A 119,233-nucleotide genomic window follows, 5' to 3' on the forward strand; every position below is an offset into this window, starting at 1 on the left:
GACGTTAATGCAGCAGGCACTTGGGCATTTTTGCATGCTTTAAAATATTCATAGATCTACACACACAGGCACGACTTGCTCTTCTATTTTTGTGTACTTTACACATCAAGTACATCATGTAAATAGATGCTGCATGCACCATTATAAACCCTTTCATACGTCAGACGTATTTAAAACCAAGAAAATAAAAACAATTACAGCAAGATTTGTGCTTATGTTTAAAACTTTCCGCAGACTTAAAACCATAGATATCTAAGCTTTGAGTTGAATATTAAGAACCACATCCATGTTACCCTTTGCTGCCAAACAGTCACCTTTTAGGCTGGATGGAAAACTAAATCCTACTTTTTGCTCTGATTTAGAACAAATGTTTCCGTTACTGGCCAGACCTTCATGCCACTAAGGAGTTTGGAAAAGTGCTGGTGAGGAATGTGGACGAGCGGCCAGCACAAGACCATATCCTGAGGAAGCTGGAGGTGACACGTCTGGACCGGGTAGGGAACGCTCTATTCCCAGTCTGAGCCGACCCACTGACCTGAGGACAAATTATCTCACACCACACATGCACATGCTTGTGTTTGTACACTATAAGCTTGCACTTGTGGATTCACAGATCCACAATCCAGTGCTCATGCTCAGTTTTCTTGTGCTAAATGCATAAATAAATAAATCTTTAATGCTGCGTTTGGCGCGTGTATACAATAATAAGCAAAAAGTTCAGAGTGCCTGCTTTTCTTTTTTCTGTGTTTATTAATGAAAGCTTAGAGGCTGTTGCTTTGATCAGTGAGGAACACTGAATATTTCAGGGGTGATATTTGGACACACACACACACACAGTCTGGATGTTAGGTGGGCTATAGCAACAGAGATGGAATATCCTCTGTTAACTTTTATTACAGTTCTTCTTTAAATGGGTTAAATTTTGATTTGAGTTTTTTCTTTTCATTTCAGTCTAGTTCCAGTTAGTTTCCAGAATAGGTCTGTATGTTTCAGTTCAGTTTTTATTCAGAAGAAATGTGATCAGAAGCACGACGTAGGCTATTCAGATAAGGTGTGACAACACAAACAACACTTTGGTTTATTGAGAATTATGATGTTATTTGATTGTGAGTTTCCATTAACACAGTCTCATCAGGCTGATTTGGAGAGGAAATGTCTTAGGTTCTAGGAATCCTTTGGTTTTCATTTTCCGATAGCTAGTTCTGTTTTTTTTGTTTGTTTGTTTTTTGTTTTTGTTTTTAAATCGTTTTTTGGTAACTTCACCTCATCATATTTGTCACTTATAGAAGGAGCCTGTGAGGTACATCTGGCACTATCAGTACCTGAGCTGGCCAGACCACGGAGTGCCCAACGAGCCTGGAGGCGTCCTCTGGTTCCTAGAGGAGGTCAACCGCACCCAGAGCACCATTCCACACACTGGGCCAATTGTCGTCCACTGCAGGTATGACAAGGAAGAAAATGGACTATTTTATTATAGGATGCTCATGCAACTTCACTAATTCTGGGTTGGGATTATAAAAAAACAACAACAAAGAGATCGGTTTCTCACACTGACAATAACAGTTATGTTCTTCTGCATACACATACATAAAGCACTTTGTTAGAAGCATCTGCTGTTGTGGTTGTTTTTTTTTTTGTTTTTTTTATATGCAGGCATCCCATCAGCCAGTGATGTACTGAAAGATGAAAGTCTGTTGATATCAAAATGGTGCGACTGGCATCTCAGTGACTTGTCTGTGATAGCACTGTCGGTACTGGGCAACTGGTTTGACTACTTTTGAAAGTGCTGAACTCCTGGTGGTTTCTACAGTTTACTCAGAGTGGCTATAAAAATATTGATGACTGCTCCTTACAACTGGAAAGTGTCCCAGAATCAGAAACCTTTAGTTCAGCATCAGGTTTAATTCCTTGTAACCAGGAACTGAAATCTGAGACTTAACAAAAAAAACCCCAGCTTGTTTGATGAATATCCATTTGGAGTTGTGGCCAAATTTTGACATTAATACCAAGAACCTGGGAACCCTACCTGCTGGTTAAAGTCTGCACTTGGTATAGTGGCATATACACTTTTGGCCTCTTAATGTGAGTTGGTCATAGTTTAAATATAGTTTCATAGTTGAAACTAAAGCTGGCTGTGTTTGTGTTTACATATTTATTTATTGTTTCCTTTTACAAGTTTCATTTTACTTTCATAGTCACAAAGAGTTAGTCACAAAGCAAGTTCAAAGTGGTTTTGTGAACATGAGGAAGAACATTGGACTTCAGCAGTCTGTCCAGCCACCAGATCAGCAGAATCCCTTTGAAATGAGCTAAAAGTGCAAATCTACACAATGTATGTCAATCAGGCTGGCCCCAGCTGAAAATGCTCCTGTGGTTGTAAGGGTTAATCGTAAGCACCTAAATTTCACCAACTGAATTTGTTTAATTTTTTTTTTTTTTTCCAGTTGGCCACTTGGGTGTGCTATGATTAAGGTTTATAATCTGGAGTTAAGAACGCCAGTTTGGTTAACAACTTGTCAGTTTTAATTTTCATTTTAATTCGGCCGATATAGTGTGACCACAATGTGGTCGGCCACAATCAATGTCGACCTCCGATTAAGTCCCAAGCTCGGTGTTCGTTCAGAAATGAAGGTTTAAACACACACACTCTTAATCTCGCTGAATATAACTAAATATAATAGGTAATTTTGAGGGCCTAACTATTAAAAGTCTGTAGAGAACAGGCAGCTGTTTGATCTGTTTTTAATGGATATATCAAAACAAGCAACACACACATTGTTGCGATAAATGCAATGTCTTGAAAAAAAAATATCCCAAATTAATTAACATAAAAAACATTTTTTTTAAAAATTCAGACGTACAGTTTTGCACACACACTGTGTCTATTGCGTTTGCAGACATGTTGATACCAAATGTTTTAAACAGTTTTTTTAGTGTGGTATTCTTTCTCTTAACACACCCATCCAAACATGTACTGTAAACACAAGGACAACACTGACCTGACTCTTAAACACAGCGGTCAGCTGGCTTCAGATAAATCCGCCTCTATAAACAGAGATGTGCTTATGCACAGTCTGTAAGCAAGGACCAAGATAGCAGAAGCCTTCTGGTTGTCTCAGCACTGTTTACCAGTCAAGTTTGAGCAGGGTTTGGTTTCATGCAGCTCAACAGTCCATATTCTGGTTTTGCAGTCAATTCAGCAGTTTGTCAGCACATTTTAAGCTTATCTGCATTTGTAAACAGTGGGCCTGATTTCTGCTGACTACTTTGAAAGCACCACAATTGTCCATTGCCTTCACGGTCTACATCAGCAGACATTAATGGTGGGATTGTTGATGAAAATTGTTGATTTTTTTTTTTCCCCTTAAAGCAATAAATGGAAATAAAAACAAGTGAAACCTCAGCTTATACTTGTGTACTCAAATATTCTCATAACTGTTTTTCACCTGGATTCTGATGCTTTTCTTCAAGTATTGTAGCTACACATGGTTTTAACCTTAAACTTCTTCTTGTTAAAGTGCAGGCATCGGCAGAACTGGCACAATTATCGTCATTGACATCCTTATCGACATTATTAACCGCCAAGGTATGAGGCTCAGATATGAAACTTTCTGGATTGTGAATCCTTTACTTTTTAATAAAGATGTATATCTTTGTGCTTCAGTTCTGCTAACATTTGGATCTGCGTGTTTTAGGTCTCGACTGCGACATCGATGTCCCAAAGACCATCCAGAGGGTACGGCAGCAGAGATCAGGCATGGTGCAAACAGAGGCTCAGTATAAGTTCATCTACATGGCTGTGCAGCAGTACATAGACACAGTGCAGAAGAGACTGGAGGAGGAGCAGGTAATTGGCTATATTAGTGTTTTTTACTGTATTAAAACATTAGATTTTTGACGGAGCAGTGAAGCCGTATAAAGTCCGTCAGTTACATTTTAAACGCTAGAGCTGAGAGGCAAATCATCAGCATGTCAGCTGGTTAGGCGTGTTTACCACTTGCTCTTTCACTGCTGAATGTGGTTACAGTTTGAGATTGAGTAATTTCAGTAGATGACAGATTAATTTATTTTTTGTCACTTTTCAGAGGAATAAGATGACAGAGAGGGAATATTCCAATATCAAATATCCCCAGATGACCAACTCGAGGTCCAAGCACAACATGACCTCCTCACGCTCTTCTTCTGTGTAAGTCCATCAGGCATACACGTGTTAAAAAAATGTCATCATAGGACTTAAACAGGGTTTGACAGTGGGTTCATTTTCACAGCGATTATTTTCTCTTTTAGGCTGACAAACGACGATTCATCAAGCGTATACGAGAACATAAACTTCAAAAGCCCTCAGACATCTTTCAGCAGTAATACCAGGAGGTAAAATCGGCGCCGTGGACCTCCTCTTCTGTCTGCCTCTCTGTAAGTGTCAATTTTTATTTCCATGTTTCTCAGAGATCCATCCTTTAAGCTAGGAAAAAAAAAGCCCAACATTGTTTGTTTCATTGTTTCCTTTTCCTTCTGCCTTAGTCAGTTTAGAAAACTACCACAAGCATTTCTGGTTTCACGTGCTGGATTCCATTAACAGTAAATGTAGCTTTGGGTGGAAAAAACAAAACAAAACTAACTTAAGCCTGACGTGTCAGAAAATGTTTCCCCTAAAATCAAAGCTCAAGGTGTTCTTCCGCTGATGGCGGAAAGTTCTGTTTCTTCCAGTGTTGAATTAATTTTCCGTGTGTAAGCAGAAAGGTACTTTTCCTATATTTTTTTCAGTTTTAAATTATAGGTTAGCCAGGAGCAGCTGAGTTGGCTTTAAAGAATACCAGTGCTCCCTTCTTTTTTTTTTTTTCTTTTTTTTTTTTTAAGAGCAACAAAAGACTGAATTTAATTTCAAATTATAATGAACCTCAGTTCTCACACTGTCATTCTTTTCTGTCATGGTGACTAATATAAGCACCAAGACAAGGAACCCAGCAGTGTTACAGGGAATGAATCATGACTTTGATTCTGGGGTCACAGGCACAAATCGTATTCTGAATACAGCATTGATTACAGTTGAATGTATTTAAAATGCATTAATTGAATGTGGCGTGTTGTTTCTGGAGGACTTCTGTCAGATATTTTTTTAAATGCATAACATAAAAGACTAACTACCATTCTCCTCAGCCTCTCTCCGTCTTTCTTGGCTCAAACTTTGATATAAATATGGAAAAGATTTAATTTTCATGGGTAGTTTCAAATTTTTAGCTGTGCATCAGTGTTTACGAGCGTGTGGTTGGAGGCGTATATGATTGTATGTAGAAAGTATTAAGTAAGTAATGGGTGCACTTAAACCTGCACCTATTGCTGCTTGATGTGCAGCACTCAACAGGGAATGTTGAAGAGCAGCATGATGGATCAATAAATTCCTAAATATCAAAATGTCCTGAGTGAAGTTATAAAAATCTAATTAATAATAAATGAGTAAATAAGATCCCTGCCAGAAAGACTGAGGACATGTTTGTGTAACTTCAGTGATGCTTGAGAACAGCGTCATTATATTTATTTTATAATTTCGATCTGATTCGAGCATCAAGTCATGAAATGTAAAATCCAAACCGTACTTGGTCTACATGTCTGTGTTTCTTTCACTTTCTCAGCTCCTGAAAATCCCTTGGGAGGGTGGGGGGGGCTCCACACTCGGTACACTCCACATCGCTGGATCTTGGCGTGGACCGAAAGTGGCGGGCTGATGTGTCTGCTGCCACCGTCCTGCTGGACTTCTGTCTGTCCGGACTTCTGTGGAGTCCACAGCATAGTGCTCTTACTCAGGCCCCCCACTTCCACTTGCCCTTTTTCTTCCCTCCTGTGCTAATGCTTCTCCCTTTCTTAACCAGCACAAGTGCCTTGTCACAGGATGTGTCTGTAATCTAGCCAACCCAAACCCACTGTTACTCTGCAAGTCTACATGAGGGCGAAAAACAGTTTTCTCTTAGGGTGACAGATATTAAATGTGGAGCCCGGCCTGGCCTCAAGTGAACGTAGCTGTGTGGGACTAAGGGAAGAGGTCAAAACTAAGCCGTTTGTCCGCACGCTGCCCCGACTCACTCGGTTATCTCTTTCTCAGTCTTGGCTGCTTGTCGTCTAAATTGGATTCTAAGACCGTTTTTGCTGTGTTCTGTCTGTCCAGCTGTGGTGGTTATTAATGTGGCCGCTGAGTGATGGCAAGGGCAGTTGCATAACCTGCTTCATGACCCCAGTCACAAGACGGGCAAGCAAGTCCCCTCCCTCCTTTGAATCTTTAATGAAGTTGTCTTTTTAAGTTGTGAAAGTGAATAAATTTTATTTAGATATGACTGATTATCAAAGTTTTGTATTGTGAAGGAGTTATATATAATCTCACTAGCTGCAAATGCAATCCACTGTTCTTTGACAATTTTGGAGGTGATTTGTTTTCGCTGTCGGGACAAAACCCGTCTGCCCCGACTGTCTATGAACGTGAACATGACCTCCAGTTAAAGAACAGTCATTCATGAAAACTAGGGCTGTTCTGTCCATGAAGTCATTTTTTTTCTTTTACTGATGTTGGTATAATGGTTATGTTTTGATGTTTATTTAAATATATATTTATAAAGATGCGCTGTGGTGTAAGAAATCATTCTTAGATATTTGAAGTCCATATTTGACAGAAAACTGGGTGGAAAGGATTCCTGAATGGACGGTCGGAGTCGTGCTCAGCCGACCGCCGTCTCGCAGCTTAGTTTGACTGGTCGTCCTTGTTAATCAGCGGGTCTGATGCTGTTCAACATCTGTCAGGGGGTAGATTGTCACAAGGAGACAAGGGAAAGGGGGGCGATTACAGTGAGGCAGATGGCCATCTGGCCCACTGTAATCACCCCGAGATTGAAGAATAGATTTGTCTCCAAAAAGTAATTTAGAAGATGGCCGTAATCCAGGCTTGATGATAGCAGAGAGAGTAAGCTGACGTCACTGATGTGATAAGGAAGACAGCAGTGCCGCTGTGCAAAGGGCTGTGCAGCAGCTTGTTGGCTACTTTTAGCCTCAAGAAGCAGCACCAAAATATCCTGTGCAAACAGAAGCGTAGAAATGTTGGAAGTCTGTCCTAGATGGTTTAAACCGTAGTCACTCAATGTCCTGAAAACCCCCCTTTTTTTTTTCTTTTCTTTTTTTTATATAAAAAACCCCCAACAAACTACTGAATGTCTGACCGGTGGAACGTACCCTTGGTAATATGTTCAGTCCACTTTTTTCCTATTCAAGCATCAAAATAAAAGCGTGACTGCGTGGCACTCGTTCACACCGTTCGTCTTTACAGCTGGACTCCCGCAGGTGCAGCTTGTGATTTAATGTTATTTTTGAAATGAACACAATTTATGATGCAGCCAAGCACAATCAAGTTCTTCTTTCTTTAAATGGTTGACTCTTATGTGAATAAAAACTCTGTTTTACATGAATGTCGGTGAAGGCCCACAGGACGTCTGTGGGTGAAGAAAATGCTGCACCACTTGTTCGTCCCTTGAATTCGAGCACTGATGGCGTGTGAATCCTCCTGTTTTTGTTTTTCTCTTCATGAACTGTGATTTATGTCCAATGAATGAGACTTGTTGGTTTGTTTTCTTCGTCCTGCGCTGGGATAATTTTTTTCTTTCTTTCTTGTATTTTTCTTCTGCCTCTATTGGTCAGATTGTGTTTATGATTTGGTGAAACATCAGTACTTGAAAGTGTGAAACTGCTGAACCTCAGGCTGTGTGGATGTTCGTCAGCTTTTTTGTTTTTTTTGTAGTGCACTAAATTTTTGCCATCAGTGTTTATCTTTTGTTTTTTGTTTCAGATTGTATAGTTTTTGATTTTTATTTGTTCTTGCTTTTTTTGTACCTTGACTTTTTTGTAAATCTGTAATTTTACCAATGATAAAATTCAGGCTCTGAGTTGTACCAGCGCACACAGAGCTTTGCAGAAGTAATGTGGTATTTTCACTCTGCTCGTCATCTTACACTTACTTGAACATGAGTTCAATGTGTGTGCATTTCGGAGGTTTTTTGTTTGTTTGTTTGTTTTGTTAGTTTTTGTTTTTTCATCCCCCTGTTCCTCTGATTGCAGTAAACCCGAAATGAGTAGTGTCGTTCAGTGGAAGCTTTTCCCTTTTGCTCTTTTTCTTGCACTGGCTCCACCCAGACGCCTTGTTTTTTGCTGTATAGACTACAACGGCTGACACGATGATCTGTCAGAGCAACAAAATGATTTATCATAGTTTAATAAAAATCTATGATGGCACTATATAAGGTTAAATGTTTTCATTTGATTTTATGTTCTTTTAGTTTGTTACTTCAAAGGAGAGAGAATCTTTCATTCTACAGTTACGTCATATCGGTACGTTTCATAAAAATAATCGGGTCTTTACCAAGGTCTTCATATCATTTAAATACAGTCTCAGGTGTGAGTGTGTGAGTGTGTGAGACTCATTACAGCTGCTTAATTATTTACAAAAATAAGCCAAAGTGCAGCAGTGTGTGGAAAAACTAAGGACTTGCTGCTTTCAAAGAAGTGAAGAGGGTAATGTAGCAGCTAGGTGCTGCTAAGCAAAGGCATTTGATTTACTGATTATCCAGAAATGTGAGCATCTCTGCATAAAGGAAAGAAGCAACTGCTGTTGGGAAGGAATATGTAGCTACTTCCAAAAACTCAAACTTCCAACGTTCCAGACTGGGATTATTTATAAGTGGAAAAAACATTTGGGACAGGTGCCAGTCTGTCTTGGAGTGGACGTTTGAGCAAATTCAGACTGAGGTCAAACCATGCAGTTCTAAGAGAAACCACGACCAAAGACATGAGCGCTACGTTTCAGGCCTGAGTTGATGTTAAAGTTTATGATAGCACAAAACTTTGGAACTATGAAAAAGTTGCTGGGAGAAGGCCTCCTTTCTCCTGTGCACAGTACAGTAGTTTAGGTTTGCAAAGCTGGATCTTAGCAAACCACAAGACTTCAGGAACAGGACATATGAGACCAAAGTGAAGATGTTTAATGCACAGTGCTATGTTTAACAAAAACACAGCCCATGAGCACAAACACCTCACACCAGCTGTCAACCATGGTGGTGGAGAGGTGATAATCTGGGTTTTGCAACCACAGGACTTTGGCTCCTTGCAGTCTTTGAGTCAACTATGAATTTCTCTGTATACCAAAGTATTCAAGTCAAATATGACGCCATCTGTCTGACAGCTAAAGCTTTGCTCAAACTGGGTCATGCAAAAGGAGAATGATCCCACTGTAGCAAATCTGCTACAGACTGTCTGAAAAAGAAAAGAATCATCGTGCTACAATTACCCGTCAGAGTTCAGACCTCATCTTTGGGTGGAACATTTATGCTGTACCTAAACGAATGCCCGCAAATCTCAATGAAGTGAAGCAATGTTGTAAAGAAGAGAGTGGGCTAAAAATCCTCCACAGTGATGTGAGAGTTTGATAAAGTCTTACAGAAAATCATTACTTTAACTTTTATTGCTGCTAAAGGTGGTTCTACAAGCTACTGAATCATGGGCTGTGCTAATGACAAGCTCATACCTTTCTATGCTTAGTCACTCCATTTGTCATTTCATTTGGTAAAAGCTTTACAGCACGGTACTGATCACCAACCTGCTCGTACTAAAAGCAAGGCAGGAAAGACTGAAAAAACACCAGTGTTTCATGGTTGAAGTGGCTTAAAGAAAATATGCTTTAGAACTCCAGAGCAAATAAAACAGGCAATGAGTGTGAAATTAGTGCTTTCCTAGCTGAATTTCAACAAGCTAGTTTTCTTTTGCTGCCTGTCACAAGAAAATTGGCCGTTCAAATTTGCTTTATTGGAGGCAGGCATTTATAAAAGGCTTCTTTATAGGAAATGATCAATTTAAATGTAGAGAAGTTTATTTCCAACTAACAAGAACTTATTAAGAAGTATTTATTTTGACTTCCTTTTTCTATTTAGGGGAAACTGCTTCGAGGCCGTGATTCAGCACCTTTCTCTTTCGCCTGGATTTATTGTTTAACCACATTTACCGGCAGCTTCAGCTGGTACTTGAGGAAATTCTCCTTTTATGGCTTCCTCTAAATGAAGCTCGAATCAACATAATGCTCTTATCATCCATATGCCACGTGTGAGCTCTGGAAAGCCCCCACAACCTAACTTTTTCCGTCATGTCACACAGAATCCAGGAAGAAATAAAGACGGCTTCCTGTCCAGACAAAGGAGGAGCTGGCTTTTATGGTGACGGTTTAATGGTTACATAGGGCATGGTTTGTTTTTTAACTTGATAATGAGATTACGCTTTGTTTTAATTAGCATAAAAGGGTGTGAGTAGCTTTGTGTCTGTTTGAGGCTTTAGAAACTTAATTTGTGATTCAACTTTGTTCAAATGATTTATTTTCCAGAATCATAATCTGAGTTTTTGTTTGTTTTTTTTTATTTAAAGTTTGTAGAAAAGGTCTTAAGAAAACACACTTTACACATAGTTTTTCATTGACATACTGGGAACACTTCTTCGTGCTGCCAGACGGACATTTGCAAAGCAAAGTTCAACTTTCATGTGCCAGTGTCTCTGAGCTTTCCTGGTTGTGTACAAGTAGACACAATAAATTAACCCAGCTGCGCTCCAGTCCATTGAGCCTGCTAGAAAGCAAAAATCATGTCTAATTTCAAAATACAAGTGCAGATTAAAGTGCTGAGATTCTTCATCTTCTCTGTGCCGCTAAACAAACACAGATGAAGCTGGTCTCGCTTCACTGTGTGGTGTTATTTGTAAATCAGTCGTGTCCACAGACTGTAAAAGATGGACATAGCTGCTGGTTCATGGTCTACCATTGAAGCCTTTAGTTTTATTTTTTATTGTTTTAAATATACATAATGAGTGGCTGTGATATGACAAGACCCACCCACTTTAGAAAAATGAGGTAATAAATCAGGTGAGAAGTACGTAGTTCTCCCTGCTGGCTAAGGCGCATCCATGTTGGCTTCACTTTACAGACTGAAGCTAGTCCATCCTTTATCTACAGTTTATGGTTGTCTGTGTGAACAAGAAATTTCATCTCATTATAACGTAAAAAAAACAAAACAAGCTATGTCAAGAATTCTTTTGCCCTATAACACCATAATAACATGTCACTGGTGAAAATGGCTGCAGTCAGTGTTACTTTACGGGCTGTTTGCCTGCTTGCAGTTTTTTAAACCGCCACCGGGAGGCACTGAAGTCAAATGTCTAAAAAAGTTTGCACATAGACGCTTTAAGCTTTGCGGCTCTTTTTCAAATTGAAAATGTGAGGAGCTGTTTCTGTGTAGCAATAATAAAATACACTTTTAAGACAATTTGGAAATAATAATAATAATAATTAAAATGTCACACAACAGTACAAATGTATCATTCACAATATTCTAAGCATTTACAAGTGAAGTCCAGGTAGTTTCAATGTTTATCCCACCAGTTTCTTGAACATGGCACTGGTGATGTTGGGGTTGGGGGTGGTACTGATGGTCGTGTGGGTGCTTTCGCTGAAGCAGCGCATATTCCCGGTGCTGAACACGCACTGCAGAGGCCACAAAACGACCACAATAAGCAGCACAAGGAGCAGAATGAAGAGGATCATCTTCTTGCAGTCAGCCACTCTGTCCACCATAGTGAGATGGCGCTGTGGAAGCTCGGGAGCAGTGTCCATCTTGGAGGACCCAATGTCAATGCAGACGCAGAAGGCCGTAGGACTTTCAGGGTCCCCTGAGCTATTATGATTCTGCCTGCTCTTGTAGCACAGCCTCTCCCCCTCCAGCCACACCGGCTCCTCCTGCTGCTGGTGGCTGGGCAGCTCGCAGAGGACCTCGCGGCTGGTGGCTAGGGCTGGGGGTCCTTCCTTTGGCAAAATAGTGGCCTGCCGGCAGATGGGGCAACGGATGTCTAAGGTGGGGTTTTTGTTGTTGTGGTTGGACAGCGCATTGAGGCGGGAAAGGCACTCCAGGCAGAAGGTGTGGGTGCACTGCAGCTGCTTGGGTGTTTTGAAGACATTGTCGTAGGTGTTGTAGCAGATGGAGCACTCGGGCTGGTTTGCCACTGACACCTTCTTTTGCAGCTCTCCAGCGTCTTCCTGGGAGGGTATCGTCACGTGCCAAACCTGCTGGGTATCTTCCATCTTTAGAGGTCTTTGACGTCCTTTGTCAACTCTCCTTTTGGGCTCTCAGGCTGTTGCCTTGGTCTGTCCTGAAGTTCCTGCTGGAGTGAAATGCACAGATTAGTATTCAGAGTTCTTAAAAATGCCATAGAAATTGCAACAGTTTACAGTCATGCCTAGCCAAGGCAGGATTTATCCAGTCATACTGGATAAATCCTTAGTGTTCTTAGCCTCACTTGGTACACTGATAATATTACAAAGTTTAAAGTTTTTATCCTGTCAAGGAGTATTTCGGGAACGATGCATAACGGGTCAAATATGCTGTGTGATAAGGCAGCATGCACAAAGATATAAATCAGTTAAGTGACCACAAAATGAAAAGAAGCCCTCCAGCCCCTACACAGTGTGGGCAGTGCTGCAGGTACAGCGCCAGTCATGACAACATTTTGATCAGGCCTCAAAAAAGAAAAGCCAAAGACCTTTAGTTCTGCTATAAATCATAGAACTTATTAACGGCTGCTGGATGCGCACTGTGTAGTTTAGTGTTGTAATGTAGAGGGAGTGAATGAGTCAGTCTTCAGTAAGCAATGAAAGCCAAGGATCTCTTTTTTTGTTATTTGTTGAACGCTGTTTGTTGAACATCCTGGTCAACACATACGGGGTTATCAGATTTTCACGCTGGGTGAATGTCTTCATTGTGGAAATGTAAAGCGTGAGGACTCGTGTTGAGAGTCACCCTGATTGTTTTGGGAATCCATTCCTGTTCTGGGGTCTCTACAAGACTGTTCAGTGTATTATACAGCATCTCTCATCAGCTGCAGTGAATATTAAAAGAATCTACATTATCTAACCAGTTTTGATATAATTGTTTAAAACTGGTGGGAATAAAGCGGCTTCACTGAAGGCTGGAGAGCCTCCACACAGAGAGCCTTCTTTTGGTTTGTACTTCCTCTTAAAAAACGTCCTGTCATCACAGCTCACATGCACCACGCTTGGTTGGCTTTTACGACAGATACTGTCTCCTTCAAGTTTTAACTTCGTCACCTTTTTTTACATCACGTCTAACTGCCTGCTGAATAGTGACTCATAGAATTTGTTTGGATCCTTTACCTGTCTTTTTTTGTATTTTTGTGTTTTATCTTGTACTTTCTTTTATATTTTATTAAAACATCTGATGAACACCCTCTAAAACAGCCGAATGGATTATTTCTTTACTCTTCTGGAAATATTAACCGATTCATTGATGTGTGAAAAATGGGAGAGTCTCAAAATGAATCCACAATAAAAGTCCCTATTCCATTCAAATTCAAAGCTTTATATATCTTCCTAGGAAAGAACCCTAATGTTGTAGTTTTGGTATTAAAAGTCAGTCATTTTGAGGGTTTCTGTGTGTTTGTGGATTAGGGATGAACGATGTCAGCACAGGTGTTCTCCTCTCTGTGCCCCGAGGGCCGGTCTTGTCCCAGTTCTCCCATCTACACAAAGTCCCTGCTTGTTCTCCACCTAATCATTCCATCTGCCCTTCACATTCCTGCACAGGGAGCTCTCTCCCTCCACATGTCTGCTGAATGCTTCAGTAGGATGAGGACAGATTTCTCGGTATAATTACACCCGTCTTATCAGTTTAAAGACTCCTTTAACCGCGGATTCTGAATCAATTACACTCTCTTTCAAATTGCGGTTTAGTTGTCGGGCGTGCCCCTTTACTGGACGCCCGTGGCACTGCAGTACGAGGTAGAAGACCTCCAGATAACACTCCCAGTGACTAGTGTCTGATGCAGCACACTGAAAATTCAGTTCATTTCAATATTACCAACGCTGATTAACCACAAAATGACACTTACGCAAAACAAGCAAACGTTGAACATTGTAAGGATTTAGCAAATATTTAAACACCTACTTAAAGGTTCATATGTGGCTAATTATTGTATTTCATGTGTTTTAAAGGCACACTGAGCCAGGTCAAGATCTTACGAAAAGAGGAAAAGTCGTTTGATGATCCCACGCAAGCTCCCTGCATCTACAGTAATAAAGTAGCTAAATTTAAACTGATTGGCTGGATGTGACATCTCCTGCTCTGTTTCCATGTCTGTTAATCTGGTAACAAACTTGTTAAACTTTTACAGGTTTCAGTCTGGTGGCTGGTCAGAAGGAATGCACTGAGGACACTTCACAGATTATAGTCTGACTCTCTGACCTTACAAATTTACTTCATTTAGAAAGAAACATCTGCTCACAGGGACATTGTGTTTGTTTGGTTGTTCTTGTTCTTGTTTTGGTAGTTGAATCTGTGGGATTGCTTCTGGAAATTTCCTGTAAATATTCTACTGTTAATGTGTAAAGATTGTAATACTTCAGAGTTTATCATTAGCCCCTGTGGGCTCTGTTTAAGTATTAGTAGACTGCCCTAGCACACGGCTCGAGCAATACGCAGTAATAGGACAGAGTCGGTTAAACTTTAGAGATATCAACCGCTGTGAGTCCATTTCACTTGTTTTGGTGCAAAAGAAAGTGACAGCAGGTGCACTGCAGAGAGAACAACACAACCTCCCCCCTAACAAAAGGAAAGGTTTTGCACTTGGCGTCCACAGACCATTTCTTTCTCCTTTGCTCTCTTGATTTTTAAAAAATTACAGCTACAAACTGTTACACGCCCTCATTCAGAGGAAAAGCTATAAAAAACCCCTGATATTGTTCATCAGGTCAAATATTAACTCAAACTCAGTCGTTGCTCAACCCTTAACACTTCAAAACACCACTAAATCTCTTTATTGTCTTTGCGCAGTGCTTTGCTTTGACCTTCCCTTTGCAATCACACATTGCTGACCAGGTGCACATGTTTTTTTCTCCTCACCCATCCCACTGACACAATTCTTTTACAACTTATTTGTGTATTACTATCCCATCCCCCTCCCACCCACCCACCTCGCTTCTTTGTGTCAGGCTCAACTGCCATCTCTAGTGTCGCACTACCTGTTCTCCATTTGAAAGGTAAATGTAACTCGACCTGCCGACAGTTTGAACTAGGGGCGGCTCGAGACGGTTTAACTGATCGTGAGATTAGGTCGAGGCAAAAACAGATCTGTTCAGCAGGTAGCATGTGTACGCGCAAAGGACAATGCAGGAAGCAGTAGTGCAGACATCTGATAAACTGAATACACAGATAGCCACTGGTGAAATGTGGCTGCTGCAGCAGGAGATCATGAACATGTGTTGTGACGGTAACACTCTTTGCATCTCAGCAGTATGGAGATGAGATAAAACAGCCTCATTTGTCAAAGACAGCCTGGAGTGTGATTTTGTTCAATTTAACGGGTAATAAGTAATAATAAATAATCAAATATGGGTGCAAACACTAAAGTGCAGCATTTAAAGCCTTTTAGTTTAACATCAGTGAGCTACAAACTGTTTAAAAAATTGCCTCAAAACAGCATGAAGAACAAAAGTTCAGTTTACCTGTTAGATGATTAAGATGTGCTCCTGTCTTGATCGCGGTTGGGCCGAGCTCAGCTCACTCCCTCAGAACTTGGCAAAGCATTTTTCTCTGTCAAATTCAACTGACTTCCAAATTCACACCAGGGAGTTTGGGGTGTTAATTGTGCCTCTGCTCAGGTTGAGGTCCTCCTCCGTGGTGTTTGTTCAAGTGGGTGCGTGTTCAGAGGCTGAGTAATGGCTCGCTGTGTGAGAGTCAGCTCTGAGTTGTCCCTCCTCAGTGTCACCTGTCAGGCTCTGTCAGCTCCCCTTTTTAGCCCTCTATGTAAATAGCCTCAACAGAGTTTTGGCCTTGAGGCGGGGAGGGAGGAGGAGGAAGGGGAGGAGGAAGACGCCTCACAACTTCAAGGAGAGTAGTACACATTACTGGCCTGTCTTTTTATGTTCTTTCATGCCTCTTTCTGCCTGTGCTCACTATCTCTCCACACATAAAACAAACACCTATAACCTACAGCACACTAATCACACTCAATCTGATATATTATTGACGTGACTGCAACATTCATTTTCTTGTCAACAGCACTCAAATCTGTGCCCTTAAAAAACAAAAACCTTTAGGATTGACTTTTTCAGAGAATAAATAAATGCAAACAGACTGAAACTGCCTTTTTTTTTTTTTTTTTTTTTTTAACACAACCAGTGTGCTTAAGATACACAATACATATACATGTCTCATTTCCATGTAGCCACTGATAAGGCGACAGGTGGTGATAGAGGAATATCTTCCCGCCAGAGCACCGCTGCATATGCGAACAGGCTCTCGCTCCACTTGCAGTGCTGCTGGTCAACATTACAAGCCGTTATAATTCAGCCTGATACATTTTCCAAAACTTTCCGAGCTACACTTCATTAAGAAAAGAAAACAAAAATGACATCATGTTTGATCTCAGAGGGCGAGATCGCCATTAAGGAGGTCAGAGCTCAGAGATTAGAAAGACTTCTCTTCAAATCTGTATTTGAAAGACTGTCAGGATATTCAATCAGCACCTCTAACAGGATATAAACACAAAAGTAACAACGGCATCCACCGTGAAGAGGCTACTGCTCATTTATATGACTTGAAGGATGTGTGTTGGGTGTTTTATTTGATTACTCATTACATCTTATGGAAATGACTAATGGCTGTTGGCCATTAGCAATAATATGTCTCTGCAATAACAGCTTCCTAACTGACTCAGTTATTTAGTAACCCAAGCACAAATACTGCTCTATCGTATCAGCAAAGTCATTTCTTGGGCCAAATAATAAACATGCCAAAGATTTAGTGAGAGTGTAATTCTATAGTGAATGATGTTGCACGATAGATGGCAGGGAAATGATACACGTGAGAAGGGAATGTGTTTGTGCAGACAGGCCATAAAATGACACAATGTTGACTGTCTGTCCTCTTGAACTGACAGTTACTCAAACAATGAATATGATAGTCTCAACCTCTATGGCCATGCCTCCAAGGTCAGAATCTCCTGCTGTTTCATTTTAGTAGGAATATGTGCACAGTGTTGGCGGTAAGTGACATGATTATTTTTAATTAACACTGAGGATTCTCAGATGTGCCTCCTACTGGATTTGTAAATGTTTGCATCTACAGCTTGCATGAATTTCGTTTTCCACTTTCCTGTCGAGAAATTTCCATGAATCTCTGTCCTTCATCTAGTTTAGAAAGCAGCACATAGGCGTCTTAATGTTTTACCAGACTGCATGACGTCACTCCAGTCCCCAGCGTTTGTCTCCAGTGGCTCCCTGTGCATTTCTTTAAGTTCGATTACTTATAAAGAAACAAACTGTCCCTAATGTTTATGGTAGTTTTGTTTTAATGGAGAGAGACAGACTCTCAACCAAATATCCAGAAAAGTAAAACAAACAAAACAAAAGGTACTTGATCCCCTGGATCCCACTGATTGGCTCTGTGCCCATCTGATCCACGCATAAAAAAACACTTGTCCACAGAAACAATTTCTCCCAGGCCAAAGATCTGTCAAAGGACATAAGCAGCAAGCTTGTAGACCTCCACAAGGCTGGAGTGGGAGTGGACTGTAAAGCTCGTTTCAAGGACCTGCAAATGATTCTGAGAAGGCTGGAAGAAAGTCCTTTGGTCAGCACAAGGTTAAAAAAAAAAGGGGTTTTCTGGCATCATCTCGACCATCCCCACAGTCAAGCATGGAGGTGGCAACATTTTATTTGGGGGCTGTTTTTCTGCTAAGGTTACAGGACAGCTACACAGCATTGAGGGGTTAACGGACGTTGTCATGTATTGTAAAATCTTGGACAAGAGCCACCTTTCCTCAATCAGAACACTGAAGCTGCCATGTCCAGCATATCAGTGACCCAAAACATTACACAAAGTTAAAGCCCTATAGAAAATCTGTGGAGCTGAAACTTCAGAGTTACCAAGTGCCACCAAAAAAACCTACATGATTTTGAGAGTTTCTGTAGAGATGAGTGGGGCAAAATCTCTCCTGGAATTTGTGCAAACCTGATGATCAGGCTCTCCCGAGGGTTTCTTAAGATAAGATAAGATAAGATAACCTTTATTAGTCCCACACGTGGGAAATTTGTTTTGTCACAGCAGGAAGTGGACAGTGCAAAAGTTATGACGCAAAAATTAGAATACAATAAGAATAAATACAGTACACAACTGTACAGAATAGAATAAAATAAAATACTATATACAGTAGAATAAAATAGAATAAAATATACAATAAGATAAAAATAGAATACAAATGCTATATACAACTGAGTAAAAATACAACGATGCCAGAAAAGATTATTGCACTTAGTGTTATGGCACATGTGTGGATGTGTGTGTTTGATCAGTTAAAGTCTTTATTGTGGAGTCTGACAGCAGTGGGGAGGAAAGACCTGCGAAATCTCTCCGTCCCACACCGTGGGTGCCGCAGTCTCCCACTGAAGGAGCTGCTCAGTGCTGTCACAGTCTGCTGCATGGGGTGGGAGATGTTGTCCAACAGTGATGACAGCTTAGCCGCCATTCTCCTGTCACTCACCACCTCCACTGGGTCCAGAGGGCATCCTAGAACAAGAACTTCTCCAAGAACCGAGTCATGTTTACCTAATTTGCAGTTCTGATACTTTGACTGCAGTTTCTAGCATTTGGTGGAAGTGTAAGGATGAGTTGAACATTAAGTTGAGCAGGGTTAGTGGAATTTTACAATGAACTCAAGGACGTGAAGAAAGGTGACATTCAGCAGAGAGTCTTCTAGTAACAAGTTGCTCTAAATCTGACATTTAGTTGCAATGAAACAATGATTTTTTTTTCTCTCTCTCTCTTCCCCCGTTTTGTTTCTCGTTACCCTCTCTTCCACAGCTCTGCAGGTAGCTCCAGTTCTGGAACTACCTGTTCCTGGTTTGCAGTTACTGGTCACACCAGCCTATCAAGTGCTTCTATTTGTTTTCTGTCTCTTTGCTCTTTTTCCAGCTCCTCACTTTCCCTTCATCCCAAACTGGTCGAAGTAGTTTGTTGCCCTTGCCGAATCTGGTTTTGCTGGTACAATACAATTACAGCCACCACTAATTGTACATGATACTGAAGACACTGTAGGGATGGTGCAGTGGTTGGCGCCATCCTCCTCGTTGGCTGGGGCCTCTTTTTGTGCAATTCATACGTCATCTCCACAGATGTGGACGTGTGTGTCCTGTTAATTAGTGCTGGTCATAGATGTAAATGTGAGAGCGAATGGTTGACTGGTGACTTGGTGCACTGGGTTTCCCCAGATGACCCAGTTCAGTGACTGCTTTGGTAATCGATTACCTCAATGATTGCTAAAGACAGAGCCTCTATCACGTCTCAGCTTGTTCCCTGGATCACCTGACTCCAAGTAGCTTTAAAAAACAACTGCTAGGAAAAATAGGCTCACATTATTTTTCTAGCATGGACAGTGAGTTACTTGTGTGTTCGATAAAGACATATTAAGTACAACTGCTGTTAATATTTATTAGTTTACATGGTTTGCATTTGTCTGTGATTTTGATGAAGGTCAGACTTCACTTTATGAGTAACCCTCGGATAAATCCTTTTAAGTACGAGCCTCTGTTTGGCAAGGTCTGAAGGACTGTGAGTCATTGGATTCTGTTTGGATCTTGATGACCCATTCATCTGATTTTGCATCTTCTATTTGACTATGTTGATGCTTCAAGGACAGCCTGAGTCTTTTTTATCTAATTGGAGAGATAGTACATACTCATGTGGAAGAGAGAGTAGACACAGGAAGATTGTGAAAAACTCTCATTGGAAGGATACCTGCCGCAATACCTGCACTCATCTCTTTCACGCTTCGTATATGACACGATTATGGAGTTTGAGAACAAACGTATGTAACAATGATCAGTGAAAACCAAAATCATTAACGCTTTGAGGTCTGGATTTAAGTTAAAATAAAAACTGTATTCAAATTAAAATTTCATTAAATAAAAAATTAGGTTACAACTAATTAATGAAGCATTCCTGTTTTTAATTTTTCTTATCATTACAACAGGGGTAACATGATTATGCGGACAATTTAAATGACAATTTAAAGGTCCGTGTAATTTTGCTAACAGCACACGGCTTCTGGAGACTGAACTTAACAAAATTTGCCAAGAAGTGTTTTTGAAACTTTTGCCTTCTTTTTTCTTCTTGTCTTTACTGTCAACAAGTCGGATGACAGACCTGAGAGAAGGTCACTGCTGAAGTTAAACTTCCCACATCCAATAAAAATGTGAAGAGCAAACAGACCGGTTAAGTTTAAATTTGGGATAAAGGTGTTATATTTCCACTAATATGGATGTGTTAGAGATCTGGGACAAAGCTTTGACAGGTTAGGTTCAAAATTACTTCAAATCAAAGCAGGTAAACAAGAAAACAAATCATTTAAAAGGGTGTGTTTTACAGTTGACTGTAAACTTATTATTTATCTTTATGACTTCAAAACAGTCATAAGTTTATCCTCTCCAGTTTTCCTTGTTGTCGTCACTGTTATCGAGAAAACGATGGCTCTAAGGAGGATGTTTACGACTTCCTCGGAGACTCAAATGAGCCGTATAAAAAGAGATCACGTGCTGATCAGATTTTCCATGGGGGATGGAAACTCTGTGCATAGCTTTCCAAAATAAAGAATAACTTCTGAACTGAGTTCAGTCAATATTTCTGTTTGGTGTGAAATTATAATTTTCCATCATACGCTGACCTTAACTGACAACACGCAGCATTAATGGACGTACTTATGCCGACACAGTATTATGTATTACTGCAGATGGGCCAAATGACTTTTGGAAAATGATATGTTGTACAAAATAAACACCTGCTCAGACACACACACATGCAATGAGAATACAAACTTGCATGCATCTTTACATTTTCCACAAAACTTATTTACAAAAAATTAACCAACAATGATGTCTTTTTTTTTCTGCGCACCACCAGGAACCTCTAGTAAGTATGTGTGTATTCTGGCAACATTAGCGTTCACTTTAAAGTGTCCGTTAATGTTGCCAGAAATCGTGGAAAAGATTGTGACAGCTCGTGTTGTTGCAAGGGATGAATTCAATTGATGGGTGGAAATTCACTTGGATTACTTGGAAGGAAAAAGAAAAGAAATGTACAATTATTTGTCAGTTAGAATCTGATGAGAAGGGTCGTCACAGAGCAGAATCACAGATGGATGTGGGAGAAACTGATTGAATTTCCAAGGTCTAGACATTAGTAGTATCTATTTGTGAACTTATCGAGATTTTGGAGGCGATGCACTGGGCAACTGAACTAAGGTGGAGATGGGGAGGCGGAGGACGATACTATTTAAAGACAGTGGTAGATCATGATGACTTTTAAGTCTAAGAGACTAAGAGATAAGAGAGATAAGATAAGATAGAACTTTATTAATCCCTCGGGTGGGTTCCTCTGGGAAATTCGATTTCCAAAAAAAGCACAGCAATGACCGAAGTTACAGTTACAGAATTGTTATATATATATATACACACACACACACACACACACACACACACATATAAATACAGAAACAAATATAAATAAAATATACAAAGGGGATAAATAGAATAAATAGGAATAAAAAATAAAAATACAAGTGAATTGCACATTTCAAGTATTGAGTCTATTGCACTGTTGACTATTTACAAAAAGTATTGCACAAGGTATTGTACAGTGAGGTGAAGAGGCACTACAGCTTAGTTGTTCCCCCCTCCTTTGTCCTCCTGTTTCCCCTCCCTCTCCCCTCCAGAGAGGAGTTAAACAGTTTGATGGCGTGTGGGACAAAGGAGTTTTTAAGTCTGTTAGGGGCTGATGGGCTGATGAGAATGTGGGTAGACAGAGTAGTGACACTAAAAATTTGAAAGAGCTGAATTCAAGTTACAGCAAAACAGAAGAGATGAGAAAACCAGGGCAGCGATAACACCTCATATTACCAACAGCATTGTAGCTAGAACACAAGAATTTAGATGTTTCTTATTAAACTTTGATAAAGTGAGTTTTGCTCATGAAAAGAATAAATAACCAGAGAGACTTTATATAAATGCAACAGAGTACTCTTTGTAGTCATACTTTTGAAAACAATTATGACATTTGATTTTTTCTTTTCTTTTTAAAAACTCCGTATGACCTTAGGAGAACTCCTAATTCTACTAATTCATAAGAATGCACTACCTCAAAGACATTTATTTACAGTCCCAACTGCAAAGTTGATCAAAAAGTAAAGTTTTAAGTCTAACCTTAAAAGAAGAGAGGGCATCTGTCTCCTGAACCCAAACTGGGAGCTGAAAGCTCTGCCTCCCATTCTACTTTTGGAACCCGTAGGAACCACAAGTAATGCCACAGTCTTAGAGCAAAGTGCTCTGTTTGGACGAGGACAGGTAGTCTTGTGATGCAATGAGGCTTGCTTATTAGGACTCTGTAATATGAAATATGAATGTGGGGTTGAGGCTGGATTATTGATGAGGCAAAATGGAAAACTTTCTTGAGACCACAGATCATCAGGCGGATGTATTCTAAAATGTGGGAACCACTAATATAAGCAAATATGATTAATGAATCTTCTTTTTTACAAAATCCTGAGACACTATCTTGGAAAAGATTTCTTGTCAGGATTTAGTTTTAAGACCATTGAACTGAATGGTTTAAAGTGAAAAACAAAAATCCTTGCAGTATAATGTATTGTTTTGAACACAGTGCATTATATTGTACATTATAAGTGAAAACGACTCTTGCGAGTCCAAAAAAAGAAAAAAGTGGAAGGAATTCATTGTGGGTTTGGGGTCACCAGGGGCTCTCACAGTTTAATACAACCTCAGGAAACAGTGGGTGTACATAACAGTAGTGGAGCAGTAAAAGTAGCAACTGAATACAAGAAAGTATTCAAATATTGACTCCAGACTCAATGACAATGAGAAGCCTACACAAATAAAATTCTCATGGGGTTTGGGTACTGTCTTCTCTGTCTTGTATATCACAGTTTTCAGTCAACTTGCTGACCTCCTGAGGACGCACTGTACTTTGATATATATATATTGCCTAGATTTCATAGGGCCAAACCCCAGAAGGACAAATAACACGATTCACCAGCACCTGATTAAATGAAGTGACTCCAGGTGTGTTCACGTGTGCTGTCACTGACGTGTTCCCAGTGTGCTCGTTCATGCATCACAGTGTGAGTTTAGCTGTTTTAATATAAACTAGTAATACATTTATAAACTCCACTCTCAGTACATGTGGTGTAGCACTGTTATCAACAACTATTGCTGTGCCATGAGGTCTCATAGCGCTGTTGTAATAGTTGCACAAACAACATAAGCATATTATTAGTATTTGCATTTTAGCTTCATTGTTTGCATCCACTCCTCTATTTATGAACGAGGTGATTTCTATGAAAATGAACGAGTCAGAGCTGCTGGTAAACAAAGTAAATATCTGGATTTCCATGAAAATCAAACAAGTTGCAGCTTCTCGTCTCGTCAAGGTCGAGAAACTTGCTAGAGTGTCACAATCAGGCCCAGATAAAGAGAGAATTCACGGGCAGTTTCGTCTGTGTGTGCATCCTGTGAGCACTTCAGAGGCAGCCTCTGAGGCACGGCTTTACAAAAAAACACATGAAAATGTAGAACATGGAATTTCAAACTTGTACTTCAGCAGCGCTTTCTTTGGGTAGACGTGAAATAATGACTACCTGCAGGTGATTAAAGACGTCTCAACGGGGAAATGGATGGAACGCTTTCCAAGTACCACAGTTAATTAATTTTACTTAATTGCTTTCAATCACTGTGAATATTCATCACCATGTCAGAGATGTGTATTGTCGAAGGTGTAGCATTAACATTAGTAGTAAATAGTAGCAATAATAGTGAACAAATTAGTAGACTGGTGGTGTTAAGACTTTAACACCACCAGTGGTGTTAGAAAAGTAGCTTTGGTGTTTGAACGAAGCATGACGTCATTGTCTCAAAAGTGCCTCGTAAGGGCTTCTCTTCATTGACTCCCCGTTAAATTCAGAATCAAATTTAAAATCCTTCTCCTCATATACAAGGTCTTGAATAATCAGGCCCCATCTTATCTTAAAGACCTCACAGTGGTAAGCTCCTAGGATTTTAAAAGTAGAATGGGAGAGAAAGCCTTCAGCTTTCAGGCACTTTTTCTGTGGAACCCAGTTTGGAGCTGGTTCACCTCTTTTCACTCTCCACGCGTTTATACACCACTATGCATTTAACCGTTATTTATTATTAATCTCTGTCTTTCTTCCACAGTGTCTGCCACCCCCCTCCGGTTCTCCCAGAGGTTTCTTCCTGTTAAAAGGGAACTTTTCCTTCCCACTGTCGCCAAGTGCTTGCTCATAGAAGGTCATCTGATTGTTGGGGTTTTCTCTGTTTAATTACTGGACCTTTACTTTACACTATATATCGCACCTTAAGGTGACTGTCATTTTGATATAGCGCCTATATAAATCTAATTAAATAGAACTGAGTTGAATTGAAAAAATGGTAAAATTAATATATATGTCACATTATAATGGAAAGAGTTTAGAAGATCAAATTTCAAATCAAATATGTATCCCAGTGCCATTTTTCCTGTAAACATGAAAATATCTTTGCAGACCTATTTTATATGTATTGGCTCTGATTTTGAGTTGCTGGAAGTAGATCACTGGAACGTGCAGACACGAACAAATATTCAAAAGTAGGTTACAGTCAAGTGAAGCGAAAGGAAACCGTTTGTCTTTGAACAGTAGATGTAGGCAGATTAAAAACAATGTGTAAATTTGCCTGTAGGACATTCCAAGACTGGTGATTTTTGTTTGCTATTGTCCATAAATTCCATGGGAAAAGGGCAGCAACGTGTTTCTCTGTATTTTCCTCTGAACGCTGAATCTCAATGTTCTTACTGACTATCAAGTAAATATTTAAACAAGAAATGCCTCGAGTGACCTGCATATTTATGTAAATGGTGCGTTGCTTGGAGCCCTTGCAACACCTTAAATTCTTGACAAGTTTATCACACAACTATGTGACACTGTGTAGCATTTATCTACACACTGCACAACTCAAATGAGTGCAATTCAGTCTTACTATAAAGTTAAAAATCTGAATGTATGAAAATAAACTTAATTATAATAATAGCTGTAATCTTTTACATCAGGTGTCTTGCTGGCAGGTTTTTGCACATTTTGTCTGAAATAGGGAAAAGACACTTGACACTTTCGTTGCTGTTAGGCTTCATGTTGGAGCTTAGAGTAGAAAGACGTGGAGACAGCGCCCCCATATGGTCATAATCCTGATGTACTGGTTATTGTTCGCCACGAAAACATCACGTGATTTCATTCAATGACGACTGCCTCTTAGGCCACGTGTATCATCCCAGCAAACGCGTCTTACCCTGCGTTATATTTCTATACAAGCAGAAGAATGTTATTCACCTCTTTTGAGGTTAGGCTTGTAATCAGTGTGAATTTCATATATAGTGAGTAAATTTAGGTCAAAGGAACAAACATTTTACATGATATGATGATCAGAAAAAAAAAAGAGCAAAATAATGTGTAAAGAACAGAAAGATTTTAAAAATCTATGTGCTTTGACTATATGTAATATAGTTCCTAGAAAAGCAAGGCCCCTTATTGCCCAACTGCCCTGTTAAATCAATTGTCTGACAACAACCTTAAATATAAAAAGTTTGCATAAAGACACTACAAAGACTAGATAACACTAGAATTACAATTTACATATGTAAATGGTCTTTTCCTGTATAAACAGGGTATTTTGTTATTTTACATCAACCAATCATACCCTGCTTTTTTCCCCCTTCCTGGTCTTTCTGAATAACCTACATGAACTAAAAATAATCTCACTATACTCACATTTTGAAGCGGACAACCTATGCTAAGATAAAATAAATAAATAAATAAATAATGGCTTAAAATTGGTCCGTTATAGAGGGTTAAGGTAGAACCCAAAGGTTTGTGTATAATAAACAACTGAGAATTAAACAGTCTTGGAAGCTTATATTTAAAAAGTATGATAAGTCATGCTTTAATACAAAAATATTCCAAATACTGTACACTTGTTCTGAACATGTGCAAAATGTCAAAAAAAATATTTACAATTCCAGTAAACAGAATTTAAAAAAAAAACCATATAATGACCAATTGATCGGATTGAGTTTGAACCTAGAAAAACGGAAACGTTCTCTTAGAGATATTAAGCCCAAACTGAAGAAACAACACAGACACAACATCCAAGTGACAGGAATGGAACAATGAGAATGTTATTTACATGAGCAAGTATAAGACACAAAAGACCCACCAGGCTGGATCCATGCACACAAATTTTAAATGTAAAGTACTTGATTGAAATGTAAGATTGATGCGATTCAAATGTTAGTAGAGTTCCAAGTAAACAGGTTTCTGTGTAAATGGACATAGTGGTTATAACCACACGCTCAAAGATACAACGGTTGATTCTAAGGTCCTCAAAAGAATTTGTAAAATTTAAAAAACAAAACCATATCCCACACACACACACTTTTCCAGTTTTCTCCCAGTAAGAAATGCACTGGTCTCAAACTTGAGTTCATGGTTATAACATGAGTCTGCTCCTCCACATCAAGTCTTCTTTGTCCCTTTCACCCTCTATCAGAAGACTCTTTCACAGGCACGGAAATTTCTCAGACCAGGAGCAACAAGAGTTCTGTTTTTAATCACAAAGTCCTTCTTTTACAGAGATGTTGGCCTTTTTTTCATTTAATTTGCAGGAGCTTCATCTTGTTTCCTAAAAGCAGAAGAGGAACAATTAAGTGATGAACACTAACCTTTTAAAATGAACATTTATTGGAGTGACACTTACCCAGTCCTTTAAGAAATTTGTTCACACCACTTGGCTCAGGCTCAGGGCATGAATCCAGATACTCAGCCACTCTGGTTTCAAAGAGACCTGTGGGAAAGATGGAAAGACAGTAGCAGAAAAAAAGGATTAGACAGTCTTCATATGCTACAGCTCATTACGCACAGACCAGATGTCAAAAAATGTAGAAACGCAGTAGAAAAGTGCATTATTCCCATCACACTGACATACTCATGGTCTCTTTTACATGCAGGATCAAAGTTTGTCTCACCTTATTTTTCACTTACACCGTATCAAACGTGCGTATGCACAGTTTGAATTTATGTGTGTGGTCTGCACATCTTTATAAATAGCATTGAGTGGGAAAAGGCTTATGCATACTTTTTGTCCGTTTATACGCCCAGCCCCTAGTGCTTGCATGCAGGGAAAATTGTTTTCACTCAGTTTTAGGCTCGCTTGTTGTGACTCATTTAATTTAATGCATATGTCTGCTTTAATATGATTCAACACTGCTATTTATCCATTTACCGGTTATGTGGAAACAATGACTTGTTTATTTCAACTTTTATGCAACATCTTGCAGGATGATGTTTTATATTCTTCACATTCATCTGTCCCACCAAGATGTACAACGTTGGCTACGTTTCACTGTGAAGCTGGATGAATTCTAAATTTCTGTTTTGCTTTTGTATTTTGCTGTTTATTGGCACAGCTCTGCAGTTATTATGTTAAAAGGTAAAGTCAGCCTCTGAAGCAATGAAATCTAAATCGAGCACAGTTCCAGCTGGCATGAGTGTCTCCCGCCTCATGATTTAGTTTTACCTATTTTTTTCAGAACTCTAACAGTGGAAACAAAATATTCCCAAACAGAAAAAAACATAACATCTAAAAAAATGACCTCTTCCTCCTCCCTTGCGCAGCTCCTTGTCCTGAATGAAACCAGCAAACATCTGAGTGTCCATGAAGAGCTGCAGGAACTGCCGGACTCCCCGAGAGGGATGAGATTTGCGGAAACTGTCCCGCTGGAGCTCCTTGTTGCCATTGGGGGACTCGACCATGTGGAGTGGATAGTGTCCCACTAGCTCCACGAACAATCGCACAAACGCCTCCGACATCAAGGAGCTCAAATCAGTTTGCTGGTCTGAATGATTAAATAAGGAAAATGTTAGCACAGCAGTAAGGTTAATACTTAATGAAATGCTAAAAGCCTATGATTACATGAAAAAAAGAACAACAACAAGGGGGTCATCAACACAAATCTGGTTAAAGATTTGTAATCACACAACTGGAACTAATGAGCAGAAAACAGAATGTGCATTGATCTGCAGTAGGTTTGCCCTGCTGTGCTGCTGACATTTGCAGCTCATTTCTGCACAGCCAGATTTAGCTGGCAGAACAAAAGGACACACTGATAGTGCTATGATGAAAACTGATGCCAGCAAATATTCTTCTCATCGTCACTTTAAAAATGGAACTTCATCTTGTGATAGCGAGACTGTTTTGTAGATAAATCTTGTGTTCTTCGCGTCTGTTCCACCAACCTCCACACGTGTTTCCATTTTCTTCTCTCAGAATATCTTGCCTCTCCTCCAGGATCTGCTGCAACGCCGCCTGGAGTTTACTGGGCAGAATGCAGTCCTCATCGCCCAGCTGTCACACATCACAAGAAGGGTCAACAGCAGTCACATGATGCAGTTTCTAACCATGCATTTAATCCGTCACATTGTCTCATAGTTAATATCTATAGTAGCCTCAATATAAAAACATCAAATGTCACTCGTGTTTTCAATTTTTGCTGTGACAAACTAAATAATTATATTTGGTGCTTTGATCACATTGTTTTTTCATGCACTAGATTTAAAACCCAAGACCCAGTGTTAAACTTCAAAAGCACTCTGTACTGGGAAATGTAGCCATTTACTGTTTAATGTGCAAGAATGCAACAGGCCAAAGGAGCAGAATGCCTCCAGCCCACACTGTGCAAGTCAAAGATATTTAGCCCTTTATTCATAAATTCAAACTGAATGGAGGGATGTTTCTAGAATTACTCATTATGTGTATACTAATATAATGAGCACAACCACACAAAAGTCTGTCAATGACTGAAAAGACTTACTGTTAACTGACAAAATTGCAGCACTGAATCAGCCTTAATGTTTTGATTGTGACAGGACTATGTTCTGGGCTTACATCCCATATAATTTGTCACTCTCAAAATATTCAGCATGCTACCGAGGGACAAGTGTAGGCAAAGCCATCTTTTTGACTGAGACCACACCTATCATTCCCATTATACGTTGTGTGTACACACCTGAATGACAAACTTGTTTGCACACAGATCCACTATGAGCACCTGGGAAGACAGCAAGAAGAAGAATTGACAGTTACTAACTGTAAGACTTAACAATTGTGTAATAAGAGTTATATAAAGGTCCAGTGAGTGTGAGTTACAGTGTGCTGCTGCACAGTGGAAGCAACAGCATGCGTGGAGTGAATATACAGCCAATAAACCATTACACAGGCAGGACTGTCTTTTTAAAGCTCTAATTGTTTTCAAAATTATTTTTACAGACCTCTTCAATGGGAAGCTCCAGCACCTGTGGCAGGCAGGGTGCCAGCACCCCAATAAGGAATGGGGTGGGGGAACAGCTGATGTCCAGCATGCTGGCTGGTAACACCGGCACGAAGGTGTGCTGCCAAGTAAACGGGTAGAGCAGCGCCAAGGCTGCGTGGCTGCAGCGTGACAGCACACTGCAGTGAAGAGATTAGATGAGAGATGAGGTTTATCAAAACACTATTCATGCAATTCCCACACAGATCACATGACACTGAGATATCAATCATGGCTCCCTAAAGATAGAGGATGGCCACATGTATTATTTTTCCACCAAACACTCACAATAAACTGTAAGAGCTTTCAGCAAAACGCCTTAAGTATCAAAGGATTCTCTCAATGCAACTGATCTATGTTAATCCTCTTAGTTCAGCAGTCACTGCTACTCCTGCTGACACTCCTCGTCCCTTTACAGAAAGTTGCATGCGTGCTGTGAAAATCCTCCTCCGCTTTCACCTGGTTGCTCAACTTCTACAGCTAACATTTTCTTGGTTTTGCCAAAGAGCCTTTTTTGTGTTTTTCAAACAGTATCTGTAGCCTCACTAAGATATTCAATCTTTAAAAGGTGAATCGCTAATTTCCCCCAACGTTTTCAGCTGCTCTTAGCAAAAAGCCAAATTTCAAATAAAGCTACTTGGAAAAGAAATTTTAAAAAATTTCTCATGGACATTTACTTACGATCTACATTTAATAACTTTCTAATTACCATCAGTCACTTTTAGAGCACTTAACAGAGCAGTAATTGCTTGCCATGCTATTAGAAACTTTTAATTAGTAATTTAGTGTATGTGATCTTTTGATTTTTCTTAATTAATTTTAGACTGTCACTTTCTCTAATGTGGCAGTCTCTATTTTTTAAGCTCAGTGTAACAAGCAGCTCACAGATGTTACTTAAATGATGTAAAACACAGTTAATTTCACCATGTGCAATGTGTTATTTATACCCAGTGTTAGCATTTCTATATTACTTTTTGGTTATTTGGCTAGAGTAAAAGTGAGTTATGGTAACTGGATCAGAGAAACACATTGGTGCAGCATTGCTCGGGTATTGGCATATAACTCTGCACTAAGGTTGTACACATACCAGTCATATGCTTGAAGTTCCAGGTCTGATTAGTTTCGAGTTTGTCTCTTTTGCTCTCTATATCCCACTCTGCTCTCTAAATGTAGCATCTGAGTATTCTGTCTTTCCTCACAATTGAGCAGCTCAAAATTGTATTCAGTGTGACTTGTTTTGAGCTGTTTTGTGTATGTAGCAATTTTTAGTTATCCTACAAGGATACAAATGATGTTAAAAGAAGCCTCCATGTCAGCCTGAGCACAGACAAACTAGAGTGGATCATGCATGATCCGGGCAGCATATGAACTACTTGGTGTGAACAAAAGCCAAACCAATGTTGGACAGAAATCGGTGTTACATCCTGTATCACCTAATGTTCTCACAACTTTTTGAAACAGGTGCTCAGCTTTAACAGGAACTGTTAGAAGTTTGACATAACAATGCAAACTTACAAAGGCATATATCATGGTGGAGCGAATTACCCACTATATTGCTGTATTATAGCCATCAATGCCTGACTGGTCCTGCTGTGAGATGCATGCTACTACATCATACCTGAGTTTGTCAGCGACAAAGATGACCCTCCTCTCGAGCAGAAGGGAGGCGAAAACCTGCAGGAGTTTTGTGACACTGAGACATTCCAGCAGACTGTCAAAGTCCACATGCTCCAGTCTGGAGTCCACAGGTCGGCATAAAGTCAGTTCCTTGCAAAGCAATGAGAGCACACTCAGTCAGGCTAAATATAAATTGTAGTTGTTGACAGTGTGTATGAATGGCTGAAATGTTTATGCAAAACTAAGCCTTTTAGGATGCTGAATACCCATGTTCATGTTGTTCGATCTTTTAACATCTGCCAGATCACCAGAGACTTATGAATGATTAGAGCCAGGGGTTTTGTTCTGTTCTAGCCACATATCGAATAAACATAATTCCGGGAACTAGAGGTTGTTTTTCTTTTTTTAAAGAATGAAATCTGATACGTGCATTTCAGCCTTGTAATTCCTCCGATACAAGTTTTTCCATGTGGGTATGCCAAACAAAAGCATAAAAAGCACCTGGGGAGATAAGTGTGTTTTTTGTCCTGACTCTCTCCCCTCATCCCCAACTGGTCAGGGCAGATGGCCGCCCATCCCTGAGCCACGCTCTGCCTGAGGTTTCTTCCTGTTAAAAGGGAGTTTTCATTCTTCCCACTGTTTTCAAGTGCTTGGTCGCAGGGAGTAAAATATGATTATTGGGGTTTTTTCTCCATTATAGTAGGATCTTCAACTTGAGCACGTTGAGGCAACTGTTGTGATTTCGCTATATAAGTAAAACGGTGTTGAAATGAACTGACTATGATGCTGAGCTCTTGAATTTTAAGAGGTTATAGTCAATGGTCAAATGATAGATGGGGACTTTAGATATAGGTTTTAAATCTAGGACTTCCAAATGTAAGGCTTTGACTTTGCCACACTCCCTGAGTTTTACTGGAAAGGATCCTTACTTTGCATATTTTGACTCTGTAAAACAGAAGTGATCAAACAGTTTGCTGTCAGTGTTTAAAAACACATATATATGTTGCAGCATGGCTGAGCCCTATTGTTTTCACAAATACCCTAAAATTTTGAGTCATTCTGAGTTTGCAGAAGGGAGTGGCTAGAAGGAGCAAAACTACTAATTAACATTTCCTCTTTTGGTTTCAGGCTTACCTCACTCCCAGCGCCTGGGACGAAGCTCTTAACGGTAACTGTGCGTCCAGGGGCTGGAAAAGGAGCTTCCATCACAGTACGCATAAAAGGGTACACGAGAGCCGGAGATATTTCTCTGCGCCTCTCCACCTCTTCCAGAATCTGGTCAGACAAAGCCAGATGAATCAATTTTTGCATGCAGATGGGGTTTTCCTTCAGAGCACACTACTGGTTGTTAATTTCCCTCAGGCCAACTGAAGGATGGATGAGACACAGTTACATGCATATGATTTCCTTTTGGGAAAGAACCCCACACCCAGTGACTCCTCAGGATTATCTTCTAGTGCACCCTCATCCTATCTTTAAACATGCAGTTTTAAGGCAGCGGGTTTCACAATGTTCAGGGGATTAGCACTAAACTGTAGTCGATCCAGCTCTTTTCATGTCGCAGTAAAAAGTTCTATCAGCAGAAATATGTGTGCACATGTGTTGTGTCTTTACCTTTGCAAAAAGATTGAAACAGCCCAGCTTGCTGACAATACAGTGCACCTCAGGAAGTCTCTTCCCCTTTCCACTGGGCTTAAAGAGACAGTTTCAAATGATAAAAAGGAAGAAACAGAGATGTCATTACAACACCATTAAACACGGCATATCTCTCTCAGTCTCTAAAATGGCAGGAGTAGAAAATCCTAAAAGTCATAAAGTCTCCATCCATGTTTTTCATAGTGGCAATCAGTTTTCCCCCCCCATGTCCTCTTCATAAGACGTAACATCCAATGTTGAAACTATAAAAAAACCCTGAAAAATCTGCAAAAAAAACTGTGCTTGGACAATAAAATTTAAGTAGAATATCAATGACATAAAGCTAATCTGGATCAGGAACCATCACAATCCACAGAATATAGGCCATAAAAATGACAAAAGCAAGCTGGAGCATAATTTGGCTGCAGACCCATGAAGTGATCACTTGGTGTACCGGTAAGTTGGATTAAATCCTATTGAGATTCTTTGTAATCATGACTGGACCGTTTTGTTGTTATGAAAGCAGTCATATGAAGTTATTCTCTAACTGCAAATTGAAGATTTCTAAGTGCAGGAAAACCGGGCGGCACAAGTAATCTGAGCATGAGTTTTATGCTTTGGGGATTTACAGCAGACACTTTGCAATGGTTTCCGCCATGTTACAAACACAATTACTGGATTAATCAAGAAAATAACCTGCAGGTTAATGAAGTGAAATTGAAATAGATGTTAATGACACAGTATCTGAAGCAGCGTCTGGAGAAACAGCAAAACTGAAAAAGCTCTCTAAGTTGTGCGAGTTGAGAAAAACAAAATATAAAACTCTCCACATTAGATGTGGCCTAGATCTGTCTGTACTACCCAACAACAAAGTTTATCGCAGACATCTTAACAAGACAACTGCAATAGCAGTAACAAAGCAAAAGAAAAGCACAACACTTGTCATAATTTCAACATACAAAACTGAACCCTTCTCAGGCTAAGGAAAAGGGAACATGATGAAATTCTTCTTGCTCTCTGTCATTAATACAGAAGTGGTTTATGGTCTGTGACTCACATCTAAGAGATATTGAGTAAGCACAGGGCAGGCTGCCATATCATGACACACACACACACACACACGAACATTTGAGTCAAATGCTCACCAGGATCTTACGGCAGTAACAAAACCAGCGGCTGCCATCTTCTCCAGTCAGGACAAAGGAAAACGTCTCGCTGTCAACGCAAACACAGATAATGCTATTTATCCGAGGTAATTTAACCATGATGTTCCATGTATAAAAATTGGTGGGAAAAGAGCTGGCTTGATATGAATGATTTCATTATGGAATCATTTCATTACAATTAATTAAACAGGAAAAACACTACACTAAATAAAGACAGACAGAACAGAAAATATGTACATGTACATATTTGTCGTCTGGTAGTTTGTATTGGCACAGATGCATATTTTAGAGGCAGGAAGGGAGTGCAAGTTCTGAGCATAACCCTCATTACAACAATGAACCGCACAGACAAAATGCATGCCCAATTCCCCTTAGCACTCCAATTTAATTAGATCAGACAAAACTTTAATCATCCCTGTGGGGAATTTAAGTGATTGCAACAGTGATTTATGGGTTACAACTAATAGCTGGAGATATTAATAGAAAAAGAGGAAATGGGGTAATAAACATGGCATAAATAAGAACGCTGAACAATACAAAGTCAACAAAAGGACTCCAACACAAAGAAAATGAAAGGAAGATGAAGAAATAATACAGTCTCATGTTACCATTACATCACTGGCTTAGCTTTGCTGTGACACAGCATACATCAGGCATGGTGTTAAAACATTGTTGTTGTGTTTAAGCTGACCTAGGCATCAGTGCAGAAGGTTTCCAGTCCTGAGAATCAGGGAAGCAGAACCTTGGGATCACCTTCAGCTGATCCTCAGCTTCTTTAGAAAGCCGGGACGACTTCTCAAACTGAAAGAGAAAAACTCAAGGCTACTACAGGCCAGTCGATTCCCAGAGATCCAATAAAATCAATAAAACAAACAACAACAAAAAAAAACACCAAAAATTAAAAGTGTTAAAAGTTTCCTGTAAATTAAAATAAATAAATAATAATAATAATAATAATAATAATAATAATAATTTTTTAAAAATCAACAAACATGCACAGTCTCAAGTATGTGGTCGAATGCACCTAAAGAGATCATTTCTTTTATATTCCAGGGAGAAAAATGCAAATATATACCCAAATCTGGAAAAACACATCAAAAGAGTCCATCTGAGAAGCCTTATATCAGCCTGGGAAATTCCCCGTATACAAATTCTCAAAAGGATTTTTTGTTATGTACAATGAGAATCCCTTAATATCACCAAACAAGATTACAATTTAGTTGTGAAATTGTCACAAATGACATCAATTCATGCAATATGAACAAAGCAGAGTTGTGCAGACTGCTAACCATTTTGGGGAACTGTTGTGTAATTTCAGGGGAGTAGGTGTTTTCTTGGGAGCTTTTTCTTAGTGACACCACCACAAAGATCTGGAAAAGCTGCTGCTGCTGCATCTGAATCAGGTCTCTCTCCAGGGTGCGGTAGCCTGGCCTTCGTTTCAATGTAGACTGGATGTAAACTGATCTCCTGGAGCCTGTTCAACACCACACAGTGACACAATACAGTCATGTTTATCCTGGGAAAAATCCCAACCAGCACAGAGAAGCAATAAAAGGTCTTCTTAATGTCTATATAATGTAAAACTGTAGCTATAACACTGACTACTTTAAGGTTGCTCAATGATGACCTATCATGCTAATTTCTAACTCTGCTTTTTATTCTTCAACTCTACTACAGCGTTGCATGATTCACACTAAATAAAGAATCCTTTTTATCTTATGCTGAGCCTTGATTCAACTTATTTCATTCACTGCCTGAAACAAGCTGTTTTAGCTCCATCTTTCTAATGAATGACTTATCCTTTAAACATTAGTTGAGCTCCTAATTAAAAACTTTGGAGATGTTTGGTGTGATCATTTAACACTAACACTATACAGTATATGATGTTTTTATCTTCTCGTTTTACCGTAGCACTGGATTTATACTTTCATTTTTAGGAACTAATAGTATTTACTCCATATAAAGTTATCTACCTGTAAACTTTACCCAGAACTAGCATAAAGTGAAAGATTCTGTACGTTTGTTATACCTTTGGTGCCGTCCTCAGGGTCACTCTCAGTCCCGCTGGTCTCCTCTGCTTATATAAATTGGAGGAGGAGGGATAGATTAGTGAGAAGCAGAGGAATGGGGAAAACTTGACAGGCCATAATCAGATGCAGACAGCAAGTCTTTGTTTCATAATTTCATTTCATTGCCAACTGCGACTGGCCTTATGTGTATCATCAAAAGATGGGTATTTCCACCAAGAGGCTCAACTTAATCTTGATGTGTTGATGTGGATCTGCCACTATGTGTTTGTGTCTCACCTCGCACGGTGACTCCTTGGTTCTTCACTCTCTTCCTCCCTCGCTTGTCATCAAAGATCGTCTCGATTTTGTTGACATACTATGTATTAGAAGCACAGGTGCTTGTCAGCCCCATAATTTTAGAGCCATTGCAGAATCCTGATTACATGGAATTATGATATATAGCCACTAACAGCTACTAAATACATAATTATATTACAGATTTTCAGCATTTTTTTCTTCTTTTTTTTTAAAACCCCATACCCTTGTTGTTCTTTCTAAAAGAACATAGAGCGGGAAGCTTAAACTTTGTTTTTAAAAGAAGCGCTGCCAATTGAGGAAACAAACTCGTATGGCAATGACAAGTAACATGTCTAACTAACCATAACAGCACTGTTTTGAAGCAGAACAATACATAATAAATGAGTTATTGTCAAGATCTAAATGTGTATTTTTAATATATTCAAAGAGTTCCCAAAAGCGGTTTGTCTAAAATATTTAAGAATACTCAACTCACTCAATATTTCATTATTACTACAGTTTCAGATATTCATTTTACACTATTGAAAAGTTACACAATGGTCTCTTCCTAAAAACAATCAAAATCAACATGACGGGCTTTTTCAAACTAGCTCAAACTCATGGTACTTGGGTCACATTGGGTTTTTTAAGCCATAACCTCTTTTTTCTACAAATATATTTTAAAAAACGCTTTTTTCCCTCTTTACCTTGTCAGTAAAGTCTGTCCCTGTCCAAAACCTTTCCACAGCCATGGGTTAGATGTCCGTAATACTCTTCTGTCTGAATTTACACAAAGTGTTTACACATACTGCTCCAACACTATCTATTATTTTCAGCATCAGCTTCTTCCTGTTCAACAAGTAACCGCCTCCTTTTCTGTTCTACGTAAAACATGAATCATCATTCACTGCCACTCTGTCAGTCACAGGTCACATGGAAATGGGCACCAAAAATGCTGTCAGCCAGCCATAGTATCAAATTCAATTGTATGTGCAAATATACCTGGGGTATCCTGTGTATTTTCTGAGTGCTTCCACGCCGTGGTGCAGCTGGTTTGGGAGTGTCTGCAATGGTTGAAGATTTGGACACAGCTTGGAACACCTTCCTGTCCACTTTACTAGCATACCTGTATAACGTTTGGGGTTTAGAAGGCAACTGGAACAAAAGAAGTGCTAAGTTAATGCTCAGTTTCAGATAATTACTTGGTATCAAACTACAATAATTCCTTCTTCCTTTGTTTCTCAGGTTGACACATTTGTTACATTGATGCATAACTAATAAAAATACTCCTGTACTATTAAAGCGGGACATACATGGAATGTTATCCATTACCTTTGGGAGAGGCCTTGCAATAGGGATACACATTGGAGATAGCTTGACATCCTCATAGGGGTTATCTCTGGTCACATCACCTGAGGGTAAGGTAGAGTGATGGGAAGGATTAGACAGCATGCCTGGACGTCTTCAAGACATAGAAGCAACTGAGACAGCCTAAATTTGCTGAAACTACAACAAATTGTTTAAAATGCATGGTAGCACCTATCTGCCAAGTGCTGTGAAATACTGAATTTGTGACATTGCAATGCAAAAGCTATTATTATACACTTGTATCAAACAGCTAGGCCACATTTACAGACACTACATATTGTGAATAGGTGTTATGTCTGATCCCACTAGTCACAGCATGTTTTTCCATCGTGAACATGAGGAATAATTCTAGTAACTGTAGGAAATCTGTGGGCAATCAGGAAAAGGAAACATCATCAGTTGAGCTGCTATACTTAGTACTACTAAGTAGTACTAAGTATAGTATGCTTAGTACTACTAAGTATACTATACTAAGAATAGTATACTTAGTATACTATTCTTAGTTAGCGTATTGTCTGTCTTGTTAATGTTGGTTTATAATGGAGCACTGTAACAAAAAAATATTTTCCCCCAGGGATCAATAAAGTATTCTGATTCTGATTCTGATTATACAACAATAAGCCAAATCCTAACTGAGAATACTGAAATTTACATCAACCCAGCGACAGGTACCCAGGAGTCTTTATGATTTCCTGTCTTTGTCTTTTGTGCTAACAGCCAGATAAATCAGAAGCTCTGGAAGTTCATTCAAAATCAGCTCCACATTGGGAATAGGACTTACAGACGATGTCCTCGTAAATATTGTCATCAGAGTAGGCATGGTAAAGGGCATCATCTGCCCGAGGGCCTTGCTCTGCCGTCAGGCGTGATGCATCCTCATACTCAAAGGACTTCCTGTGACAGGGAGAGAAGCGATGGCAGTGAGAAAGGCTGTTGACCTAAAGATAACCATTATACTGTTCACTCTATTGTTGTATGTTTAGCCATTGCCCGACAACAAAATGCCTTGTTGATATGAAACCCAGAAAAACAAGGAGATAGTGCAGGGAGAGAGAGAATAATCATCATGGAAGGAAATGACTGAGCGCATGATAGAGAAGTTGCAATATGGTAACAGTTTTTCTGTGTCACAGACAGTACAGAAATATGGAAATGGACAGTCTGTCTGAGTGCAGAAACTGAAACTGCGATGTTACTAAAGTTCACGTGATAAAATACCTGGCCAGGTGCAGATACTTCATAATGTACAAGCTTAAATGAAAGCTTCCTCTAAAGATGGTAAACAAGAAGCCCTGTGCTACCTGTGTGCAGACATGACAGGAAGACTCCGAATCGAGCTACTGGCATAAACTAAAAAGGTTGATTACATTGCCTACAATACGTAACAACAAAAATATTGCACAATTAGTAGTTTGTGAAACTCTGTTTTACAGTTTATGAAACATCCTGTCCTGTGCTCTAACAGAGGGGAAACAGACTTTCTCTACCTACATGTGAAAAAAATAACCATTCAAACTTTTTAATCTATTGGACAAGCAAACTTTCGTCCTCTTTGAAAGGGTACCTAATGATAAAGGCACTGCAATCAATAACACCTACACCTACCTATGTTTGTATCTTTATATTTCAACAATAGAGTAGGAAATATACCCCATTATTCATTATACTGTCAAATGTATGAAATTAGAATTAATGGATCCTGATTAGAGGCCAATAATTAGAACCTTTTTAAAAAAAACAACAACATATGGTCCAAGTATCAAGTTCTCTTTTACACTCAAGTATATTTTACCATTATTCACCGTCTAAAAACCTCTTTAAAGTCTTCAAAATGCCCGAGTCTATTATTAATATTTTACACTGCATGTATTATAAACATCTGCCAGTTTTCTATGACTGGCCAATCCAGGAAATTCAGCCAGTAGAGCCTTTGATGCAATAAAAGGTCATCAGAAACAAAAATTATATTACAGGATCTGCAGGGACAGCACCAGTCAAAAGTCCATCCAAAGTGCTGACTGGTATTGTAATCATTTCAAATGCTGGTGTCAAAGTGCGCGGTTCTACTGTCAGAAGGACAGCACCAGCTTCAGGTGGAATGGCCAAGTCAGATTTGAATAACACTGAAATATTGTGCACGCAGGATAACCCACACACAACTTCAGATATTTTACATGATAACAAATTGTCAGCAAGGTATATTAGTTTCTAAGGCCAAAGGGTGTACTTTCTTTATCTGCAGAGAAGTAAAATCTATCAATCATTTTTTTATATTTTGTTGAAACCATTGATCACTCCTTTTCTTTACCATCTTTGTCTGTATGTACCGTATTAAAAAGGATTAAATGTTTGCTTTTTATGTGTCAAAAGCAATGGTTTTCACAGGACTACAGATAATATAAGCATGTGACACAGTTTAGTCTTGTTTTACTCGGCCTTTAAAATAATGAAAGAGGAACTGTGTGTGTGTGCCCGATGAAGATGACCCTGGACCCATGGCTGCTCAGGAACTAGGCCATTTCTAGACAATAGACGACAATGCTGCCAGATATCATGTGACATCACACCAGGACCCCAGCCAGCAATCAGACTCTGACAGTACCCTCCCCACCCCAAAACTGCTCTACATATACTGTAACTGTTCAGTAAACCTTTCTACTATAGTTTATATCAAAGAAAGTGCTGCAACAGTTCCATTCTACTTTACTTTTAACAAGTACTCTATGATTATTTATGCTTTTCTTTTTGTGCACTTACTGACCTGTTCTTTTTATGTCTTGAAAGTCCTTCACTCTTTCCAACTGGACACGGAGGAGGTGGGAAGTTGGGTGGTTGAGCTACCCTCCTGGTTCTCGTGTTGGAGTGATTGTTATGAGAGGACCCTCTGTCCCATTGTACCATGTACCCTGTGTTGTTACTGTTCTTGGTTCCCCGATACTGGAATGTCCGCTGAGGTTTAGGAGGGGGATTAGCTTCACCTGATGATCCTCTGCCTTTCTCCCAGAGCAGTCTGTTTCCCTCAAGCTTCCGCCAGAAACCCCGGGAAGTGTAGAAGTTACCAGCAGGCATGTTGTCTTCTGGATCATCAGTTGACAGAGGTAGAGGTTTAGAAACTACTTCAGCATCCAAGATACGACCTATTTTTTGGTCACCGTTGGCAGTAATGATTCGTTTATCTGTAGCCTCCACTTTGGGAGATGCAAGTATTTGCGTTGAAAATGTTTTATTTCCTGGCGACGTGGCTAATAATTCACTGGAACCACTACGCACCGGTTCTGACTTCCTGCCACCCACACTGTGTCCAGCCTGTGCTGGGGATTCCTGAAAATCAAATTCCGAGTTATTTCTTTTTGAGACGTCGGCTTTTGCATGAAGACCGCCTCTCCAGCTCTCGTTTGGACAACCATTGCCTAGGAGATCTCCAGACAGAGTCCGAGATACAGTCAGAGGATGTACTTTCACTCCAGTATCATGGCCACTGCTCTGCTGACTGCGGCCTTCCCACTGGGAGATCTTCTCCTTGATGTTAATGACTTGCTTGTGAGAAGGTATCCTCAATGGTGGCCGTCCTTGCTTGGCTGTGGGAGCCTCATTCTGCAGCACAACCTCACCAACCCCACGTCTGACCTGCTCCGCTCTTAGAGCCAGCATATTGTGTCAGCTCATCGCGAATCCTCCATAGGTAAATGTATCAAGTATTTCCCCACAACAGACAGAATCTACTTATTGTTAATTATCCATAAACTGTAATCAAAATCAAAAGAGCCACAAAGTTTATTGTTGGTTCTGTTCTGTCTTCATGTCGTTGTGTGGTGGCAGAGGATCGTTTTCCTCTTGTCTCATTTTATAAAACAACCTAAAAAGAAGATGACAGACTAAAATTACTTATCAGTACAATTAAATCACATCCAAAGAGCACAGTGCACACTGTAGGATCAGAGAAACAAAACCCCAAGGGAAATCTTTCCCCTGAAACAGCATGCATCCAAAGGTGAAGACAAGAACATACTCATGTGAATGCTGGTTTCTGAAAATAAACCTAGTAAAAAAAGAGAAAAAAAGTAAAGACAGTGACAGTGACACATACACTACTATGTATGTGTGCAGTGACCCCCCCCCCCAAAAAAAAAAATAAAAAATTCTTCTAGGCCTAGGAGATTTCTGTGATGCCTTCTTCCTAGGCCTCCTTATAGCTGGTCAAATACAAAAACACCTGTAGTACAGCAAATCAAATGCACCTCATTTGAAAGGCTGTCTTTAAATGGTATGGGGGAAGACCGTCTATGCCAGGGGTCGCCAATCCCAGTCCACGAGGGCCGGTGTCCCTGCAGGTTTTAGATGTGTCCTTGATCCATCACAGCTGATTTAAATTTAAATGGATAAATTACCTTCTAAACATGTTTTGAAGTTCTCCAGAGGCCTGGTAATGAACTAATCATGTGATTCAGGTGTGTTGACCCTACAGGGACACCGGCCCTCGTGGACTGGGATTGGGGACCCCTGGTCTATGCGATTTCATGAAGCGTTTGAGACACGGAAAAACACACGAATCTCATTTCATGCATAAAGAGCCAACGACAATTGATGACGGGGAGCATTTTAACCCCACCTATCCACATGTGGTCGAGCTCTAGATTAGGCGTTCCTCACGTGGTTTAACTATTTATCAGACACAAAAAATAAAAAGATATAAGACAACATATTCTAAATAACTGCGGCCTTTGCTATATGCACTTTAAACTAAAAATCACATGTTGTCAAACATGCACAGATTTGATGTCTGCGATTGTTTTGCAATGCACTCAGTCTGATTTATATATCCTTAGCCGGCATCAACATGATTGCTGAAGTCTCTTGCTCCTGCTTCGCTGGAACCAAACTATTTGGACACGTCGCACATGAGGATCAAGAAGGGGAGACATGGTAAAATTCCACAGCATAGTTCATGATGACTATGAGCTGCATTCCTGCAGATGGAGAGGAGGAGGGTCAGTAAATAGATTCAGCTACAGACAGTCGGACAGTCACTCAGTCTTGCAAATGACACCTTTGTCTGCGTTTGACCCAAATTAAACGTATGTTTGTAGTGGAATGCTGCTCCATCATAGCCAGACCACGCAATGACAATGCAGCTCCCGAACTGACCCACTTGCACTTATTCGTCTGTGTGCGGTATGTAGTACAGGAAGACATGAGTTGCGTTTCCTGAGCTGCAGGAAGAAGGATCAGCAGTGTCCATAATTATGGTGCAGAAAGATTTTCACCCAACCACTGGTTTAAGCTATGTTTAGATCATCTATATTCAAACACTGACTTGGAAATACAAGAAATCCAGAAATATATCAGCCACTGGCCACTTACAGTAACACTGTGAAACATATCAAAATGGGAGCTTCCCTCTTTTCCATGGTATTCAGTTAAAATCAAATATTAGTCCCAAAGCAGTGAACTGTACATTGTTGTGTAGAAAAGCCAGAGGGAAAGTCAAAATGAACGTTTTAATAAGGCGTTCAGCTTTACAGAGTGGCATCCCAGCATTATTTTAGTGAAACTCACTGAGTCATCCATGTAGAAACTAGACAGGGGACACACAAAGCTTGGAGAACCCAGTCATCAGTTGGCAACTAAATTAAACCTAATTGCAGCTTCAAAACCGCCACAACACGCCCTGCAGAGACGTGTGGCATGACATGACATGTTGGAGGTGAGGTATTGTACAACTGTAGTTTATCACCAGCAGTGGCAGTCGGGAGTATAATAAAAGAAAAATGCAGGTTTGCTTTACACCAACATAAAAGGACAGAGCAAGATAAAGTACCTTAAAACGACTGATCCTTCAGCAGTCAGCGGGGTACAGAGGCATTCATTTCCACATCTCCAATGAGGGAGTGACAGACAAACAGCTTTCATGAGGTGTTTTGTGTCAAGTTGTTGCTGCTAGCTGTGCCAAAACAGTCCAAATCCTCTCATAAACACAGACTGAGGCAGATAAACAATCTAAACATCATTACTTCACAATACCACAGTGATAACACCTTGAGTGGCACATGAATATCGAAGAGGCTTTGTCTTGACAGTTATCAATTAACCAAGTTGATTTTCCTATATATTTGGCAAAGCAGACAAATGATTTTCATAGAGCATTTTACAGCCTTAAAGGACAGAGACCTTTGGGAGCTCTATGGCCTGAATTGCCTCCATATTTTCTGTTATGAATAGTTACTATGTCCAGATAAACGGAGATAAACTGGAGATTAGCAGGAATGCATGCGGGCTGAGTGAAAGGAAACTAGGCTCATGTTTTAAAAAAACAACAACAACAACTGTAAAAATAAATAAATAAATAAATAAATAAATAAATAATAAAAAAATGTCACCCCGCCCTTGCAAAGAACTGAAACTTGGAAACTTAACGGACTCGTTATGGTGAAACCTGTTAAACCGCCGGCTGGAACAGCAATACAGGAATAACGTTTTAGTCACCAGTGAAATCGTACAGTGTAATAAACGAAAAGAAGAAAAATAATAAAAATAATTTATTGGATGCATGCCGAGTTGAAGAAAGGGACTTACTGAACCAGAAAAAGTATTGATACTTACATTAAAACGTGATAATAGCTATACATAATACCGTCAGGTTAAACTTGCCATAGTTTCAGTGGCGTTTGGTGTTGACTTGTCACCATATGAAGAAAGCACAAGGATTGGAGAAGTGTGGGAGAGCTATAAATTTTACGGCCAGCTATTAGCTAACGATATCACTGAATGCAGAAACAGAGCTCCTTGAACATTTTAACTAGGGTTTTCTACGAGAAAGTGATATATAAGCTGTGAAGTAAGTGTAAAGATAGAAAGATGGGTAGATGTGATAGAATCCATACTACTTACCAAAGTATAAGCAGGACTCATGTTCTTTCCTCGTTTTCCCGGCGATAAAATAAAAACCGCAAATAAAATCCGACTGCGCTCGGTCTCATCGTTCTATCTGGGAAGGTCTCAATAACGTAAAAAAAAAATGCTACCGTTGTTCAAAAAAAGCAGCCTACAGACTGGTAAACTTAACTTATGAGCACGAAAACTTTATGAGGTATAAAAACGTACCGCTTATACTAATATCTAAACACAGCATGAACAACAACCACAAAGAAAGTGGCCACAGAGGAGAGAAAAGCTGCTAAAGCAGAACACTCCTCGCCCTCCGTCTTTGGACAATTAGCGTCAAGTCAGCCTGAAAATGCGATTTCCGGTTGTAACTTTCAAAATATAAGAGATAACAATTCACCGAGTGTCGTTTCCCCCAATTTATAAGGTGTTCATTGAACTTTCTGGGTGAAAATTGTTTTGTTTTTTTTGTTATGTTCAGTTTTTTATGTTGTCCGTTTTTTATTTTTTATGTGTCCTTTATAAAACGTAAATATTGTAAAAGTAAATGTATTTTAGTCCACTGCAATTGTACGTTTGCTGGCGTCAGTTGTCCAACAAGACCACCGGGATATCGACATCATAACACATGCCACTGAGTTTTGGGAGCAACAAAAGTATCTGAAATGATTTCAAATAATAAAGGAACAAGCAACATTTACATGCATTATCCACCACACCATTATTTATGACAGCACTGCTGGAAGTGGTTAACAAATAACTGTGTTGGGGGGTTGTAATGCAACATTTCTGTCTTGTTTACAATAAAAATAGTTTACCGTGCTTTTATTTGACTTCCAGCTTCCCTCATACTGTTTCTGTCGAGCTTGACGCGCTGACTGTGAGAAAGTTTGCCTGAAGCCTCCAAGAGAGACGACGTCATCACCTCAACTCCTGCAGCTGTCAACACTGAACAAATACTGCTGTCTTTGAGTGTCCTGGGAAATCTAGACACTGGGTTAGGAGCTCCATCTTTGCGATCGCACAACTTAATAAACATAACTAGGTGTTTAATTTATGACGTTTGTGATGCAGAGCTTTAGCCTCTCTAACGTAATTGTGAACTTTAGACTTTATACCTTGTCTCAAACTTGATCTTGGCAACATGATGTGAACTCGGTTCATTTAGGTTAGAACAAATGCTGACTTTCATATCGTGTTTTGACTTATAGCCTAAGGTAATTTTGCTGCTAAACGTTAAATAAATAAGGTAAACAGCTTTCAAGAAATGTCTTAAGGCAACACAGTAGGACAAGATCTTCCTGTCGGGTAAACAATTTGGCAACGACCACAGAAATGCAATTGCACCGTTTATTTCCTTCCATTCTTATACACGTTTCTCCAACTGAAAAAAACATACTGTAATGTGCAAGTCACAGATGTGCAGATTGTAAAAGCATTTCTTCCTTTAATAGAGAGAACATCTGTATTTTAAATGGTCAGCTTCTTTGAGATTCCACTGCGATTAACAAACGTAGAAACTTTTCCATATCACAAAAGAGAGTAGTGTCTAAGTAAGGGTGGGTCCGGTCGGTTTACTCAGACTTCAAGCCCTCCTTGATGAGGTTGAGCTCGTAGCACAAGGTCTCATAGCGGTACGCCATACGGATCTGAGGCACGTTGGTTTTGCGGATGTCGTTGCCCTCTGGACCCTCTTTGAGGTAATCCTTACCCAGGAAGTGGCGCTTCTCCTGCAGCGCAAAAAGAACCCCACAAAGAAATGTTTTAACTGGCAATTACAGTCAAAGTTCTTCAAACCACCTTTGGTAGTTCTCACTATAGTGTCACTAAGAATATATGTATTTTGTAATGTTCTCTTGGCTCTTGTTATTCTCTTTGACTCAAGTACAGACTTGTAGGTGTGTGTCTGTTTGACCTCATCAGAGAGGGCGCTCTGAAGCACGCTGTTCCTGGCAATCTCACACATGTCACAGGTGCTGAGCTTGAACACCTGAGCTGCAATGGCATATTCTTCCATTAGAGGTTCCTGTGGACATTAAAAAAAACAAAACAAGACTGATATTACTGAATGCTCCTGCTTCAACTTGAGATCATATGAAATGGATTGCATTAAAAAAAATTGCACACAACACCAATTTATCTGATTTACAGAATGTGTTTATCATCAATGCTGACCATCTCTGTCCATCTACATATTAAACAATAAACAGCACAACAGGCTGCGTGTATTTGTCTATGTTGTCACCAAAGGCTCAGACCTTGGTGTAGTGGAACTGCATGGGGTCATCGGTGGACAGAGACACCACCAAGCCTTTCTTATGGAACTCAAGCAGCGGGTTCTTGGCATACTCAAGGAACAAGCTATTGTTGCTCAGTGGGGACATGGCGATCGGGATCTGGGTCAAGACATACAGGTACTGCAGCACGGGGCTCTGTTTGTGAAGGGTTGAGGGGAAAACAGTGACTTTACAAGCTTCATATTTTTAACAAATATAACAACACAAAATATAAATAGGCAATAATCAATGTTTTAACTTGCTCACAAGAATCATGCCAAATCTGAAATTGAACTTTACACTTCAATACTAGAATTACATGTCAGTTGTATCATTGGCCACATTCAACTAAAGAGTTAGGCTGACTTAATCTATCACTGTTAACTTGTCAGACAGATATTATATAAAATGTGGTGTATAGGCAAACACATAAAAAAAAACATTTTCTACTTTGATTCGACTTATATTGTGTTTTAAGACTATTGTTATGGTTGCTTGGTCTGGCAATTGCCTGATCATGCATATGAATTAAAGTGCATTTTAAGGCAAATGAAATGCTGCATTCAGAGGACTGACCTTCTTGAGGTTAAGGCCATGAGAGATATTGTCAGCAGTCATGAATGCAGCCAGCAAGTGGGTTATGGCACCAGCCTCACCGCAGTGAGGCCTGAACATGAATGTGTTCATGCCCCTCTGTCTGGAGAGCAGAAGAACAGGAATGATACAACAGAAAGTAGCAGACATACTCAGACAAGAGTTAAATATATACTCACTGTAAATGTTTAGAGAAAATAATGATCTCTGACAAAGAAATCCGAGTGCTTCAATCCAATAGGATGAAAAAAGAAAAAGCATGTATGGAAATAGCATTACTCACTTGCGCAGCTGGTTGAGGGCAGCGATATTGGCATACATGTAGTAGATGTAGTAGGTGTAGGAGGGGTTTTTGGCGATGTCCCACTCCTCTGGTTTGGGGCTTTTAGTGGAGAACATGTGGCCACTGTGTTTGGACTCATCATCCACACTGTCAAAGCCTGTCACCTACACATTGAGTAGAAAACAATGGATTATCCCGGGATTATACCGTAGTATTCGGATTGAATCTTTTCTACAGCTATATCTTTATGTGTGGATTGGAAATCAAGGTTCAGCATGTATTTTTGTGTCTGAACAGTGACTCACATGCTTGAGGAAGATGCTTAGCTCAGGACTGGACTGTGGATCAATGGTGGCCTTGAACACAGGCAGGAAAATGTTCTCCAACATTTTGCCAAAGTGTGGCACAAAGTTTCTGCCTCTGAAGATGTCGCTGAGATAGAACATGGACAAATGGCATTATTTAAATGAAAATTTCATCCATTCTTGGTAGCAGTAGAGGTAGCTTTAGTATTTGAATGCATATTCTTTAATGCAGGCAAACAAAAAGAAAAAGCATGAAATGTATAAATGTAAGAGTTTTCCATCTCTCTGACAGTTTGGTGTGTTTATACAGAACAAAGAGAAGACTGAAAACTTACTAGATCCTAGGTATTTGAATCATCCATTTGAGGTTTGGGGAGTAAACCCTGTGCCTGACGAACCAGTTCGAGAGCTTGTTCCACTCGTTGGCGTTGCAGCCATAAATGGACAGACGGGGCTCAGCATACTGGTACCTGGCTTCCTCGAGATCACTGGCTACTTCCTGGTTTTCCCAAAGATCAAATCAAGCTCAAATCACCAGTTCAGTGTATAAAACTGAATATTAATAAAGTAGTTATAACAACCTTGATCTTCAGCTGCCACAGTGACAGTTATACAGTTTTACAGAGAAGTCGTTTGAAACTAACCTTGATGATAGTGGCAAAGTACTCTCCATTGATGTGATTCTCTGTCTTCAGGTACAGGTCACGCAGCTCACTGGCTCCTACTGGGTTGTACTTGGCGTTGAACTTATCGAAACGCTGGAAGGTTTGTCTACCCTTCAGAGAAAGATACAAGATGATAATTTAGACCAAAGAAGTTATAAAACTGAACAGGCAACACGACACATTTGGTTTTAATAAAAGTGTTTGCTTTTATAGAATACAAACTTTTTGATATTTAAACATTTCCTCAAGAATTAGAAAAGAAGTTTATCCTATAGCCGAAACACTTGATGAATCCAAGGTCCACTACTGACAATGTGCCCCATATTTTAATATGATCACTTAGATCAGATCTCTAATCCCTAAACCTAACCAAGGAAAAATGGCAGATTATCTTGGGTAAAAGAACGAAGGTTGAGGTACACAACGACGTGTGCCGCTGGTAACTTTTCTGGGCTGCTTTTCCTCATAACAGCCATCCTCCAAGAGTCTCTCCATTTAAACCAATGCATTGTAAGGGATTGTAACATCTAATCCTTTTACTGAATCTGATCCAGTTTTCAGGTTTTAGCAACGTGTGGCCTACAGAGGTGAGGCCACACGTTGCTCACCCAGCAGCAGTTTTTCCTGCACATTGGTCATCATGGTACAAGTCCTGGTAAATGGTAAATTTGGTAGCACTATAATCTTTATGTTCTATGTGTACAATCCTTTAAAGATAATATAAAACTGATGGTTTATCTTTCAATTATAATGTTTGGGGTTTTTTTTGTTATTATCTGACTATTACATATTTTTATTCTTATCTTGAACACTTAATGGCTTTCATGGAAATGTATCCTGTCAGTATGTGTGCCTTGTTACTTTACTATAATAAAAGTCTGTTATTAGTTGTTAGATTACTAAAAAAAAAAAAAAAAAACCCACAGCGTGCACATCCAGTGAGTCCACAGTGAGGTCGTATGGATGCAGGTTGAGGGACTGAAAGAGCTCCTTCATGGTGACCTCCTTCCCTTTGAGGTTGTGCACTACACGTTCAGCATCCACACGGTAAGACTTTTTGATAAAGCGCAGCAGGTGCTTCTGGTTCATGCAGGCAGCAGCATGGATGTGAGTGTCCACCTTGAAAGGAATAGAGATGGCAGGGTGATCAGTGAGGTTTTTGTTTGTGCAATGTAATACATGTGATCGGTCACAAGAGGGAGCTAAAGACACCACGAGCTGCACTGCAGCTGGAAGTAAGGAAGATGATAGAAAATGTGTGAAATGATCATGCACAACAAATAAATAGGACATTACTTAAACTCTACTACACATTCCAGTTAAAATCAGCACAAAGCTGTTGATAGTCACAGATTTCTGAAAAATCCTGCAACTGTGCTAATCACACTGGTATTTTATTTTATGTCACTTCACATTAAATTGACAGAAGGTTTAAAGCAACTACCTTTCTGCAATTGTAGAAGTCCCTGTGAGGGTTCTTCTTCACCTCTTTCATCTCCTCCATCTCATTCAGCATCTCATGCACATTAAACTTGGACATGAGAAACTTAAGACGGCGGTGAGTGTAAGTCTTTCTGCAAAATAAAGTGGAAATAATTGTGCTTTGATAGCACTTTCACCTAGGAAGAATTACAGCTAAATTACAAAAATGAGGAGAAATTGTGTTGGCACTTTTTGAAATCAGATGAATTTCAGTTCTAAAATCTAAAAACAGAGTAATGAGCACTTTTAAAGGACTCACGTTGGGCCCTGTGCAATAAGAGCGATGAGGAAGTTCATGTCATCGATAAAGGTATTGAGGTCTGGGTAGGGCATGTCCTTTGGCTGATGTTTGTCAGCAGCTGCAGCGTCATTGTACACATAAATCACACCATCCTTCATACGAGCAACATAGCCCAGATTCTTTGGCAGGTTCTTGACATCAAAGGGGTCTTCCCCTTCCTTTGGAGGACTTGTGAAGACTGAGGATAGATGCGACATATAATTAAGTACACATCTTCTACATAAGATCATTTCAAATCATGCTAACCCTGATCTCCTTTTATTATCACCTGGCTCCAATTGTTCTTCCGGTCTGAAAGATTCTCCTTCAGTCTGACGCAGGTACTGGGAGGCTGTTCTTGGGAAGCGCTGGAAGGCCAGTCGCATGTACTTCTCCCTGATGGTTAAAGCACGGTACAGACCCCTGCATGCCAGCTCAAAGTCATCCATGGTCACCTGAATAGCACATACGAGAGATAACAGTAAACTGTTAAACAATGTGGAATTAATGAAACACATTAGCCCTGTGTCAGACTGGCTTCCTGTCCAGGTTGGCCTATAACAGCTGGGATGAGCTCCAGCACCCCTGCGACCCTAAACTGGATAAACTGGATGGATGGATGAAGCAGATGGATACTATACTGTTAAAACAAATTTAAGTACTAGAACTTTTTATTTGCTCCAATCTCATCTCAATGGCAATTTTTTTTTAAAAAGAGTATATATTACACAATCAGTCATTTGCTCTGTGTAATGTTAACACAACATGTTACATATGCAGTGAACAAACCTTTATCTTAACAAATGTGAGGCCCAAAGTTAAAGCAAAGTCACTTCCTCCAAAGTTTTCTCTCGCTCTACTGTAAATGTCAAACCAACGGTGGTGAAACCTGAAACTTTAGCATACTCTCACATGAGCTCCACTCATGGCCTTTCATAGTGGGAGGTAGCCTGTGAGGACACTCACGCACTAACAAAATATAGTCAGTGAAATTTATACTCACCACTTGTCACATTCATGTCTGCTTGACCCAGTTTGAATGTGCTACAGGTAGTTTCAATTTTAAAGCTATCAATACCAATTCAAACCCAATTCAGGAGTCGCTGCAATTGAAAAGCCAGTCTGATTGAAATGCATGTCAGTCTTACCAAGCATTTGTGAATAGTGCTTAATAAACTACTTTCTTTTAAAATTCAGTTCATGCTATAACTTTTATAAGCTTTAAAGACTTTTACCTTGTCGCACCCAGAACCACCCCTCCGAGTGACATCACAACGTGCTAATACACTGTGAAGTTACACCACTGGACGAAGGTGTTATTTATGGTTGACCTCAAAGTGTAACATAAGAAGTTTAATGTTTTTTAATTATGCGAAAATAAACAGTACCCCAGCAGCATAGTCTCCAATGACAGCCACTCTCTGGAAGTCAGGCACTTCCAGATAGGTGGGCGTGTCCACTTCCACTGACACTACAGTAGCAGCTGCCTGGGAAGCACCCGTGGGCACGGCCATGGTACGGGAGCGCTTCTTGCTGTGGAAGATGAGATAGTGAAGTCTGACTTAATTTTTCTGTCAAAATTGATCAAATATTTGTTGTTACTACTAAGCAAATTTCCCCCATTAAATAATAAAGTTGTGTAATGATTTTTTGTCGTTGTGGTTCTTTCAGGAAGCAAATCATGATTTTGTAGCATCACTATTCAAAATCTTCCATCTCACCGTTTCTGCTCATCATCATCAGTGTGCAGATGGTGGGCCATCTCATGATGGATGATGGGACAGTCCTCAGCCACATCAAACATGGAGATTTCATCGCGGATCGTTTCGTCTTTGGTCTCAGAAGCAAAGACCTGCTCTGCGAAGGCCCTCATCTTGTCATCGGTCTCTGTGATGCGCACAGAAAGTTCAAGTAACAGAAACGCATTCCGTTCATATAACACCATGCAACATCGAACTAAACTAGGCGGGCCACATTCAGGATTGCCTACTATGATCTACATTACAAAATGAAAAAATTTTAAGGAGGAAAATCTTGGACATGATGTACTGCATTGCATTGCATTCACAGCATATTCCTCAATGATGTGTACAGGCTCCAGCACAAGCATACATGGCAACAGTCACTACAACTGGGAAACTCTGACCTCCAGTATAGCCTGCAACAATCATGCATATTGAGGGACTACACTGATGAAGCACTCCAGGTCCACTTCTCTTTATAATTGCGTAATTGCACCTAATCCGCCACAGTGTAAGTGGCTTTTTATTCTTGTTTTTGATGAAAATATGCTAAAAAATATATACGCACACGCAAAGATTAATGCAAACACACACAAAAATGAGACAGTGACAATGCAAAGCCTTTGTAGCTCTATTTAACAACCCACTGTGTACAAAAATACTCTCTAGACCAACTCTACTTTTTTACATGCACTTGCAAGAGCCAACACATTCTCCTCTAAGGTGACATCTCTAGCATAGAGTTTGATACTGAAGTGACTTTGGCTTCCATTCGCCATTCTCCATACTTACTCTGTTGACCTGATATACCCAGCAAGAGAGAGAGATGCATCATGGGGAATAAAACCCAGAAAAGAAAGTGTTAGGAAAAGCATTGGTTAGATAATATTATGCAGAAGGTTATACATGAATAAACCCCAAACACTTTATCGTTATCCACAGTACGTTGATATCAAGTTGTGTAATATAAAAGCCTATATATATATATATATTTATATAAATAAAACAACATAGATTAGAAAATGCATGCAGTAGCAAACCTTGCACACATGAATAATGAAATTAAATGTTGGACTACTTGTGATAAATGGGTAAGTGACATTAATGTAAGGCACAGTGTGAGGATGTGTATGGATTGGACACATGGCTGTTAAAATTGATTAAGTGTTGCAACTGAATGAAATGCAGGAGCTGGACAAAAAACTGCTGACCACATCTTCAAAATACACACAGAGATTGTTTCATTGTGTCTCTGCTCCCAGTGGAGCAACATGTTTCAACTAAAATGTGCAGTATGGTCATGCATATAAGGATGCACTAACTGTGTGGCCCTGGGATATGCTGTCTGTACCAAACGGTTTGATTGTTGCCTAAAGTTCTTGATATGTGCATCGCTGTATGTTAAGCTTTTCGTGGTGGCAAAAAGTCATTTATTAATGCAGATGTTCACTTTCAGTTGAGTCCTCATGGATCAAGCTGTTTGTGGAGAACTGATATTGAATGTGAACAGTTTATTAATAAATGCTGTCAATTTGCACTTTATCCCATCATTTCCTTTTTTGTGTTCATTCGCAAAAAAAAACAAAAAACATCAGAAAAGGTTGCTTTCAAATAAAAAAATGCAGGTTTGGTGATGTGACTGCCTCACAACTAGGCAGTAAACCATGCATTTTGAAATACTTGAATCTGTATTTCAAATTCCCTAATTCATTTCCCATCTAGATACTTACTTCCTCCCTCTGGTGAAAAAGCAAAAAAATCCCAGTCGGGGTGGGACAGTCCAGGTTAAAGGGGAAACAAAACATGCCTGGTTATATCTCAGAACAACAATAACAATGAAATAAGTGTGTTAAACAATTGATGAAAAAAAATCATCCATAGTGGCTCGTGGAGCAGGTGAGGTCTCCCGGAAAACTGCATAATACTCCTATCGCCATAGCTAAATATCACCTTTAGTAAACTGAATTATTGGTTCAATCATTTCCACATTATTTGTCACTCAACTTTGTCTGTGGCTGATCAATAGGTCTTAAAATCAGTCATATTTTACCGCATTAATTGTTGCAAAATAATTTGCAACAAGTATTTTTAATTGAAAAGTTGTACTAATTAATACAACTTAATTCTATTAGCTGTGAAGTCAAACCTGTCTGCAGGTGGTCAGGCTTCAGCACTTCATCTTTTCACCTTTTGAAAGACTCTTGCATAATGTAACTGGCCGGTTGCCCTGTGCCTGGTGAAGGCAGGCCTAAAATTAGCAACTATTACTGCAGCATTCAAAATAGTATTAATGACAGAGATTTTCTGTGGTGGGCATGTACTACAAGAAGGATCACAATGAAAGTACAAACCTAGAAAAATTATCTGGATGGCAAACACAATCTCTGTGAACATGATGACAAATAGCATTCATCGTATTTCCTTTCCTGCTATTTTCACTGTTGATAGTAAACCACAGGTGCATTACCAAAAGCTGATACACACCCCTGTAGTACAATACCAACGACTATATACCGCATGCTTAAAATAGATCTTATAGATATAGAATTGTATTAAATGAATTGTGCATATTAACACTAGTTAGCTAGTGTTATGCAGACACAGATCACTATCTCACGCTGGACGTATGTGCATTTTTAACCCCAGTGAAGCTGCCATTAAAGCTGTCACTGCCACCCATAAGGAAGATACCCCTGGAATGGCACTGCTAAACAAATGTGGATTTATTGCCTAAACAGTTGTTTATACTACATGCTGCACAGAAAAGTGTGACCAGTGTAATATAAAATCAGCACATCACTTCATCTCAGTCGGGCAGTAGGGGGACATCTTTGTCACCCTTCTGTCTTCTACTGGTTAAGAAATTCCATGAAATGATAGCACCACTGGTGAAGACTTTGTTCATTTCTTTAAAAAAATCTCCAAACCTCCCCTCTGTTAGTGTAGTATATATGAAGTCCCTGTTTCATTTTGCCCAAACTGACCTGGAACCAAAACTTTCGGCATGGTGATGGTCTTCAGTTAAACTATCCTGAGGACTGGTAGCGGGTGGTCAGGCACTGGACCACTGTAGTTGGGAAGTGTGGAGCCCCGTGCTTGCTCTGGGCAATATTAAGCACCCTCTGCTCAACTGTAACCAGAACCCGCTGTGGCCACATGAAACATGCCTTGATGTAATGTGGAACTCATATGTGTCTAGATCTATTTTAAGTCATCTGTGTGCATACAGGACCCCCCCCCCGGCTGGCATAGTGTTTTGACAAACTGACAGGTATTTGCATACATGGGGACTCATCTTATGAAACACCATGATAGCTGCATGAGTTGCTGTGAACATGGTAGGTGGTACATAAGATGGGCTGACTTATAAACCACTTCTTTGCATAAATTATAATTAGCGAGGAAGTAGAAGAAGGAAATTAGAAGGAAGCTCACACCCACATTGCCCTGTCTGCACTGTTAGTGTTCCATCATTAGGTGGTAGAGACAATAACATTCAACTTCACAACAAGGTGCTTCCTAGCACAACATCATGGCTGTGCAGATGACAGTCAGCTCTTGTCTCTGGATTTTACATCTCTATCCTGTTGCTGAAGGATCCCATGCATTTGTCAGATTCTGTGTGGACTTCTGTAATAGCGTCTTATTGAAATAATAAGCCACAAGTAAAGTCAAGGACAGGCTGTGAAGTGCTCAAAACTCGCTATATCCTGGCAAGAGATCACTCCTACTCTCGGCACTTTACATAGCTCCCAAAGTCCTGCCTTAAATTCAGTCATTCTTCTCACTTACAAGTCCCTTCACACTCCTGCCCCTCAGTACTTCTCTGATTTCCATCACTTCTAAATCCCTTCCCATAATCTTCGATCCCCAGTCACTGCTGGACAGGTGTTCATTCTGCTCACCGGCTGGCAGACTCTGAGGGACATAGCTATCTGAAGTCCCCCCCCCCCCCCCCCCCCTCCATTCAGAGATGCTGAAACCCTAATACAACCTAGCATTTGGTCTTACCCACAAATTCTTCCTCATTTGATTTCAAAAGTACTTTACACAAGCAACATTTTAAAGCTTTTAAAGCTATAAGGGCTGGACCAGTATTACTGAAATGCTTTTTAAATGAGAAAATGTGACATTGCTTAAAGAAACACAACACTTCACATCCAATTCAACTATTCAAATATTTCTCAGCAAAATCACCTTAGAGTCACGTGAAAAAGAACAAGCTAACCTCACTGAATGATTACCACCTTTAGCAGCAATAACGTGAGGTAACGCATCGCTATCTTAAGGTCCTGCCCCAGCATTTTGATCAGCTTGAAGCCTGTACTTGGACAGAGTATTGCATGGTATCACCTTTTAGGCATACCTTACGGGTGTACTTATTTTTCACAGGACTGCATATACATGTTTTAACCTGTGCACAATAATATGCGTTTAAGTAATCATATACAACCAAGCCTATTTTCTGAGCTAAAACTCATACAGATTTGGGTGTGCAGCTTCCAGTTGCTTTTGGCTTTCAAAAGAACGTGCTTTGAGCAGGAAACACATGAAAAACAGGCACAGCAGGTAACGGTTAAGATTTGCTAGGAGGCACTGGGTTTACAAAACAAATTTCCCACGTGTGGGACTAATAAAGGTTATCTTATCTTATCTTATCTTATGCAGCTTACTGTGGATTAAAAAAGTCAAAATAAAATAACAAAAAAAGTTTAACTGGGAGAAAAGCCTGGGGTCTCATTGTAATTCATGAAATGAAAATATTCCGGTGCTTCCTTGGGATAAATTCTTTCAGTTGTCATTGCTGTTGAAGTTTTCTAATGTAGTTTTACTGCTTTATCAAAAATTTAATTCCATTTAACTCTAAAGCTTTTGACAGAATCAGACAAAATAAAAATGAATCTATCTGGAGGGCTAAATACTGCAGAATAGCAGGATATATTATGAAAATATATGAAGTTGATTTGTGTTGCACACGCTCCCATTTCCCGATGTCTGTGCACTGGAAGACACAAACCAACAAGCCATCTATTTTTAGGGAATGTGATTCTAAATGTCAAGGTTCCTCTTACTAGTTAAAGAGATCAAGTTAGACGTGGGCAGTCAGTCAGTTCAGACTTTGGGAATTAAAATGCCAGAATGGGAATGTTTAAATTATTAAAGGTGAATTAAGGATTTTTTAAAAATCATTTAAAATAGGGCACAAATTTCACAAAAATACCTTTCAAGTATTTAAACTTCACAATCTTGTTTTACATTTCCTTGTAATTGTAACGACAGGTTTCTTCTACTATTAACTTAAACAGAAGAGATCTGTTTAATCCTCTCAAACTTTAGCTGGTGTGCCCAATTTGCACAAAAATGCTAACTAAAGTGTTACAGCTACATGCCTCAGTAGGAAAAATCAGTGCTTCCTGCTCAAATGCCACAAGGAACAGAGTGTATCGATCTGCCACGTGAGAGTGAACTTCAAGGATAAACAGCTAAAATGACTGATTCAAGAATTTCGTCTTTCCAGAGAGATCTACACTCTTCAATATGAACCTGAGAGGTTATTGGCGGCTGTAGCCTAAATGTGATTTAGACAGGCAGGAGGGAGCAGAGTGTCCAAGTTTGTCCATCTCATATTACTCCTATCATCATCATCCAAACTGCCAGACACTACCAAATAACAACAGGTGTCACAGTGTCCGGCTCCCGCTCTACAGGCGTTCTTTGGATCTGGCCATGCAGCAGTTTCCTGTGATTTCCACATTTCCCCTTAGTTTTGGGGATATATTGTAGGAGATTTTAAGAAACACCAAAGCACGAGTGTAAACTGTAAATGTAGCACACAAACAACCGAGTGATTCCTATGGATAAATAGTCCAAATTGGTGTTACATGATGTTTGGGATTGAACATTCCTAAGTGCAATGTTAACACAGTTCTACCTATAGTTCCTCTAAATGAATAAAGTCTTCCCAGCCTCTACAGGATGTTCATCTGCTCCTCTGAAAGCTGCAGGGAGACTTCTGCATAAATAAAGGCCACTGAGTCTAAATGTACCAAGAACAAGATTAAACTTGTTCTTCTTAAAAAAAAAAAGTTCTGGTGCACAAGAAAGAGTCTGCTCTTTGCTCACATTTGCTGGTGGAGGGCTGCAGTATGTTGTGTTTGGATTGTAATCACACTTCCTGCTTGAAAGATAAAGAGGAACACCCAGAGCTAACATCTACCGCTGGTGAAAACACACATCTGGATTCATGTTTGGATTTGTCCTAAAACATGGTGGGACTTTCATCTAGTCTGTAATTACGAATACACAAGATCAATTTTAAATAATAAATAATAAAAGCAAATGCCAATACTGAGTGCATGCACAATACAACACAGCATATAGTCGAAACGCGAAGTCTAGAAATATGTGTTTCATTTCATTTTAATGTTACTACGAGCATGTTGCCCGGGGCAACGTGTCAAGGTTTATATCGCTAAACATTTAGTAATATAGATCTGGTTTTTCTGTGTTTTCCTTTTTTAGTGGAAAGATGCAAGAAGGGTGGGATCAGAAAGTTTCCCCCAGTGATGTGTTCAGGAATTTTAATTGGTCTTAATTGCTGTACTATTCCTCCCCACCAGAACATTCACTTCCCCAGAACAAACGTGTGCGAGCATCTGTGCTGCAGACAGGACAAAGAGGTAAGTCTCTACAAGATTTTGCCATGGATTTTCTGTAGCAAGTGCCCCTTTTCTGTTATTATTTATTTACTTATTTAATTACCAGAATATTCCAGTTATGCAGACGATCTTAGTTAGAAAGGGTCTCGAAAGACTTTCTTAGATGGATCAGTTGGTTGTTTTGACACCACATTTAGTCTATATAATAATAATTCTTATTATTTTTAAGATGTTTCCTATTACATGACCTCCTAAGCCCTCCAAATCCTAGCAAGACTTTATAAAGTCCATGTCAGCTGACTCTACTAAACTGACTTCTACCCCATGACCTTCTACTACCAATAAATGAATCACTTAAGCTGAAACTTTAGTAGCCCACCCCTGTGCACTGGGTTTATTCTTAATCAGTGTAACTCACTGCATGCAGCCTACTTCAAAATGTTATAGACTCTAACATACATGCAATAAGAGACACGTTTTGCTACTACCCCGAATTAACTTTCTGGGACTCATATTCCCAAGGCAGTTTCTGATATAATACAGATTTGAGCTACACCATCTCTCCATAGAGACATCTGTGACTGACCAGAGCCTGACATACCAGTGTAAATGCCTTCAACTCCTTAACTGCACGCAGAAGCCTTTTCCTGTAATGAGAATCCTCTTCCTGGATATCTGAAGTCCTTTTTTTTTTTTAAGATAGAAAGGAAAAGAAAAATCAGAACTATCTTTGATGGATTCCATCCTTAGTAGCAAATGTTGATCAGCTATTTCTGAATGACCGCCAGCGAGTAGACCATGACAGTAGAGATTGAGTTGTTTGGGCCACTGTGCTTTTCTGCCTGATCATCAGGCAGATAAGTGTGCATAGATACAGGTGTAACGTACATGTTTTGGGGTTTGTGGCCCTGTGTTATGGTTTGGGATTCTAAATAGCACTGAAACAACTGACATTGTGGGAATGTGCTAATACTGATCCATGTGCTATTCCGCACCCCTCGCCCCCATCATCTTTCTTATTTTGCTCTTTCTGCTATCCTGAAAGAAAAGGCATGAAAGAAAGGTATCTACACTGTTTGCCATTTTATTCACCGTGGTGCGTAACTCTGCTATTTTGTCAAAGCCCTGAGGCTTGACTTACACATGATGGGCAGACAGATTACAGTGAATGTTAATGAGGGTTATTTAGCTGTCTCCACCACTTCCCCTAACACAGACAACAGGATACTCTGGTCAGTGTGCCACACGCTTTTAATCTCTTCTCTTTTTTTTGGGTGGGCAGATCCAAGACTGGACAGAATGGAAGTGAAGGTTTTTGTGGATGGTATCCCACGGGTGGTATGTGGAGTAACAAGGGAAACGACATGCCAAGAAGTGGTCCTAGTGCTGGCTCAAGCATTGGGTGCGTACACAGCATGCTGGACATTTTCTACTTGGTGATAAAGGTTATTTTGATATGCTGACGAATCCTCATTCTTTGCTTGTTCTTTAGGTCAACCCGGACGTTACACGTTACGGGAGAAATTTAAAGACTTTGAGCGGTGCATGACACCCGAGGAACGTCTTCTGGAGACCCTGGAGAGGTACGGTGAGCAGTCCAAGGAGGTCCAGCTCAGTCTATTCCGCAGAGGAGCATCTGTTTTGGATGAAATGGGCAAAGCAAAAGTAGGACGATATCAACCCTGTCTGCCATTAAGGAAGAAAGATGTAGGTTCCAGAATGAGGAGGAGTAGTGGCTCCCTGAGCCTGCATCGCCAAAGCTTGCCAATGTTATCCTGCTTAAGGGAAGAAGGTGAGAAGAAGCAAGAAGACCTGAAAAGGCCAAAAAGAAAGTCTCTGACACTCATGGAGGAGGCCTGGGACTGGCTGGAAAGTCTGGGGAAAGGAAAGGTCTATAGCACTGCCCATGATAAGGAAAGCAGTAAGTCGGATAAAAGGAACCGTATCTCTTTGGATTTCTCACTCACTGTGGAAAAAGATAACTCTGGTAGCATTAGCAGAGGCAAAGGGAAAGGTCAAAAAGCTTTGAAGTCAGAACTGGACCATCAAACCTCCTGCTGCATAGGAAATCAGACAAGGGGTAAAGAAAGCAAACACTCTAAAAAAACAAATGAGGCAAAATCCAACCTGTGTGGTTCAACTGCTGCCAGGACCGAGGAGGAGAAAAATACTCTCAGAGAAACCATAATATGTCAGCTCAAGTCCTTGCAGGACCTACAGGCCCAGATAACACATATAGACAGGCAGATTTTTGACCTTGAGGAACGTCAAAGGGCCAGAATCACTGAACAGGAAGCACAAGAGATGATAGTGGAAGAAGAGATGGAGCAGATCAGGTTTTGGGAAAACGAGTTACAATCAGAGGAAGGTTACGAGAAGGATTTGCAGTATCAGTTCCTCGAGATGAGAGCGAAGGCCGTGGAGTGCAAGACTAAACTGGAGGAGTACAAGTGCAAAATGCAGCGGCTTGATTTTTTCAGAGGTGCCGCTCAAGAAGATTCTGAGACTGCTTCAAAACTCAACTCAAATTGTGCCAGTGAAATTCACGCCGTCTCGGCCCAGGATGACAATCTGGAGCAATCCAGTGCAGATGGGAGTGTAAATGTCAACAGGAAGTTCTTGCCCAGAGAAGACACCAGCCATCCAGCTCTAGTTCATCCAAACCAAATAAAGGAGCGACGGCCCACTGGACCCACTGAGCTAAGGGAGTGGTGGACACGCTGGTCAGAAGCCCATAGATCTCAATCGCAGACTCAGAAGGTGATTCACCGTTCTGAGCTCACTATATATTTGAGCAGCACCAAGGCTTAGAATCAATGTCCTGGCGTTAAAAGACAATGATCCTTCACACTTTCCATTCCAAATTTATTACCAGTGCTTACTGCATGTTCTGGGCTGGGATAAAGCCCTTCAGCAAGTATTGAACTTTAATTGTTCCTCAGCTTATTTACCTTCAGTGGAAGAGACCAGTTTAGTTTTATTTCACATTTGACTTCCTCTGTATTTTAGCACATCTGAAGTGTTTTTCATACTTAAACCTGCTCTGGTGCACCAATGAATAATTATACTGATGTCATAATATTCAAGCAAGCCAAACTGAAGACTGATTTGACATGTAGGACTAGACTGAAAGCTTTCTCTATGAATTTATCCTCACCATCAGCTGTCAGTGTACCCACACTGATTGACAATGCTGCTTTTGTTGCAACTGCTGTTTAACACCAGAATGCTTCTTGCCCTCAAGACAGTCATAATATTGTAGTTGGATTGTCCTACCAGCATCTTAAAATCTATACAGACACAACATTTACAGATTTAAATTTAGTGAAAAACATGGCTTTGTGGATCTTTGGTCATTCTTACTGGCAGATATGGAAAATTGCAGTGATCAATTTATTTTCCACTCGCTACAGGGAACGTAGCACCACAAATACATCGATGTCTTATTTCTCTCTCATTTGTAACTGTGTTGGTGTGACATCTTGACCATTTTCCCCCCTCACATTTAAACCTGACTTCCCTCTTCATCAAATGCAACCATTCTGAGATTTAACAGACATCACCAGGCTACAACAGCTGATAGTGGAATCAAAGACAACACTGAATATAAAACATGTTTTATCAAATGTAGTTTTATTAACTGATTACTTATGCATGTCTTTCTCACAACTAGCCAATGTCAGACAAATTGCTCTATATAATAAAATGAACTTCACAAGCATTTATTTTGCTTTCAAGTTGTTTTATTCAGTCTCAAAGAACACCTACAGGCTTCCTCTGAAAAGAAAACAGAACAGCTCGTGAATTTCATAAAATTTTAATTCAATTGTCTCATTCAAGAACATTAACAAAAGTACATGAGAACCTCTGTACGTGGTTCAACTGAAACCCGGTGATCTCCAGAGAAATTAATTTTGACTGTAACTTAACGTGCAGAGGCACAACAGCTCATCTCCAGAGTGCACAAGCTGATCTCCTGATTTCTAATGTAGTTTTTCTTAAAAACTGAATTTCTAATACTTCACCCCTTTTCCTTTAAGTTACATTGGTTGTGTTATATTTGAAGTTTCCAAATTCCACTTTAAAAAAAAAAGAAAAAGAAAAAAGCAGCACACATTACGTATAGTATACGTCAACCCACAGGTTTGGGATGCATATCAGTATTTTTCCTACTTTAAGAGAAAGCCACCCTAAGATTGTTCTGAATATTTTGGCGGTTGGCTGGGATCAGAGGACACATCTAAATTTTTATTTTTTATTTTTATGTTTATTTCATTTTGCTTTCAGTTTTTAGGCACCTTATTCTTAATATTAGCAGATTAAGTTTCGATGGAGAAAAAAACAAAAACAAAAAACAAACAAAAAAAAAACCCCAAGAAAATTATGTGCAAGAAACAAAAAAAAAAAATGGAAAAAAAAAAAAAAAAAAAAAGTATAAAAGAACTGCAGATATAAGATGCCACAAGGAATTCTGCACCTGGGAGGGGAGAGGGAAAAGAGGAAGAAAAAGAATGCTGAAGTGGAGCATGTGAATACCAAAAAGGCATCAAAACTCCAGACTGGTGGAATTAAATCCCATTAGATTAACTACTTTGACATTCACATATATCACACACGCGCCATGCTTCCACTTCAATAAAGCATTAAAAACTGCTCAAAAAAAACGAGCAGAGAAGAATCCTCGGTTTAAGCTTGCACATATGAGAAATATGATCCTCCTTATGGAGGGAGCTTTGCTTTATGCGTTTTGTAGGAAAGCATACAGGAGTGGAAACCTGATAGCGAAGTTATTACGTTTCCGTCGGTAAGGGAGCAAAAAGTAAGAACGAATATGGAGCTGAGGTTCAAACACATGCTAACAGTCACTCGCCCAGTCAAACTAGCGGACAGATTACAGGTGCAGAATTCCAGACAAAGAACAAAATCAGGACGTAGACAGCCACACAGTCACCACTCTGACTTGGAGGGAACAAGCCCCTTAGAAACAAATACCTCCATTACACACTAATCAATTCTAGGATACATCATACGCACACACTCAGAGGTCCCCATGTACACTGCAGCGTGGAACTCTGTATCAAGTACATCATACATGGGAGGCAGGGAACTGTGGAATAAGAAAAGTTCCACTGCAGACTGGGGACAAAGATTACACATGCCAATTACTGTATGTGTGCGTATGTTTTGCGGATGAGTTTGTGTACAAGCATGTGTCAAATTAAATTCCCTTATCCCCTGCTGCTGCTCTCGGCGACAGCGTCCCTCCAACACCAAATGGGGGTAGGCCCTGTATTGCTCAGTCAATGACACCAGGCTGGCGAGTCTTCCGCTCCACATTGAAGCCCTGTAAAGACAGAATAAGTTTAATTAAGATTAAAACAAAAGGAAAGGGGGGAAAAAAAGAGAAAAAAAAAAAGTTGTAAAAATTTTTTAGGAAGGAAACTAACCCCTGAAATGCTCGCCAAGTGTCTTTTTTAGTCACTGTAGCAAATGATTTCATTCTACTTCATTCTGATCAGTAACATGGATGGCTCCAAATTCATTTTAGCCAAAGTCATTTCTAAAAAGACTATACAAACTTACAGGTTAGCACAATTCAAATGTGGCACCATCTGATAAGCTCATCATACCTTTGAATTGTCAGGACCACGAGGCTGCCTTACAATGACCAGGCGAGGAGCACTGGCATCATCAAGCGTGATACTCTTCAGTCTGTTCACCAGGCGGTCAGGACGTGGAGTCGCCACTGGTTTAGGCCCCTCACTGCAAGAGGAACACAATGAACAAACAATGTGAAGGCCCACTGGTTTAAACATACCAGCCACAGTCCAGTTCTAAATTTAAAGATCAAGTTCTTACCTGACTCTGCGTACATTGCAGGCACTACATTTTCCTGTGCGTTGATTGAGGACAACTGAGAACTCCACTTCATCCCCAGTCTGAAGCTCCAGACCATCTTGCACTTCTTTTACATGGAAGAATAACTTCTTGCTATCACCAACTTCGTATGTGATAAAGCCAAACTGGAGGGGGGCGGGAATTAATCGCAATTTTGAGTTTTAAAGTATGACGTCCACCTACTACCCAGTGTGGTTTTTTTTTTGGTTTTTTTTTTTTAAATTATGCAATTGAGGAGAGGAAAAAACAAAAACTGAACACTACCTGGTCTTTAACACACTCCACCATGGCTCTACGCTGCGGAACCACATTACAGGCCATCTTCTGGCCAGTCTGGGTTATTGTGCAAACCTGGAACTTCACCTGTTCTCCTTTTTGCAAACAATCAGACTTGTTTGCCATACTCATGATTCCAAATGGATAATTCTGCACTTTTGATCCGCCTGAAAATTAAAGGGGGAGGAATCAATTTTACTTTCTACAAATAAACTGTTTTACATGTGTAGTCATAATGGGATACCAACCTTCCTCTGAGAACTCAACAAGTCCTTGGTATTCAGTCTGGGAGGGGTCAACACTGCGTATAGGACGGATAACTTTCCCTGTCATCACTGTCCCACCAACATCTTCACCAATTCCATTCACTATGACGGGAAAGCAGTGGATTTTATTTGCAATCATTCCTACCTACAAAATGTCAAACATTACAAATGTACCAAAAACAACTGGAAGTGAATCACTGATACCTGCAGCAACCTTGGTGACCTTTTCAGCACTGACTTTGTTTCCTTTTCCCTTTGAGAGATTGTATTCCACTGTGTCTCCCAGATCCAAGTTATCCAAGTCTCCGCACATTTCACTAAAAACAAAAGCACAAGTCTGAGAATTTGATACTAAAGCGAGTTATCTGCATGGCATTAATAAATGAATACCCTAACCCAGAGGTGTGTTCAAACTTAAATCATTACCTGTAGTGAAAGAACACTTCCTGGTCATGATTTGCTGTCTCAATGAAACCAAAGTTATCTTTCAGTGCAGCAACAAATCCATGCAGTCTCTTGGCACCAGAGGCATTACGGTTGAGGACCCGGATGGAGACGGCACTCTGTTGGCCAGTTCGCTTCACTTCATTGATTGAGAACTCCACCTAGAGGACAAACGCACAAGTTGCATGGGGGAAAAAAAAAAAAAAAAAGCTTCAAGCTTTCAACAACTAAACTTCAAACCTTCAAAAGATGAATTGTAGCATCAACTGTTTGCTGGACTAATTAGGCTAAATGCATAGTGGAAACCATATTTGCGCTCAAGCAAAATAAAGTGTTACTACCTTGTCCCCAACCTGTGGGTGACTTCCTCCCTCTAGGTCCTTGGCATGGTATGGCACAGTGAGCTTCACTCCACAGTCTTCATATGCAATCACTCCCTCCTCAGACTCCTACAATAAAAGCAACACATCAAACTTGGATCATCTTTCCAATTAAGACAACGGTCCCCAACCTTTGTTGCGCCACGGAACCCTTTATGCCCGACAATATTTTCACGGACCGGCCTTTAAGGTGTCGCCGATAAATACAACAAAATAAAACTAGTACTGGTACCGATAAAAAGATTTATTCATAACACAGGTGAAAAGACCCAGGAAAACTGAGTTAACGATAACAAAAATAACACTGAAAACTGATAAAAACCCTGAAAACCATACATTTCACACCTGAGCCTCAACTCTCGCAGCCCGGTACCAAACAACTCATGGACCAGTACCGGTCCGAGGCCCGGGGACCGCTGAATTAAGACTAGCAGTGCTGGCCAAATGTCTCCGCAATGCTACAGTTGAACAAAATGAGCATAAGCTGGCAATGTCACCAATTTAAAAGAGAACAAGTCATTTATGACTAGTGTATTAGAAAATTCTGTGCACACAGCCTACATAAGCATTAAAGATAAATGTGTGCAATGCATCATGCTGTAGCACACCTAATCTACTACAAGCAGTGTTGAGCTTTACCCTACAATTTAGGGCTGCATAATTATTCACTGCTCTAGTTTATAATAAAAAACTAAACACTGTTACTTGACTGAAAATGGCTCTTAATCCATCGTTTGCCATTTCAGTTACTGTATATCGTTTTGAATGCAAAACCATTAGCGCTTAATTGAACTGTTAAAACAAAATCAAAAATCTGGGCGCAGTTTACAATTATTAGGAAGAACCAAAAACTCGCTGTTTTAATAGGATACTGTGTTCGTGAACACCACACACATTTTAAATACAACAGGCTGACAACCACTAAGAGGAGGAGAACCCCCCCCCCCCCCCCCACACACACACACACACACAAAAAAACCCACTAGCATTCTGATTACTTTTGTGCAGCCCTACAACAAAGTGAAGCTTCAATTCCAGATTCCATGGGTTAAATGATGATTAAATTTCACACTGTAAATTAATCAGGTGAAGGACACCAGAGGGTTAGAGGTTAACAAAGACTAACCCTTTCTACAACTTTACCCTTTAAAAGCAAGAGAAAGATTTATCAGACAGCAAGTCTCGGCACCACAACACTTCACTTGATCATTTGGATTTCTAGACTTTACGTGATGAAAAGCTTCTTTAGATTATGCGTTAGTAAAACAAATTGCGACACCGATAGTTTGTACAACTGGAGTGTCTTTAATTGTGATGCACTTTCATGTAGCTTCATGCAGAAGGTCTCAGTCCTACCTTATCTTTTTTCTAACCAACAAGGAGCATGAACAGGAAGTCATTGAAGGAGGAAAGCAAAGAGGAACATTAGAACTAAAACAGTGTGAAAATACGGATAGATGAGGGGAAATGGGCTGTGTCATAAATGGGGATGATTTAAGTTATAAGCGGTGTTACCTTCTCCTTGCCCTTGGTGGGACTGATGTTCTTGGCGGTGTTTCCAACGACTTCCTTTTCCACTACACCCACAAAACGTTGCTCAGACTGGATATGGAAAGACACTGTGCCTTTTGGAAGCTTCTTAATGCGCACTGCATGGTTTCTCTGAGCTGACAGCATATCCTGGCAGGGATGACATTTATATTAGTATTTTTACTTTAAAGTAACTTGAATGTGCCTGCTTAGGTAATAGAAAATACATACTTTTTTGAAAAGCTTATAAACAGGACCTACAGGCACAACAGTGAACTCCACTTCATCTGAGATATGAAGCTGGCCCTCCTCTAGGACTTCACTGAAGTGAAAGAACATCCTGGCATCCCGATCCACACACTTAATGAATCCAAAGCCATCGCGTATAGCTGCAATAACCCCCTAAAAGAATACATGATGATGCACCATAATCAACATCTGTGATGAATGTACTATAATATAAAATTAAAACCATTTATAGCTGCTGTTCTGCAAGCTACCATTTCACGATTCTCCTTGGTGAACTTGAAAGTGTCTGGCAAGATTTCGATGTTGGTAGCCCGCTCAAGCTTGTCTCGGCGATCAGTAGAGATGTTGAATTGTATGTGGTCTCCTTCCAAAAGAGTCACCTTGGTCTTTGTGTCCTTCTCGCCAAACGGCAGTTCCTTGTCATTGAAACCCATCCTTACACTGACACGACCGGGCAGAGGGTCATTCTGTGGAAACAAAGTTTACATATCTGTTAAAATTGTTTTAAATTCTTGGGTTGTAGTCCATGCTCCCTTTAACAACAACAAACTGTCTTCTACTAAATAAAGTTTATCAGAATCTCCTTGCCTGGTTCTTGGTGGGGACTTTGGGAATGACCTTTACAACGGTGCCTTCAAACTGCTCAATGCTGATATCCTCAAAGATGACTGTTCCTTGAGGGAGGAGCCTCACGTCTGTTGCTACTTCTTTACCCTATTGAAGGTTACAAATTAATCAAAGTCCTTTAAGAGTTACACAAAGACAGTCAAAAGTAGAGCTAAAGCTGAGTGATACATTTTCAAAACGTTCTACTGAAATTCCTAAAAGGTAGCACTCACATTTCTATCTTTGATGGTGAACTCCACATCATCTCCAGCCTGAAGAGCCTCTAGATCACCTTTGAATTCGCTGTAGTGAAAGAAGATTTCCTTCACCACATCTGCTCTTTCAATGAATCCAAAGGCCTCCTGAAATTGAAAACAAGGCTCAGCATAACAGGTTGGTCCTGTTTCAATAGTTCAGCAATTCTAATAAAGCTTGGGAACGAATGAAGAGGGAAAAAAGCCTGCCACGGGTAAAATTAAGTTGTTTTTGTAACCACTGTTATATTCTACAACATGACAAATCATGTATGTGACTAGACAGCATTGTCTCTCACACACACACACAGCTGTTCAATATAACCATATATATCGGATGACGATATAAAAACCTCTATCGTTTCATTTTACGCTATCGTTTGTTTCGTGGTGTCGCAAAATAAATTGTTTATGGCAATATTTTTCTCATCGTTTTGATGGTCACTGTAGTGGCTATATTAATTTCTTAAAGTTCTCTCTTTCCCTTATATTTTATAAAACCACACTACGGACGGACAAGAGCCTGTTTTTATGCGTTGTGGTTAGCAACAACGACGGTAACAGCATCGCGTGTCCGCTTGTTTATGTTCCACATAAACCTTTCACAATAAAGCTCAAGATCCTGTTGAGACTTTTCAAAATAAACTGAATCACGTGAAAGAGCAGATTATTTACGGATGAGAAGTTAAAAAGCCGCCAGGTGCTAAAAAAAAAAACCAAAAAACCTTAGACTCAAACGTTAGAACAGGCTAGATGCACCTGCTCCTTGTCTTTTCTATCTCTGACTTTATGTCCTCTACAAGAGGTTTTTTTTGCTGGTTCTTCAAATGTTCAATAAAAACATGTATGCTAATTCATAACGAAGAAAGCTTTGTAATGAAGACTGTCATTTCCAAAACACTGCCCGCCCCCACCCCGCGGTCCGCAGCGCTGTTGAAAAGGCTGTGGAAGTCCATGTATTAAACACGTAGACCTCTGACATAAAAATCACCAAACTCGGACGACCACAGACTGTTGTCCTTCGTGGTGATGAAGGAAAACGCTGGGTTGGCATGTAAAAGGGCATTTATTCCCTTCAAAGACCTGCAGTTCAAAAAAAGCGCCCCTCGACAGCCAAACCCATCTGTTCTCTGATTGGATTGTTACATTTGTGATTGACATGACATTGACCAGTCAGATGAAGGGAAGAAAAATAGGGTCAAAAATCCGTAGTTGTAACTTGCAGGGGTTTTTTTTCTAAGTAAACACACAAATCTTTTTTACGCACACACAAATCTTTTTTACGCACACACAAATCTTTTTTACGCACACACAAATCTTTTTTACGCACACACAAATCTTTTTTACGCACACACAAATCTTTTTTACACATACAAAATATTTATGACCACATTTTGAGCCCATAGAACTTTACAAACCGTAAAGTTCACCCAATACTCCTCAAGTGTTCTAGGCAATTTGTTTTGTCAAATTTCAAAGATATTCCACTAGAGAGAAAAAGTGTTTTGATTGGATCTTACCTTTGTAGCGCACACTACACCCTGGCACCTCATCTGTTTTTTCTTCACAAGCTGAATATTACGAGCGCTGACTGCACCAGTACTGAAAAACCACAAAGGAATGAACATTAAACACCCAGTGACAGCTGCTTATGGCATTTATGCTACAAGTGCTGCACACTTACTGCTTATTGGTCTCCATATAGAAGCTGACTTTGTCCCCCGTGTCCAAATGGATATTTCCCTCCACGTCATCAGGAGTATATGTAAGGTAAAATACTTCCTGTGAAAAGACACCACCGATTTAAAAAAAACAAAAAAAAAACAACACCTAATAACTCGAACTATGTAATATTCAAAACTACCAACAATGAAACTGAGTGAAGAAAAGACTGCCATGTGCTGTGGAGGCTGAAGGCTTTACATTGACTCAGTGCCACCTAATTTGACTAAAAGCAACACCTACAAACACTGGCTTCTGCCCTTTTTCATTAGTAATCATGTTAGATTGAGTTTGCTAAATGCATGAAGTTAACCAATTGCCTCTGTACAAAGTTTACTACAGAGGACAGGAGATGAATTCAAAGAAGAAACCCACTCCATTACATTAACATCCTGCAGCTTGCTGACTCAAAGTGTAATTCATGCCACCTATCTTACCCCATTTCTTTCATAGCAGACACTGCCAGTGGGCACCTGTCCAGGAGCAGACTTTCCATCCAAATGTAACGGGATTGATGACACAACCTGCAGTAAGGGGGGAAAATTACAGGTAGAAGCCATTAAACCACTGTTTCATTGGGCTGAATAGACAGCTACAAAGCCAAATTAAAAAAAAAATTATGGAAATGAGATGAATAAAATGCCTGAACCTCAAATTGTACAAATGCAGGTGCATGAATGCTCTAAATGAAGATTTGAGTAATTTGTTTACATCAAATAACAAGGTTAGTGGCATCATGTAGTTATGTTTATCACCAATGATACCAAGTATTTGGGAAACTGGCTGTTGTATAAAATACAGAATCGAGTTGTCAAGTGAGAAATTATCTCATTCGTACACATTTGTTCAGACATTCATCATCTCAAGCAGACACTCATGCCAGTTTTTAGTTTACATTTAAACTGTAAATCAGGATGAGAGACAAGCTTGACAGTTATAAGAATGACACTGCTTGCCCCAAAAAATAAAATAAAAAGGCTAAGCTGACAGACAAGGACATAACCAAAAATAAAATGGTATTCCTTAACTGGATGAATATAACCATGCAGCACAGTAAAGGGATAGGCGTGCAGGTCTGGCCCCACCTGGCCCGAAATGCGCTCCTCTGGCAGCACTTCTGGCTTTATCTTAAGCAGCTTCACTGCTATGGGCTTGCCAGTGCGCCTGTCAGAGGAAACTTCAAACTCTACATCATCTACAGAGAAAGGGACAACAAATAGAAAAGAAAATGAGCAAACTTCAAATGACAAATACAACCTAAGTTTCAATAAAGTCAGCAGGAAATCAAGTAGGTTTCTTTTCAGTAAGTCACCCTCACCTCCTATTTTAAGCTCCTGCAGGTTGCCATTGTACTGGGAGCAGTGGAAGAAGAGACGAGCCTGACGTTCAGAGCACTGGATAAACCCATAGGACGTCAAGAGCTTCTCCACCACACCAGTCTCTCTAATGCCAGGCCCTGAGCCATTGGCATATGCGGTGTGCCCATTGTTGTGGAGCATGCCTGGGTCAAAACTCATCTAGAGAAGAAGAGAAGCAAGTGTTAAAAAGAAAGCTACCAGTAGTACATAAACATGTAGTTTAACAATTAGGATGCAGCAGCTGTGTTGGATGCCAACCTAAAACAAAATAAATAAAAAGGAAATGAAAAATCAAACATGCAAGTATAGCACTTTCAGGGAAAGTGTGGAGGGGGCAGGGTGAGCAAGTAAAGCCACACGAGAATCTTTGGGGGCTAAGACGCACTGATTTCAAACTTAGACCACGAACATAACACAGTAGGGTTTCCTTTTCACTCATGCACCTGAAGCTGAACTTGACTCACTCCATTTACAGCAGTGTGGCAGAATTTCACACAGTTCTGGTTAGACAAACATTTAATGTGTTTCCATCCATTAACCAACTACTGATTACATGGCAATATCACCAGAAACTTGTCAAAACTCTTTCATAGCACCCTAGTTAATCTTTGGGGCATTTGTTTTCATCCATGCTGTTAGCAAAAGTCACAACACACCAGCAGCTCAGAGTGGTTAGGTCAGTGTGGGCACCATCAGATATGCCTCCTTACTGATCTCTGATACAAGGGTGTCCGCTTGTGTTTTTTACTGCCTGGGTGGGGATGGCAAGAGACGGAGGAGGAACGGGGGATAGGTACGGGACCAGTAGAAGCAGATGGGGTAGAGCCAGTGTTGCGAGCCACTGGAGGTTCAGAGGAGCCTCTTTCCATTTCTGACACTGGGGACAGGACTGGGATATGCTGCAGAGAAATGAACGTTTGGCTTTTACTCTGCCTACAGTTTCCCATCATCTCAGACAAAACCTGCTGAACTTATAATTCAACTTTTGATGTATTATAGAGTCCTTTAGGCCCAACACATTCTGACGGGTTCTACAAAAAGCAATGGACTAGATAATAGTCATCACAACCACCACCAATACTTAAACCAGGAACAATAGCAGGCAGTAAAACCATCAGATCACTCAACCCTGAAAATTTCATGTTGAAGGGAGCGATATTTGGAGCACTACCAAGTCCCTGGTAGTACTAGATCGCACTCAAACAGGAACGGATCTACAGAGGAAGCAACACTAAAAAGATATCTAAAATACATTATTGGCACAGAGGGTCATGGGAATGATTTAAATACAGTGCTGCAATTAAAAACAAAAACAAAGTAAAGATGGAGAATCAGAAAATGCAAATGACAGGTCAAAGAGCGGTGCATCTACAGTGGACAGGAAGTTGGTGATGGATTATGAGTAATGGGGGAAGAGGGAGGGGATCCCAGAGCAGCCTCTTGCTAGCCCCTGTCCTGCAACTATCACGACTCCTTATGACACAACGCAAATGTACATGAATCCCCAAAGAGAATTAAGGGCTTTGGTCCAGTGCTGATGGATGAGTACTGTAAATACCATCTACTTAAGATCAATTTTCAGTTTTCCTGAGAACCAACAAGTATCCACCTTTCATATGCATCTGTGGTCCTGGATTTTGTGTGTAGTTACGTCGAAGTGTTAATATTGTCCATCTTGAGTCACTGCCCTCCCTTTTACCAGTCTGAATATTAATCGGGGAGGGTACAATGTAAAAAAAAAATTAAATAAAAATAATAAAAACGATTTAAAACAAAAATTTAAAAAAAAAGTGCTCATTTACATCAAATTTCAGACATCTAGTTGGCAGAACACCCTCACCCTACAAGAAAATAACTGAGTAGAGGCTAGTCTTGGGAGCCTGAAAAGATGAAAGAAGTTATGCCATTCACAGCAAAGATGTGGGGCAAGGTGGGTGGATGGGTGCTCGATGGGGTGGGGCACGTAGAAAGGTGGGAAGGTGAAACTTACGGATCGGCCATATGGCGACAGGCTGAGTCCGACAGGGGAGGTGCTGCTCAGGTCAGCGCTAACAAACGCGGTGGGTGGCGACGCAGGCAAGGTAAACTCAACAAAGCCTTTCCAGGGGCTGCCCATATTTTCCCATAAACTTGAACAAAACTTGCTTGAGCACTTGCTGAACTTTGATATAGGTTTTGTTTTTTGTTGGATTTTTTTGCTTGAGTGTTAAATACTATTCTTAATCAACCACCCAATGATACACCGCTGGATGTCTGCAAGGGTGAAGAGAGGAACAAACATAATAGGTAAGGCAAGTCAGCCAGTGTGCCAAGTGTCACAAACAAAAAGGAAAATAGCTGCAGGCTTTAATCCCCAGAGAGGATACAAAAGGGGGGGAAAGAAGGCAAAAAAGGAGGGGGGGGGTATGGCCTGAGAACGACAAAATAGGAAGAGTGTGGATCAGGTAACGGAAGGCAAGTAAATCATTTTCCAACAAAACTGAATGACTACTTCAAGTATTTGGAGGTGGTGGTGGCTCAGTGGTGCTGGCTTCTTTCACATTTTCAGAAAAGTTATCTTTAACAAAAGGACAATGTAGAGGTCACTAAGATCAAATCACTATTTTACATCAAGTATCACTTCCTGCACTCACTCCACAAAAGGATGTGATGTCACATGGAGAAACCAATAAGTACGCAAGATTCAAGTCTAACCAAGCACTGCGGTAGCTTGGAATTGGCTGCTGCAAACAACAGCTTAAAATATTGTCCTACAAAGAGAAATTTAAATGAGGTCCAAAACAAATAAATAATTTAGTTTGCATAACTTTGACAAAGATGAAAACGCATTGGTTTTTAGTGACTGAGGGGAAAAAAAGAAATATGAATAAACAACATCCTCGGTATACTGCCCCAAAACAGTGCAATGGTAAGTGTTATACAATCTGTTTTTAAAGCATGTGTGAATCATGTAGTGCATCTAACAAATGCAGATTCTGAATCAGATACCAGTTTTATAAGAATATTAAAATCCAAAAGAGGCCACTAATAAACCTAATAATACAGAGAGGTAATGATGAGCAAAACGTGTGACATAACCAGAAGTACATTTACAGCCATCAAAAACACGCTATGAAGGGCTTTAACTGACTTGAGACCTACCTTTATTGGTCGCCTTGTGTCTTGTATCTCTCAGGATTTTGATGAACTAGCAGTTTTTGTGGACCTCTTCACACACACAGTTGAACACGCACACTTGTTACAGTTTCTGGCACAAGTTCTAGATGTTGCATGAAGTAAAAAATAAAAAAAGAAGGGGGGTGGAAATTTAGAGCAAAAATAAAACAAAAAGGCAAAGGCAGGTGCAAAAAACACTGCTCAGGAAAAAGGAGGAAAAAAAGGGTTAAGTTGGGGAAGGGAGCTATGGGAGTGGGGAAAAGGAAAAAACAAAACAAAAAAAACCAACAACAACAACAACTAGCAGATAGCAGCCCACTCCACACCCCGGTGGTGAGTCGGCGGTGTAGTGAGGATGAGGAGGGCTAGGAGCAGCGTTGGGACGTGTGCTTTGTCAAAGCTGTTGAGTAGGCACAAACTTCTGGTTTCAGATCAACTCTGGTCTTCTCAGAATATGCTTGGGCGCAAGTTTGCTTCTCTTCCACTTCGCAGTTGGGATGATGTGCGTATTCTTTGGTCGTTTCAGGATTTGGTTACTTCTTGCGTTTAAATCCTTGAAGTGATCCTTTTTCACCCACGCTTCTTCAGTGTTGTCTTTGTTTTGGGAGGTTTGTCTTCAGTTTCTTTGATTTGATCTGAACTTGAAGCAGTTGCGGATGGTACAAAAATTCAGGTCTGTTTCACTTCATACTGTTTGAAGGGGGATGAAGAAAAAAAGAAGATCTGGTTAGATGAAAACTTATCACCAACTCCACTGATCTAAATTTAGGTTAAATGCAAAATGGCCCAAGGGCTCCATGAGTCTGTAGTGAGAGAGAAAAATGTAATTACACTGTCAGCTAATATGACTATTCTGTCACATGAAAACAAGTAAAAACCCCAAGCACCAGCAGCCTGAGGTCTTTTGGGAACATTTGATTCTTTAGCTGCACTCAAGTACAAAAATAAGCTTTCCTCAAATGCCTCTAGATACAATGCTAGGCAGCTGACAAGTACTTTGGATCAACAAGTCCTTGTGCATACCGTCAGTTCAGGCTATGTTATTTATGGCAACATTTCAGACCAAGGCCCTCTGTTTCATCATTCAGCCCCCCAGTTGTTCTGCATGCACACCACTGTAAACATTTTCAGAAGGGCTAATCTGGCAATCAAACAAAGCATTGTAACATGTGTATGACCACCCCCCCAAAAAAACAAAAAAAAAACAAAAACAAAAATTTTTTTCCAGAAACTCCAAGTAACATACAGCACACCAGAGCTGGATGTTGTTGACCTAAATACCCTGCTCTGAAAACAAGATAGCTGAGACAACCAAGGACACATGATATCTATTCTGCTGTGACTATGTTGCAATGTCTCCCTTCTTACATCCCACTAGGTTAGAATATGACGTTGTTAAAAGGCTCAAATGTGATTGCTACAAGGTTGACTGCATAAGTGTATTAAAGGTTATGAGCCAGGAGCTTCTGTGGGATCTACGATTTTTTTCTGCTTTTTATTTCGCAGGAAACAAGAAAAAATCAACTCACGACACAACTAGCAGCGATCGGCCGTTTTAACCATGGTTTTTTTTGTTTTGTTTATTTATTTATTATTTAAATTGGGACCAAACTACAGTTTTGTCTGTTTGTTATTTAATAACACGAGTGGGAAAGATACCTCTTATGATTGGACATTTATTAAACGACAGTCTTTTCTCTGGGCAAACAAAACAACCGCCCCGACAGGAACCACCATGTGACTTCTCAGCAATCCGCTATCCTCAGCTGGAACTGCCAACATGGCCTGATCCAACACGTTTCGGTATGCAACGCCATCGCGAACGTTACGTCTAACCAGTCGATTTCAAAACACACAATAAACTAAAATATAGTTAGTTAAAACTTCGTTCCTTTAGTTCTGGTTTGCTCATTAAGCAAAGTAACCCGCACAATCACATTTAAGGATGTCTTACTGACCTTGTGTGGACAAACAGAACCTGACAGATTGACATTCGCCGATGCTAATCGTCGTAAACGGCTACTACTCCACTGTCTTTAGCAACACTTAAGTTAATGATGAAGAATTTCTTTAACTAAAACGCATTCAGTTCTTTTGTAATTACCTGATGACTTAACTCCTGTGCGGCTTGGAGTCCTTGAACATAAAGTTTGCTGGTAATTAAGCAACGGTTCAACGTTGTACACTGTACATAGAGATAACATTTCGACTTCTCTTTCACATTAATGTTTAATGTGGTTTCGGCCATTAGTCAAAATATATAGAATTTCTATGTATTAATTTAGCTGGGACTGATTATAAAGAATTTTTTTTAACTGGAAATCATATTTTAATGGAGACGTTTTTTAGAACTGGATCGTATCACACGCCAACCTGCAACACGGGCTATTTAAGCTAAACGGACAATAGAGTTAAGAACAGACAATGCCAAAAGTGACTGCCGACACCAGGACAGTTCTTTAAAAAGTACTTATAATTATTTACATTTTAATTTCTTGCCAGTCAAGAACAACGTTAAATATAGACACTCAGTTTATTCATTTCTTTACGTCGATAACGCAATAATAACATTATCGGCGTTAACGGCACGAGGACGGAACAACAAAGAAGCTAGATATAAGCCTCGTGCTTAATTCTATTTAAATGCCATCTTTGTCTCTAAAGTAAACCACATTCATTCTACACACGTGCTGTTTCTTCGCCAGACTCTAATACGTCTTAGAAAAAACATCAAGCGCCTGTTTATTTATACCTTCGACAGCATAACTAGGCCATTGGCAATGCTAAGTAGCTAGTAGCGACTACCGTTAGCTAGCATGCCGTTGTACTCCTCGGCCCTCGCGTGATTTATGTGGAGCTGTAACAAGGCAGCCTCCACCCAGGCCCGAACTGTGCGTACGACTAAGCGCTGACTCACCAATTCACCTCTAAGTACTCACTGACCAAAAAGAAAACTATCATTGATATATTACCAGTACACGCTTAAATTCTTCTGCTAAAAGGGATAAAATATTAAAAACTCACCCCAACAGCTTTCAGCACTGTCACCAGCGCCGCTAGAAGCAGCACGGCACATTGCGTAGAGATAGGGAGACGGCTAACGCGATATTTGACGATACTAGGTAGACCAAAGATCCTCAAGCGAAGAGTGGCTACGCAAGGCGCTGATAAGAAACCGCCTATGTGCCGCAAAGGGACATGGGAGGCATTTGCGTTATAGTAACGTTAACATTTTATCTACCTCGCTGTCTAGACTGGAAAACAGATATGTAAGAGTAATCCAGTCGAGTTCAATAAATAATAAACCCATTAATTATTTGATTAATGAGTAAATAATAGCTATCATGCCATTTATTAGATAACTAAACTGAATAGGTGTCGCCATAACTAAGTTTTCTCCCCATACAGGAGAGTTTCTGAGACTACACGTTGCACAATTACCCAACATAGGAAAATGTAACATAATGCATCAACTCAACTCAGCCCTTCACTCACTTTGAAATTACCCGATAGTAATATTTAAATTTCAACACTGTAAGTGGCTTACGTTACATTTTTACTTGAAATGTTGATAATTTTTAAAATTATGTTGTTGTTGTTCATTTTGTGTAACATACAACTGTTGAACAGTGGAGAAACAATATCATTTTTTCTTTTTCTTTTTTTTTTTTTTTTAGATGAGACGCTGTTGCTTTATGTAAAGATATTTTAAAGACAAGCTAGATAGGTTTAGCCATTTACCCCGCTTTTGGTTGTGTGCCAAACGTCTACACCGCACTCCACCCCAGTAGGTGGCGACTCAACGTTGGTTTGACAATTCACCAAAAGTAGGAGGAGGAGGAAAAGAAGAAGAAGACGAAGAAGGAAGCGTCGCTAACAGTTTAGTTCTACACGGAAACGTCAGTTTCTGAAGCAGTAATATTCTAGTAATGTAGTAATATTTTGATCTGGGTGTCTGGTACTTGCCCTGTCTGCCGACACAACATTAGTTAAATAGCGAAACAGTAAGGATATTTATGTTTCTATAATGGCACCGAGCTGCCTCGGCTAAGATTATATAGCCCAGCTAAGCAACGGCTCGACTAGCTAGTTTTGTAGTAGCTTTTCTACGTAGCGTAAAAAGAGCTATCACTTTCCAGTAAATGGCCTGCACTTTCGAAAAAGTGCTGGCCGATACTCGGACCCTTCTCGAGAGGCTAAAAGAGCACGACACAGCCGCCGAGGGACTGATAGAGCAGTCCGAGGCCCTAAATCAGAGAGTGCAGGGCATGAGAGAGGTGGGAAATGCTCTGCCAGACAAGGTAAACTCGAGCAGATAGCTCACGTTTATGAAAAGCTGCACTACTGCTTGGTGTACACATTGAACTAGTTAAACAGTGACCTGTACTACAAAGCGAGTTTCCCTCGTATCTAGGATATGCTTTCGTGATATGCGTTCGCTAAAGTCTTCTTTATCCGTTTCTTCTCTGCTCTTTTTTCAGCACACAGATGACAGTTCAGAGATACAGGAGCTCACGAAATACAAACCTCATGTCCTTCTGACTCAGGAAAACACTCAAATCAAGGAACTGCAGCGGGAGAATAAAGGTAAAAAAAAGGTTCTGCTGACTGGCTGGTTTTATATACCAGTATTAACGCTCTTTATGTCTTTGTAGAACTATGGGTGTCTCTCGAAGAACACCAGTACGCGCTCGAGTTGATCATGTGTCGGTATCGCAAGCATGTGCTCCAGCTGATGATGGCAAAGAAGGAGCTGGACACCAAACCTGTGCTCAGCCTCCATGAGGACCATGCCAAAGTACATCAACTCTGCATTTCTTTAATTTGCTCACACGTTTAATGGGCTATGATTCCAAATACATAGACACACAAATTTAAAATAAAAACAACCAACTTGATTTCTGACTCTTCTCCAGGAAGTGCAGAGCCAAGTGGAACGGATATGCGAGATGGGCCAGGTGATGAGAAGAGCAGTGCAGGTGGATGATAAGCACTATTGCTGTGTTCGAGAGAGGCTTGCTCAGCTAGAGGTGAGAAATGCAGTTATACATGGACACAATGACACCTTTCCTCTTGAGGTCTGTGGAAAAATATGTGATTTTACCACAGACCTCAGACATCAGCTTCTGTGTCAAAATGATGCAACGATAATAGAGGATCATAAATGCAAATGAGAGCTGAGTTGTCAGTTTTTAGTGGAATGGCTAGGTTTAGTGCATCAGGTCAAGGAGCATGTTGTTTTGTTTCGGGGTTTATTAGGCCTTTTAAACCAGTCGGTTAGATTTCTTACTGTGCCATCTTTGTGATAACCTTTTGTGAGTTTTCTAAATATGCTACAACTGTAAAGTTTGTTGAAAAGGTACATTTTCCCAAACGGTAACAAACGTGTATTTAAGAATATAAATGAATAAAAGCATTCAGAACAATAGCTATCTTCCCAGGAGTGGTTGTTCTAGCAAATTCAGCCACAGACTGTGCAATGCTCATGGCTAAAAATCCAAGAGCTACAGCTTAGACTCTACAGGGCTATGTTAGCACGTTAAATGAAAGGGAGAAAAAAAATCCTCTTTCCTTTAAAAAAAAACAAACAAAAAAAACAAGGCAGCATTGTTAGTTTTGCATAACTTGGCTGAAACAGACTCATAAAGCAGGACAATGATCCCAAGCACAGCAGCAAATCTGCAGCACAATGGCTGACAAAAGGGAAATCACAGCTTTTTAATATTTCAGTCAAGGTCCAAACCTCAACTCAGCTGGAACACTGGTGGGACCGTAACGAATAATCGTGATCTTCAGTGTGCTGAAGCAACATTGTAATGACCAGACTTCCTCCATAATGATGGATGGATAAAGCCGTACACAAGTTTTTACACGATGCTTCTTTTTATTAAATAAATAATGACATGAGTTATTGTTCATCTGGGGCTGTATTTAAATAATTTTAGTACCTACTAAGGAACTCATCTTTTTTTTTTCTTATTAGGTCTTATTGATAAAACCTGAGAAATAAAAGACGATGTACTTTCTTTTTAATTTGTCTGTATTTGCTTTGGTTATCTGCTTCCCCCAACACTGCCAAAGTGCAAAAAATTCTATCACAAATAAACAGTAACACTATTTAAAAGAGAAGATGCGATGCATCCATCACAATTTTCATTCAAAACCTGCTTGCATGGGGAAGCACATGCATGTTATAAGGAAGAGATATTTAACTTCAAAAGTTATGTTTGAAAAAAACATTTTCTACCTTCAGATTGAGAACAAGGAGCTGCGCGATCTCCTGGAAATCAGCAAGAGCTCTGTGAAGACAACTAGCCAGTCACTAGCAGCAGAAGAAGGAGAAGAATCTCCTCTGCCAGGGTCCACAGAGTGACCTGAAGTACAGCTGGGATGAGGTTCCACAGGACCAGGAGAGGGGGCTGATTGTGTCTTCACCTGTGTTCATTATAGATATTGTTATTTTAATTTTATTTTTTTACATGTAATGAAATGCAGTCCAGCATGAGGTTAGCACCCACGATACACATGTACTGCAGCAAAGGCAGTAAAAGCAAAGGTGATTTCTTTAGTTTTTAGCCAAAGACACTTTTATTCTCCAAGGATACAGTTTCTACCTCTTTGCTGTTCACACACACAAACTTTCACAGTGAGTAAAGCACCCAAAACCAGCCCAACCTTTGAGTTCACTTGAAATCTATTAAGAAGCCAAATTGTAGTCCACACCATATAAGAAGCTGTGCTTGCTGCCAATAAGAGAACTTTTGGCTGTTTTACACTTTGCCTGCTGAGGAGTAACAGTGGAACCTTTGTTGTGATGTTTTGGGTTTGATATGTTTGATAAAGTCTCAATATATAACATGGTTTTCATGTTTTGGTACCTTAATTCTGTGTGTTAGACACAAGTTGTACAGTTTGCAGATTCAGAGTATTGCATACCAGCTAATGGCACATCTTTGTTAGTGAGAACACTTTCAAACATGCCAAGGTGTTTTTTTTGTGTAATGGATACCATGTTTGTACGCTGTATGTTGTCAGAAACTGTATTTTGTCGTCTTAGGAAATCATGTTAGATGACTTCACGACAGTGTACTGATTTGTGTCAAATTAAACTCAGAAAGTTTGCTATACATAACAGCGTGCCTGGTTTTGTTTTCTTTTTTCCAAACTTTTTTACTGTACAGCTTGCTGGATATTGTATGGACCAAAGTGACTTGTTTGGGATAATCCTTTCTTTACCGCAAGCTGGCGCCATTCAGTTGTTGGGGTATAACCTATCGCGAGGTTTGCAAGAGTTTCAATGCTGCTTTCAAAAAAAAGACGTTACTTGGCTTTCTTTAGTTTTTTAAACGTTTCCTCCTTAACATAAGTTCTGTCAATAACACCAAGGCGGTAAAGGGTGAATGTTTAAACGAATCACTTGTAAAATCATAAAATTTTCAGTGTTGTCGTTTATTCTTCTGCGTTTAAATCGTAACCCTAGGGATATATTTCCGACAACACGTGAAAGCATCACGCAGAGGTGCATTTGTTAGTTCTAGCCTGTCACAAGCTAATGTTCAGTATGTCTGAGAAGGAGCTGGGGAAAAAGTGGGACCGATGCTTAGCAGACGGTGCCATTAAATTAGGTAAATATGCTTCAGTTTCTCAATCGTAACGATGTCCTGTACCAAAACAAGGGCCACTTAAGAAGCAGTTTATATTGAAGTCCACAGCTGTCATTGACTGGGCGAGAGGCTAACTAGCTAGCCATAAGGGCTTGTAAAGGACAACTGAATGACCAGTCATTTTTTTCATGCTTTGTTTATTTTAAATACATACAGTTACGATTGGGTATACTCTGTCATTTTATTAAAGTCTCAAGATATTTAGCCTTTGATGTTCTCGCTCATTTTTTATGCGTTTCACTTAGCCCAGTGCAAACGCTGCTAAGAAAATGTCAACCTAATTCTTAATCGCTGATTAATACGGACACGTCTTCTAGTACGCAACTTAAAGAATTTTACAAGATATTTCTGTCCCCCTCTTAATTCGGCATATGTATATGTATATATATATATATATATATATATATATATATATATATATATATATATAAATAAAATATAAAAATACAGAACCAATGGTTTAGGTTATTCACATTTGAGCTATTCTGCTGTTTCGCTAACTCTTTTCGCTGGAAGGAGATGACAGAGATGATCCTGGCCAGGGGGTGCCTAACGTAACAGGGCCATGCACTTACTGTTAAAAAGCCAAGATCCATAAATTGATGCATATTTGAATGGAGTTAGGTGCGGTGAAGAATAGGTAGGTTTACGCCAAGCAGGCCCACTTTATTTTAAAGAGACTGTGTATTAAGACGGTAAAACTCTTCTTATATGCTGTGGCAAGATAACATGAAATGTCTTTTTTTTTAACCATCTTGTAGAAAAAAGTGGGGGGAAATATTGCTCTTAAACTAATCATACAGCATAGATCAAATGATGATTAAAAGTACATCAACCAAAGGCAGCAGACGACATCATATACACCAAATAAGCATTACAAAGTAGCTGTATAAATAAATAATACATTAACAGCTGTTTTTTTTCTGTCTCTCAGGCACCGGTCTGGGGTTAGGCATTGTGTTTTCTGTTCTGTTCTTCAAACGTAAGTAGTTTAATTGCTTTACTGAATCTAGATCAGCTCCTTTTGCTCAAAAGTCCTTGAGGGAAAAAAGCATGGCTGCAGTAATGTTCTACTCCCGTTACAGTAACACATACATATGGCTGTCTTTTACTGCGAATAGATGAGATGTATTTTTTTGTCCACAGACAATAGTCATTTCAGATTTTAGATGTAGGAAAATGATGTGCCTTTGTTACGGAGACAGCAAAAGGCCCAAAAAGCTTTTAAAGAAGCATGTTAAAAATTGAGGTAATTACGATGGGGGGGGGGGGAAGGCTACAGGGTGAAAGGCTGTAGCACACCATCTCTAATCTGTTTTTAATCACGCTGTGAAGTGCTTGAGTGAGTGTTTGAAAATAATCTAAAGCATCTTTCTCAATTATAGGGCACACATGGCCAATTTCACTTGGCTCGGGAGCAGGGCTCGGCATGGCGTATGCCAATTGTCAGAATAACCTGAGGTCACATTATATGCTGCACAGAGGCGATAAGGTTGGTTTGTCCATGGAAAAAATTGATTAAATTGTTATAATCGTTATAAATACCAGTAGATTTCATAAAGTCTGAAATGTGTATAATGCTGGCATAATTTCAGTCTCTGTGTGTATGTGTGTATATATATATGTATATATGTGTGTATATATATATATGTGTGTATGTATATGTATGTATGTGTATATATATATATATATATATATATATATATATATATATATATATATATATATTTATCTGTCTCGCTCATGTCTGCGGTAGGCTTGCTTAGCATAGGGGGTCTAGCCTTAGGACCCTTACTGGATACAGACGCCCCCAGGCAGGAATCGAACTTGCGATCCTCTGTTCCAAAGGCGTGTAGTCTAACCACTATATATATGTATATATATATATATATATATATATATATATATATATATATATATATATATATATATATATATATATATATAAAAAAAAAATACTGAATTTATTTCTATTTTTTCTAGAGAAAGAGATAAGACCACTAAAACTAAATCATTTAAGGAATTGATTCCCCACTTCTAACTCTCAATAACAACCCTGTATCGCTGGTTATGTAAATGACAATTCATGAAACCTGTCTCTGTTTTCTTCAACAGGAGCAATAACTGCACGTCACCAAGGGACTGTCTCTTTTTTTTTTTCCCAAAGTGTTTGTTTTTGTTTTGATTATGGGTGCGTCACCATTTGCACTGTTCTACAGTCAGACTCTTGTCTCCCTGTTGACATCCTTCCTTGTATGACTGTATGATTTGTATATGCCCTATAAGGACGGTCTGTGTTTATTTAATAAAATAATTATTAAAAAAAGAGTTGTGGGTTAATAATAAGCTGTTCCATACATGCTTTGTAAGGTATGTAATTGTGTACAAATCATGTTTAACCAAGTGGTACAAAGATGAGGATTGTGTAATACGTTACATCAGCTAGATTATACTTCATACACTCTGAGGAGTAATAATGACACTTGAAGAGGGGTAGGGGGTTAGGAGTCAAGTGTTAATGCAGTTTTGAAAAAGGTGCTTGAAGTAATTTTTCTGAAAACTGTCAGAGAAGAAGGCTGAGGCAGGGATGTAAAAGCAGTCCTATAAGGCTATTCAAATGTTCCTGTTAGGAAATGAAGGATTCTGGGGTTGTCTCGTCATCTCTGTGCATTGAGAATAACAAGATGACGTAAAGTGGTTATTGTTATATAATAGGGAATTTCTTCACTAATGGTATAATGTGTGAGTCACCCAAAACAAACAAAAATATGCTGAAATATTACAATGTGTTACTGAGAAACTGGCAGATTAAAATGCAATCAGTGTTATCATTCAAATACAGCTGATCCATGTTTTACGTATTATTGGTTTTAAACAGTCATCTCCCTATAAATGATGGATCAATCACAATCACTGCAAAGTAACTTGTAACTAAGGCTGATAATTAAACACTTTGGTGGTGACTGTGGTGGTGGAGTAGTGTCAAAATATATGTATATAGTGCATATGAGAAAAGAAAATCAAGGCGTGATGGACATTTTTAAAATTGTTATTCCAGAGTAGTTAAAAACACCATGTCCAAACAAGGGAGAAAAAATCTAAACAAAACACCCACACTAGTTCCTATGATTTAGAATTAGCATATCTTGGCTGTGATTGTGCATGGTTATGCATTAACGGCTCAATGCTCTGACACGCTCCTTCTCAGTAGCTGTGCGCTCAGGCTGGGAGGCACGCTGGAGTGGCCGACACAGGGATTAACAGGACCGAGCGTTACATGGCCGTGATACCTGTAGAGCACTCGCGAACAGAGCGGTGCTTACAAATGACTGCTGCACAATTTTCTGTTGCTTTTTGCTGCCTTGCTGTGTTTCCCAGAATAAAACGGACTTGTGTAAGGCAGCAGAGCTCAGCAAGGCACAGCAAAGGACTTGCGAGAGACAGATCCACTTCTGTGAGGTGAGGTATAATTTTGAGCATTGATCCTTGTTCTCTTCATCTTCAGTGAGCCTGCTCTCATATGCCGATTCAAGGCTTTTCTGTTTTTGTGCCCTCCTCCGGAGCCTGTCATCATTGTGACATGCTGCTTCGAAACCCTCTTGTCAGCTATCGAACGGCTCATTCTGGCTCTTAGCTGTGGATGAGACAGGGACACTGGCCAGGATGGAGAGATGAGTGAAACTGTGCTGGGGATTTGGATCACTATATTGGTGGGTGTGGAAGTAAGTCCAGGACACCTGGATGTATTTCTGGATGGAGATTTTTATCCATGGAGAACAGTTCAGTTAACCCTGATTTCTCAGCACAAGACCTCAGTGGCTTTCCATTCAACGATGTCCCTGAAATGTGAGCTTTTGCTGCAAAGGAGAACTGGTTAAGGTCTGTAACATCTAGTGCTACCTGAAGAGCTCGTTCACTGACTTCTGCCAGCAGGTGCCATGGCTGACTCTCACTTGTCTGGGACCTTAGGGAGCTACAACGGCAGCTCCACCAGCGCCTGGAACATCACCGGCAGCGGCCCTTGGTTGTTAGCTTTTATGCTGACCATCATCATCCTAATGACCATCTGTGGCAACATGTTGCTAATTGCGTTGGTGTTTGCCCATCGCTCTCTGCGCTGCACCTCAAACTGCTTCCTGGTGTCTCTGTTCTTCTCCGATCTAATGGTGGCATTGGTGGTCATGCCCCCAGCTATGCTCAACGTTCTGTGCGGGGCCTGGGTGCTGTGGCCTGCGTTTTGCCCGGTTTGGCTTTGCTTTGATGTGATGTGCTGCAGCGCGTCCATCCTGAACCTGTGCTTGATCAGCCTGGACCGCTACCTCTTCATCATCTCGCCCCTGCGCTATAAGCAGAGGATGACCCCGCCTCGGGCGTTAATCCTTGTAGGGGCTGCTTGGGGGCTAGCAGCGTTGGCTTCCTTCCTGCCCATTCAGATGAAATGGCACAGCTTGGGCCACAGGAGCGGACACTCATCTGTTCTTGGGGTCAGCACTGGGAACATCAGCTCCTACTCTGACAAACTGTACCCAGAATCCTACTTTCAGCTGTCACCTTCAGGTGGCCTTTCTTTCCAGTGTCGTCTGCGGGTGACCCTGCCCTTTGCTCTGGTGGCATCTGTGCTCACCTTCTTTCTGCCCTCCAGTGCCATTTGTTTCACCTACTGCCGGATCCTTCTGGTGGCACGCAGGCAGGCGAAGAGGGTGGCGGCGCTGAGCCACCCGCCTCACCCGCACCCTTCTCTCGGAGAACCCTCCCGGCCTCCTTCGCCGGGCATTGCAGCAGGGCAAGCTCAGCAGGACGGAGATGACTGCAGCCATTTGGAGCCTCCTGTGTCACAAAACATGCCGGTAAGAAAAAGAGACACCAAACAGTTAAATGTAACAGAGCGAAGGCTGTCAGTGTATTGCTGCCGACCAAATAATAACAAAAAGCACAGAAAAGGATGAATGGATGAAAAGGATAAGCCTAAAGCCTTACCTATGAATCTATTGACATGAAACTCTCTCGGCATAGTAAGGACATTGTGGTGATGTTAAAGACTGTTGCTAAGAGGTGGAAAGTGTCCTTGAATGTGAACATTTAAAGAGCAGGATTCAAATCAATGGTAGGAATGCAGCTCAAACGTGTCCTTATTTTATTCGATTTTTACTGGCTATGTCTTTTATGAAATTAAAACTGTGAAAAAGAAGAGAGGAAGTACACAGTGTTAAAAATAATTCTGCAGATAGTAAATGAACTGAAAACAAGTTTGCTCTTTAGCGACTCAGGTGAAAGGAGCAAGGCATCAAGCCTTTAAAATCAGCATCTTCACTGTATCCTCCATATCATGTATCAGCTTGTTCCAGCTCTTGGATGCAAACCTCTGAGGAGCTCGGTGATATTTAACTACACAGTCTCTGTTTATAATGACTGAAATGACAGTACAGTATACAGTATTCTTAAGATGAAGTGAATAAATATGTTTCCGCAAACTCTGAAAATTATTTTGATTTGACAAAAAGGAAGAACTCAAGCAAAACCACTAATCAAACAAATACAATGGTGTGCAAAAGTCTTGAGCCAGCACTTATTTCTTTATAATTTGCTTCCAAGGAGCCAGACTTTCTTTAGACTTTCTGAAGGACTTTCAAAGTTTTTCTCATTGCTTCCTTTTTCGCTCATTTACAGTCCATTTTTTGTGCCTTACCATTTTTAGGAATGTAATTTTGTTTGTTAAGCGACTTGCATCAGTAGCAACAGATGTAATGGAGTGATGAGTCCAGAGAAAGCTGGAGGCTCTGTCATGGTTTGGTACTGCATTTTATACTTGGTTTGGGATACTTTGTCAACACGGATGGAATAATGAACATAGAAAAGTGTTGTCAGATTTTGTTTCACCATGCATGACAGCATGACAATGATCCCAAACACACTACCAATGCAGTAAAAGCATGCCTGGATAGAAAAACACACAATGGAACACTACCAGTCATGGATTGGCCTCCCCAGAGCCCGAACCTCAACATTACTGCAGCAGTGTGGGATGATCTAGAGAGAAAGGACAGCAACATCTAAAGTAGAACTTTGATTGTCCTTCAAGAAGCCTGGAGAAAACTTGGCTTAGAAAGCTCGGCTGTGTTGAAGAATAAAGATGGTCATGCCAAATACTGACTTTCAAAGTAATCAGAAGTTTGCATTTTAAATTATTTTCTTGCATGTTTGCACTTTTCAATAAATTGGAGCACATATTGACAGTTTTTATGCCAAAGTATTTTTAAATATGAGATGTGGCTCAAGACTTTTGGACAAACTGCAAAGGGAGCCAAAATGGATTTGAATAACTAATGCCAAAGAGGATTTACATGATATCAGTGCTTGTTGAGATTAAGGATCTGTATTATACCCACCTGTCCACAGCCGTCAGTGAACAGCGAGCGTCGCCTGGCTCACAGGCAGGGTCGGAGGGCACTCAAGGCCAGTCTGACTCTGGGAGTCCTCTTGGGACTCTTCTTCAGTGCTTGGCTGCCTTTCTTCATCACCAACATGGCAGAGGTCAGTAGGAGTACCGGAGGCTGTCTCCATCACTAATGACACAGAGATGTCATAGAGGAAAAAAATGCATCTGCTACATAAACATATGTAAAGGAATTATTAAATAGTTTGTGATCAGATGAGCTAGAAAAGAAAAATAATTTCATTCAATCCACGTTGGCTTCACATATATGCAACATCCCTGAGCATCTTAGTCTTTATTAAGACTCAGTGCATCTATCTCAGTGATTCAGAGGTACTCTCACAATTTTATAAACATGGTGGGCACGAAAAGAGTGTGAAATACATGAAAAAAAGAAGAAAAAAAGAGAGAAAAAAACACTTGGATACTGATCTATTTTTGTGTTGGCCAGCCTTGGCGTCACAGCCTTGCCAGGCGATCTAACGAGGAAATAGATTGGCATTTCAGCTTTGTGTGGCTGACTCATTCCTAAAGCCTCCAAAACAGCCTACAAAAGTACCATTTATAATTGGTACTCTTTTCAAAGTGATTTCGATCTGATTAGACTGAATGAATATACACACTTATTACTCAGCAAACAAACAAGGAGGACCCCGAAAAACCTCGCCGAGAGTAAACGAATGTCAGAAAACAGCTTAATCTAAATTGGTAATGACACTTGTCCTGTTTTTTTCAAGCTTTCAGTGATCCAGTCATTTTGATTTCCCATCTGTGCCCTCTCACTTCTCCCCTGCATAACACAGAGCACAGAGACTTGACTGTGCCTGCGCTCTCCTTTCTTTTTCGCACTCAATGTGGTGTGTGAAACGAACTCCCCCCATTTCTGTCCCATTCCCACCGCCTCCCTGCCTCATCTTGATAGTATTGGAAGCTCTCCTCTAACAGCTGTCCCCTTCTTCACTGTCGCTCCCCAAACCTACTGGTTATTTTCAAGATCAGTTTTCTTAACAGCCAGACAGAGAAAAAAAACGATGCATCTATGTACCGACTTCTCAAAGTAAATAAATCATACATCTAGGGCTGCACACATACAGAGTGTTTTTAGGGTAAAACGCATGACATTGAGTCGATTTTAAAAATGTCAATTAATTGAATTAATTACATCTATTGAAAAATGTATGTGCAATACACCCGTGTATGTGTGCGCATGTATTATTAATTTTCTATGTAAATGTAATTTTAATTCATTTTATTTCAACAATTTCATAATAAACAAATAAATGTGGGCTGTAAATTAGGTCAATAAAAATATACAACTTGGCAAAAAAATGTGCTTATTAAACTAATAAACATTCAATAGATGTTATAATGTAATAAAGCTAATACACAAGCATGTTCTTTCATTCATTGCCCGTTGTTTATAGTCTTCTACTTCCTTGGCTTTGTGTTACATTGTAATGTTTGTTGATGCATTATCATCTGTGTCTGTGCACACATCTGTGCATGATATGAAAACACATTTACTTTAAGAGATTAGTTTTTTCCTAATGTTTTACTAATTCTTTCTTATATTTAGGTACAATCTGGCAGTACTGGTGCATTTAACAACTAAATCAATCTTTTATGAGTACAATTTTGCACTAGTTGCAGCATGTGGCAGTGCATATTTGTGTCATCTAATAGCTGTTATTCATTTTCTCCATTTATGTTTTATGTGTTTTTGTATTAAACTTTTTCTCTTACATTAAGTTGTTAAACCCTAACGCCTGGATTGCCTTGTCACCATCCTCATCCAGGCAGTGTGTGAGTGCGTCCCCCTTGCGCTCTTTGACGCCATAACCTGGCTGGGCTACTGCAACAGTACGATCAACCCCATCATCTACCCGCTGTTCATGAGAGACTTCAAGCGAGCTCTGGGGAAGCTGTTGCCCTGCTGTTCTTCGCGGTCGCCCCGAAGACCCTCACCGGCGCTCTCGCTCTCTCTGCGTAACTCGGGAGAGCCCAACATTGCCAGCAACCCACCCTCACCTCTGGCTTCTGACCCCACGCACCCGCCCGCCACCGCCACTGATGCTGTCAATCTGCTGGATGCCGAGCACGCTGGGCTTGAGTTGCCTCTCCTTCTCCCCAACCAGGTTGACACTTTGGACTGAATAGTACTTAAAGATAGCTTATTGGGTATATCAGGGTTTACAGTGGAAAAGCGCGACAGCTGGTAACAATCTGACTTATTCACTGTGAGGCTTGGGCTGAAGAGACATTGAAAAAGAATCTATTTATTTTATGCTCACATTCTGTTAGGTCTACTCGCTCTCAGCCAGTGTCAGGGTCAACAATATTTCCAATTGTCAGTGCCAGTGGAGAATGCAATTCTATAGTAAGCTGTGAATCACTACTGTGAGAGTCTTATAGAACAGGACAGGAAAAAAGCCTCATAGAGAAGACATATTTGTGGAATCACTGCTATCTATATGGAATCACACTATATATAATATCCCAAACCAAGCAAACAGAAACTATTTCAACCGGAAACACACAAAACATGACTGCTTTTTAATGCGCATAGCACATTTGTAAAATAAATTATGACGATATTTACATTTTTATAAAAAAAAAAAGTTATCTACAATAACCAAAATTATCATTCAATCAATACATCTAAACCCGTGTTTAAGCAGTCAAACAAAACACTTCATTTGGGGGATTTTCACTAGAAGCTGCCGTATGTGTGTGTGTCGATTCTTGTGCAGTCTCTTTCGTGTCACTTTGTTGAGAATGGAATGAATATTTTCTCCAATAACAAAAAACCAAAAAACAAAAATCCAAACAAACAAACTTGAGAAGAGTTTACAAGGAAGCAGCCGGTCCAGTAACATGCTCTTTACAAGTTTGGCCGCCTTCACTTGTGCGAGTTCTCTGTAGTCCAATGTGTGTCATCCCAGCTCCATGATATGTGTTCATTATCCCGGTCGTCCTTGTCTACACCGTCACACCGGACATTCACATCAGTGGCTGTGATGTTATTAGGAGCCTTCTCGTCTGAAATACGAGGTGAATTTTTCTGCGGTGACATTTTGCTGTCTGATTCTGTATCGTTTAATGAGTCCAGCAGATCTGAAATATCAGGGATATCCCAACCGTCAGCAGTCTCCTCCGTCTCTGCCAACTCTTTGGCATCTCTGCTTTGTTGCGTCTCAGGCTTCTCAGTGTGGTTTTGTGTCTCGGCCGCTTGTCGCTCATTGGTGGTTTGGCCAGCGATGTCCACCGTCCCCTTTGCCACTGTTACATATTGAGGAATTGCAAAAGAGGTTCCCGGCACTTCTTTAGTGGGAACTCCTACTGCTACCAAGATGGTGTCCATCTGACGCATGTAGTCCAAGTGACCTTTAACCTAGGAGGCAGGAATACAGTGCTATTATCCATGATTAAAACCTCATTCGTATACTACCTATTTTTTGTTCTTTTAAAGAAACATTTAGGCACTAATGTGTTATTTTGTACGATTCATTTATCCTGTTCTCCTCATTACATGACCGGGTATGTGCTGTATGGTGCTTCAGACATGTCAGGTATCTTTTTACTGCTGTGGTTTAAACCTTTACTCGAGTAACATGTGAAACCTCTAATGCTTTACTTGGAGCTACTACAGATGATGAGTAGTTGTGTTGACTTGAATGTTAGTAGAAAATCATTGCTGTGATGTGAAACAGACCAGCGGGGGCCTTGTTTTTCATAAATTTCAGCTATATTTAAACAAAACAACTCTTTCTTTTAATATGCTAATAAAACAGTATTTAATATTGCTGCCTCACTTACAGAAACCTAAATCTTATTGGAAAACCTTCAATTTTTGTATTAAGTATTAAATAAATGTTTCTTCCAGAAGTAAGATGTAAAGTTGCAGTGATCCATCGTCTCAAATACCTGTCTGTAACAGTTTTGCTCTGTTTATTCCTTTAATCCCTACTCCTAAAAGACCCCTTTTAACTTATTATTTTGGTTTCAGACCCAATAGCTCAGTCATACATAGTGCACACTGGTTCTCAGGTTTCTTTTCCACTAATGTAAGCTCTTTATTTATTGTTTTCAGCCAAGTACTAACTGACAAGCCACAGTGGTTAACTCCACATGATCTGGATTTGGCAGACATTTTAACACCAGGTGCTTTTCCTGATAAAACCCCAACAGGATTTGTGTCTCTCCTGGGATTAAACTGGAGATCTTTTGCTTGTTAGTCAGTTGTGTAAACCACGACACCATGAGCTTTTAAATCTAGTAAAAAATATGTTTTTTTAAATTGCAGTAATAAAATGAGGCACAGTGTTTCCCTTACCTTCCTCAGATCAGTTATTAGAGAGTAAAGGGGTCACACAAGGATCGCTGCTTTCTTTGTGTTTGCAGAAACACTGCTGCCATGTTTTGAACAAAAATCCTGATTCGTGATGTCACTGGATACTTAAGCTGAGAGCTTACAACAGTTGCTGCGTCCAGTTATTTTAGAAATGATCCATTACTGATGCATATTTTTATATTGACAATGAAGAAACCTTACCTTCTGCTGTACTCCAAAGTACCCTTAATGGTACTAGTACTCCAATGTGGATAACAGCAGAAGACAGTTAGCGACTAGCTGGGGTGTATAGCAGGTTTAACAGGCTGAAAACTCTTGACTCTAACCCTGAACACTGAGGTCATTATATCTGAGAGGGGAAACTTTTCAATTAAATCTGACCGTGTTCACCCTGATCAACAATGGACCTCAGCGAGCAAGAGTCACCATGGCAACTGGTAAATAAAAAGCAGAGCCTCCATGTTATTCCAGTAGGGCCAGAAATACAATTGTATGCCAGTGCAGACCATGACATTTATTTAAAATTTTAAAAAAGCATGTCATCCACTAAGCCATTGTTTATCAGACTTGAAATTATGAAGTTTTAAACATAATCATTCAGCTGTTACTCTGATAACAGCAGCTCAAGATGGAAATCAAAAAGATACGACAGAGTCAGACCCAGGAATAATCAATTTGGTTATTAGTAGTAGAAGAGATGTCTGCATTTGATGTGAATGTTAAGATGTTGTTTTTAAATTTAAAGACTACATTTACTGAAGTTTGATCTATTGATCAGTATCCTGTGTGTGTCTAAAGCTTCAAACTCCAGGAGCACACATGGAGTTTAATTTAGCCTTCTTTCAGGAGCAGGAAACCCAGAGTTTCCAGTGAACCTGTTTTCCTGAACAGTCCCCAGGTGATCGCTGCGGTGTATTTGCTTTGCGCTTAAACATCCAGATGGTTCCCTCAGGAGTCAAAGGAGACGACACTCACGCTCACTCTGTATCTGCTTGATGTGTAAATAGCAAGTGTTTTGTATAACAACTTTACAGGGTGAAAATATGTCAGTGTTGTGTTTGATGTGACAAAACTTATATAAGCTGTGGATTAGGGCTGTGCAAAAGCAAATCTGGAAACGCACAGCTACCTGATGTGATGGTTATGTGGTATGAAATCAAAAGTCAATGTTCCTTTTGAAATGTCATGCATGAATATGGAAGAGTAGCTACAGATCTTTTGTCTGAATTTCTTCTCATGTAGGAATGAGCTACTTCATTTCCCTCTCATGAATTATTCAGGTGCTGCTTCTATTATTTCAAAAACATAAATTGACCCCCTAACAGACCAAATTTGAGACAATGCACTGCATGTGGTTTTTGTTACTCTTTGAATACTTTAAAATTCCAGTTCCTTTACCTTCAGCCGTGTTTTAATTTACCAAGGTGTACTTCATCAGATTTCAAACACAGGCTCTGACTCACCACTGAGGAAAGATCCACATTGATTATGCGCTGATCCTGGATGTTGATTGGGTGCAGGCCAGCAACAGACAGCTGTGCAGCTGAACTTCGGTACAAGAATCCCAGGAGCCAGTCCCCTCTGATAGGTATGTAGATCAGAGAGTCCTTTATTCATGCAGTCATTGAAAAATACATCTTGCTGCTGTGACAGTCGTTTGCAAAGTTGCATGAGGAACATAAATGGACTCAGCTCACCTACTGGCTAAATAATTACTACAACAAAAGCATAAAGCATCTGCAAGCATTACTGTTAAAAAAAAGGTTTCATTTCTGGATTTCTAAATCAGGAAAGAACTCTTCCTTACCTGGAGTATCCGTTTACTATTTTTCCAGCTACTACTCTTGCCATTCTCTCCCAGGCCTTCTCAGATCCATCTACTGGGGCCCCCAGGAGGACCACATCCTCCACTACTCCTTCACTACCTGAGGATTCAAAAACAACACAGATGAATTTTTAGAGTCTGAAAAATGCGGGATACAAAGTAGAAATGTATCCATCATCAACCTCTAATTGCACCTCGGTCACTGGCGAGCTCCTGCAGGCAGTAATAGATAACTCGAGCTCCAAGACTGAAACCTATGAGGCTGACGGGCCGCTTCCCCTTCAAACACATGAAAGGAATGGTGAGTAGCTTTAATTTTCCTGCTGTTTAGTGAACACAGGCATATTCATAGTAAAGAAAAACAATTTAGAGAAGCAATGAATGTAGCGAATAACAGAGTCATCCTGGTTAATGTAATCCGGTGAACAGTGTGTACACAGGCACCACAGGTGAAGCGCACACATGTTGCTGCATGCCATACAGCCTTCTTTCTTCTAAGGCTTTGAAATTCTACTGCATCGAGCAGATGAAAGGTGAGAAGTGATGTGGCGATAAGATTGTATTAACAAAGATACCAAATAAAAGGCTACCTGCTGTCGGCTTCTCAAAACCTGTGCCAGGTGTTTCCCCACCTCGGCGGAACGGTTCAGACAAACACACCAGGGGTTGTCGATGACGCTGGCTGCTGCCAGCAAAGACGCAGGCCACGTCAACGCCGTCACAATCCCTGATGGGAATTGTTAGAAAGCAGTCGAAACTGTAAAGGATGACTACTGGTTCCAAAGGTTACTCACATCCCATCAGCTCACATCAGATAACACCAACAAGAGCTTCTTGCACAGCGGTCCTACCTGACAGCACAGTGTACTTTAGGGCTTCCTGAGCCACCATGCTGACCAGCCCATCCAAGAGAGACGTCATGGCTGAGCCCAGATCCCTGAGGAAGCGTGACTCCCACACTAGGCAGTACTGTTCCCCACACTCGCCCAAACTGCACCACGGGGCCTGGAACGAATCTGGAACACAGCAGTCGTGTTTATTGTGGTTGATCAACTAAGCTGCACTTGTATTTGAAGTATTTTTTTAATTTGTTCTTTTATTTTTGTTAGCTGTTTTTTACGTGTAGGTGGTTCACAAATTCCTTTGGGGTTGCGTCAGGGAGGCCATGCGGTGTAAAAAAAAAAAATCAGCCAAATCAAACATGCAGACCTCACCGCTGTGGCGACCCCTTGTGAATAAGGGAGCAAGCGAAAGTAGCATTTTATGTGTAGGTGGTTCTAAATTGAGTAAAAGAGCGTACGTATTAGTGATGGAATGGAGCTGCAGGAATACAGCTGCATTGTTTTATGTAAAAACACATCATAAGTGGCTTGTTTGTATAATCTCTGCTAGAGTAGATTCAGAACATTATGTACAGAACTTTACTAGGGTTGACCACATCCGCTTGTTTATCAGCAAAAAGATCGTAGCGAATGTCTTTGACTAACGTGCTTGTTAATCTGTTTCTTTACCCCTCTGTGCATTTGGCCCTGGCACTGATTCTACTAGATTTATGCAGTGCTCTGAAAACAAACTATGCAGGATTAACTGTTCAAAGGTCACAGCACAGTCAAATTACAGCATTTGCTTCAGTTATAGAACAAATTATGTGTACATTGTTTATCACGTATAAAGGTTAACACAAAAAATGCATTCAATTATGTTCGTATTTACATATTTAAAATTTTATGAAAAAAGTTCACAGCGAGGATATAGAACAAAACTAATGGTCAGCCTTGAGGTGAATCTGGCAAACTGTCACTGTATGACTCAGGAGTGGAGAGCAGTGCTCTACTAACACTGTGTAAAGTGGGGATAGAGTCCTGCTGACATCAACTGATGACACAGTCGGGCGATAAAAGGGATACTTTGTGGATCCCCTCAATCCCACTGTCATGTCTTCCATAGAGGAAGCAGACTTTGAAGATGACAAATCCATCAATGGGTCATTGAGGTAAACAAGTCCTTGATGTATGAGGATGTATGAGAGCTCTGGATTTTGTGGTTGTTTGACTGGGCTATAAAATGTTGTATGGAGATCCCATACGGTGCTTCTGGACTGGAACACTATGGTGGTGAGCGCAGAGACTGTACTCCAATCACAATCCAGGGCAGACCCATGCATTTTGCTCTATGACAGCTAGGACAGGGTTCACCCCAACCACCTCCAGGAGCCCAAACTGGGTGAACAGTTAATTAACTGGATGGATGCATGGATAGATTTTTCAACTGCCCACACCTAATTACTGGAAACTGGAGGCGGTTGTGGCGAGACAGCAGAAGCAATACTTACTGTATTTACCACTACAGAGCCAGCCTGTCACTGCAATGGTCACATGAAGATGCTTCCCAGAATTCAATGGCAGGAATTCAAATTCTTCTATCGCCCCAACACACTTCTTCATCTTATAGCCTGGAGAGAAAATGGATTAATCCTTTAAAATGTGATACAATTCTGTTGCCTTTTGGACAATTAAAAAAAAGCAGGTCTTATCAAATTACGCTCAAATTCTAATAACTAAAAATTAGTATCAGCACAGTCATCAGTGCTTTTACCTGTCAGTCCAGCCCCTGCTGCTCCGAACAGAGAGGCCATAATCGCAATGCCAGTGACCGAGCCCAGAGCAGCAGCACCTCCAGCCCCCAGCACAGCACCTGCACCTGCTGCCACCAGAGGGGCTGCCAGCCCACCTGTCACACCTGGCAAAGGCAAAAAAAATAAATAAATCAGTCAGTACAGAATACAAAAGCTAGTCAAAGCCACTATCTGTCAGCTCGAGAATTCTGATAATTTCTCTTTTGTTTTTGTTGATTTAATTATCAGCTGATTATCATTTGATTCAGGAGACTTTGAAATTCTGAAGCAAGAATAATCACCGATCACTGTTCCTCCACCCAAAGTGGCAAGTCCAATCAGGAGGTAACGCCGTAGCTTTCGCCCTCTTTCTTTCTTCCGCCGCCGTGAGGACTCCTCTCTAATTGAAAAGGACAGATCATCCTTATGTGGTGAAACATCTACTTGCTGTAAAAACAAATAACGTCACATGCTTCTTCTGGCCCATTTAAGTTGACATCTTGAACACAATTAGCTGATTGTTTATCTTCATGCTGTCATTCTGACTACAAGTGTGACTGTCATGTGCAGCCGTTGTGTGATTTTTAACAGTCTGGCACACAAGACAGTTGGCCAAATGAGCAAAGCAAAATCATTTTATCATGAAGTATCTTAAATGAACTAACATTAAATAGGTTTATAACAGAATGAAATGCCTTATCATTTGTACTCTAAACGATGAACTCAGACACGTAAATGTATCATTCATCCTTTCATCCCACCATCCAAGCCATAACCTACTCGCTCTCCTCTCCCCCTTCCCTCAGCCTCTCTCCTAGTGTTTCTTCAAACTCCTCCAGCTCCTGTGGAGAGACTCGCAGCAGACAGCTGATGTGACGGATGAGAACCCTTGCCCTGGCATCATACTCGCCTGAGTACCAAAAAATGTTAAAATTGTTAAAATTGAATTTACAACAACTGTTAAAGTTTTCATCTGGCTGTTTCTTGATGACAACAGGCCTTTTAATATATATGTATGTATACACATATGTATAATGATGTTTTCTTTTAATTTGGAGTGATTAGCCTTAAAGTATGAAAATCCCTGGTTTATTCTTAAATGCCTCTTACCATCTTTGACAGAAAAAGACACCAGATCCTGTAACAGAAAACCAAAGCTGGTTAGGGATAAGAGGGTTTGCAAAGATAAATACAATGCAATATATTTTCAGCTATCAAAAACAAGCAAAAAGATCCATTGCTGTGCACTGTTGTGACCCCAGTATCACCAAACTACAAGGAGATTTGTAGTTCAGGGTCATTTATCCTCTGTAAGAGTGACAAACACCTGCGTGATGGGGGTGGTCCCTGCTGCCAGCAGAGGTTCGCCCTGCAGGGTGGAGAGGAAGGTGTCAGAGCCCTCAAAGCCTAAACCTGACAGGAAGGCTCCCATAACTGGCATCACCGACTCATCCAGATCCAACCAGTGGACTAAGGCCTGTAGGTACTGCTCCCTAAATACGCTGAAAAATAGAAGAAGCAGGCGCTACTCAGCACAAGGCCAACACTGATATTGCCATGAGGAAATTTCATGGCTCATCCTTTCATGGTTACCTATTTTCAGATCCAGGAAACAACTGGCCCAAGGAGACACCACAAAGAGCAGCATAAGCAAACCGGCTCTGTTCAGAAAACCGTCTGCCGATTATTCTCTCAGGGCTTTGGTCACATGGGCCATCTCGTGTTGTTCCTGCTCCCCCTGGGTCTGAGATGATATGGTCAAAGCTTAATGATTAACTATAACGCAAGAACTGAATTTATTTAGATTCAACTAGAAGCCAAATACACGTGTCACACTAGGAATCAATAAACTTGCAGTAATGTATTCATACATGTGGGTCAAGTGACAAGCTGTAATAATGCCATAATAATGTAGACGTTAGTTTATTATAAATGCTGTATGGTGCATTTACCTACATGCCGAATTTACCACAAGACCTCAGTAGTTTAAATGCGGGCTAATGTCACCTTTTACGGGATAACTTTAATGACATAAGAAAAAATCAGTCGTAGACTGTCCGAGCTTTGAATGCAGTTTGTTCCATGTGCCATGCTGAACTAAGTACATGTCTAACTTTGTGCCTCTCACTAGCTCTCTGATGAACTGACCCGAATTCAGCGTACTGGGGCTATTCAAATGTGATACACTTATTTATTTATTTCAACACTTTAATCTCGCTTTTACCATATATAATATGCATGTAACTTAAACCAATAAATTTTAGCAACACAAAAATTTAGCTGCTAAACAGCTGGCTGTTAGTGGCTTCTTCTCCGGTCAACTAGCTAACGGTTTACTGGGAACTTTTCACAACATTACCACTCCTATTACTTACTACTTACAATTACTACTATGGCACCAGCGAATATAGAAAACTCATTTTATGCGGTACCTGGTGCAATGTTGGCTTCCGTTCTGCTCTGTTTTTCCTCCATGGTTATTGATATCACAACTCCGCAGACTGAACTTTTGTTGCATTGACGTGTCTGATGTGAAATGCGCAAGACAAACGCGATCTAAAATGTGGTCAACTTACTTGATAAAACCAAGTATGTATGTCGTTATAACAATCAAATAATAGAATCGCTTCTAAAATTCGATTTTCTGTATTACTATAAAAACTGTTTTTGAGTCGCACCCGTGGCTGTCAAAAGTCCAACTTTAACATGTACGACGGTAAGTGAAGGTATCATTTGTTTTTCAACTTTTAAGTGACGTAACTTCCACGTACTCTGAGGAAGGTCCGTGGTATGTTCACCTGTTGTATTCGTTTGGAAGTGATTTTCGAGACACTGATTAAATATAATTATTTTTTCTAAAGTTTGGATCAGGACTGAGCAGTTAGTGCGCTCGTTTTACAAAAACTCCTGCTCCATACAAGGAGAGGAGAAATACCGATAAAGCCCTGCTTGTGACACACTGGTGTTATATAATTCTGACCAGTAGGTGTGAGTGTAGCATTTATTTTTCCAACACAACCTTTTTCTGGTTCATAACCCTGCTAATGTTTGTTTTGTTTTGTTTTTTCTTCAAATTGATCATTGTGAAGTTTTTCAAAATTTGAAGAGCATGTTGTTCACATATATGTACCAACATGATCCAAGGTCCATTTATGACAGTTTGACTGCCTCCAGTGATGCTTATCCTCAGATGTAGACTGACAGTGTATGAGAAAGAGGGCTGTCTGCCAAGGACATTGTCAAAGAAGCGCATTGTAATCACTTGATCAGATGTGGCCCATGGCCAGATGTGAAACAGAGAATTACATTATTCAGTGCAGTGTTGTAAATAAATGGATTTGATCAGTGTTAAAAGCATAAAGAGAAAAGAACAGACACTTTCACAGCAGTATGCTTAAGTTTATAGTGAATGTAGTATAGGATGCTAGATTAGTTCATTACAGTATAATGTGGTTTAGTAAATAAATGATTATAGATAAAAATTTTAATTACTATATTGTGCATTATATATATATATATATATATATATATATATATATATATATATATATATATATACATATATATATATATATATATATATATATATATATATATATATATATATATATATATATATATATATATATATATATATATAATATTACAAATTTTAGTTTAAAAAAGGGGAGGGGTGGCAGCATGGTGGTTAACGCTGATGCCTCAGAGAAGTAGAGAGAGCAGGTCCTGAGTTTGAATCCACCATCTGGCTGTGAGTTGCATGCTCCCCCTGTATCTGTGTGCTTCTCTCTGGCTATTCAGCAGATCTCTATTCAACAGACTGGTGACCCTGCTTGTATGGATAGGCTCATATGTAAATATACATATATATATATACTTCAAACGCAAGTCTTTTGGGGGAAAGGAAGGCCAAGGCACATGATAAATGAAGTATTAAAGTAAAATGTTCAGATTAACACAGCATAACATAGCCTCCAGTCAATTTATACAAAACAAAAACTGCATGCTTCCCTAGAAACAGCTGTTCCAAGTGACCTCCGGATGAATGCACATCTTCTACAAGGTTCAGAAAAAGGTCCCTGAACCTTTTCAAACAACCGTTATTTTGTCTTTCAGTGTATATCTTATTCTTCCTAGTGGAAGGCCTGGGAACATTTGTCTAATGTGCAACATTTGGTTCACGAGCTTTGTTTTCCCCTCATTCTTTGTCATTTTTTTACTTTCTTACTTTTTATTTCTGTTTTTATAACTGTGTTCCTCTGAACACAAAGCTGAAATAGCTCGGTTTAGTGGATCCACTTTTGAAATACTCTTCTAAGAGGTCTCTCTGACCTCGTCCCAAAATGTTTATTACACGTGTATTTTACCCAGACCTTGTATATGCACTCTGTGGTCTGTGTTATGGCTGATGTTCTCTCGTATATCTTGTGTTTGCGTGTTTGCCTTCTCACTCCTTTCCCGTCTGTGTCATCAGCTCCTCCACTTGTACTGTATACCCCCCACCCCCCCTCAAAAAAAACAAAAAAAACCAAACAAACCCAAAAACAAAGACTAATGCAAACACAGGATATGTGAGCAAAGGTGGATTACACTCCCACCAGGTCTTTGTGTGAAAGAACAGCCAGTACAGTGTGGGTACTTTGTCATAATAATATCCGGGCCTTGTCACAGAGGAATCTCCAAACCTATGTGAGCCGTATTTGTCTGACCCTCAGAGCCATCCTGTTTATACAGCCCCAAGAGTATCATACACAAGCCTATGTATGATGTGATGATATATACAGTGGCATGTCTTTATTTATTTAATTTCTTTCTTGAATAGTTTGAATAATGATTCATACATTAAACACAGCAAGTACAGCACCGCTAATCACAGACAATATACAGATTAGAGGCACTGTAAAGAGTTGCTAAATAGGACCCCGATGACTTATCAGCCTTACAGACATAACCTTTTCAGCTTGTCTCAACTTGTAATCAGGGAAAAATAAAAGCCCAGGATATGAGTTTGAAAAACCTTGAGTGTTGAAAAGCAGTGGTAGAAAAGATAATACGAGGTGAACCGCTGCGCCGTCTTGCATAAAATTCAGGCTATGTATTTGCACACCTGCCCTCAGTGTCCCTGGCAAACACATTTCTGCTGTTACCAGCGCACCGGTGCTACTTTTTATAGCACTGCTGGGATTAAAATTAACTGTTTTACCGCTGGGCAGGCTTAACTCTGATCTATCAAATGTGTGGTCTCAGTCATGCTTGCAAAGGCAAGTACCTTGATGTGCAAATATAAATTTTTTGCAACTGCCTACATATTCCACACAGAGTGCTTTTACACAGGAGTTCAAAAATCTGCCATCTGCCTGTGTCTCCACACAAGTGCTGTAAGGAAAGGAGCATTTTCAAATCCCTGCGTTATATTTTTGATCTACTTATTTTGTCTTTAACAGTTGTGGTTTCCAAATACACTGCTGTAACCTATTTGAAATATTTCATATGTCAACTTTTTTGACATCTTTTTAAGTTACTTAGATTCTTAGAAGAACATGCTACTGAGCATGCACATAGTCTTGCCTGTGGTTTTGTGTGTTAGCCTGCTACCATTTTCAAATGTGTGGTAAGAAAAAAAAGTGTGCCTGGGGCTAAAGGGGGTTTGTCTTTCTGGTAATTCATCCCAGACTGTTGTGGAAAATATATTATTTTTGATCTTACATAGAAACTTAAGTTTGCCACCATTCAATCTGCCCATGAAATTTATACTAATGCTAGTTTTTTTATTCAAAAGCAACAATCTGCAGTTAGCGGTAAATGCAAGAAACATTAGGGGATCACAGAAGAATCATCTTCTGGGTACAGTGAATATTTAATGCCCGTCCATCCTGTAGCTGTTGATATATTGTGGTCTGGACTTAAGAGAGGACCAGTCAAAACACTTGTCTGACAGTTTTAATGTTTACATTATTGCCTAGCAGCCAATATTGACACTTTTTTTCCAACCTTGGAACTTTAGGTATTTTTTTGCACACGAACAAGACAAAGTCTTTAACCCAGCCTTCGTATCTCGCCAATCGATCACACCTGAACTAAAACCCCTCTTCCGTCTTGTACTAGAGCTGTGTGTGTACATATGTGTGTTCAGTCTTACAATGGATTACTCATTGGAAAACACACAGGCAGACAGGCAAAACTCAAGCCAGACAAGTTCAAACAAAACACCTCTCCTGTCTCCCCGCTTCGCAGCGTTTTCGCTAACAGACAATGTCAGGCTTCTTCTTTCTGTCACCTCAACGCTCCACGCGAGGGGAGTTGTATGAAACCAAGACAGAGTGGAGTTTATGACCTGTGGGGCATTGTGTTGGGTGTGTATGTGCTTTTAGATGAAAGAGCAGGAAGTAAGAATTTGATAACAGAGAGAGAAATAAACTGAGCATGTGTTGTATGTGCCAAGTAGTGAAAGGCCCAGGCTTAACATGGGAGGCAGCGGATGTGGATGACAGGTGATTGCAGGGAAAGGCGGGATGGGCTGGCTGGCACAGCTGCCCTGTTTCTGTCCTTAAAGGGCTGCAGATTGTTTGTCCGACCTGGTGAGGCGTTTGCTCTTCAAGATGTCAACCTCGCAGTCACTCTTGATTTAAAGCGTCTGCAGCACGAAATGTCCTTCGGAACATTACATAAACCTTTGTGTGCATCATCTTTTCATGTGAGCACTCCTTTAGAGAACAGAGATGTAAGGGAGGGGGTTGGTTTGCCTCACTGATACCTTTGATAGGTTGCCAGGTCCTCCCCCAACTCAACCTGCCCTAACAGATTCCACTCTGGACGCACTTGTAATTACAACACATCCCTTCTTCTTTTAAACCCTCAGACATACCACAAAAGTGACTTCAGCCACATCTTGTGCGTGTACGTACATATGTGTAGATCTCTGTCAGTGTACTTGTGCATTTGTATAGTATACAAATGTGTTACTAATGGTAGAAGGCATGTGAGTCTGTTGAGGAGAAAGTGCGCGGGATGAGGAGCAATAAAAGGGTGAGGAACTGAAAAGGGAGGAGAGAATGGAGAATCCAGCTGCTGTCTGCCGTGGCCAAAAGAGCAAACCGAAAGAGGGATTGTGAAAAAGAGAAAGGACAATGATAGGCATGCAATATTAAAAGCGGTTGGGGAGAGGGATATTCTGGGGAAGAATGAAAAAGAAAGAATGAAAGAAAGATTTGAGAAGACGAGGCAGGAAAGAAACTACAGGATTGACTTATTCCGTGAATACAGGCACAAACACACAGTTCAGCACAGTACTGGGCTGTGTTTGCCTGTGAATGTGAGAAAATGCTGTTACATTCAGCCAACTGTAGCCTACCATCCTCCTTCCCACAGGCCGCACGAGTGCAGCCAGCGCTCAGAGAACTCTGACATCGATGAGTCACCGCCAATGACCTTTCTCATGTGGTTTCTGAATAAGTGGGACTTTAGTATTTCTCTGCTTTTGGTAAGCATTAAAGGTTCTTTGAGCACTCTGTTCTGTTGGATGAAGACCTTTGTGTTATGCAGAATGAGAGAGCTGTGAATGGAATGACTTTTTAAAAAAAAATTGGCTGAACTATAACAACAAAGCAGAACTCTTGTGGTCTGGGTTCCTCTATTGAGGACGTAGACCCCTTCCAAAGGACCTCAGGCTCATTAAGGGCTTCTTACATGCTGCTGTGCTGTTAAATTTACCCTTTAAATGTTCTTTCTGTCAGCTTCTTCATAAATAATAGGGTTTTTGGTTTGTTTGTTTTTTACCTCAGCTGGTAGGTGCAATTGAAAATTTGACTCTACACTGTCAGCCAGTTCTCTTAAGTTTAACCAACTCGCTGTGATGACTTTGTATTAACACCGGGCCAAAACAATGAGTGGATTTATCTTCCATCTGTAAATAAACTCTGTCTGGCAATCCTCAGCACAGTAAGACCATTGTCTGAGCCGACCTCTAAAGGAGCTGGGCCTGGTAAAAGGGCAAAACTCCAGTGACCCAACTTGGCACAGCCGAAGGCCGTATGTGAAATTTTAGTGTGGAAACATACAGTGGGTGTTGGCCTCACTAGCGTGGAGACTCGCTGGCTGTTGATTACTGCAAAACAGATGTTCTAACTAGTGAGATGGCTCTGGCTGCATACAGTTTTGCTCAAAGATAGTAAGCAGGCACGGGTGCTTCTGTCCAAACTTAAATACACAGTCTGATTTGTTCTTCTGAAATCACGCAAAGAATTGGACAGTCGCTTGTGTTTAATGTAACTTGTCGTATTTGTTTGGGGAAAAGAGATGATTGAGCATTTCCCTGGATACAGTTAAATCTTAGCTTCTTGGAACACTTTGCAAAGAGCAAAGGTTTTCTAGAAGAGGGATCCTATAAAACCAGTATTGGCTCACTTTTACACTGACTGACACTTTTTGATGTAAAAGTTGAGACTTTAGGATAGGCCTTTGATTAGCTCAAAATACGAGCCACTATGGACATATACAGGATAATGGTTGGTGGGGGCAGGAAAGAAGTTCTGACGCAGAACGGGATGGGGTTGTGTTGCTCAGGAAGGCAGTGGGTACTCATCTGCACATCCCACTGATGGGAAATCCCTTAGACTTTCCTGTCTATATTTTTAGTTTAATGGCTTTATTATTTGTTTATCTTCTCAAAATCCACTGCACAGGAGGCAAAGAGGCTTCTGGGCTATACGGAACAAAACCGGTTTCCATTTGCCTGAAAAGTCCCAAGCTGGCAAGATTTTTCTGCTTTTGGAATCCATTTTATTTGTCCCTCTTATCCATCACTGTAACTACATCACGCATATTCCTCTCCAAAATCAGTGTTTCATGGGGGCTTTTCTTGCAGTCTTTTTTTCACTGAGAAGAGGGCAACATTCCTGCTCGTCTTCCAGAAATCTGCATAAGAGTTTGCTGTGAACCAAACCTTAAATACCATAGACTGACAAGAAGGCAGAGAAAAACACTGGCAAATATAACTCTGTGGAATTCTACTTAACCATCAAAAAGTGGCATTCCTATAAGCAGCCAAATCCTCTGCTGACAAATTTTTAAGGGGTAGCCACAATCACTGTAGGCCAAATTTACAAGAGACTATTAAAGGAGCAGTAGCTGGAGCTGCTTAAAAATTGTTTTCAGGCTTCCTGTTATCCCGCTCTGAGTGTTGTGATGAACAAAATGTTGTAAACTCTTCCATTGCCTCGATGACATCTTACTGTATTCGCCTCTCCTCCCGTCCCACCCATTCCCTCTGCAGCTATTTTTCCTCAGCTAAAAGTTCAAGTTTATTCCGCTGTTGTTGTCCCTCTTAAAAGATTTGTATTCGTTACCCCTGCAAGGATATGAAGGTGCGCACAAATGAGCATAAACAAGTCTGTGTAAAGGTCGCATAAACTGACAATGTACAGTAATCAAGCCAGGGGTAGAAAGTGTGTTGACATGAGGCTGTGCTGGGTGGAAACAGCTGGCCATTTCTGTGGATTTCAGTGCAATATCAAACACTAACACAGTTTGTGTCCTCGGCACAAGTTGGTCACGCACTGCACAACTGATGCAATGTTTGACAGTGTGAAATATGGACAGAAATGTGTTGCTGTGTGTGTGTGCGCGCACATACATATTAGGCTATTTACTGCTCGCATGCACATACACACACGCGTCACTGTGAGTGGGGTATACTGAATGTAAGTGATTTACAGCTCACTGACGAGACTGTAAAAATCATCCGGCACAGTGTCAATGACCATGGGGACCGCAACTGTGCTTGTGAGAACTTGTTCAGCCCTGGAGGGAGAGGTCCACAAAAAAACCACAGAGAAATTAATGTTGCATGTCTGTTGAGCAGAAGCAGCAGAGTGTAAATGGATCGTGATGTGACAGGGAGCTTTGGGCCCGGTTTTAGCAAGGCTGCATTCAAATAAATAAATATGTCCAACTCATCACAAACATAATTTGTCAGGGACGTCCGACTCTTTCTTAAATCATGACACAATACAAGCAAGCATGATTCAATGTTTGCACTTGTCTTTTATCGCCAGTTACAATTACACAATGTTTCCAATACAGATGATTATAAAGAAATTTCAGCTCTCATAATGCTTCTGAATCACTGACTGCACTGTAGTGGGGTTGTTTAGTTTCTAGGTGTGTGTATTGGGATGGGCGTGCCTACTGTCAGTGTCTTACTGGAAGAATACAAGTATTTGAACACGATGCGTCACAGAAGAATTCAGAGCTTTGTTTGGTCCCACTTGAATTCTAACATCCTCTTCCATCCATTTATTCCCTCCTACAGTCCGTTTTCCTCCTTGTTTGTGTCTCTCACACACATACAATATTAATAGTTTCCATGTTGAATCATACAGTAGGTGACTTCATGCATGCCTGTGCGTAATTTTCCACTTTATTTACTTTCTACATGTAAATCTTACTTTAGTTTTTAAAAAGGCACAATGGTTGAACACAGAGAATAGTCTGCATGGAGAGCTGTTTACCTTTTTTCCACTCTCAAGACTGTGTGCCGTGTAATTTCACAGATTCACTCCCAGTGGTTTGAATGCTGAAAGTATTTGTGGTTGCTCTTGGTAAACCAGAGGTTTCCTTAATCTTTCGGATAGCTGGAATACTTGGTAGTCTTACCGTTATAGTAAATAAGATAAATGCAAAAGTCTAAATATTACTCTTTGAGGACAAAATCTACAAGTATGTCACAAGACAATATATAATAAAAAAAAGTTATATTTGTACAAATCCTTTGTTTCTATTCGTATTTCTGAATTTTTCAATTGTTACAAACCCTGTATTAGACAGTTCTTCCCTTTGGCGAGTCCTTTTAATGAGTTGTGAGCAAAAAACTGTTAAGTGACTTTTTTGGTGGGTTCTCTATTTCCAGACTCTGTTAATGGGGTAATCTGAAGACTTAACTCTTGTCCTGGATCAGATTCAAGATGTTGACGCCTGGATAGTGGAGCCTATTTACTATTCTGAGTTACAGGGGAGACAGGAGAGAGGAGGAGTGAAAAGCTAAAGAGCGAGTTGTGTCAAGTAACAGTAACCACGAGGAAGTTCAAGGAGTCCTACCTTCAAAATAAACGGATCAGTTGCTCACATGCTTCAGCAGTGTTGACTGATTTGATTGCTTTTCCACGCTGTGCAGAAACAAGTTTATAGGCAGTTTAAATGTTCTGGGAAATGTTGGGAATCATGCAACCACACCACACATGCAAACTTTGTTTTCCAGTTTCAAAAAAGTTGACTTTTCTAGCAAAGCATTAGAATCATGAAAGTGGCTGGCTACACATCCAAACAAACTTACTAATGTTTTCACGACTGGGTTCAAGCACTGATACATATGCTTGAATCCAAGTTGATATGATCTTTTTCTCCCACATGAACCCTGCTCTTGTTTGTGAAGTATGTGAAACCTTAGTTCTGCTTCATTTAGAACCCCATTGCCCCATATAACATGATACTAATTGAGAACATTGGGTTTTTGAAGCCTTAAAAGACTAGATTTTTAAATTATTTTCTGGAGAGTTCCAATTACTCCAGTGACGGAGTGATTTTAATTTTTTTGGTTAAAGTTTTGCTACTCCATACTGAAGAGGTCAGGATGAATCTGGAGCCATTTGTAAAACTCAGTGGAGGCTCAGTCATGGTTTGGGGCTACATTTCAGTCAGTGGTGTTGGAGATCTTGTCAAAACTGATGCAATTATGAATGCAGAAAGGTACCATCAGATTTGGATCCACTATGCAATACAAGGCAGAAAGAATCTGATTAGCAGCTTTATGACACCATGACAACCATAGAAAACACTCTGCCAAACCAGTAAAGGCATACCTGGATAGAAACACACAGTGGACTGGTCTCCACAGAGCCTGGAGCTCAACATTATTGAAGCAGTGTGATCACCTCGACAGAGAGCAGAACAAAAAGCAGCCAAGATCCAAAGAGGAGCTTTGAATGTCCTTCAAGACTTCTGGAGAAATATTCCTAAAGACTACTTAAAGAAATTACAAGGTTGACTCTTGAGGAATAGTGATAGTCTGAAAGGAAACCTTCTGAATGAACTGTTTTTAGGTTTTGTTTAATGTCTGTTTTAAATTTTTTTAAAAATGAAGCGCTGAACATGATTTATTTTTACATTTGTAAAATGTAAAATAAAATTATTTTGACAGTTATAAAAATAAAAGGGCCTGGGTTTGTTTCCCTTAATAGTATTATTTTGTTACGGCGGTAGGCTGCTTAACATCAAAATAACATAATCATTAAAGACACCCCCCCCCCCCCCCCCTTTAAAAAAAACGATTTGGTTCCTCTCAGGCAAAAATCCATTCCGCTTTGCTTCGCAGTAAGACATCTTATTTTGAAAGTGTTCCCGGAATTTTTGGTTTCGCTTCGTGTCCCGAGCGCGGGCGAAGCGCGTTTGGGTTAATCAGGAGCGTCCAAACCTTACGCACGCAGTCTGGAAGTTTTCGCTCCAGTTTAAGTTTAACTCCCAGTGACTCCGGTTACAGACAGCGTGGTCATGGTCAGAGAAGAAGAAAGATAAGAAGCAAAATAAAAAAAGCCGGGCTGAATGTGACTCATACAGGCTGAATTATGCCTCTGCCTGTGATTTACTAACCCGGAGTGCGCTCCTCAGGCTGGATGTATGGTTGACTGAAGAAGCCCTAACATTTGTCCCACATATATATTTTCTTCCGTGGAGCTAACTCGTAAGAGTTCTGATGGAGGGCCACATGTTATTTGCGTGGATGCTGATGTGTTTGCTTCTGCGGCCCTCAACCGCACAGAACAGCCCACCTGAAGGAGGTAAGCGCCGTTGATTCAGTGGAAACCAGTCTAATTATAATTATTTGCATTGCATAACAGGGGGGCGATAGCGACTAGCAGACAAAAACATTTTTTTTAAAAGAGGAAGATTACAAATAAAACAATGTGAGCCACAATAATCTGTAATTTTTGTAAATAAAGCGACTTAAAGCGTTGGTGCCACATAATAAAAGGAATACAGCTGGGCTCGGGGCGGATTAGGGTGGGGTTGACATTACACCAGTGTTCTCAGTAAAGTGGCATGACTCCAGGTATTGAATTATCTGTTGATGAAATCTTACAGCCAGGAGTAGCGACTTCATACAGTAGGGCTAGGGGCATGGGTGGGGGCACTCTGATCGACCACGCAGGCATGCTGAGGATGGCTTCAGGTGCTCCCGGGAATTCTCAGGTTATTGTCAGTTGATGACATCTCAGGGCTTTACAACAGACTTCTAATAAGGGGAAGACCAAATAACCTCCAGGTCTGCTGGAAAAGGTTTTTTGTTTTTAAAGGATAATTCTGGTTAATGTTAGTAGAACACAAGAGTGCAAAGAATGACAGATTTGATGCATCTTATGGGTTTTTTTTCTAAACATGCAGATGCTCCTCTTTATAAGATGTTTTTAATTCTGATCAGTAACTGCTGATTTGCAGACTCCAAATCTAAACCAATCCTATCAGCTCTTATCATAGCAGTGCCTTTGTGCCATTCTGGCAAAGCTCATGACCGCAAAGTGACAGAGATTTCCCCAGGTGGTGATGGCACCGGCAGGTTTCTTAGTGAGAGTGGATATTTATGAGTGTCTGTAGTTAGGGATATGCTGATGCTTTGCTGTTCCATTTATAGGGATACGATGAGATAACTTGGTCTACGGTAATTGGGCTTTATATAAATGTACTTGCTGTTTTTACTCTAGTTAAATAAAGGTCTTATGTCTGTAACCTTTAACAACAGTTATAAATCACTAATAATTAACCATATGTCTAATAAAGGCTCAAAAAGTAAAGTTATACTATGCTCTAAACCCAGGATGTCAAACTTATTTTCTGTTTACTTTGATGTGAGTGGGCCAGACCTGTGTAAAGACATTTAAGTCTATGTTTCAACCCCACCCCATGTCTTAATAGAAAAAGAAGCGCAATTTCAAGAGAAATGTTGCACATGAGAGAATTCTTGCAGCACTAACAAATAAATGTGTAACAAAGTTCTAGTAGTTCATTATCCAGACTGTCCTGTAAACAGAAAATCTGTTTTCTGACTGCGTGCTGATAGTAAAAAACAAAACAAAAAAACCCCAGAAACTTATGTAGTAGGTAGATTACTTTAGTGTGGTATAGAGATCTTTATCAGAAGGAAAAAGCTGTAAAACTTACATTTTAACAAATCCTGAATTAACGCTCTCCTTCCCATTTTCCAAAGCTGCCCAGTTTACTGCCCGATTCGGGCCCCCTGGGCTCTATATTTGGCACCCCTGCTTTAGACCTTAGACTGTCTGAAAATGAAGTAGCTTATTGTATTGTATTATACTGAGGCAGTGCCTTGTACCTTCCAGAGACCAGTCATCAACCACTGGTACCAATTCTGTGCCTTATATTTTTTGGCTGCTTCTGGTTGTTCCCATGTTACAAAGCGTCACCAGTGTGGGTAGCTCTGCATGTTTCTATTTTGCAGAGTTTCATGCTTCTCATGACAAAACCCCAAGGGGGGATTTTTGCATTACGAGCTGCAGTCAAACCAGCGACACCACTACACTGCGAATGTAACGGTACAAAAACAAGGTCATTTAAAGAAAATGTGCAAAATTAGACAGGAATACCACTCAATTTTATTCATTTAAACTTCTATAGTGCTTTTCTACTCTTGTTCAAGCTTTATCTTTTTCATATCGTTCTCATCCCAACATGCAACCTATTTAAATCTTCACTGTGTTTTTAGCCCCAAAAAACCCCCTCATAACATACTCATATGTTTTTGTAAGGTGCTCAGCCTGATCTGCTTGCTGTTTTACTCACGCTTCATTTTTCTCCATCACATCATTAGCTAAGATCTGTAGTGCATGCGATAACCCGAGACAGCATTCAACCACGGCAATAAAGAACGATAAAATGGCTCGCTCCAGCAGTAGGTCTGAAGATAAAGGCGTACCTGCACAAACGCAGAGGTAAGGGGCTCCTATACGCAACAGCACTCTTGCTCCAAACAAGAGTGATGTAAGGAATTCTTTAGGTTGATAGAGGGGGAAAAGGCAGCAAGCATGCAGGCTGGCATGTGTGCACACACGCTTGATTTGTGTGTATACATGCTTCGCTGCTCAGCTTTCAACACCTTGAAGCCTAGTCCACACCTCATGTCAAGCGTTGGACCTTGACATATTTAAAAAATGAGACACTGAATTACACGCCTATATAACTGTATTTTCTGCAGAGTCATATATGTGTAGTCCAAAGTCTTCATCTTAAAAGTTTCTGATTTCTCGAGTGACGATTTTAACAGTAGGCAGGATTTCTTTTGGATCTGTGCACAATCTGTAGATTTGAAGCTAAGTTCTGCTTGTTGTGCTACTGTTTCCTGCTCTGTATATGGTCATCCAGCATTCCTCTTCATCCCTCACATGAAACTGGCAGTACCCCCCAGCTTCATTCCTCTCCTTTTAACGCCTTTTATTTCCCTCGTCCCGCCTCCTTTCTCCACTCCCTCCCTCTCTCCCACCAGTACCCAGCACAGCTACTGTCATGCCTGTTCCTCTACTTTGGGCATTGTTGCTTCTGTTATAAGATATGCAAAATTAGGGAGTGGGAAAAAAAATAATCCACCCGTAGCTTTGTGCTTGGATGCCTTTAATCCATTATCCAACTTTGAAGTTACAGTATCATGATGCCTGCATCAGTTTTGTACTTCCTCTGTTTGTTTTACAGTCTTCTTATCTCCAAAACCACAGCCTATTTTGGGGGGTTTTGCTTTTAACTTTCTTCTGCTTTCATGTAAAACAAACAATTTTCTCTATAAGATTTGTTCACTGTGACACTGTTTTTCTCTCTCATAAAAACAGGATGGAAATGTGTGTAGAGGGAAGCACGAAAAGAGACCTGTGGAAAAACAGAATCATAGAGAGTTGTTGGCGCAAGTCAGTAACTGATTCCGCTCGCCTGATATGCATATTAATGACTGTATTGATGTTTGTTGCTTCTCCACAGTGCTGAACTGCTGTGAGGGGGACGTCCTCTTCTTGGTGGATTCCTCGGGGAGTGTGTCATCCTACGAGCACTCCCGAATGCTAGCCTTCCTGTCCGAGCTCATCTCCCCCTTTTCGCTGGGAGAGGACCAGGTAAGGGTAGGACTTCTGCAGGTGGGCACCAAACCACGTCTCGAGTTCGGCTTTGATAAATACAGCACCCAAAGTGGCCTTCAGGCCGCTTTGAAAACCATCAAGCCTCTCAGGGGGGACACCAACACAGTTGAGGCGCTGAAAATGGTGAAGGAGTGGGTCCTGCGTCCTGGAAAGGCTGGCGGCGCCCGGGAAAATCTCCCGAGGGTGCTAGTGTGGCTGACTGATGGGGTAAAACCAGGGGATGTGACTGGACCGATGGCCCAGCTTCGGGATGATGGTGTGGCCGTGCTGGTCGTGTCCACTGGCCATGGCAACTACCAGGTGTTGAGGCAGGTGGTGAGCCCACCTGTGGAGGACCACCTGCACTTTGTGGACATTGACGATATGAGCATCATCACAAAGGAATTCCGGGATGCCATTATTGGTGAGTACAGCATGGGTAGTGTCTTTATGTGTTGCAAATAAAAGATTTAAAGAATGAACAGATAATTAGAATTTGTTGTTGGACTGAACACAACACACATTCTGCTCAATAAAAAAATGTGTATCTGCACATGCCTGTACTACAGAGACTGGGAAAAATATTATTTATGATTGATCCTGACCAATTAAAGCTGGATTGCTCGTACGCTTCAGTAGCTTTGAGAAACCCCCCTTCCATTCAAACAGCTACAATAACACTTATATCCTGCCTCAGTGATGTATTACATGTCTCTCTGTGCTTCTCCCTAATTCCACACATGCTCTTGAAGACAAGGAGACCAACTAGCCGGGACACTCTGTGTGCATGTGTATGAGTCCCTGTAATGAGATAGGCCAATCTATTAATGGATTAATGATTCAACATCTCTTTCTGCTCCATCCAGCACTATGCCCAACATGACACACACACATATATATTTATATATAGAGACCTGGAAGATGAGCCATTTCTCTGGATGGATTAGGTAACTGCCATAACACTCACAAGGGTCACTACAGCATTTATACAACAGCTGTAAGATATGATGCATAATAGAAAATAGGGCTTGTGTAGAACAAGGTGGAATGCATCAGTCCTTGCTGGGTGCATAAGGATTTAATCACAGATATCAGTGCATCTGGGAAAATTGTTATTTTGTTGCAGGGCCTCACTGGGTTGGCTATTTCAGGTTGTCTCAGTGCTGTCGCTGTGAATGCATTTAGGTTTCAAAGTCTGGGAGTCTATGTGAGTAGCTGACTGAAGCCAAGGCATTTTTAGCGCTCCTTCTGTCCTGTCACCATCATTTCTCCTCCTTTTTGAAAATTAAAAATGATAACTCAACCCCAACAACGTGTGCACGCGCTAACACGAGATCCTGCCGTCTCCAACAGAGATCATCCGCGCTGAACGAATTCACGTTCGAGACGTCTCCACCAGCTCCGCCACACTGCAGTGGCGACCCGTTCTGTCCGGGTTGACGGGCCACTATGAGATCCTCTTCAAAGAACTTCGGAGAGGAGTCGGTGGGGTTGAGACCAGTAGGCCTGATGTATTCACTGGAGGACCTCCGTACCAGAGACTTACCCAGACTGCGGATTCCAGCACTGCCAGGTTAACTGGCCTGAAGCCTGACACCAACTATATCGCCATACTGAGACCAGAGTCCAACGAACAAGCCTTTAACGACCTCCATGTCACCTTCAGAACTAGACCAGGTTGAGTTCTCTCTATATATACGCTTGCTTTGCAAGTTGCACAAAACCTTTTCAGTGGTTTGCTATAAATATAAAAAGTCAAAGTTCTAATTTGCTTTTGCAGTCTCTCAAATTTAGGAATTTGCTCTTTTTATCTGTTCTGCATGCAACACTGTCAATTTTGTTGACATTCTGAATGAAATGTCTTTGTTATAGGCCCACAATAAGAAAATAAAAGCTAAATCCACTGCAATTAAAAAGCTTGTGTAAAAGATTTTATTTTGTGGTTCGGTGAAGAAGAAAAAATTCAAAGTGAAAATCATCATATTCTCCTCATATTTTTTCTACTGCCTCAGCAATTGTTCTTGTCTCTCTTACACACCAGAGGTGCTGAGCCCAGCTGTGGTAACAGTTTCCGAGCCTGGACAAAGCAGTGTTCGGGTCAGCTGGGGTCCTCTCCAACCAGGGATGGTTGAGAGTTACTCTGTTGAGTATTCAGCCCTGCCCACGGGTAAAGTGCACTATGTCCAACTGAGTCGAAGTCAGAACTCTACTCTGCTCAGAAACCTCCAACCAGATACCACTTACTTGGTCACTGTTACTGCCAGGCACGCCTCAGGAAAGGAGAAAGCCATGTCTGTCAAAGTGTGCACTCAAGAAGGTGAGGTCAAATTAGGTCATAATCCCACTCCTTCATTGTCTTATTCATTCTGCATCCTAAATTCCAGATAATTGTAGTTCCGTTCAGTTCTGAAATGGTCAGTTCTCCTGCTGTTTTGTTTTTTTGCTTCACTGCTTTATAGTTCTCTTTCCTTTCGAAATATAACCAAACTTTTGAATGGTCTCTGTCTCTAGTGACTCCAGCGCTGGCAGACCTCCAGTTGACTACAGTGGGTAGTGACTCAGTAGAGGTTGAATGGAACGGTGGCACATCTCGCTTGAGGGGCTACTGGCTCACCTGGGAGGGACAGCAAAGCTCTGCCCCTGGTCAGCGCTCCTCCCTCTACTTGCCACCCGACTCCCTCTCAACACGGCTCACGCACCTGCCCCCTTCGGCTAGAGTGTGCGTGTCACCCATTTACCGGACGGCACGGGGAGAGGGACTGTGTTGCACGGCACAGTTTCACTCAGGTGAGTGCGGGCCTGGTAGATTAAAAAGCACCAAGGAATTGAATTTTTTTTAAGTTAGTTGGTTAATATATTATGGATTAGTTTGAAGTTTTTCTACAAAACACTGAGGCCAAAAGAAAATTAAAAAATTATACAAAGCAAAAACTCATGCACTATTTTGGTACAGTATCAAACCATGCATATAGTAGATTTCAATTAGTACCTCAGTAGAGCAGAGTTCACATAAGTCTTGTTTATTGAGATCAGACCATTGAAAAAAAACATCTTTCTCTGGGATCCTTTTCCTGGTTTAGGTGGGTAACCCACAGGCCTCACCAGCAACAGCTACTAAATATTAATAGTCTTTAAAATTACTTATTTAAATGTAATTTTGCACTGCAGCAAACTCTGCAAGTGAAAGTTGCTCTGTATTGTGAGTGGAAGCAGAAATCACAGTTAGTTATTTTAATTCCTTAATAAATGCCCCATGTGTGCACTTTGTATGTAAGTTTGAGAGCTTAAAATGTATAAATACTAATATCTCAGCTGCTTCTTTCCTTCTTTTCCTTTAGATGCATTAGTGTATGGCTACCAATCATAGCACCCTGAGACTGCAACTGTACCTTACCAAACATGGAGGGACGAAGGCGAGAAGAATGCTGACTTTCATCCATAATTCTTTTCCCTGCCTTTCCCCTCTGTGGAAATCCTCCAGGAGTGACGTGTGGGTTGGCTTACCGAACACTCATGTGGAAGCTATGGACACTTAAGAGTAGTCGGGGGGGAAAAACAGCCACATGCTGACTGCAATCTGCGACACAAAGGAATAACTACTTTCCTGTTTTTATCTTCTCATCTGGTTTGCCCCTGTACTAAATGATGCTTCACATTAAGGACGTGCATTAAAGAAACATAATTTGTAGGTGTGTTTCGCAGCTACGGAGAAGGGTGTGATGGGAATGTTGAGGTTTTATGTGGCTTGTTTTGAAAAAGGGGTTCCCACCATATGCGGGCCATGTGTTCAAATCTGCTCCCTCCCCCAAATCCGCATAACGCACAGAAAACATCTGATTTACATTTTTGATGAATGCAATGAATTCTGCTTCAGTTGACAATATTCAAAAGATTAAAGCTTTGGGCAGATTCAGTTACGATTGCTTTGACTTTTCAAGATATTATAAAAACACCAACCACGTGCTGAAAGTAGAGGGATGCTGTATATGATGTGCAGATCTGTGTAGCTGAGAGTAGCCTTCTACCGATGTCTTGTACATCCAGTAATATTTATTAATCTGAAAATCATGCAAATATAAGAATCTATAACTTCTTCACAGACATGCTCTTTACATTTTAAGACTTTCTTTTATAGCTAGTCTCTGCTGCCCCCTACTGAAAAGATTACAGGCTTCTCTTTTACTGTATACTGAAAACATGTATTTTATGCTGACTGCCTTTGGAATTTAATACCAGCTTTCAATAAAGTCATTTTGTAATTTTGTTTACATATTTGGTTGTTTATTTTAAATTTTAGCATATAACAATACTACTGACTGGAAAAACAGCCAAGTCTGATGGGTATGTGTGGAGGTGGACCTCACAGACTAAAAACTACTGCTGATGCTTTTTGAGCTGGAGGTGTTAAAAGTCCAGGTGACTGATTTTGAACACCGAGACTCCGCCTGCTCTCGAAGCCACTCTAATCTGTGCAGGGTCTTCTCCAAACAACAAAGCTCTAGAATTGATCTTTTGAAATAAATTTAGACAACTTTTTTTCATTTTGGTTTATTATTTTATTACTGTGATTTTTTTATCGAGGCAGCTGATTTAGTCTATCACAACACTGAGGAAAATGTAGCACACCTCTGTTGAGGCTCCTTTAAATTTTAGATGAAAAACGGTTGTGTGTGACAGATTTGCTGTCATGCTTTGGGACACGTTTGATTTTCTGTAGGTACATGGCATCATAAACAAATGGTTCAGTGTCATGGGGAAGGACACTTCAGTAACATTAGCAGCCCTTCAAGCTTGTGTTGTTGTTTTCAGTTACTTCTTTTTTCATCACATCATTGGAGATTCTAAAACTAAAAAAAAATTGATAAACTATATTTTGTCATGTTTCGGCTGTGTGCAGGCAGAAGAAGGACCCAAATGCAAAACTCACCACACAGGAATTAAACTCAAAAAGCTGCTTTATTGCAGAACAGCACAAAAATATAACAAAACTAAACTGGGACATGGATAACTAACACACAGGGAAACACAGCCATGAGGGAGACTACAACACTGACAAAGAGAAACACAGGGCTTAAATATACTGAGGGATAACGAGGGAATGAGACAAAGAAGGAGAGCACAGCTGGGAGAAATCAGGCTGGACGAGACAAGGGAAGCAAAACTAGAAATACTGACATGAGACATGGACCTTCAAAGTAAAACAGGAAACACACTGACTGAACTCTAGACATGTAA

General features: G+C 40.3%; 11 protein-coding genes across 25 annotated transcripts in view; 6 read left to right on the top strand and 5 right to left on the bottom strand.

The window, feature by feature from the left end:
- ptpn11b (protein tyrosine phosphatase non-receptor type 11b) overlaps window positions 1-6,090 on the top strand; it is a 34,135-nt gene extending 28,045 nt beyond the window's left edge. For all 3 annotated transcript variants that reach the window (XM_026153211.2, XM_026153212.2, XM_026153213.2), the window contains exons 10-16: window positions 363-494; window positions 1,287-1,441; window positions 3,519-3,586; window positions 3,696-3,847; window positions 4,086-4,186; window positions 4,288-4,413; window positions 5,631-6,090. In XM_026153211.2, coding sequence (XP_026008996.1) covers window positions 363-494; window positions 1,287-1,441; window positions 3,519-3,586; window positions 3,696-3,847; window positions 4,086-4,186; window positions 4,288-4,375 — 696 coding nt within the window. In that variant the 3' untranslated portion in view covers window positions 4,376-4,413; window positions 5,631-6,090. The remainder of the gene's footprint in view (window positions 1-362; window positions 495-1,286; window positions 1,442-3,518; window positions 3,587-3,695; window positions 3,848-4,085; window positions 4,187-4,287; window positions 4,414-5,630) is intronic.
- A 4,319-nt stretch (window positions 6,091-10,409) lies between these two features.
- Window positions 10,410-15,880, bottom strand: rnf223 (ring finger protein 223). Of its 2 annotated transcripts, none has more exons than XM_026153219.2 (2): window positions 15,578-15,880; window positions 10,410-12,222 (listed from the first exon to the last, which is right to left on the bottom strand). In XM_026153219.2, exon 2 carries the CDS (start codon window positions 12,140-12,142, stop codon window positions 11,435-11,437), a length of 708 nt encoding a protein of 235 aa, XP_026009004.1. In that variant the 5' UTR covers window positions 12,143-12,222; window positions 15,578-15,880; the 3' UTR covers window positions 10,410-11,434. The 2 variants fall into 2 exon arrangements, with proteins under 2 accessions (XP_026009004.1, XP_026009005.1); XM_026153220.2 differs by having other exon boundaries at window positions 10,410-12,219; window positions 15,578-15,855.
- A 10,223-nt stretch (window positions 15,881-26,103) lies between these two features.
- Window positions 26,104-44,877, bottom strand: dennd2c (DENN/MADD domain containing 2C). Of its 2 annotated transcripts, none has more exons than XM_026153181.2 (19): window positions 44,530-44,877; window positions 40,403-41,497; window positions 38,423-38,535; window positions 37,606-37,685; window positions 37,276-37,428; window positions 36,274-36,352; window positions 35,997-36,041; window positions 35,257-35,441; window positions 34,659-34,768; window positions 33,947-34,016; window positions 32,781-32,858; window positions 32,301-32,441; window positions 31,168-31,316; window positions 29,512-29,689; window positions 29,250-29,291; window positions 28,480-28,588; window positions 27,837-28,079; window positions 26,942-27,028; window positions 26,104-26,866 (listed from the first exon to the last, which is right to left on the bottom strand). In XM_026153181.2, exons 2-19 carry the CDS (start codon window positions 41,290-41,292, stop codon window positions 26,835-26,837), a joined length of 2,784 nt encoding a protein of 927 aa, XP_026008966.2. In that variant the 5' UTR covers window positions 41,293-41,497; window positions 44,530-44,877; the 3' UTR covers window positions 26,104-26,834. The 2 variants fall into 2 exon arrangements, with proteins under 2 accessions (XP_026008966.2, XP_026008962.2); XM_026153177.2 differs by having other exon boundaries at window positions 35,997-36,044.
- A 982-nt stretch (window positions 44,878-45,859) lies between these two features.
- ampd1 (adenosine monophosphate deaminase 1 (isoform M)) lies at window positions 45,860-55,275 on the bottom strand. 2 transcript variants are annotated; one of them, XM_026153206.2, is made up of 15 exons: window positions 55,135-55,275; window positions 52,130-52,295; window positions 51,797-51,941; window positions 50,698-50,863; window positions 50,388-50,607; window positions 50,091-50,220; window positions 49,571-49,765; window positions 48,626-48,757; window positions 48,317-48,480; window positions 47,982-48,108; window positions 47,677-47,840; window positions 47,376-47,496; window positions 46,782-46,955; window positions 46,439-46,549; window positions 45,860-46,253 (listed from the first exon to the last, which is right to left on the bottom strand). In XM_026153206.2, exons 1-15 carry the CDS (start codon window positions 55,154-55,156, stop codon window positions 46,098-46,100), a joined length of 2,193 nt encoding a protein of 730 aa, XP_026008991.2. In that variant the 5' UTR covers window positions 55,157-55,275; the 3' UTR covers window positions 45,860-46,097. The 2 variants fall into 2 exon arrangements, with proteins under 2 accessions (XP_026008991.2, XP_080151350.1); XM_080295224.1 differs by lacking the exon at window positions 55,135-55,275 and adding an exon at window positions 52,943-53,075.
- A 3,516-nt stretch (window positions 55,276-58,791) lies between these two features.
- rassf11 (Ras association domain family member 11) lies at window positions 58,792-61,762 on the top strand. The gene is made up of 3 exons (XM_080294733.1): window positions 58,792-58,830; window positions 60,092-60,211; window positions 60,302-61,762. Exons 2-3 carry the CDS (start codon window positions 60,109-60,111, stop codon window positions 61,618-61,620), a joined length of 1,422 nt encoding a protein of 473 aa, XP_080150859.1. The 5' UTR covers window positions 58,792-58,830; window positions 60,092-60,108; the 3' UTR covers window positions 61,621-61,762.
- Window positions 61,763-62,610: 848 nt separating this feature from the next.
- Window positions 62,611-78,109, bottom strand: csde1 (cold shock domain containing E1, RNA-binding). 8 transcript variants are annotated; one of them, XM_080294728.1, is made up of 21 exons: window positions 77,973-78,109; window positions 74,934-75,638; window positions 73,783-74,045; window positions 71,753-71,951; window positions 71,520-71,629; window positions 70,872-70,958; window positions 70,397-70,494; window positions 70,233-70,314; window positions 68,692-68,820; window positions 68,441-68,566; window positions 68,104-68,319; window positions 67,865-68,005; window positions 67,589-67,753; window positions 66,035-66,142; window positions 65,676-65,854; window positions 65,454-65,566; window positions 65,232-65,351; window positions 64,972-65,150; window positions 64,669-64,832; window positions 64,440-64,572; window positions 62,611-64,153 (listed from the first exon to the last, which is right to left on the bottom strand). In XM_080294728.1, the coding sequence occupies exons 3-21, from the start codon at window positions 73,906-73,908 to the stop codon at window positions 64,106-64,108; spliced, it is 2,523 nt and encodes an 840-aa protein (XP_080150854.1). In that variant the 5' UTR covers window positions 73,909-74,045; window positions 74,934-75,638; window positions 77,973-78,109; the 3' UTR covers window positions 62,611-64,105. The 8 variants fall into 8 exon arrangements, with proteins under 8 accessions (XP_080150854.1, XP_080150853.1, XP_080150858.1 ...); XM_080294727.1 differs by having other exon boundaries at window positions 67,835-68,005; XM_080294732.1 differs by lacking the exon at window positions 73,783-74,045.
- Window positions 78,110-78,768: 659 nt separating this feature from the next.
- Window positions 78,769-82,080, top strand: sike1 (suppressor of IKBKE 1). The gene is made up of 5 exons (XM_026153221.2): window positions 78,769-79,249; window positions 79,430-79,535; window positions 79,604-79,746; window positions 79,865-79,978; window positions 81,202-82,080. The coding sequence occupies exons 1-5, from the start codon at window positions 79,091-79,093 to the stop codon at window positions 81,319-81,321; spliced, it is 642 nt and encodes a 213-aa protein (XP_026009006.1). The 5' UTR covers window positions 78,769-79,090; the 3' UTR covers window positions 81,322-82,080.
- Window positions 82,081-82,239: 159 nt separating this feature from the next.
- On the top strand, window positions 82,240-85,449 carry micos10 (mitochondrial contact site and cristae organizing system subunit 10). The gene is made up of 4 exons (XM_026153224.2): window positions 82,240-82,573; window positions 83,547-83,594; window positions 83,998-84,104; window positions 84,728-85,449. The coding sequence occupies exons 1-4, from the start codon at window positions 82,501-82,503 to the stop codon at window positions 84,734-84,736; spliced, it is 237 nt and encodes a 78-aa protein (XP_026009009.1). The 5' UTR covers window positions 82,240-82,500; the 3' UTR covers window positions 84,737-85,449.
- Window positions 85,450-85,971: 522 nt separating this feature from the next.
- On the top strand, window positions 85,972-91,351 carry htr6 (5-hydroxytryptamine (serotonin) receptor 6). Its single transcript, XM_026153216.2, has 3 exons — window positions 85,972-87,459; window positions 89,009-89,143; window positions 90,842-91,351. The coding sequence occupies exons 1-3, from the start codon at window positions 86,551-86,553 to the stop codon at window positions 91,196-91,198; spliced, it is 1,401 nt and encodes a 466-aa protein (XP_026009001.1). The 5' UTR covers window positions 85,972-86,550; the 3' UTR covers window positions 91,199-91,351.
- A 213-nt stretch (window positions 91,352-91,564) lies between these two features.
- On the bottom strand, window positions 91,565-100,427 carry tmco4 (transmembrane and coiled-coil domains 4). 2 transcript variants are annotated; one of them, XM_026153208.2, is made up of 14 exons: window positions 100,268-100,427; window positions 99,429-99,579; window positions 99,163-99,337; window positions 98,946-98,973; window positions 98,616-98,745; window positions 98,138-98,235; window positions 97,817-97,960; window positions 97,554-97,673; window positions 96,073-96,237; window positions 95,812-95,948; window positions 95,416-95,500; window positions 95,204-95,321; window positions 94,860-94,977; window positions 91,565-92,436 (listed from the first exon to the last, which is right to left on the bottom strand). In XM_026153208.2, exons 1-14 carry the CDS (start codon window positions 100,308-100,310, stop codon window positions 91,945-91,947), a joined length of 2,004 nt encoding a protein of 667 aa, XP_026008993.1. In that variant the 5' UTR covers window positions 100,311-100,427; the 3' UTR covers window positions 91,565-91,944. The 2 variants fall into 2 exon arrangements, with proteins under 2 accessions (XP_026008993.1, XP_026008992.1); XM_026153207.2 differs by having other exon boundaries at window positions 95,404-95,500.
- A 9,851-nt stretch (window positions 100,428-110,278) lies between these two features.
- vwa1 (von Willebrand factor A domain containing 1) lies at window positions 110,279-118,266 on the top strand. 2 transcript variants are annotated; one of them, XM_080294588.1, is made up of 7 exons: window positions 110,280-110,665; window positions 112,711-112,831; window positions 113,865-114,422; window positions 115,352-115,675; window positions 116,040-116,315; window positions 116,510-116,785; window positions 117,337-118,266. In XM_080294588.1, exons 3-7 carry the CDS (start codon window positions 113,942-113,944, stop codon window positions 117,363-117,365), a joined length of 1,386 nt encoding a protein of 461 aa, XP_080150714.1. In that variant the 5' UTR covers window positions 110,280-110,665; window positions 112,711-112,831; window positions 113,865-113,941; the 3' UTR covers window positions 117,366-118,266. The 2 variants fall into 2 exon arrangements, with proteins under 2 accessions (XP_026009000.1, XP_080150714.1); XM_026153215.2 differs by lacking the exon at window positions 112,711-112,831 and having other exon boundaries at window positions 110,279-110,665.
- Window positions 118,267-119,233: the final 967 nt, after the last annotated feature.

This window comes from Astatotilapia calliptera, chromosome 20 (assembly GCF_964374335.1).
Source record: "Astatotilapia calliptera chromosome 20, fAstCal68.1, whole genome shotgun sequence".
NCBI lineage: Eukaryota > Metazoa > Chordata > Actinopteri > Cichliformes > Cichlidae > Astatotilapia > Astatotilapia calliptera.

Excerpts from the sequence above, each read along its gene's own strand:
- rnf223 (XM_026153219.2), bottom strand. The coding sequence starts at position 12,142 with ATGGAAGATACCCAGCAGGTTTGGCACGTGACGATACCCTCCCAGGAA.
- dennd2c (XM_026153177.2), bottom strand. The coding sequence starts at position 41,292 with ATGCTGGCTCTAAGAGCGGAGCAGGTCAGACGTGGGGTTGGTGAGGTT. Across the intron at positions 36,045-36,273 it reads CCAAGGAGTCACCGTGCGAG|CAGAGGAGACCAGCGGGACT; the intron begins GTGAGACACAAA and ends AATTTATATAAG. Across the intron at positions 27,029-27,836 it reads GCGCAAGGGAGGAGGAAGAG|GTCTCTTTGAAACCAGAGTG; the intron begins GTCATTTTTTTA and ends TCTTTCCCACAG.
- ampd1 (XM_080295224.1), bottom strand. The coding sequence starts at position 52,985 with ATGATGCATCTCTCTCTCTTGCTGGGTATATCAGGTCAACAGA. Across the intron at positions 49,766-50,090 it reads ACTTCTACAATTGCAGAAAG|GTGGACACTCACATCCATGC; the intron begins GTAGTTGCTTTA and ends ATTCCTTTCAAG. Across the intron at positions 48,481-48,625 it reads ACTTTGCCACTATCATCAAG|GAAGTAGCCAGTGATCTCGA; the intron begins GTTAGTTTCAAA and ends TGGGAAAACCAG.
- rassf11 (XM_080294733.1), top strand. The coding sequence starts at position 60,109 with ATGGAAGTGAAGGTTTTTGTGGATGGTATCCCACGGGTGGTATGTGGA. Across the intron at positions 60,212-60,301 it reads AGTGCTGGCTCAAGCATTGG|GTCAACCCGGACGTTACACG; the intron begins GTGCGTACACAG and ends CTTGTTCTTTAG.
- csde1 (XM_080294725.1), bottom strand. The coding sequence starts at position 73,908 with ATGGGCAGCCCCTGGAAAGGCTTTGTTGAGTTTACCTTGCCTGCGTCG. Across the intron at positions 65,567-65,675 it reads GAAGTGTTCTTTCACTACAG|TGAAATGTGCGGAGACTTGG; the intron begins GTAATGATTTAA and ends TTTTGTTTTTAG. Across the intron at positions 65,151-65,231 it reads TGTTGAGTTCTCAGAGGAAG|GCGGATCAAAAGTGCAGAAT; the intron begins GTTGGTATCCCA and ends TTTAATTTTCAG.
- sike1 (XM_026153221.2), top strand. The coding sequence starts at position 79,091 with ATGGCCTGCACTTTCGAAAAAGTGCTGGCCGATACTCGGACCCTTCTC. Across the intron at positions 79,747-79,864 it reads TCCATGAGGACCATGCCAAA|GAAGTGCAGAGCCAAGTGGA; the intron begins GTACATCAACTC and ends ACTCTTCTCCAG. Across the intron at positions 79,979-81,201 it reads AGAGGCTTGCTCAGCTAGAG|ATTGAGAACAAGGAGCTGCG; the intron begins GTGAGAAATGCA and ends TTCTACCTTCAG.
- micos10 (XM_026153224.2), top strand. The coding sequence starts at position 82,501 with ATGTTCAGTATGTCTGAGAAGGAGCTGGGGAAAAAGTGGGACCGATGC. Across the intron at positions 82,574-83,546 it reads AGACGGTGCCATTAAATTAG|GCACCGGTCTGGGGTTAGGC; the intron begins GTAAATATGCTT and ends TCTGTCTCTCAG. Across the intron at positions 83,595-83,997 it reads TTCTGTTCTGTTCTTCAAAC|GGCACACATGGCCAATTTCA; the intron begins GTAAGTAGTTTA and ends TCTCAATTATAG.
- htr6 (XM_026153216.2), top strand. The coding sequence starts at position 86,551 with ATGGCTGACTCTCACTTGTCTGGGACCTTAGGGAGCTACAACGGCAGC. Across the intron at positions 87,460-89,008 it reads CTGTGTCACAAAACATGCCG|CCGTCAGTGAACAGCGAGCG; the intron begins GTAAGAAAAAGA and ends ACCTGTCCACAG. Across the intron at positions 89,144-90,841 it reads TCATCACCAACATGGCAGAG|GCAGTGTGTGAGTGCGTCCC; the intron begins GTCAGTAGGAGT and ends ATCCTCATCCAG.
- tmco4 (XM_026153207.2), bottom strand. The coding sequence starts at position 100,310 with ATGGAGGAAAAACAGAGCAGAACGGAAGCCAACATTGCACCAG. Across the intron at positions 98,236-98,615 it reads GAAGGGGGAGAGGAGAGCGA|AGAGGAGTCCTCACGGCGGC; the intron begins GTAGGTTATGGC and ends CTTTTCAATTAG. Across the intron at positions 97,674-97,816 it reads AGCAGGGGCTGGACTGACAG|GCTATAAGATGAAGAAGTGT; the intron begins GTAAAAGCACTG and ends TTTTCTCTCCAG.
- vwa1 (XM_026153215.2), top strand. The coding sequence starts at position 110,581 with ATGGAGGGCCACATGTTATTTGCGTGGATGCTGATGTGTTTGCTTCTG. Across the intron at positions 114,423-115,351 it reads ATTCCGGGATGCCATTATTG|AGATCATCCGCGCTGAACGA; the intron begins GTGAGTACAGCA and ends CGTCTCCAACAG. Across the intron at positions 116,316-116,509 it reads CAAAGTGTGCACTCAAGAAG|TGACTCCAGCGCTGGCAGAC; the intron begins GTGAGGTCAAAT and ends CTCTGTCTCTAG.